Genomic DNA, 142699 nt, shown 5'->3' on the forward strand with positions numbered 1-142699 from the left:
CAGCTCTTAGGGCAAGAACTGCAAGTTAAATGCTGTATCACTAAATACTTTGGTAGGGATTAATTCTGTGTCACCAGTAAAACTCAGGCAGGATGAAATAATCTAATCCCTGTACGCACTGCTATACAACCTCTCATTATGGGGGTACAGAAAACGTGTCTGTTTTGCACTTCTCACACAGCATTTGTAACATATATGAGATCTTTCTTTGTGATAATGATATTCAGCAATGAAAACCAACTGAGACATGAATGAGACCTGCCCTCTCATACCTGCCATTTATATATAACTTGAAGTAAAAGTAGATGTAGCACTGACTCCTCAGTCACTAATTTCACTGGCCTCATACTTGAAGGTTGAAAGGCAGATGGCAATTTTAACTGAACCACAGTTCAGTGTTAGAATTATTAAGGTATCTCTTACCAAAAGAAGAGAAGGCACTTACAATGAAGTAATTAATGTTGTAGTGACTGAGGGAAGAAGTGGACCTCACAGATCCAATTTCTTTCACCTGCAATCTGCCAGACCCTTATTTCACTCAATTTAGTTTAATTCTTGTTTCAAGTTCTGCTAAAATGATGAATTTTCAACACAAAGGTCAACAGAAGAGGGCCTTCCTTACACTGTTGAGTAGAACAGCCAACATGACTGAATTATTGAAATTACTTTCTTTCATCAACCAAAACCAAACTGAATGTGAGAGAACAAATGTTAGTGCTTCTTTTTCACACAGAGCTTCAGAGAACCGATGACTTTTCTTTAGAGGTCAGGGCAGGAGAAAATAGTTTTCCCCTTACACTGCAGGACTTTCACAAGAGTTATTTTAAAGGGTTGTTTATGTCTTGTTTTGCCTTCCTTCAGCTTCTGTCTTTAATCTGAACTCTGTCCTTTGCTCACATTTTTTTTTCTTCTCTACAGCTGCATATCCTTTTATTGCTCTTGATTGCTTTTTTTTTATCAGGAAGTTGAGTGCACTCCAATTTGTCCTTTGCATGGTGATCACACCAAGTTCAGAAGACCAATTGAATTCTCTATCATTCCAATTTCACACCAGTGCAGTTTCTTTTTAAAGAAAGTAGAGCAGGAGTGCTGTGATGCAGGCCAACACTACAGATTTGTGTGCAGTACTGAAAATCAGTGAAGTGTTTGGGTGTGTGTTTGGGGTGGAGTTCATTTGAGCCACTGGGATATTTTTCAAGTAAAGACAATATTTGAAATGTGCAGACAAACAAGGGGACAAAAAACCCCCCCATTATTAATAATATAGTAAGTGGAATTTCCTGTGGTAGTGTTTGGTCTGGTTGGTTTTTTTTCCCTACATGCACACAGTGCATACCTAGCTTTGTCAAAACAACTTACTGTTGCAGTGACAGCAGTTTCAAAGACTAAAAACTAGTTAGCTCACACTTAAAAGTCAAGTGTAGACTTAAGGAATGACAGAGGCTTTGGATTCAGGGAAGTTTTGCAGTCCTGTAATCAAGACACAAGGATGAAAAATCAGAGACCTTCATGCCCACTGCAGTGTCCTTGAACAAGTCAGAAAGACTCTCTGTACTTTAGAGTCAGTGAGGATTAAAAGTACTCTGCACAAAGTGCTTCAAACTGCCTAGGAGAAATGGAGCTATCTAAGGTCAATTACTCTAATTTCTCCATATAAAAAAAGAAGAAATAAAAGAATATAAAATCTCCAACTACAAAATCATCCTGAACAGGATAAAAATGGAAACAGACATTGTAAATGTCTGGAGCAAATATTTATTTCTTACATCTGACCACAAAAAATCCCACTGAGAATTATTAGCCTCTCATTTCTGAGAAAATGAAATTCACAACAGGAAACTATTACAAAGCTGAGCCTCATACTTTGCATCATGATGCAATCACACAACAAACACAAATGTCCATAACAGTGGTGTCTATTTTTAACTTGTTTTCAAAATTTAAAGCTGCTATGTCTCGTTCACCAACAGAATTGAAATGGATCTCTGCTTCTGACTGAACATACTGAATCTCTTCCAGCTGCAAGAGAAGACCCAAACTGCCAAAATACACACAAGAGTGATAATCACAGCAACACCACTATTCTCTACAATTCAAAGAACACATACTGGCTGTGAGTCACCATCAGTAAAGAGGGGTATTTAACAGGCAATGCAATTTAAGCCTATCTAGGTAAGCACAGAAAAAATCCTCTTATCCTTTGCTGCTGTAGCCTGCAAAAGCCAGGGTATTAGTGGGCTTTAGAACATGCCAGTGCAGCTATGAAGGAAGCAAAAATAGTCAGAATGCTCATCTTAAGGCAGCCACAGCATGATTAAATTGCAGTTTATTGATTTCTCAGAGCAGAAGAGGAGGCTCAGGGGTGACCTCATTGCTATCTACAACTACCTGAAGGGAGGTTGTAGCCAGGTGGGGATTGGTCTCTTCTGCCAGGCAACCAGCAACAGAACAAGGGGACACAGTCTCAAGTTGTGCCGAGGAAAGTATAGGCTGGATGTTAGGAGGAAGTTCTTGCCAGAGAGAGTGATTTGCCATTGGAATGGGCTGCCCAGGGAAGCAGTGGAGTTGCCATCCCTGGGAGCACTCAAGAAAAGCCTGTCTGAGGCACCCAGTGCCATGGTCTAGTTGACTGGCTAGGGCTGGGTGCTAGGTTGGACTGGATGATCTTGGAGGTCTCTTCCAACCTGGTTGATTCTATGATTCTATGTTTTGATATCAGCTATGCCCTAACACCCTAACACCATATCTATGTCACTAATTCTGCTCCATTCTTCTCATTTCACACCTTGACATTCCAGTCTTTGTGAGAAGAACCACTAGAAGAAGCTGCTTGCTATACCTGAAATATCAGTGCCCTGTGAAGGCAAAAGCTGATAACAGCCACAGAAAAAAAATGCCTTTCTGTAAAGACTTGCTCTCAATCCACTGAAAGACTCAAGGCTGTTCAGCCATGGTGGAGTTCATTCTGCAGTAATTGCAGGCCATTTATGTTCTCATGGTGACATTAACACAGGGCAGTTGATTCAAATTCTGCTGCCACAAAAAGGGCAGATACTCCCTGGATCACCTTTTGCAGTGTCCAGAGCTTATGTGACTCCTCCACAGGCCAATTTGCACTGTAGTCCAGCAGTAAACTGAAGAGAAGTAAATACTCCTCTGTGCTATGCTGATGAAGCCTAATGAATCAGTTCATTACCTGTCCAGTGAGTAGCAGAATTGGGAGAAAAGTGACTTGTGTAGCCAACAGCAGGAGTAAGCAGCAAAGGGTCCCACATTCAGTGTGATGAGGTGTTAAATCAGTGCAAGAATGTTTATTTAGCTTTACCCTTTGACATCTTGTAACACTACTGCAGAGATGATCTCTGTTGCAATTCAGAATTACCTCAGGTCTTTCCGTGTGTAGCACAGATCATTTGAGGCCTTTATTCTAGTTTCCAGTACCTTCCTCCTCCTTCTTTTACAGTGTATTACCCCAGCATGTTGTGCTATTTGATGCCCTTCTGCAAATGGATGGACTTCTGTAGGAGCTAAATCATAGAATCATAGAGTGGTCTGGATTGGAAGGGACCTCCAAAGGTCATCCAGTCCACCCCCCTCCAGCATTTTATCAGCAAGCCCCAGAAGACAGAGCATAACTATTTCTGACAGAGTAGCTAATGTTACCATTCAAGACAGAAGGGAGTTAACATAAGAGCACAGCTGAGCATGTAATTACTATGGCAAATTCATTACCATTTTCACTAGGGGATCAGAACTTGAAGAACTATAAGAGCTGAGAGAGGAGAAAAGAGGATACAAAAGGAAATCAGAAGGCAGGAGGGCAAACCAAGTGACCCATTTACAGCAGGAAAGCAGCCCTACCACTGCTGCTTTTTTTTGATAGTCACCCGAGCCTCAGCAGATGGAATGTAAATAACCCACAGATCTCTAAGTGCACAGCGTAGGGACAAGGCACATACTCAACACAGAAAGCTAATAAACTCCACCACTGAAAATTAAAATTGGGGAAGTGCTGTTTAAATTTATCTTTATCATTGCTCAGTGCCTCACATAGGCACTGAGGCAACATTTTGACTTCTTTATACAGAGACCTATAGGGAGAAAGACAGTAAGAAATCTCAAGTTTTGTTTCATGTATATAGGTGTAAGTGGCACCTTGTACAATAGCATGTTTCAGAAACACTACAGTGATGTGAAAATCAAAAGCAGCATGATTGATTTCTAGGCCCTGACAAAGTTTTACCTACATATACTTTTATTGCAAATATAAGAAGACACAGGAAAGCACAAGTTACAATTCTATTCACTTGCATGCCTTATAATATTTGAGCTAAAAGTGTGAAGCTGCTATTTTTGAATACTTTTAATACATGAAGCTAGATTAAAGTATAAGAAAAGGGTTTTTTTTGGTGAAAAGTCTTCTAGGTTTCATTTCCTGCTCTTCTATTGACATTTTACAATAATACATCTCATTTAATTCACTCATGAGGCATGTAACAATACCTTCTATCAGAAACACTTCAGATTTAATTAGTGAGTGGTTCTATAGCATAATAGAGACTTGGAACTCATAAATTTCTTTACTTTTTTTCAAAATAAATGATTTAATGCTACAGAACCCTTGGGAGCTAAGCAAATCTTTTCATTTCACTATCTGTGTGGCAAATTTATAACAGAGAAACACAGGCTGTAACACTTTCAAAGCAGGCTGAATATTAATCCACAAGCATCTCTCCATTTAAAATCACAGGGTAATAGAAAAACGTTAGAAGGGACCCCATGAGGTCAATTAAGATCAACTCCTGCTCAAAAGAGAGCTAATGTCCAAGAAAGATGATGTTGCACAGGGCTTTGTTTAGACGTTTTGATAACGTGTAAGTAACTCCCCACTGCTTTGGGGAGATCCAGTGCTTACCCTTTCCCATGCTGAATGATCTGTAATCATGAGACTTTTAGTTGTTAAAAAGACTCAATCCATTTTTTTAATGTATAAATAGCAGTCAGGAGCTCACATGATGTCCCATTGTTGGTCTTCCCTCAAACCCTGACACGTAACCCTCCCATATAAGCCAGCCTATCCCCAATTCCACAGCACAACTCCATGCGTTTCAGCATTATTCTCTCTTTTACAGGCTGTCAGCTATAAGCAAACACACCTTTACTTGATGAGTTATAAAGACTGTCCTCAAACACTGTTACTTTCACACTAAAATTCCCAGAGATTTTTAAGTGACATCCCTGGTTTCAACTTCTTCACTTACGCTCTAATCACAAGAGTTTGGAAGCCTCTGTCCTAATCACCTGTCCAAGTAAGCTTTGTGGCTCAAATGCTACTGCAAAAAAACTGCCACTGAGGCAACTTTTCCCTACCCCTCCCCAAATCTCAAACCCAAGCAAACTCACTGAATGCATACTGTGTCCAGTTCTGGGCCCCTCAATTCAAGAGAGATGTTGAGGTGCTGGAACATGTACAGAGAAGGGCGACAAAGCTGGTGAGGGGCCTGGAACACAAACCCTAAGAGGAGAGGCTGAGGGAGCTGGGGTTGTTTAGCCTGGAGAAGAGGAGGCTCAGGGGGGACCTCATTGCTGTCTACAACTACCTGAAGGGAGGCTGTAGCCAGGTGGAGATTAGCCTTATCTCCCATGCAACCAGCAATAGAACAAGGGGACACAGTCTCAAGTTGTGCCGGGGTAGGTCTAGGCTGGATGTTAGGAGGAAGTTCTTCACAGAGAGAGTGATTGGCATTGGAATGGGCTGCCCAGGGAGATGTTGAAGAAAAGCCTGGCTGAGGCACTTAGAGCCATGGTCTAGTTGACTGGATGGAGCTGTGTGCTAGGTTGGACTGGATGATCTTGGAGGTCTCTTCTAACCTGGTTGATTCTATGATTCTATAACAGCATCATTCATCATAAATCACATTTGGTAAACAGAAAATGCTGAGGAGAAGTTCCAAAACACTTTCAGTACTATCTGTAACCTCCTATTTTCATTTTGAAGGGAAGGGAAAATAAAAAAGGCAAGCTAAGACCAATTTGTCTCTTATGTCCCTGAGTTCCTAATCATAGAATCAACAAGGTTGGAAGACAAAAACAAGGTTGTCCAACAAGGTAAGACAACTTGCCAAGGTGCATCCTCTGTCACCCTGTCCCATAGCAGGACAGAGCTCTTCCACTTGGGCTGCTGCCTGGGCCTTTCTCACACTCATGGCAGTGGCCCCAGGAGTCCTGCAGAGAGAGGGAGCCTGACTCTGGATAGCACTGGAATGGGCACAGTGTGTCCTGGGACTGCTGGAGATCAGGTGGCAGAAAAGGCCATGGAGGTCCCAGCTCAGCAGCAGCCAGCAAGGTGCCACTGCCCAAAGGCAGCAAGTGGTACCCTGGGCTGCACTGGGCAAAGCCTCACCAGCAAGTACCCAGTGCTGGTGAGACCACTATGAGGGAGACTTGGGCATACTGGGGAGAGCCCTCCGGGGCCCCTCCCCCACCCCTGCCTTGAGTGACCGTTGGGCTATTGTTGCCTTCACCTGGTGCTGCCTGGCAACGGCCCCAGTGCCTACAGGGAGGGCACAGGAGAGGCAGCAGGAGAGCCAAGCTCCTCTTCACCAGCATCCCCATTTGTCATCCTTGGGTTAGCTCAGTTCTTCCCTAGTTTTCTATTGCATCCCACACGAGGCTCCTCCACAGCTTGGCAGCATGGGCCAGCTGAACTGCTGCAGGGGCTCCAGGTAGGCTTCAGTCAGGGCTCGGGGACACCTCAGCACAGCTGGGACCCACAGCAGCCACACTGCTCATGCCTGGTGCTCTCTGCTCTGCAGGGTTGAACCTGAGCCCGTGCAGCAGAGCCCACCTGTCCCAGCACTGCCCAGGCCACTGCTCCGTGAGCGCCTGCAGCTGGCTCTTGGAAGGAGAATGAGGCTGCCCTGGCCCTTTAGGCAAAGAGAGACCTCAGCCACCACTGTAGATGTGCCCAGACCATCGGGCACTGGTGGCTCAGGTCTTCTCTTTGGCCAGCCCCTGGCTGCTCTGTGCAGCCAGGATGGCAGGATGCCCCAGCCCATCCAGGTAAGCAAAGCCTGCCCAGGGCTTCCCCATCCTGCTTGCTCCTCTGGCAAGTGGTGGCCCCAGCAGAGGGGCTCTGGGTAGGGCTCGACCCAATGTCACCATCCTCCTGCCACCCTCTGTCCCGCACCGGTGAGAGCTGTGGAGCCCTCCACACTTGCTGCTGCCCCTGAGCAGCCTTCAGGCAGGGCTGGGACGGCAGGCAGGCAGCTGTCTCCCTCTGTCTGCTGCAGGACCTGCTGGCTCTGCTCCACCAGCGGGGGCCATCCACAGAAGGGATCTTCCGGCTGGCAGCTGGCGAGAGAGACTTAGGGGCCCTCCGGGAGGCCCTGGACAGCGGGCAGGAGGTGCCCCTGCAGAGCCAGCCCGTGCACCTGCTGGCTGCCACCCTGAAGGTGAAGCCTGCTGACCTGCAGCCCAGCAGCTCTGGGCTCTCTGGTGCTGATGGGCACCGGTGAGAGCAGGAGCCGAAAGCCAGTGGCTGCTGGCGAGCCAGGGCTGGGCAAAGCCTCAGCCAGAGCCTTTGCCATTGCAGGACTTTCTGCGCAAGATCCCTTCCAAGCTGCTGGAGGCTGAGCTGTACCAGCAGTGGATGGGAGCCCTGCACAAGAGCAGCAGGCAGGCGAGGCTGGCAGCGCTGAAGGAGTAAGTGTGCTCAGCAGCCTGCCTGCTCCTCAGGGACTGGCAGAGCTTGGCACTTGCCTGCACAGCAGTGGCCTCCTTGCCCAAGCTGTGTGTGCTGCCAGCCACCTCTAGCTGCTGAGGGCTGGAGCTCCGGGGGCAAGAGGCACACAAAAGCATTCCTCTCCTTGCAGCAATTCCTGCACACACTGGGGGCTGCTCCACCGAGGAATTCCTGCCAGAAGGGCAGGCAGGGAGGGAGGTGGGCAGGGAGCCTTCCTGCAGCGGGTCTTGGGTGCCATTAGCCTGTGTTGACAACATCCATTTTACTGACCTTGTGTTCCTCTTTGCTCAGGGTCACCAACAAATTGCCCCAGGCCAACCTCATTCTCCTCAAGAGCTTGCTGTCCCTGCTGCATAACATCAGCAGCAACACGGACAGCAGCAGGATGACAGCCAGGAGCCTTGCCATCTGTGTTGGGCCAAACTTGCTGAGCCCAGTGGAGGAGCCACCCCTGGAGATGCTAATGGAGGTGACAAGCAGGGTATGCTGTCTTTCCCAGCTGGCTACAGCCTTGCAGGCCCTGCTGAGCTTTGCTGTTGAGAACCTGCCTGCCTCCTCTCTGCAGCAAACACTTGGTGGGGAGCTGCCTGGAAGAGCAGCCCCACAGCTGCAGCTTTCTGTGCAGAAGCCAGGCTCAGCAGTGGGAAAGGCTCTTTGGCTCAGCTTCAGCCTCCCAGGTGGGAACCAATGGTTGTCTGTGTGCAGGTGACAGAGCTGGTGGAGCTGCTCATTGAGATGCAGGGAGAGCTGTTTGCAGAGGAGCAGGTGCCTGGCTCAGATGGACCATCAGTTGAGGAAGAGCCAGGAACCACAGAGGTATGTGAGTCCACAAACACCATGACAACAAAAGCCTCCTCCCTCAAAGGTGGCACTGCTGCCACAGGGACAACCAGGCTCATCTGCCAGCCCACAGCTCTGCAGAAGTGCAGAGTAAGGCTGATGCCAGAAGGCCATCACACTTGGTGTGGTGATCCCAAGAGAAGTGAGCTGAGTTGAACTGAGCTAAGCAAAGCCACCCATGGGATCTGCCTTCCAGAGCTCAAGTAGCAACTGGAAGCAAGTGCTACCTCAGCTGAGGTCTCAAAAATCAACATATCTCCTGCAGGTGCCTCCACTTGCTCCTGGAAGGGACCTCCTGAAGAGCTCCTCTGAGGAGAGCAGGTAAAATGAAGGCAGCTTTGGTAAAGAGCAGAGCTGCTGCAAGGGGATGATGGAAGTTCTTCACAGAGAGAGTGATTTCCCATTGGAATGGGCTGCTGTGATGGTTTGGGCTCTTACCCGCCCCCCCACACTTTTGAATTTGCCCCAGCTAACTCAGACGGACCCTGGGAATATAAATGAAGCTATTTATTGTACAGCAGCAAATATACAAGCAGCTATTTACAATATATACAGTTATATACAGAAATATACAAAGGATAAACAATACAGAAGCACAACTCCCCTCCCAGAAACCTGAGTCCCCAGGAGGGGCTCTCAAACCACCCCAACACCTCCCCTTGCCCTCTCAACCTTACCCCAGTTCTCAGAAAGAAGAGAGGTGCAGCCAAGAGGTTAGGGAGCAAGGTTAGTGGGAGCAAAGTTAATGAGATGTGACTAGGTCTGAAGGCAAAGGCAGAATGAAAGACAAAATGGAGAATGTTTTACTTCTTCTTCCCAGAGGTCTCAGCGTGACTGTGAGAGAAGAGACACAAATGTTTTTCATTTCACTGCCCATTATCTAGTTCTTTTACCAAAACATTCTAGCTTGCTTCAAACTAGCACAGCTGCCCAGGGAGGTGGTGGAGGCACTGTCACTTGAGGTCTTCAAGAAAAGACTGGATGAGGCACTCGGTGCCATGGTCTACTTGAGTGGATAGCGCTGGGTACTAGGTTGGAGTGGATGATCTTGGAGGTCTCTTCCAACCTGGTTGATTCTATGATTCTATGGCTTTACCTGTCTCACAATGCTATTGGATGGAAAGTTCTCCAGGCTCTTCACAAGTCCATCATGAGAGAAGAGCAGGCTCTGAGAAGGGATGTGATGAGGAGCCAGGAAGGAAGAAGAAGAAGAAGAAGCTGGAAGGAGTTGTCAGGGCTGGTCATCGAAGGAAATCCAAGCAGGCAAGAAGAAGAAGGAGCCCAGGTGTGTAGCAGACTCTGCTGTCTGTCCTTCAAAGCTCATGATGGGGTTCTGAGGACAGGCAATGTTTCTGCAGTGCCCCTGGGAGGACATGTGTGTCAGGAGAGAAATCCCACCCCAGCACAGGCACTTTTCACTTGGCACTTGTTAGCAGCTGCTACAGCAGGACCCCTCTCACTCATTTACCAGAGGTCTGGGCAGTCTGGAGAGCTCCTTGCTGACTGCAAACTCTCCTGCCTTGCTCCCATTTACAAGAAGGCTGTGAGGCAAGAGCCAGGGAAGTACAAACATGTTAGTCTGACCTCAGGACCTGGAGAAATGCTAGGTGAGGCCATACTGTCTAATACTCAGAGGCATTTCACACAAAGTGGAATTAAACCAAATGCCACATTCTGCATATGGGACAAAGTAGAGAGCGAGCTGCTGACCCTTCCTGCCTGACATCCAGAGCCAGCACCTGTGCAACGGTTGTAAGCTGCATCAGGGAGTGTTCAGGCTCGATCTTAGGAAGCGTTTCTCTGCTGTGAGGGTGGTCAAACACTGCCACAGGCTTCCTAGAGAGATGGCCTTTAGTTTTGCTGCATACACCAACTGCAGGAGGCATCACATGAAAAATGAAAATGAGAACGTTCTGAGCACGCTTAGAAACACCTGGAAGGAGCTGTACATGCATGGTGAACAATGATCAGCGATGACTTGGGTCCTCTTCAAGCTCTTCTCTCTCAGCTGACCCTTGTCCCTAATTCCTGTTTGTTTTTCTCCTCTTCTTTCTCCAGGAAGCTGGAAGAGACTTCCAAAGAAATGTCTCCTTCATGTGCACCACCATGGCTTGTCACATTACCCTTCTGAGGCTCCCTACCTAGTGAAACCCTGCTCCATCTCCATGCTTTTGAATTGTCTTTAGAGTTGCTGTAGTGATAGGTAGAGTTAGAGTTGTTGCACTTAGTGTTAGAGCTGTTTACATTCACAGCTTAGGGTTAGAGTTGTTCACAATTATTATTCCTGTTACACCTGTTGTTAGTTAGAGTTGTTGTTAGTTACTGTTCTTGTTCTACCTGTTGGTATAGTTGTTGTTAGAGTTGTTAACAGTGAGAGTTGTAGGTATAGAGGTGACTTCTTACTTTAGACTTGTTATAGTTACAGATAGTTATAGCTGTTTCCACTTATAGTTGTTCTTAGGGTTAGAGTTGTTGACAATTATCATTCTTGTTATACCTGTTGTTCATAAGAGTCCTTGTTACAGTTCTTGTTCTTGTTATACCTATTGGAATAGTTGTTGTTAGAGTTGTTACAGTGATAGTTGTAGGTATAGAGGTGACTTCTTACTTTGGACTTGTTATAGTTACAGATAGGTATTGCTGTTTCCACTTACAGTTGTTCTTAGGGTTAGAGTTGTTGACAATTATCATTCTTGTTATACCTGTTGTTCATGAGAGTCCTTGTTACATTTATTGTTCTTGTTATACCTGTTGGTATAGTTGTTGTTAGATTTGTTACAGTGATAGTTGTAGATATAGAGATGACTTCTTACTTTGGACTTGTTATAGGCACTTGGGCATCTCTCCAGCATCCTCGTGATGCTGATCAGCATGGAGAAGGCTTTTTCTCCACTCCGGGCCAGACCCCAGTGGCTCTGCATGCAGTTAGTGGAATGCACTGGCAGCAGCTGCAGCACACTCCTGACCCAGCTCCTCGCTCCAGCTCCAGGGTGCACTGCCAGCGGGACCACACAGGCTCCATGTGCCCACCTATGCCAACAGCTCCTGCAATCCAGGGGTGGCACAAAGGCCTGTCTGAAGTGGCACACTGCACCCAAAGGAGGCAGCAACTCATCTCCATCACACCGCAGTCATCTCAACATCCTGTGCTCCAGATGATGGCAGCTGAACTCTGTGTCTGACTGCTTAGCAGTAGCAAGAATAAATCTTGTCCTTGAGCCTGTGGGTATGACTCCTGTGAAGTGATTCTGCTGTCATTTGTGCTCTTGTGAGCTTCTCCCGAGCTGAGCTTTGTGCTCCATAGCCAGGGAAAGTTTACACAGCAAGGATTAAATGGAGAGTCAAGGAGGAGAATCACAGCGTTACTTCCAACCTGATGCAGTCTGTGAATCTGTGAAAGCTAGAACGGAGGGACTTTAAGATCACAAAACTGTGAATAGTGAATAGAGTCCCAACAGACTTGTGCATTTTGTTAGCAGGGATGGTACAAGTAGGAAACCTCAGAATTTCAGTTGCCTGTAATGATGCTGTCTTGTGGGTCAGCAGGAGAAACCCCTTAAAGAATTGATTGCTTTTAAAGCCACCATAAACACACAAGCCTGTTGCTCTCACAGGCTGACTATCTGGGCTCCAAGCAAATTAACAGATGAACCAGGAAACCAGTTCCTCAAATACCTTGTGCTTGAAAAGGCAAAGTGAGAAGAAGAAAGTCTCAGTTTGCATTTGCCTTTTTCACCCAACTTTGCAGGAGTTCAGGGATGGACATATGGTGCAGCATGCATGGTCAGTGAAATGAGAGCTACTCTTTCACCCTTGGGCAGCAAATGGAAATGTGGCTGGTGTATAAGCCAGCTTCTAAAAATAACAAGGGTTCCCTTAACATGGCAGAATAGTGACTCATGCAGCATTCTGACATAAACATGACATGCATTGCAGTCATATAATTGTGTCCACATGCCAAAGCCAGATGCAGTTTGACTATTTTCAGAGTTATTTGTCAACCTTTCAAAAATATTTAAGTATCAGTAGGAAAAACAAAAAAACAAACAAACAAAAAAAACAAAACAAAAAAAAAAAAAACCACCAAACATCCAAACCAGCAGCTGGGAGGTCATTTGCAAAATATTAGAGATTGTTTTGTTATTAGAGACTGAAATCTGAGCTATGAATTCAATCACTGAATTTATAAACGTGTTAAAGACAACCTGCCATCAGCCAGCTCATGCTATTATAGAATCCTAAATGCCTGGGCAACTTAATAGCTTATTTAATGGTTAATGTACTAAAATGCATGGGGTTCCTATTGCTGCTGCAAATTGACTACAAGACACCGAGTAAGCAAGTTGAAACCTCTTTGCCCAGCCCTTCCATCTGGAAAATGGATGTGATGGTAACACTTTCTACATGGCAAATATGTTCCCTTCTTAAGCAGCAACTTCCACCATTAGCTCACCAAAATCTATGTATCAAAAATGAATGTGAGTTGTTACAGTTAATTGTCCAAGATTGCCTTGTAGGGAGTATCACAGTATCAGTATCACAGTATCATCAGGGTTGGAAGAGACCTCACAGATCATCAAGTCCAACCCTTTACCGCAGAGCTCAAGGCTAGACCATGGCACCAAGTGCCACGTCCAATCCTGCCTTGAACAGCTCCAGGGACGGCGACTCCACCACCTCCCCAGGCAGCCCATTCCAGTGTCCAATGACTCTCTCAGGGAAGAACTTTCTCCTCACCTCCAGCCTAAATTTCCCCTGGCGCAGCCTGAGGCTGTGTCCTCTCGTTCTGGCGCTGGCCACCTGAGAGAAGAGAGCAACCTCCTCCTGGCCACAACCACCCCTCAGGTAGTTGTAGACAGCAATAAGGTCACCCCTGAGCCTCCTCTTCTCCAGGCTAAACAATCCCAGCTCCCTCAGCCTCTCCTCGTAGGGCTGTGCTCAAGGCCTCTCCCCAGCCTCGTTGCCCTTCTCTGGACACGCTCAAGCATCTCAATGTCCCTTTTAAACTGGGGGGCCCAGAACTGAACACAGTACTCAAGCTGTGGTCTAACCGGTGCAGAGTACAGGGGCAGAATGACCTCCCTGCTCCTGCTGACCACACCATTCCTGATGCAGGCCAGGATGCCACTGGCTCTCTTGGCCACCTGGGCACACTGCTGGCTCATGTTCAGGCAGGTATCAATCAGCACCCCCAGATCCCTCTCTGTCTGGCTGCTCTCCAGCCACTCCGACCCCAGCCTGTATCTCTGCATGGGGTTGTTGTGGCCAAAGTGCAGCACCCTGCACTTGGAGCTATTGAACCCCATCCCATTGGACTCTGCCCATCTGTCCAGGCAGTCAAGGTCCCGCTGCAGAGCCCTTCTGCCTTCCAACTCAGTCACATCTGCCCCCAGCTTGGTGTCATCTGCAAACTTGCTGATGACTGACTCCATACCCTCATCCAGATCATCTATGAAGATGGAAAGAGTGGAAAGAGATGGGCATTTTCAGCCACAGCTCCTCGAGAAAAGGAAAGAATCACCTTTGGGAAGGATCTCCAGCAGACTATCAAATGAGTCCAGATGATTATTTCAGACCTGTATTTTTCAGCTACATTGAAAAGTTCAGCCAGCTCTGACACCCTGGAGCGATGAGGGCTGAAACAGATGGCCTCAAGGAAAAGCTGGGGTGCACTCGCACTCCTTGGGGTCTCCTCTGTCAGCTGGAAAGAGACAGATCAGAGACGCCTGAGCCAACTGCCCCTTGGCAAATGAATCCCCTGGGGCAAACGCTCTGAGAGCGGCCTTTATAAAAGCCTTTTGGAGAGTTTGTTGCAGGGGTGCAATATCGCATAAAAATAAATATCTTCAAATAATGTTTTGGGTTTTTTTTTACCTTTTCTTCTGCCCTCACATTTGTCCTGTTTCTGTTGTCCATCGCGGGATGTGCTCTGTGGAGGTGGCATTGGCACAGCCCTGTGTGCCACCCATGGCAAACGAGGCGCCAGAATCATCGCTACGCTTTGTAGCAAGTCAGAAGAAATGGCAGCACACTTAGGGCATGCAGGCTGAGAGGAGGAATGAAGAGGGAAGGTGAGCACGTCTGGACCGACAGACAGACCTCAGGGCGAGCTACGCAAGCGCCCGGGCAGAGGCTTCACTACGTGGGTGGGCTCCGACACCTCCAGCTTCGCCCTGGCACAATGGCAGCAGGTCCTCATCCCAGGGTGCTAAAGGGAAACCCTGCCCGGGGCTGCCTGCTAGGCGCCGCGCTGAGGTACGAGCCTTTGAAGCGGCCGCTGCCAGCTAACGGCGCCTGCCCGCCCCCTGCCGCCTCCGGGGCGGATCGGGCTGCGGCGGGACTTGGACCGGCTAGGTGGGTGCTGCCGGGAGCGGCACGGAGCGGGTCGGCAGCCATGCGAACGTCGCTCGGCAGCGCCACGGAGCCGGCCGGCCCCAGGAGCACCCACGGTCGCATCTGGGCTGTCGTCCTGGGAGCAGCGGCTGGGCTTTTCCTCCTCGGGTTCTTCATCGGTACAGTGCAGACTGATTCCCCCTTCGCATCAGAGGCCTCTCTCGGTCGGAGAGGGGCCGAGCAAGGGCTGGGTTGGGGGAAGGAGCGGATGTGTTTCGTTACCCGGCGCTTTGTGGGAGATTTCCCCTCCCTGGCTCTCGTTTGATTAAATAATGGCTCAGGATCAGTTTGGAGGAGGTAGGAAAACAACAGAGCCACTTGTGTTTTGAAATTCTTCTTGGTATGTACTTGAGGCTTTTTGGTTTGTACTTGGAGTTGGTGCCCTTGGGAAGCGCTGACTGAATTCCACTGTCATGTGGAGAAAGGCCCTTTTGCTGTGCCAGTGAGCAGTGCCTCCTTGATGCCAGAGTGCTCTTGTTCTCGGCTCCCCACTAGCTCTCTTATTTGCATTACCCGTGGAACTGCTGCTGCATTTGCACTGAACATGTCCAGACTGACAAATAAAACAGATGTCAGGAACACTTTCCTTCTAGCCAGGTGTTCCTCTCTTCGCTTACTCTGGTAACGTGTACACAGTAAAGGGAGGATTGCAGAATAAGAGCCAGACAGAGCAGAGAGTGAGAAAAGAATCACAAGGCATCTGTGCCTTGCAAAGAGTGTCTCTGTTTCCGTGCGTTTTTGTAAGGCTGCTGCCTTATTACTGAGGTGGCTGATATGACCGACAGCATGCTGCTAAAGGAAGGTAGATAAGTCTCCTTAGCATCTATAGTAAAACAACTGTGATGAGCAATACAGTATTTTATTCCTCTTAATATCTACCTAGGTAATTGAGTTCTCTTACTGCATGGGGGACTGTGCCATCACATGCAGCATGCATTAGGTTATGGCTCTTGTTTGTGCAAAACCAACTGTAAAATACACAGTGAAAATGTTGTGACACCAAAGAGAAATGGTGTGTGCCATGGGAATATTACTCTGAAGTTTTTACTGTTGAATTTTCATGTGTTGTACAGGGTGGTTTGCAAAACCTACAGAAAAGAAGACATCTGTGAGGTCTGATGAGGACATGAAGGCAGCATTTATGGCCGAAATGAAAGCTGAAAACATCAAGCATTTTCTTTAGTAAGCAATATGTAGATTAATGATTCTGAAAAAGAAAAGAAAAACAACAGACAAGCAGTAACCAGCCCAAGGATGCCACCAAACAAATGATGGCATGCAGGTTCTTTGTCATAGGTTTTATCTACTGTGTTTCAGTGAGCTGTGGTTGACAGAACAGCCTATCTCAGCTCTTACTCTTGTTTGTATTAGAAGCAGTTGAGGAGTTGTCAGTAATCTCAGTACTTAATTAAAAACTGGCCAAGCTCTTGCTCAGCATTTAGTGGATGCTTGTACAGTGATGTTGAGATTCAACCTTTCTGTGTCCTTTTTCAGTCTACAGTGTTTATCCTACATTTTTTTAATGGAAAAATAATTTGCATCAAATTAGGCTGTGTGAACAAACTTAAGTCAGGAGAGATTAAATGGAAGATAGTGGAGTACAGCAATGTAAAAGAGAGGAAAATCATACCAGTGTTTGAGCCTTTAGTTTTTCCTACATCTTAGGCCTTAATACCTCGTTGCTACCCTCTCTTCATACTTTGTTATGCTGTGACAAATTTATGTGTTAACCTGTCACAATTCTGACCTTGTACTCCGCCAAAGATACACTTCTAAACTCTCCCTCTGCACAGTGCATAGCTAGAACAGATAGAGTAGATAGTAGCTGGTTATCTTGTGGTATGTTAGACTGTTCCCAGTAAATGTAACAGCCTTAAAACGTTAATAATTATTAAGACCATGGGGGTTTTCTTCACAATATTTTTCCATTCCATCTACTGTTTAAATCAGGTGATTTTAAGTATACTACTTCTTTTATAAATTCCTAGAAGCAAAGCTGCTAATGTTTGTTCCTGAAACTCAAACACTGGAAACTAACAATACAGATGTATTTAACATTTAAATTATCTTAGAATCATAGAATCAGTCAGGGTTGGAAGGGACCATAAGGATCATCTACTTCCAACTCCCCTGCCATGGCCAGGGACACCCTACCCTAGAGCAGGCTGGCCACAGCCTCATCCAGCCTGGCCTTAAACACCTCCAGGGACAGGGCCTCAACCACCTCCCTGGGCAACCCATTCCAGGCTCTCACCACTCTCATGGTGAAGAACTTCCTCCTCACCTCCAGCCTGAACCTACCCATCTCCATCTTTGCTCTATTCTGCCTAATCCTGTCACTCCCTGATATCCTGAATAGTCCTTCCCCATCTTTTTTGTAGCCCCCTTGAGATACTGGAAAACCACAAAATCAATATTCAGTGAAATGGGAATATAATACAGGAAAATGGTCTTGCAAAAGTTAAGTTTTAATGATAGCATGAGACATAAGCATCTCTAACTCAAAGCAGCCAGTCTCCAATAATAATACATAACTGCTCTAGGTTCAGCATGTCTTCTAGAAAATGGAACTGTCACTGTAACAAGGACTTTCAGTACAGTGTTCATATTAGGTGTTGACACTGGACCATGGTTTTATCAAGCAGCATTTGACTGATAAGGACTTTAGACTTGTCTGATTTGGAGAATAGGTGGCTGAGGGATGACCTTGTTGATTCTCTACAGCTTCCAGAGGAGGGGAAATGGAGGGGGAGATGCTGAGCTGTTCTTTCTGATATACAGTGATAGGACTCAAAGGAATAGTTCAGAGCTGAACCAAGTGGAGATTTTAAACTATAACCACTTCTTTACTGAGAGGGTGGTCAAACACTGGACTTGGTTTCCTAAAAGGGTGGTTGATGCCCCAAGCCTGTCAGTTTGAGACATTTGGGAAATGCTCTATTTTATTGCATGCTTTAGTCAACCCTGAAGTGGTCCGGAAGTTGGACTAGTTGATCATCATAGGTCCCTTCCATTATCCTATCCTATCCTATCAGTCTAAAGTGTGTAATTATTTCAGAGCTCTTTGTTTGGTGTCTTTGCTCTCATCTGAATGCTGGAATTAATTTTTTTCCCAGTCTTCCACACTTTGCTTACTGAAGATCCAATTTCCCTTATTAACACCATCTGATATCACATGTGCTTCCATGTCACGTTGATGACAGTATGAGGACATGATGACAACCTCATTCAGCTGAGAGTTTCTTCATGTTGCTTCACCACGAGGTTTTCTCAGTGGTCTGGACAATTTATTTTTTCAAACAATAAGTTGCTCACAATTTATGGCATCTATCACTGTTTGTTATTCACATTGCATGGCTTTTAAGTCAAAAGTTAGTGGATTTTTCTCTTCTTTGCAAACCACTGTGAACTTACTGTCTCTTATTTGCCAAGACACACTCAGTGAACTCAGAATGTTTATGCCAAAATTAATTAAAATAGTAGAATCCAAGGAGAATATCCAGTTAATTAAAAGTAGAGATGAGAGTAATTATGCACATTTCTAAACTGAATACACAAAGGTGATTATACTCAATTATTTTGTCACTTCACAAGAAAGGTCAGCCTCATTATGCATAGGAGTGATTTGCCTAAGGTCACTCAGGAGAAGAGGAATAAAGCAAGGACAGGACCCTGCAGCTGATGGCACTGTGCCATTCTTTCTAAGCAGCACTGCAAGGAAGGTACAAAAAAATAGTTAAGAATAGTCTGAAACCTTTTACCACAACTTAAGTATAAGACAGGCAAAAGCACAGATGCAGAGGTGTCTGGTCATTTAGCCTGAGTTCACCTAGTCATCCCTAGGAGGTTGATTTCCTGTTAGGCTAAGAGAAATTCTTATTATGAGCTACAGTGTCTGATCTTGACTTGTTTCTTTTTCTCTAGCAATTTTACCCAGCTTCCTCACCTAGCAGGAACAAAGGAGAATCTACATCTGGCACAGCAAGTCCAAGCTGAGTGGAAGGAGTTTGGTTTGGATTCTGTTAAGCTGTATCATTATGATGTCTTGCTTTCTTACCCAGATGCCTCTAAGCCCAACTACATCTCAGTAATTGATGAGCATGGAAATGAGGTACAGAAAACACTGTATTTTGCAACAAGGGAATAAAATAATCTTCAGACTGCTAGGAAGCCTGGGAAGGAAAGCTATGCTCTACTCTGGTAATAATGTTGGACCTGATCCAAAGCACACAGAAATTAGGGGTTCCAGTTCGCTTTCATTTGTATATTTGTCTTACAATGTGTATGCTAGAAGTACTAATTGCCCTGATCCATATAATAGACTGACATACATGGATTAAAGGAGAATTATGTAAGAAAATTGCTTTATGCATTTTAATTATTTTTAAATGACTTTTTTACTTAGAAAGAAGAAAGCAACCATGGTCAACGTCATTATTTGTATTACAGTATCACAGTATCATCAGGGTTGGAAGAGACCTCACAGATCATCAAGTCCAACCCTTTACCACAGAGCTCAAGGCTAGACCATGGCACCAAGTGCCACGTCCAACCTTGCCTTGAAGTGCCCCAGGGACGGCGACTCCACCAGCTCCCCGGGCAGCCCATTCCAGTGTATTGATTCATTATACAATATATTGGTGATTGTGCTTAATTCAGTTTCTTGATTCCTAGATTAGGCCTCAAGATGTTCTATCACATCTAATATCAGTTCATTATAGACTGGCTCCAGCACTTGCAGAAGCTCCAGAGATGAGCAGAATGCTCTTTTACCACTGGTCTAACCTGTTCTTACCCATTGCACTGAAGCCACCTTATTTAAGCAGGTTTCCTTTTCAGGAATAGGATGGAATTTTCAAGATCACAAATTGAACCAGCATGCTGAAGAGCATACTCAGTGCTTGCTAAAGTTCTGGCCACTCCTCATAGAGAATTCTAGAACTGTAGTACTCTAAACTGCAAATGCACGTGAAATGCCTGAACACAATACTTCTTTACCATATTACCTGGTTTTCTTTTTCTCTTATTTTTCTTTTGCACTAGGTTTTCAACACATCGTTATCTGAGCCTCCTCCTCCAGGATATGAGGCTGTTAGAGATGTAGTGCCACCCTACAGTGCATTTTCAGCCCAAGGAGTGCCTGAGGTAACACAACAGCAAAAAAACGGAAGTAGAAATAGCCACCTCTGAGTACATGACTGAATGGATAGATGAGGGGAGAGCAGTGAACGTTCTCTATCTTGACAGCAGCAAGGCTTTTGACACCATATCTGACAGCATCCTCATAAGCAATCTTAGGAAGTGTGGGTTAGATGAATAAGCAGTGGGGTGGATTAGAAATTGCTGAAATACAGAGCTCAGAGGGTAGTCAGTGGCACAGAGTCTAGTTAGAGGTCCATTACAGGTGTTGCTCCTCAGGGGTGAGTATTGTGTCCAGTTAGGAAGCACAGTGGATTAGTCAAGAAAAACTGAGGGTGAGGTTAGAAAGATGCAGCTCAGAGGCTGCCAGTAGCAGAAGTGGACACTGGTTATCTATGTTTTTATTTCTTGTTCTTATACATCTCAGCAAGCCTATGAGGGAAGTAGATATCACCCTTGTTTTCCTTTCACAGACTGTAATCTAGTTCTTCTGACCAGAACATTCTAGCTAGGCTCAAACTAGCACATGCTGTTGTATGAGACCACTTGAATGATTAGTCACTGCTTTTTATTAAAAAGATGGTTTTCAAAATTATACTTTTATACCTTTTTGAATTTACATTCTGGATCTTTCTGAAGTGTTTTGGTAATTTGGAGTAATGCACTAAGAAAGATTTTCTGTTACCTAATTTCAGTAGTCTAAATTGTAGGCATCGTCCCTAAACCTGGGGCTTTTTATTGGCATTTACTCTAAAACAGACTTTGAAGTATATAATCAGTGAGAGGGCAATTACTCCTCCCTACAGTAGAAATTTAAAACAGATTTGGGGTGAATCCTCCTGGAAAAGGTGAGTTTTCAGCAAACATCCCAGCTCTTTGCTGACTGTGCAGTTCACTAAAGGGTCTTTGTAGTCGATGTAGGTAGCTGACATTAAGGAAGCTGAGTTATGCATTGAATGTTGAATAACATGGTTGAAACACAATCATGAAAAACACTTTATTCATGTGCAAGGTGTATTTATTTTGACAGTCACCACTGTAGATTATGCTCTATTGAGTAAGAACAAAGTCCTGAGAATTTCCTAGGGTATAGGCATCATTCAGCATAAAGTATAATTGATACTTCCTGTGGTGTTTGAGTTCAGAATAACTATCTGTTCAAGACTGACTGCAGCTTGAACAGACTATGAAGGGAAGTAAATGCTATGTTCTGAACACTTACTCTAAGTTTCTGATTCTCCACTGTAGGTAAAGACTGTCATGATTTAGATGGTAGGAGTCTAAATTCCATAGAAGTCACTTGCCTATCTAATTGTCTCATGATAAAAGAAGATTTTGTACCCAAGCCAGTCCCAGAACTCAGAGTTCCCAGGTTATTCTCTTACTAGATCAAAATCTCCTTTTGACAGACTTATTGATGTTCTTGTTTCAAATTCTACCTCTTTCTATCAGGGTGAATTACTGTATGTGAATTATGGCCGCACTGAGGACTTCTTTCTGCTAGAGCGTGTAATGGGAATTAACTGCACAGGAAAGATTGTTATTGCCAGGTATGGGAAGATCTTCAGAGGAAATAAGGTAATGCCTCTATATTAAAATGTTACTTGTGCTATCCTTCAGCTGATTTCAAGAAGTGGAAACACTTGCCTAAAGTGTTCTGAAGATTTCAGCATAGCTGAGTTTTTCATAAAGCTGTGTTCAGAATCAGAAATGATTCCTTAGTAGAAGATCTCTAATGTGTATTTGGTATGTACATAATACATCTGTGGGGTAAAAGTAAACAAGTTAGAAATTGTAGCATACTTTTCTATTAATCTGCATGCTATAAATTGTTCCAAAATATTAGGGGCATTCTTGGGTAGTGCAGTCTAACTTTGACTGTGCTACCCTGTTGGTTCAGCTGTGCTTAAGGATGCCTGTATTGTGTTTCTTTGTAATGGTTTCTGTATACCAGGCAGAGATTATAACTACATGGAAGTTATTTTAAATTCTTTGTCTGTGTGCTAGTTTGAAGCTAGCTAGAATGTTTTGGTGAGAAGAACTAGATCATAGGCTGTGAAAGGAAGACAATGGTGATGTCTACTCCCCTCAGAATACATTAGATAACACTCTCGCCATTTTGTGGCACTCTGCTTTGGGCTTCTGACTGAGCTGCATCTCCCTAACCTCACCTTCTATTTGGACTAACCCACCTTTGCTTCATAACCTCTTGGCTGAACCTCTATTCTTCTTTAGGACTGGGGTAAGGTTGAGAGGGGCAGGGGGAAGGTGCAGGGGTGGTTGAGAGCCCCTCCTGAGGACTCAGGTTTATGGGAGGGGAGTTGTGTTTCTGTATTACCTTTTACATTTCTGTATATAACTGTATATACTGTAAATATTTACTTGTATATTGTGCTAGCTGTAAATCAATAGCTTCATTTATGTTCCCAGAGCCAGCTGAGACTAGTCTGGGTATTTCTAAAGTATGGGGGGGTAGGGAACACCCAAACCATCACAATCTGTTTATTCAATGCCCTTGTCATATAAATATTTCTGAACTACAGATTTTTGTGGCCTGACAGGAAAGGACATAATCATGTGCATTGCTTCAGGTGTTCACTTAAGTTATTTCCTCAATAGGGGTGTAAGAAAGCAATCTGTTTAAAATGTATTTGGTTCTTGAGCAAAAATTAGTTTGACCTTAATTTAGGCAAAACAGTAATTTGTATTTCTGTTACCTAGGGGTATCAAATACTGAATCTCCTTGCTGGAGTGCTAACTCTTACTAAACACTGTTGCATAGTCTTCTGTGAGCTTTTAAATGGGTAACTCAGAGCTTTACAGATACACCATTTTAACCAGTGAAAAGTGACATGGAACTCATATTCTGAGTCATATAATATTGTCACTAAATTGTTTACCACTCTTAAAGATACATGTCCTCGTTGACACTTATGAGTGCTATGTTTATTTTTACCAATTTCTAATGACTCTTTATATACTGAAGAATTCAGTAGCCTATATAAAGTCTGCAGAACTCTCATTTTCTGGCTTCCTCATGGAGTGCACAAGTAGGAGAGGATGGAGGCAAGTACTGTATTTCCTGGAAAAAGCTATGATATTTCTGAGTTAAAATACCCAAATTTAAAACTGTTGAGGATTACAGTTAATCGCTGGTCACACAGTCACTATACGTCATTGTCATTGCTAACAGCAAAAAATATGTGTCATAATGACACATATTTTCTTCTTCTCTCTACCAATCAGTATTATACAATAATAGAGTTGCATGACATTTTTTTAAATCAAAACAGCATGTGGGTCAGATCTTCTGTCATAGTAAACCTAAGATATACACTCTTTGAAATTAGTCTTGTTCATAGCCAGACAGTTTCAAGCTCTCCCATACTAATCTTCCAGTGTAGTTTGAACTCTGCGGTATGTTCCAGAGATCACTTAGGTACATAAGGTAAATACATGACTTATGAAAGATAAGGCTGCAGCAATATGATACAGGTTTTTCCATCCATGTGTGCATTTCAATACTCAGTTGATTTTACTGCTATAGGTGACAGAATACAAACTCAGGTTATACAGTAATACTTTGGAGGATGTTTTCCATGTTGCTGCAGTTGTCTCCTAGCTAAAATTCAAAGTAACAGCAAACCTTTTACTTTCATATGAAACCTGATATCTGTATATGTATTTCCAGGAAATGTTATGCTATGGCACAATTGTGGGCCCTTTACTTATTCCAAGCATTGTAAAAATCCCTGAGGAATAATCACTGTAATTTATAATACCTTCATTTGCCCCTTGGACGATAGTGTCAAGCTGTAAAGGACTTAATAGAGACTGGAGATGTGCTTTGCAGGTGAAGAATGCTGAACTGGCAGGTGCCAAGGGAATTATTCTGTACTCTGACCCTGCTGACTACTGTGCCCCAGGAGTAGATCCCTATCCAAATGGCTGGAACCTTCCAGGTGGAGGAGCCCAGCGTGGAAATGTGTTAAACTTGAATGGGGCAGGAGATCCTCTGACACCAGGTTATCCTGCAAAAGGTGAGTGACACTCAATTCATTCTCAGACAGTCTAGGATTTGGGGCTGCTTTTCCTCCACAGGAGACCCTACTGTCAATGCCAAGATCTTTTGTGCTGGAACTTAGATCGCCTGGCTGCTGCTGAGGCTTCTCAGAAGATGACCATTCTCCAGTGATTCATAGAATCATAGAATGGTTTAGGTTAGAAGTAACCTCAAAGCTCATCTAGTTCCAACCCCCCGCCATGAGGAGGGACAACTCCCACTAGAACATGTCGCTGAAGGCCTCATCTAGCTTAGCCTTGAACACCTTCAGAGAGGGAGCATCCACAACCTCCTTGGGCAACCTGTTGCAGTATTTCACCACCCTCACTGGAAAGAACTTCTTCCTAATATGTAGTTTTAATCTCCCCCCTCCCAGTTTAAACCCATTGCCCCTTGTCCTGTCATTACAAGACCTTGTAAATAGCCCCTCCCCAGCTTTCCTGTGGGCCCCCTTCAGGTACTGGAAGGTCACTATAAGATCATCTGAAAGGCTTCTCTTCTCTGCTCTTCTCATAGCAGAGGTGCTGCAGCCCTCTGATCATCTTCATGGCCCTCCTCTGGACTCACTCCAACAGTTCCATGTCCTTCTTATGTTGGAGGCTCCAGAACTGCACACAGTATTCCAGGTGGGGTCTCAGGAGAGCAGAGTAGAGGGGGAGAATTGCCTCCCTTGCCCTGCTGGCCGCACTTCTCTTGATGCAGCCCAGCACACGGTTGCTGTCTGGGCTGCATGTGCACACTGCCAGCTCATGTTGAGCTCTTCATCAACCCAGACTCCCAGATCCTTTTCCTCAGGGCTTCTCTCCAGCCATTTGCCACCCAGCCTATATCTGTGCTTGGGATTACGCTGATCCAGGTGCAGGACCTTACACCTGGCCTTGTTGAATGTCATGAGGTTAGCCTGGGCCCACCTCTTCAGCCTGTCCAGGTCCCTCTGGATGGCATCCCTGCCCTGTAGCAAGTTGACTGTGCCACACAGATGGTGTCATCTGTAGATTTGCTGAGGGTGCACTCGATTCCTCTGTCCATATCACTGTTAAACAGCACTGGTGCCACCGCTAACTTGTCACTGGTCTCCAGGTGGACAATGTGCTGTTGATCACCGCTCTCTGCATGCCACCATCCAGCCAATTCCTTATCCATCAAGGCTGTGTTTTTCCAGTTTGGTGACCAGAATGTCATGTGGGACAGAGTCAAATGCCTTACTTAGGTCCAGGTAGATGATATCACTTGCCCTTCTATTGTCCACTGTTGCTGTGACTTCATCATAAAAACCCACTAAATTTGCCAGGCATGATTTGCCCTCGGTGCAGCCATTGCTGGTTACTGCCAATCACCTCTGCTTTGTTTTCCATTTGCCTGAGCAGAACCTTCAGGAGGATCTGCTCTATGATCTTGCCAGGCACAGAGGTGAGACTGGCTGTTCTGTAGTTCCTGGGGTCATCCTTTTTTCCCTTCTTGAAGATGGACACTGTTTGCCCTTTTCCAGTCAGCAGGTACTTGACCAGTCTGCCATGACCTTTCAAAAATGATGGACAGTGGTTTAGCAGCTTCATCCATCGGTTCTCTCAGGACTCATGGGTGGATCTCGTCAAGCCCCGTGGACTTGTGCACATTCAGATTCCCTAGGTGCTCGTGAACATGATCTTCAATTAAAGTGGGCAGATCTTCCGTCTCCCAGTCCTTACTTTTGTCCCCTGGGACTGGACGTTGTGGTTGGAGCCCTTGCCATTGAAGACTCAAGCAAAAAAGTCATTGAGCACCTCAGCCTTATCCACATCCTTTGTCACCAGCTTTCCATTTCCCTTCTGGAAGGGTCCCACATTCTCTCTAGTCCTTTTCTCACTAATATACCTGAAGAAGCTCTTCATGTTCCCCTTAATGTCCCTAGCCAGATTTAATTCTAGCTGTCCTTTAGCTTTCCTCACCTGAGCTCTGGTTGCCCAAACAATTTCTTTGTATTCATCCCAGGTTACCTGTCCTTGCTTCCACTCTCTGTAGGCTTTCCTCACCTCGTTCTTCCTCAGATATTTATTTGGGCCCTGCCAAAGCTGTTTCATTTAGCACATTACCCAGATCATTTTGACTGAAGTGCATTAAGAATCCCATACCAGCACTTAAGGCAGCATATCTGAGGGAGGCCCAAGAAGAGCAAACCCTAAGAGGTGGGGAAGGTTACCTCTATAGAAGATAGATGTTCATAATAGCAGCATAGCAGGAGCAGACCATGAAAAAGATTTCTGATTCTTCATGCTGGAGTCAGTGGTCTCATTGATGAATCCTCATCTGCTTTCCTCAACAGGGATCTCTGTCAATGTTTTATGAAGAAGGAAACTATTATTTTCTATGCCTATTGGCTTGCAAACATCCAGTATTGTCCACATTGTGAAAATTAAAGTTCTCATTTGTAAAAAAAAAACATTATTTGTGTTTGAAATTTGTCAGAACAAAACCTAGACTTCTTTTTGTTTACTAAACCAGCAAACCAGAATATTAAGTAGCCCAGTGTAGGAGATGTTCTCTGCATCTCTTATCAACTGGCATTTTACTCATTTTGTTCTGTTTCCCAGATGAATATTCCCAGCCTCAGACCACAGGCTTCATCTTTGCTCTTGTTCTTTCTTTCACATGGAGGGAAACATTTCTATCTAAAAGCCTTTCAAAAGGGAAAAAAAAAGAGTTAAAATTTCCAGCCAGCTCTAAATGCAGACAGTATGGGTGAAAGTTTGTTAATGCCTCTCTGCAAACACAGTGATAGTACATAAAGAATGAAAGTGCTGAGGAAACTTCAGCCCAGCTTTTGAGGAAAATGAAATGATTGTTCTTGGCCTCAGTGTTTGGACTGTCCCGTGAACTGCATGGTTTGCTTCTGAAAGTTGTAAGTATGAAAAGTCCTGTCTTTTGCTTTCAGAGTACACCTACCGATTAGACAAAGCCAGGGGTATAGGTCTCCCAAAAATTCCAGTTCATCCCATTGGCTATCACGATGCTGAATCATTGCTGCGGTAAGTGCACAAGACATCAGGAAGGTATGAGAATACTTGAAAAGAAAGGAAAAATACTTCTGCACTCTGCTTCTGCTGTAGCTGATGAGGTAGATGCCTCAGGCTGCGCCAGGGGAGATTTAGGCTCGAGGTGAGGAGAAAGTTCTTCACTGAGAGAGTCATTGGACACTGGAATGGGCTGCCCGGGGAGGTGGTGGAGTCGCCGTCCCTGGGGCTGTTCAAGGCAGGATTGGACATGGCACTTGGTGCCATGGTCTAGCCTTGAGCTCTGTGGTAAAGGGTTGGACTTGATGATCTGTGAGGTCTCTTCCAACCTTGATGATACTGTGATACTGTTTGTCCTCTGTAGGAGGTAAAGATGTTTCTATTACAGTGTACCAGATATGCACAGAATGATCTGGAACAGATCATTTGTAATGTATAATGATTCCGGTTCTGGTGCTGCTTATAGGTTGGACTGGATGATCTTGGAGGTCTCCTTCCAACCTGGTTGATTCTATGATTCTATTCTGTGATTCTATGATCATTTATTTATATGGAAGCTCTAAATTGCCTCTCAGGATGAATAAAAGCTAACAAATTGAAGGATGACATGATACATATCTTGTAAAAGGACCACAAATGAAGTCCAGGGAAATAATTTCCATGCATGTTTGATAGGACAGTGTTAGTACTGTCCTCTGTTAAATGAAGGCATGTGCTTTCTGTCATCTGATGTCTTCTGTTGCATAATTATGAAATGATGCTAGAGAATTAATATAATGACATTGAAAAAAGTCTAGAGTATTACAGGACATATAATAAAAATGAACCTGTAAGGAATTGTGCTTATTAAACATGTAAGTGACATGAAGACACGCTACCAACTTGCCAGAGGACACCATTAAAATTCATAATCATCTTAACAAGCCAAATATGTTATCTGAGAAAACTAAGGTATGATTGAATTGGGAAGTATATCATTCCCCTAAAAATGTAGCAGTAATTATCTGTACCAGCTGCACAAATGCAGAGTAGGAAATACCAGGGTTGGCAGTAGTACCATAGGTAAGTTTTTAGAGCAGTAAGTGAACATAATCTCAGGTGGGTATTTCACAGAATCAGTCAGGTTAGAAAAGACCTTCAAGGTCATCAAGTCCAACCCAACATTGTCTAATCAACTAAACCATGCCACTAAATGCCCCATCCAGTCTTTTTAAACACTTCCAGGGATGGCAACTCCACCACCTCCCTGGGCATTCCATTCCAAAGGTCAGTCACTCTTTCTGTGAAGAACTTCTTCCCAACATCCAGCCTAAATCTCCCCCAGCGCAGCTTGAGGCTGTGTACCCTCGTTCTGTCACTGATTGACTGAGAGAAAGACCAGCCCCCGCCTGGCCACAAGTTGCTTTCAGGTAGTTGTAGAGAACAGTAAGGTCGCCCCCGAGCCTCCTTTTCTCCAGGCTAAACAACCCCAGCTGCCTCAGCCTCTCCTCATTCGTATAGGTATTTTACATCTAGATCACATGAGCAATGATTCTGCTCTGATGTCTCTTTGAATATTGAGTGAAAAAAAAAATCACAACATTCTGTCTTGGATCTCTGTGCAGGTTTCCGCATAAGTGTTGAAACTATTTATTTATTTTCAGATGGGATAGAATTTTCCTCTGATGTTTTTTTGCATACCTGATATATCTTAGTGCTGTTCTGGTGTTTTTACTCCAAACTCTCCTTTTTTTTGGAAACTTTAGGGTCATCACTGTCATGAGGATAACTGCTACTAATGAAAAAGATAATAGGTTAAAAAAAATTGTTTTTTTTTCACTTCTTCCTAGTAGTGGTGGAGCAGATTAATATGATTAAATATAACCTACCTAGATTTTTTTGCAGTAAGTTGCAAGTAATTATAGCCTTTTTTTGATTAATCCACTTTGCTTCCTAAACCCCTGGCTGAACCTCCATTCTTCCTTGGGATCCATTCTTCCTTGGGACTGGGGTAAGGTTGAGAGGGGTAGGGGGAAGGTGAAGGGGCAGCTGTGAGCCCCTTCTGGGGACTCAGGTTTCTGGGAGGGCTGTTGTGTTTCTGTATTACCTTTTACCTTGTCTATTTCTGTATATAACTTAATATACTGTAAATATCTGCTTGTATATTCTGCTAAGCTGTAAATAATAAGCTGTATTCAATTTCCAGAGCCAGCTGAGTTTAGTCTGGGTGATTTCCAATGTGGGGGGGTGGGGAACATCCAAACCATCACACTTGGTTTACATAATTATAAGTGAAATCCTCTAAAAATACGGGGTCCTTGCCTTCATTTTTGTCTTGAGAAAGTCATAACTTCCAGTTGTTCTTGCTATCATATTTCTGATATTAAAAATATACTGAGGATTTAAAGACACACTGGAAGTGTTGTGTGGAATACAGTGTGGCTGAAGTATGCATTTACAGTGAAGGACATGCTTCATTTGCAATAAATATGTTTTGCCTAATAAGAACTAGAGCATACTGCACACTTTTTAATAATTTTAATGTCTCACACAACTTTATGTCAAAAAATGCAAATCCTTTTAAGCAGATGAATAAGTAATCAGGTAATTGCAATCCACAGAATTATTGCATTTCAGTTTGTGTTAACTGAGAAAAAAAAGTCTCACCTTTGACAATGGAACAAGAAAAGGTGACTTGGACTGATGAAGTTTAGCCCAGTTTTAGGCATTTTTGAAGCACATCGAATGTGTTCTACCAGGTTATACAGTGTCCAGGAGCAGGCACTAATAGTGCTGTTAAACTGTTAGAGTGGTTCAAGTTACTGCCTCCTAATTCAAATGCAAATACAGTTCAGGGCAGTAGAAAGTTCCTGGGACCATTTACAAGAGGCAGTTTGTATGCAAAACCTTTGGAGAGCATCACTGTTTTGAAAGCCATTCCAAGCTGATCTCAGTGCTCAGGACTATTCTGTGTTAATTTACTTGTGTTACTGTAGCCAAAAAGACAGATTGTTCTCCTGTGGAAGTCTGTATTATAAATACAAAGACCATCACTGTGGTCTGTGTGTGCATGCAACCTAACAAAATGTAGTTCCCAGTTCCTTATTTGTGTTTGGTGATATTTTAAGATGTCTAGAGCTAATATTCTTTTTTTATAACAGTAACATGGGAGGACATGCACCACCAGATAGTAGCTGGAAAGGAAGTTTGAATGTATCTTACAACGTTGGTCCGGGTTTCGCCACAAGTTATTCTACAAGGTCAGTTTTGTGTCATAAGGAAAGCATCCTTGGGACCAGAGGAAAACAGCAGTTTGACTGAAGGTAGAATAGTTGGGGTTATTTGCATTGTTCCTTTGAGTATGACTATTACCCTGGGTTGAAATGTGCACAGTGGAAAACTTCAGCAGATTTACATTTTGATTGGATGGACACAAATGAATTGCTTCAGTTTCCAGCTAGTCTTGAACCAATTTTATTTGAGAAACATCTAGCTTTTGGCAGACTATTTGATGACACTGATTATTTCTTTTGAGAATTGAATCTGTCATATTTTTAAAATTCATTTACAGAAAATAGGATTAACCTCCACCCTGAGTTTTGCTGAAAAAAATGTGAACTACAACATCATTTTTATTGCTTCAAATTGTTTTAAAACTGATTTAGTAATTGGAGTTTAGGGCTAAAGTCCTGGTGTTTCAGTCCTGGCTGAGCTGTTATACTGGCCTCATATTAACAGTTTGACCTATTCCCTATGTCTTAGTCATGCAATATAAAAAAATACTTCTGAAAAATATACAGACAACCTTTGAGGATGAGTTGCTGCACCTCCAGCTGTGCAGTAGATAAAAAGTCTTTTGATGCAACCTTCTAGATGATTAGAATGATTTACCTTTTTAGCATTATATGGCTTTAATTTTTCTTTCACTCTTCTAACTTTAAATTCTAGCTGCTAGCAAAAAAATCTTTGAGTTTGGAGTTCTGAGCCTTTAATCCATATAAATCCTTCTGACATCAATAACAGTACATAGCTTTCAAGGGCTGAATGCTGTTTACAATTGTAGAAGTATAAATGCAGAAAAAAAAGTACACTGAAATCCTTTCAGATTTACTTTGGTTTAATGGAGGGTAAATCTGGCCAAACTGCCTTCCTTATCATTCATATTGTACACTTTTGAAAGGTGTCAAGATGGTTTATTGTCTAATCTGGTGGCTTTTCTCTTTGAACTTTCTTCCCAATACAACAGAATGGTGAAAATGCACATTCATAGCAACAACGAAATAAGAAGGATTTACAATGTCATTGGTACCATCAGAGGCATGGTGGAACCAGGTAAAGTCATCTGTCTTCAGTGTAATGTGCGCATGCAAAGACCTCTACATGCACTTTGTAGTTACAAGGGGGAAAGGAGGAATATACTTTTCCCTGAAATATTGCACTACATGATCATTGGTGATGAAATATTTATTACAACAGCTTTCATATGGGTCAGGCTATGTCAGCATTTTCACTGTAAATGCTGATTTTCAAGGGGGAGTCAAAAATATTTGTCTTCAGGCATGGAACTTTGCAACTGAAAGAGTATTCTTAAGTGGGTATTCTTCCCTGCTAAGACAGGAATGGATTTTGACATCTGAAGATAGAATATTCACCAATATTCACCTCCTTTCTTACAGTCTCTTGTAACCAGTGCAGTTTTACACTCTAAAAAAACAGATATATAAACGTTGCTAGGAGGACAATAACATTTTTTTTTTCTCGTCCTGGTTGGGTGGTCTATAACAGACTCCAACCAGGATGTCAGATTTGTTAGTCCTCCCTCTGATTTTAACCCACAAGCTCTCAACCCTTTCGTCCCTCACCTCAAACTCAGTGTGATGGTTTGGGCTCTTACCCGCCCCCCCCCCCCCCCCCCCCCACTTTTGAATTTGCCCCAGCTAACTCAGACGGACCCTGGGAATATAAATGAAGCTATTTATTTTACAGCAGCAAATATACAGGCAGCTATTTACAATATGTACAGTTATATACAGAAATATACAAAGGATAAACAATACAGAAGCACAACTCCCCTCTCAGAAACCTGAGTCCCCAGGAGGGGCTCTCAAACCACCCCAACACCTCCCCTTGCCCACTCAATCTTACCCCAGTTCTCAGAAAGAAGAGAGGTGCAGCCAAGAGGGTTAGGGAGCAAGGTTATTGGGAGCAAGGTTAATGAGATGCAGCCTTATCAAAGCCCAGAAACAAAGTGAGAGACAAAATGGAGAAAGCTATCAAATGTTTTCCTTCTTCTTCCCAGAACTCTCAGCGAGACTGTGAGAGAAGTTGACATCACCATTGTTTTCATTTTTCACAGCCCGTTAGCTAGTTCTTTTCACCAAAACATTCTAGCTTGCTTCAAACTAGCACACTCAGTGGCAAGGAGTGACTCCCTAATATACAGGGCCACCCCTCCTCCTCTTCTCCCTGGCCTATCTCTTCTGAAGAGGCTATATCCCCCCAGTATAGCACTCCAGTCGTGCCTGTCATCCCACCAAGTTTCTGAAATGGTGACTATACCATAGTCACCCTGGTGGACCAGGACTTCCAGTTCCTCCTGCTTGTTACCCAAGCTGTGTGCATTGGTGTAGATGCACTTCAGCTGAGCTCTCGATTCCTCAACTGACCCTAGTTTCCTTCCCCCACTCTCCTTCTCAGAGACAGTAATTGCTTCACCCACCCCCTTCAGACCTAGTTTAACGCCTGCCTAATGAGCCCTGCCAACTCCAGTGCCAGGACTCTCCTGCCCCTCCTAGACAAGTGCACCCCAACACGATCAAGCAGGTCCAGCGCAGCAGAAGTTCCCCCATGGTCAAAGAACCCAAAATGCCGTGGCTGGCACCATCCCTTGAGCCATTTGTTGATATCGTAGGTTCTGCTGTTCCTCTCTGTGAACTCCCTTGCCACAGAGGGAACTGAGCAGAACACCACCTGTGCTCCTGCCCCATCTATCAATTTCCCCAGGGCCTTAAATTCCTTTTTAATTGCCCTGGTGGCCTTCTTCTCAATTTCGTCCCTGCCAGCCTGTATTACCAGCAAAGGGCAGTAATCAGAGGGCCGGATTAGGTTAGGGAGTCTCCTGGTGATGTGCCTAACTTGACAAGGGCAATGGCTGGAAGCTGAAGCATAGGAAGTTTCAAGTAAACACAAAGAATTTCTTGACTGTGAGGGTGACAGAACACTGGAAGAGGCTTGGAGATATTCAAGACTTGCTTGGATGTGTTCCTCCACGATCTGGTATAGGTTCAGCCAAGTACTCCAGGTCATCCTCAGTAAGCTGAAAGAAACAACTCAACACAGAGAAACTCAGCCTAAGGAAGCCTACCCAGCACCCGTGAGCAATATTAGAGCAATGTCAGAGCAATCGTCAGGCCTAGCCCTACCTAGCCGGGGGGCCACACCAGGCCCCCCGGCCTTTGAATCCCCTCCACCATTCACCCAGTGATGCACCACAGAGCACTCACCAGTGATGATCCGAGGAGGATCCTTCTGCCCACAATGGGCAAGCTTGGGGCTTGCCTTTCCTGGGGCCACTTATACAGGGGAGTGGGTGGGTGGGGGCTAAGTGGTGACACCTGGGGTGGGAGGAGACTTCAATAGAATCCAGATTGAAAAGGGGAGTGGGCAGGGAGGGCAAAGTGGTGACACCTGGGGTGGGAGGAGACTCCAACAAAACCCAGGTGTTATGAGTTTGGGGGGAAAAAAGAGGAAAATGCATTGTGCAGGAGAGAAGGAGGTGGATATGGGGGAGAAGGGAGGGAAATGGAGAGGAAAAGGATGGAGATGAGAACAGGAAGATGGAATGGTCTATTTGCAGTCATCTTGAATGTTAATTTGCACAGCAAGCGATCTGTGAATCTGGGCAGTCCTGTTTTCCTTGTATTTCTTTGCCTTTCTCACATTTGTCAGCTTAGCTTATTTTTTTTACAGAGTGGATAAAAAGAAATATTTTTGCTTGGTGTTTTTGGTGATCAAATTGAAGTATGTAACAAAATTATACACAAATCATCACTGAATAGAAGTCAGCAGTAAGATTTTGTAACATTTCATCATGAACAACAGTTTGCAAATGATGCAGAGATGCCTACCAGGAAGCCAGAAACATGCTCTGATATCAGCTTGGAGAATAGAAGACTCCACAGAGACCTTCCAGTACCTAAAGGTGACCAACAAGAAGGCTGAAGAGGGACTGTTTACAAAGGCCTGAAGTGGCAGGATGAAGGGCAGTGGTTTTAAACTAGAGAAGAGATTTAGGTTGGATGTTAGCAGAAAGATCTTTACCGTGGAGGTAGTGAAGCACTGGAACAGGTTGCCCAATTTGGTAGTTGAGGCCCCATCGTTGGAGATAGTCAAGGTCAGGCTCATCAGGGCTCTGGGCAAACAGAATCAGTGCAGGATCATACAATCATAGAATCATAGAATCAAGCAGGTTGGAAGAGACCTCCAAGATCATCCAGTCCAACCTATCACCCAGCCTATCCAATCAACTAGACCATGGCACTAAGTGCCTCATCCAGTCTTTTCTTGAAGCCCCCCAGGGACGGTGCCTCCACCACCTCCCTGGGCAGCCCATTCCAATGGGAAATCACTCTCTCTGTGAAGAACTTCTTCCTAACATCCAGCCTATACCTACCCGAGCACAACTTGAGACTGTGTCCCCTTGTTCTATTGCTGGTTGCCTGGGAGAAGAGGCCACCCCCCACCTGGCTACAATGCCCCTTCAGGTAGTTGTAGACAGTAATAAGATCACCCCTGAGCCTCCTCTTCTCCAGGCTAAACAGGCCCAGCTCCCTCAGCCTCTCCTCATAGGATTTGTGCTCCAGGCCCCTCACCAGCTTTGTCACCCTTCTCTGGACATGTTGCAACACCTCAACATCTCTCTTGAATTGAGGGGCCCAGAACTGGACACAGCACTCAAGGTGTGGTCTGACCAGTGCTGAGTACAGGGGAAGAATAACCTCCCTTGTCCTACTGGCCACACTGTTCCTGATGCAGGCCAGGATGCCATTGGCTCTCTTGGCCACCTGGGCACACTGCTGTCTCATCTTCAGCTACTATCTGCCAGTATCCCGCGGTCGCTTTCCTCCTGGCTGCTCTCCAGCCATTCTGTCCCCAGCCTGTAGTGCTGCTTGGGGTTGTTGTGGCCAAAGTGCAGAACCCTGCACTTGGCCTTGTTAAATCTCATCCCATTGGCCTCTGCCCACCCATCCAGCCTGTCCAGGTCCCTCTGCAGGGCTCTCCTACCTTCCAACAGATCAACACCTGCTTCTAGCTTGGTGTCATCTGCAAACTTACTGATGCTGGACTCAATCCCCTTGTCCAGGTCATCAATAAAGATATTGAACAGGACTGGGCCCAGCACTGATCCTTGGGGAACACCACTAGTGACAGCTGCTGACTGGATGTGGCACCATTCACCACCACTCTCTGAGCTCTGCCATTCAACCAGTTCTTGATCCATATCAGAGTGAATCTGTCCAAACCATGAGCTGCCAGCTTGGTTAGGAGCTTCTTGTGGCAGACAGTGTCAAAGGCTTTGCTGAAGTCCAAGTAGACTACATCCACAGCCTGCCCCACATTCACCAGGCGGGTAACCTGATCATAAAAGGAGATCAGGTTGGTGAGGCAGGACCCCTTGCTGACTGCAGGGGAGTTGGACTAGATGACCTTTGGAGGTCCCTTCCAACTCAAATTGTTCTATGATTCTATGATTCTATGATCATTTAACTCATAACTGTAGCACCTCCCCATTGCCTGTAACACAAGTGTTAGCCATATTATAGCAGCATTATGATCTCATTAATCACATCTCCATCAGAAGTTGGAGAACCTATTTTATGACTGACTCTGTATACATTAAGAAAGGTGTTGAGATACTGGAAAGTGCCCAGAGAAGGGCAGCAAAGCTGGTGAAAGGCCTGCAAGACAAGCCCTATGAAGAGAGGCTGAGGGAGCTGGGGGTGTTTAGCCAGGAGAAGAGGAGGCTCAGGGGGGACCTCATTGCTGTCTACAACTACCTGAAGGGAGGCTGTAGCCAGGTGGGGGTTGGTCTCTTCTCCCAGACAACCAGCAATAGAACAAGGGGACACAGTCTCAAGTTGTGCCAAGGGAGATATAGGCTGGATGTTAGGAGGAAGTTCTTCACAGAGAGAGTGATTGACATTGGAATGAGCTGCCCATGGAGGTGCTGGAGTCGCTGTCCCTGGAGGTGTTGAAGAAAAGTCTGGCTGAGGCACTCAGTGCCATGGTCTAGTTAATTGACTAGGGCTGGGTGCTAGGTTGGAGTGGATGCTCTTGGAGGTCTCTTCCAACCTGGTTGATTCTATGATTCTATGACATTGAATGTATATAGAGGTACTACATTATGAAGGTAATTAGTGGGTCAGCTTTACCATGAAGTACACTACTGTAAAATGGAAAAGATGCCTCTGTCTTTAGAGTAAAGCTGCAGCATATCCAATAATGGAAGTAATATTATCAAATTTAAGAGGTTGTAAGCCTTATGGAATCAAGTTACTGTTTGATGAATTCTTTAGAACTGGCTGAAATATGTCTTTGGAGATCTAAAATGTCTTTTGCCTTCCTACAGTGTATATTATAAACTATGAACTTTTGTTGCCTGATGCCTACATGGAAAATTAGAGATTACTTCCAATTAATATCTTCATGTCAGGTTATTTCCATAATTAATTTCTCTAGACAGGTATGTCATCTTGGGAGGTCACCGTGACTCATGGGTTTTTGGTGGCATTGATCCTCAGAGTGGAGCAGCTGTGGTTCATGAGATTGTGAGGAGTTTTGGAATACTGAAAAGGAAAGGTAAGAAAACAAAAGAGCAAAGCACACCAAAATTGCAGCTCTCAGTAGTGTCCATCAATTTCTCTGGAATGTAAGCATATGCTTAAAATTACACACATTTATCTGACTGATCTCTCAAATAGTCATGCTGCTCTTCAGCTGTTAAGTATTTTCAGTTGCAGCCTTGCTATATGTGAGGTTATTCTATTCAAAAGAAAGTACCCATAAAAAAATCCCAAATCATAGAATGTGGGACACTGAAAGAAATACAACATTTAGGTTAAATTGACTACTGCCTATTTGAGGCTGGTCATACTTAATAAACTCAGTGGTCCTGTAAAACTGATGCAGAGGTGGACTGATCAAGTCCTCATGAGGGCAACATCAAGAGCCTTTTTAGCATGTAGCTGTAGTTTGGAGACAGGCCCAAGAATAAAGGAAGCATATCTGTGTAATGCAGAGAGTGAACTGTTGAAACATAGTAGGAGGTAATGGTTAAAAATACCTCATGCCTAGTTACATTAAAGTAGGAACAAATGTCACCTTTACCAAGTTTCTGCTGCTGGCAAAGCAAATGCTATCTCCCTATCTGACATCTCACAGAGAGAAGATCTGATGTTTTCTTTGCCTACCCTGAAAATCTATTGACATTTAGTTTCCATTCCCTTCCAGTTATTGGATACTGGGGGAAAGTGTCTTTGGAATGATGGCTGGAAATAAACCAAAGAGGTGAAAAGGAAAGGGAGCAAAAGATAAAACAAGTTTCAGTGACCTGAAAGAAAACTTTGGGCAGAGGTACAGAGGCAGGGCAGTAAAATCTGTTCCATTTGGCCTGGGTTTAAATCAAATATAGAACTTCAAAAGGAAGGTCTTTGTTTTGAAGGTGATCTGTCAAAGTTACAGAACATTCCTTAGGTTTTGAAATCCAGCATTTGGGAGACAAGTCAGAGAAACTCAGAAATAGATATGAAAAACACTTAGATAGATAGGCCAAACACTTTTCTGTTGAAGTAAACTCTGATATATAATGTGTGCTGAATTGAAGGGGTAAACCTTGTAGACTAGGATTATCAGTTGGACTTGATCCCAAGGGCTTTTTCCAACCTGAATGTTTCTATGATTCTGTGAAGAGAGCAGTAAGAGTAGAAGAGCTTTTTTCAAGAATCTCTGCATAGGCATATAGGCACAGTTTGAAATTTTAGACAATGTTCTTGCAGTTAAAGCTGAGAAAAGGAAAAGAATACATTGTTGATACAGTACTGAAGTAGAAGTGAGAATACTACAAAATTAGCAAACCATTATTACATTATGTTAGTGAATAAATTTGTGTTAAATGTCCTGGAAAAATACCTTTCACTACTGATCAGGATGAAAGGCATGTAACAAGCAGTCTCTATTTCTGTAATACAAATTTCATAACCTTTTATTGCAGGATGGAGGCCAAGGAGGACAGTGATATTTGCAAGCTGGGATGCAGAGGAATTTGGCTTGTTAGGATCAACAGAGTGGGCTGAGGTAAACCAATAATGTAAAAAGAAAAAAATTCACAGTGGAAGATCCCTTCCTTCCTCTCTCTTCCTTTCTCTCTCTCCCACCTCCTTCCCAAGAATTTAGGGCTCCTTGCAGTTTATATCTGTCCCTGAAGCAGCTGTTACTTCTATGGACGGGAAAATAGTTCTAAGTAAAAAAAGTTCATCAGCATTTTCTTCTTCTTCTCATAGGAAAATGTCAAAGTATTGCAAGCACGGGCAGTGGCTTATATCAATGCAGATTCCTCCATTGAAGGTACACAGCTTTGACTTGGGGTTTACAGGAGTAATGACACACCTAAAGAGAAGGCATTTTTGCTTGGAGATCCATGAAAGCTTCCATATGATAATTTTGTCTCATTAGTTTGGGAGTAGATAGGGGAGGAAACTGTGACCCAGAATCAATGACAGTGTGTCCTTCAGTTATTCCTGTTCCCCCAGGGAAAAAGTCCGTTACAGTAACTACACTGTTTGGGAAGTCATGTGGAAGGACAAGAAGTGTTGTGCCCCTATAAGCAGTTCTGTGGCAATTCTTTAGTCAACTTCCTCTCTTATAACATGCATAGTAAACACAGGGACGTAGGTAAAGTTCTTAAGGGTTGCTTCTAAAGCTGGGCTGTAATTCACCCTAAACAATACAAATTCACTGACAAGATCACAGAGGAACTCTTCTGCAAGGAGAATCAGCTTGTTCCTTGTCGAAAGCATAGCTCTCTAGTCCTTTTCTTATTAATAAATAATGGTGTGAGGGTTCAGATGAGTAGAATATGCTTCTGCAAATAACTTGTATTTTTTTCAGGCAACTACACACTACGAGTGGATTGCACACCACTGATGTACAAACTGGTGTACAGTCTGACTAAAGAGGTAATGTCACTTACAGTTTTTAGCCAGCATGTTCAGTGCTCACTTACTGGTAAGTAAAAGGTAGGGACCTTTGTCAGGAAATACCCTCACCATCTTAAGTGTAAGAGGGCCCTTGCTTGCAGAGTGTGTCTTAGAAGCTGGTACTAAAAGCTTTTATTTCTGTGGATTTTTTCCCTGTTCATCTGTATTAAAGCATGAACATTTAATTAAATTTCTAGGTCTATATTTCATATATTTCTATAATGTACATTGAGCTACAGTATATATTTTATGACTGCTCTGTATCTGTCTTTTCCAATTGATATTTTGATTTGTTATCTTGTGGAAGCTGCATTAAACTGATACAGGAGTAAAGAAAATGTAACACAGTATAATAAATTTCTGGCAATTGAAAGACAATGAATAAAATTTAACTCTGTTAAAATTAGGTGCCCAGATAGAAATATTTCTGTCTTGAACAGCAGAAGAGCTAATCACCTTTAGTTCCTGTGGCAGGCTGTGCTAAGTTCAGGAGTCCAGAACACTTACCAGAACACAATGTCCAGAATGCAATTAGGTCGGCAGTGTCTCAGTTTGGACACCAAGAGCCATTATTAAAATGTTGACCTAAATACCAGTAAACATAGTTATGTAACCTCTTCCTTGAGCTGAGAAGCAGCAACAAAGACTGGTGAATGCATGTAACCAGAGGTTGTTGGTAGCTGGTGTCTGAGGAGAATACTGATCAGGAAGCATATCCCATGTGTCCCCATCCGAAGTCAATCTATGGCAAAAAGTGTTAGCGCTGTTCAATGAGCAGTTAACTTCACAACCAAAAAACCCAAATATATTAGTTTTATTTTGATTCATATCATGGAATAATTCTTAGATAGTAGGTCTATGTATTAATAACAAAACCACCAATTAAAAGATGGAAAAATGCACAGTGTTCAACCTACTTAGTAGTTTGAAGCATGTGGAGGGATAGAAATGAGCTATACTATTACCATGATTTGTATACTTCTGTAGCAACTACAGTGACATAAGCACCAAATACTGTATACACATTGCCCCTCTGTAGTTACTGCTGCAGCCATGGAAATAGTTTGTGTGAAATAAAGCAAGATAGAAACTGGTTTTAATTGAACCAAGACAAAATTTAAATTTACTGCCAAAGTGAAACAAAATAACTTCGGTTTTGTGAGGGGTTTTTGTGTTGAATATTTAAATTAAGTGTCTGAAATTTTCATAAATAGTGAAATTTAAATACTGAGTTGAAATGTTTTGCTTTCCCTGTTTTGTCTCCCATCTAAATTTACCTTTTTTTTTTAGCAAAACAACAATTCCTCTGGAAAATGCTATACATTTGAAATATTAAAATGGAAATGAAGAAAAGTTGAGAGACTTAAGTCCGTAACTTATTCATTGCTCTAAAACATAGCTTTTATGAGGTCACATGTTGTAAATTTATGGCTTGGTAACATTTAGAACTGTACCCTTTATCTTCTTTTATGATATACTTTTTCTAGATACCAAGTCCTGATGAGGGGTTTGAAGGAAAATCTCTGTATGAGAGCTGGTTACAAAAAAATCCATCAAGAGAATACAGTGATGTTCCCAGGTCAGTGATGAATGAAGATAAATAACACAAAAAAGCTTCTTTGACTTGTAGAAAGAAATAGCCACTTCAAAAAGCAAACACCTAGAAGAAATGGTTTGAGTCTCAGGTGGGATGAGGTTTAACAAGGCCAAGTGCAGGATTCTGCACTTTGGCCACAACAACACCAAGCAGCGCTATAGGCTGGGGACTGAGTGGCTGGAGAGCAGCCAGGAGGAAAGGGACCTGTGGGTACTGATAGATAGTAGGCTGAAGATGAGCGAGCAGTGTGCCCAGGTGGCCAAGAGAGCCAATGGCATCCTGGCTTGTATCAGGAACAGTGTGGCCAGTAGGACAAGGGAGGTTATTTTTCCCCTGTACTCAGCACTGGTCAGGCCACACCTTGAGTGCTGTGTCCAGTTCTGGGCCCCTCAATTCAAGAGAGATGTTGAGGTGCTGGAACATGTCCAGAGAAGGGCAACAAAGCTGGTGAAGGGCCTGGAACACAAACCCTATGAGGAGAGGCTGAGGGAGCTGGGGTTGTTTAGCCTGGAAAAGAGGAGGCTCAGGGGTGTTCTTATTACTGTCTACAACTACCTGAAGGGACATTGTAGTCAGGTGGGGGGTGGCCTCTTCTCCCAGGCAACCAGCAACAGAACAAGGGGACACAGTCTCAAGTTGTGCCGGGGAAAGTATAGGCTGGATGTTAGGAGGAAGTTCTTCACAGAGAGAGTGATTTCCCATTGGAATGGTCTGCCCAGGGAAGTGGTGGAGTCAGTGTCCCTGGAGGTCTTCAAGACTGGATGAGGCACTTAGAGCCGTGGTCTAGTTGACTGTCTAGGGCTGGGTGCTAGGTTGGACTGGATGATCTTGGAGGTCTCTTCCAACCTGGTTGATTCTATGATTCTATGGTGTAGATGCCAGAGTTTTAGAGATTGCAGCTGATACACCATTGTACAGCAGTTTTGTGAGCTTGCCATTGTGGCATAGATAGGAGGCTTTACATATTTGTGCAGTTTATAGAGATTTAGACAAATAAAGGTGGTAGCACAAGCCAGAGGCAGGCACACAAGATGCTAACTCAGCAGTGCTCCCTTGCACTTAGTCTCCTGAAAGGCTTTTGAATTTGCATAGTTGGGGAGCATAAGAGGTGTGACTTTGGAACACTTGTCCCTCAAGTTTATCAGAGTTTCTCTCTACAATATTAAAGGCCTATTCTGTTCCATGGAGCCTTGATGGTACTGTTGTGATTTCTCTGCACTGAGAGCTCGGGGTAGTTGAAGTTCAGCAGAAGGAAAGTCACTGGATATTCTCAGTGATTAAAGGCAGTGAGTTAAGTTCTCCTCTTGAGAGTCTTATTTCTCTGCCCTTGAAAATGATGACACTGCTCCTCCAAGAGTGCAGCTGATGAGGTGCATGTAATGTAGAGGTCACAGGCAAGTCATGATCATGTCAGAAAGAGGGTACTAGGGAAAGAATGTGTAGTGGCTACCAGTGCAGAATGAAGGATTGCCACAGTAGTTGTAAGCAAATTAAAATTGTGCTTTAATTATTGTTACTCAAGGCATTTTCTTCTTTCTTGTCAAAAGAATAAATAAACTGGGTTCTGGCAATGACTTTGAAGTCTTTTTTCAACGTCTTGGCATCGCTTCAGGCAGAGCACGTTACAGTAAAAACTGGGTAAGTCTGTGCCTTTGTGTTTATCTGTAACTGCCTGAATAATATCACCTCTAATTGAGCTTTTTAGACTGCCAGCATTTTGAAGTTCAGTTCAGTGTGCCAGAGTGGGGTCCCAGTTTGTTACTAGAATCCTATGTGCTGCTACCACAGAAATATTTAATAAGCAGCAATGTTCGTCTTAGTGTCAGTCAGATGAAAGAATCTTTGCTCAAGATAAATGGATGGGCTCAAAATCACATATGGTTGGTGAATGCTTATGAGTTGTTTATGGTGATTTCTGAATGATTTGTAGTAAGTTATGAAGCTTTGAATTCAAAGTGGTTCAAAATGGTTTTATGGAAAATATGTTTGACTCTGGAGCGTAGTGTGAGATGAGACTTGAGAAATGTTCAAGGAACAGCCTATTCAGTGTGGTCTTTTCCCCTGCAAAGGCATATCCAAAGACACAAACAGAAATGACTGCGAAGAGAGAAATGACAAGCAAAGAGAGAAAGGGCAATCTCACCTTAATTCAGCCAACAAAAAGTTATGTGTCAGTTCTCAGCTGCCTTCCATAGGCTCTGTACATGATCAGTGGAGGGAATAGCTCTAAACAGCCATTCATTTCATCACAGGTTGATGTCTAAGAGAGAGCAGTTCTTCTCATTCAACTGTCTGTAGTGGCTGCATAAGATTAGTACGACTTGAAAATGTTACAGTGCCTTGAATCCCACAGCAAAAATGAAATATCCACAGCTGAATAATGGGTTTGTTTGTTTCAGGATGTAGAAAAATATAGCAGCTATCCAGTTTACCACAGTGTCTATGAAACCTATGAAATTGTGGAGCAGTTTTATGATCCCACTTTCAAGAATCACCTAACAGTAGCTCAGGTACGGGGAGGGCTGGTTTTTGAACTGGCCAACTCCGTTGTGCTTCCTTTTGACTGCAGAGATTATGCATCAGCTGTGAGCAACTATGCTCACATCATCTATAATTTGTCAAGGAATCATGAAGAGAAACTAGCAACATACAACGTGTCCTTTGGTACGTACGGTCTTTAATCACAGTGCTCCTTAATATGTCTTAGTGATGACCAGTTTTAAACCATCTGCAGTAGGAACAGTAAAGAAAGCAAGAACCACACCCTTCAATGATTTGAAGTATCTTGTCACTAGTATGCCTGTGTAGAGGCTATGCCACTGCCAAGTAGAACTGACACTTAGAGTCACATGTTCTTTGACCTGTGCATGGGTCATCAACAAGATACCTTTGTCTTGGTCCTTTAAAAATGTCACACTGCTTTGCAGCTTATAGTATTGGATAATTATTTGTCCAACCCTGATTACAGGATCATAAGGTAATGATAAGAATGCTGAGAGGAACCTCAGGAGGTCTTTAGGACTACCTGCCAAAGGCAGGATCAGCTTTATGCCATGTAAACCTCCAAAGACAGAGACTACAGAGCTGTCTGGACCATAGTGCTTAGTTGCCCTCAGAGTAAAACCATTTTTCTTAAATCCAGTCAGATCTTTTATTTCAGTTTATGGGTACATGATGACAAGAGCAAGCACCATTAAGTTTCCCTTGGGCCTTAGTCAGGCAAGAGAGGTTCACAATATGCCTCCTGCCTGAGAAGCCTTTGTTTTATTTGCAACAATATACAGTATTCCATTTAGGACTTGGCTGCTAATGACCAGTATCAGGTAGGCATATGTGCACATGCACACACAGATACTCTCAGCCTTTCTCAAAATTCACTTCTGTGTGGAGAAACATATCAGTAAAATACAGAACGTTGGGATTTACAGAATCTCTGACTGCTCTACTCTGGAAACTCATGCTCTAGTGTATATTTCTGTACATTCTTCAAGTAGCAAATGACAAACAATGTTCACAAAAATATTGATTTCTACTGTCTCCAGGGCAAGTTCTTACACACCATCACATAGTTTAGGCTTGAGGTGAGGAGAAAGTTCTTCACTGAGAGAGTCATTGGCTACTGGAATGGGCTACCCGGGGAGGTGGTGGAGTCACCGTCTCTGGAGCTGTTCAAGGTGGGATTGGACGTGGCACTTGGTGCTATGGTCTAGCCTTGAGCTCTGTGGTAATGGGTTGGACTTGATGATCTGTGAGGTCTCTTCCAACCTTGGTGATACTGTGATGTTGTGATAGTTTTTAATGTAGGAATATGAGGTCATCTCATTTTCATTCAGTGAGAATTGACAGGTAGCGATCACAGTGAAAAACTCTTTGTTTTGAACAATTTGATTTGTTTAGTGTTTCCCTCAGAGTTTAAGGTTAAATACTTCTTCTTGCTCCCTCTAGATGCTCTCTTTTCTGCTGTGAAAAATTTTACAGAAGTTGCTGCTAGCTTTCATGAGAGACTGCAACAAATAGACACCAATAAGTAAGTTTAATGCTTTTTTTCTTCTAGTCAAATACAGCATGGTCAATACAAGTCCTCTGGGCTCAAAGGGAATTTCATCCCCTGAATGACCTCAGTGACTAAAAATTCTTTCTTTCGTTTTAAGTCCTTATGGACTCTCTTGTTTAAGGATCTGGTTAATCTAGGAAACAAAGTACAAAAATGTTGAATTAGTGGACATCAGAGACACTGCAGAACCTGAGAATCTAGCCATGTTAACTTTAAAAAGTGTCCAAGTTAATTAGTGCCAACTCTTCATCAGAGGAGTAGTGCCAGGATGGTAGGTGGATGTGACTAGAATGCTGCTTAGCATGAGCAGAGCCAGTTCAGGTGTGTAACTGAAAGCAGAGATGTATCCCAAGATGTTGTTACTGAATTATCATTAAAGAACAAATCTTGGCTCACTATCTTTGTTTGCCAGCACTCAAGTTTTCAAGATACTGGTACTTCATGAAAAGGAAAATAGAATAGTTGTACCATGGGGTGAGCTTTTTGACAAGCTGTCAAAGAATTCCATGTGCCACCTGTGCCAAAAGGCCTAATTTGCACTTGATTCTTAATTTACTCTTCGTAGGCCATGCCTATGTATATACATATCTGTATGCTACCTTTCTTTGGAAGAATCTTGTTTAGCCATATGCTTACCCTTATGGATGACTAAATGAGAATAAACCCTATCTTTTTATTGGCAGCAGCTTTCAAGCTAAATAAGTCAACAATAATTCCTTGTGTAAAATATGACATCTATGACTTATGACATGTGTGGGATGTTTTCAAAGTGGCTTTCATTGATGGATAGCCTAAATCTAAGCATTCATTCAGATAACCAGTTTTGGTTTCCATTTGCATCCTCAATTCAAGAGAGATGTTGAGATACTGGAATGTGTCCAGAGAAAGGCGATGAAGCTGGTGAGAGGCCTGAAGCCCAGCCCTCTGAAGAGAGGCTGAGGGAGCTGGGGTCGTTTAGCCTGGAGAAGAGGAGGCTCAGGGGTGACCTCATTGCTGTCTACAACTACCTGAAGGGAGGTTGTAGCCAGGTGGGGGTTGGTCTCTTCTGCCAGGCAACCAACCAGCAGCAGAACAAGGGGACACAGTCTCAAGTGGTGCCAAGGGAGGTGTAGGCTGGCTGTTAGGAGGAAGTTGTTGCCAGAGAGAGTGATTGGCATTGGAATGGGCTGCCCAGGGAGGTGGTGGAGTAGCCATGCCTGGAGGCATTCAAACAAAGCCTGGCTGAGGCACTTAGTGCCATGGTCTAGTTGACTGGCTAGGGCTGGGTGCTAGGTTGGCCTGGATGATCTTGGAGGTCTCTTCCAACCTGGTTGATTCTATAATTTTATGAAACCTCAAACAATTTTATTGATAGTAGTAGAGTTGCTGTAGGCTTACTGTGATATAAATTTTACTCTGTGTTGTTTCTTTTTAATTGGTGACTGCCTTTGAAGCTCTGCAATAAGTTACTTTGGATGTAAACTACCATACCTACATATATTCAGCATATTCCTTTTCACAGTTCTTTTATTTGTTAAGCATCAGTAGTATGCTCAGAGCTGTTCAAAGCACACAGACACAGATGGTCTCTGCTCTAGGGAATTTACAGTCTGCCATCAGAAAAACACAATTCTTGGATGATTCAAAAGATGATTCTGACATCATAAGCTTCCTGTTTCTCAGATGTTGTGGTCTTACATGAAGATAAATGTGATTTTATTGCTGTAATTTGCAGCTGGCTGGCTTTGTGGAAAATACAGTCTTCACAAAGCTGTTGTACAAAAGAAGTGCCCAAGTGTCCCAATGAAAAGACAATAAAGGAATAAGATACAACATGAAAAACGCTATTCCTTAGCCCTTAAAAACACCTTTAAGAGACTTTCAGGTTATTAACCAGACTGTCTCACAGTACAGATCAGGATACTTCTGTTGTGCAGCTGACAGGGAGGGGATACACTTAAGTTACATTTAAGTTCAACATCTTGGATTTATTGTCCTTCATAAATCCAGTACTATGTACATTGGTGCACAGGATGAGAGCGAGCCAAAGACTCTGTAGCTAACATATTCCTCTTTTTTCCTTTCAGCCTACTTGCTGTGAGATCACTAAATGATCAGCTCATGTTTCTAGAAAGGGCTTTCATCGATCCTCTTGGGTTACCTGGCAGGCCATTCTATAGGTAAGAAAGAGTTATTTTTTGCTTTATTTCACTCAACAGGGAGCACCCTGTGAATAATTCCTTTAATATTTACAGGTCTGTACATGGAATTGTAATGATTTTAGTAAATGTGGCAAAATAGATAAAATAGGACAAAGATTGAAAAGGGGAAACATTAGGGGAAACTGCAGTGAGATAGACTATACAGAATAAGAAAAAGTCTTCTTGGAAGCCTGTTTAGATCAGTAAACTTATTTCTATTGATTTATGTGATTTGGCCCTGGACTCAGTTCAAGTAATTCCAGTGGTAAGGGATCTTTAGGAAGTTACTATGATTTGAAATGGAAATAGGATAAAACTGAAGTGTCTACAGTTCTTTAGAGATAAATTATAGCAGAACAGTCATGCTAGCAAATACAGCATAGAGGGCACTACATCGGCAGCAGAGAATTCAGTAGTGCCTTCATGCAATTCAAGAAGTAAATCTTGTTTGAGAGGTAGAATAATCAAGTCAGTTCTAGCTTTTTGGTCCTTTTATCAGTCTGCATAATTCAAAACAGTACTGTTTCCACTAAAAGATCCACTGAAAATAAACGGTAGAAAGAGAACTTAAGATTTATAATCGTTGTACCACCCATAGATTCTGCTGAGAACAGTCTGTTGTTGAAGCATCAGCTTCCCTACCTCAAAGCATGCCTGCATCTGTTGGAGGTTGTGTCTATCTGTGAGAAAAGAAGCTAGCTTTTTTTTTTTTTTTATCCTCCTATTTTACCTAAAATGAGGGAAAGGAAAATACTTTGGTCAACTTTATCTCACTTCTTAGCTATGATGTTCTGGAATTTAGGTGGAGTAATGTATTTTATGTCATTTTATTGCTTCATAAATGATAGCTAGTATTGCTGCAGTAATCTTCTTTACATCTTCAGTGTCAAGAATTTAACATATGATGTAGAAAGTTTAATTTTGTTCAGATAATATGTTGTATTTTGTTCAATATATCCAGTGTATTTTGTTCAATATGTTGTTTAGGTCTGTTCAATAATATGTTGTATTTTTCTGACACAGAAAGTTATTTTTTCCTTCAACTTTCTTACAGGCACATCATCTTTGCTCCAAGCAGCCATAACAAATATGTAGGAGAATCATTCCCAGGAATCTATGATGCCATGTTTGACATTGAAAACAAAGCTGACCAACAAGAAGCCTGGGAAGAAGTTAAGAGGCAGATTTCCATTGCAGCCTTCACCGTACAAGCAGCAGCAGGGACACTGAAAGAAGTAGCATAAATATCAATAATGTAATCATCAACAAAGACTACATATGACAGTTTGCAGAAGCCTTAAAAATAGAGCATTTTGAAACACTAGGATGATTATTACAAAGAACACAAAACCCAAAAAATCTGTCTCTTTACAAGTATTATGGCCAAGTGGAATGCAATTGTCAGTGCTAACAAGGTAATGTCCTCCAGTAGAGAGCTCAGGCTTCAGATGACTTCTGAAGTGAGGGTGAAACAGTTTCATGTTTTCTCTCAGCTTCATATTTAAGAGTTGCTAACCACTGGATTTTTTTTCAGAGCCTTGAATTTTCCTAGCTTGATTATTACAGCAGTACCCATGGTATGAGGAAACCAGAAGTCATTTAATTCTATTACTTTTCTAATTTTGTTGATTTTTTCTTTAATTTACCTTGAAGTTGTAAAATTGTACTCCAAGACAGCCCTTCCATTTCTCCTTTTACACAAATTATCATGTATGAAGATGGGAAAACTGTCATTTTGAGTAATGAGTTTTGGGCAGCCAGTCCAGAATACTCATCCATGTTGCTCTTCTCTTCATATGCTGAGATTTGCAGCTGTTTGCAAATAAAGTTAAGCACGGTGCCTTCTAGTCACCAGAGTAAAATGAAGGCAGTGCATCTTGTCAGATGTGTAACCACCTCACAAAACATGCCTTTTGAGACAAACACCTACTCTTACTCTTTTATCCAAAATCTACCCCTGCCATGCCTTGTATTTTTAATACATTGGAAACAAAGAAAATTCATCAGGTCCTTAGTCCAAAAGTCTAAATTCTTGCTGTCTTTGTCGAGTCTGTACTTCTGGTTTTGCCGTGCATTTTATTCATACGAGAGGCTGCTCAAAGGACTACAGTAGGACAACTAAGATTAGGCAGAAAAATCTCAGAATATCAAATCCCTTCATCTGACACTGCCACTAGAGGATTACTAAACATATTTTGTGTAATTTGATCTGCCAGTTTAGCTGAGGCCACCAACATTACGTAGAAGACTGTCCCACAGTCTGATGGTTTTCAGTATTGTGGTAGATTTTTTCTTTTGCTTACTACCTCATTTATTCATAAATGTTTCTACTGCTCACATTAAATCCCTTTAGGCAAGTTAATATAGTCTTTATTTTACTTAACTGTTGGTCTTTCTCATAAAATAATCCAGTTCATTATACACTGGGAAGTGCTCTTACAACCAGTTACTGCCCAGTTATTCTCATGTTTTTGCAAAAGTAATTGGAGTAAAACCCTGGAGACTTTTCTTCCTCAGATCTAGTTGTGCTGATAGGAGACATTGCTGTCTCTGTTTTATCTCAGCTGGTGACTCCACTGCACCTTTAGCCAGTGGAGAATTCATGATGATGGCCTATAATCCACCTCTGGCAAAAGCAGCCCAGTTAGTTTAGATCATTGGTCAGGTTAACCAAGAGGATCTGCTGTCTGCAGCAGTCAAGAGAGTAACAACACAAATCCACTTTGCAGTGTCAGGTGGCAATGAACAGCTTCTCTTCACCAGATGGATACAAAAAGAGTATTTTTCTATTGATAAGGAGAATGAACTGAAGTGTCAGACTCCCAGATCATAGAATCATAGAATCAACCAGGTTGGAAGAGACCTCCAAGAGCATCCAGTCCAACCTAGCACCCAGCCCTAGCCAGTCAACTAGACCATGGCACTAAGTGCCTCATCCAGTCTCTTCTTGAGCACCTCCAGGGACAGTGACTCCACCACCTCCCTGGGCAGCCCATTCCAATGCCAATCACTCTCTCTGGCAAGAACTTCCTCCTAACATCCAGCCTATACTTCCCCAGCACAACTTGAGACTGTGTCCCCTTGTCCTGTTGCTGGTTGTCTGGGAGAAGAGACCAACCCCCACCTGCCTACATTCTCCATTCAGCTAGTTGCAGACAGCAATGATGTCCCCCGTTGGCCTCCTCTTCTCCAGGCTAAACAACCCCAGCTCCCTCAGCCTCTCCTCATAGGGTTTGTGTTCCAGGCCCCTCACCAGCTTTGTCACCCTTCTCTGGACATGTTGCAGCACCTCAACATCTCTCTTGAATTGAGGGGCCCAGAACTGGACACAGTACTCGAGGTGTGGCCTGACCAGTGCTGAGTACAGGGGCAGAATAACCTCCCTTGTCCTACTGGCCACACTGCTCCTGATTCAGGCCAGGATGCCATTGGTTCTCTTGGCCACCTGGGCACACTGCTGCCTCATGTTCAGCCTACTAGCTATGGAACAGCTGTATGAGCAAGGACATCTGTGCTGTGAAGTAGTCTACTAGGGAAAGCCTAGAGAGTAGCCAGATAACTTCTAAGCACCTGTGTTCTTTGTTAGATCTGTCAGGGTATCTCAGGGGTATAGTTATTAGCTAACTCATGCCCTGCATGTGAAATCCTTTCCTATACAAGAAATCAGGGTAAGGTTTATGTGCTAATTCACCTTCAGTGAAGTAGAACTTTAAACAACATTAAAAATGGTGTGTTTTTTTTCTAGACTACTACAGCAAGTTGAAATTCACCCTTAACACTGCCAGCTGATCTTGACCACATTAGCTGCTTTGGCTCCTAAGCTGTGATATTACTCCATAGTAATTGGCCAATAGAGACTGTTGATTTAAGTAAAAAAAGAAATCTAAAACCCATTGTTAATAAGAACAAAACCCCAAATCAACCAACTATGTTGAAGTGTTTAGTTCATTGATAATCTAACATGACCCAGCTTTTCATGTGACTAGATGCTTTCAGCTAGAGATGGTCATTAGCAGTTGTTTACTATAATCTTTTATCTTCTGAATGTGTTAAAATTAACACTTGGAAGAACTAACATCCTGATTCAAGAAAGCTCCTTGGAAACACTCATTTAGCTTTTATAATTACTGCAAATAAAGTCACCAAGTTACTGATTTGTATGCAGTAGCAGATGACTTTAGAAGTATTTGATAAGCAGACAGAAGAACCTACAAGACACTGGCACTGTAGACAGCATCCTTTCCAATTTGAGCAATTACATTAAATGGGGAGGTGAAATAAAAAAGCAGTGATATGTTTTGGAGAAAGTATTTTCTATCATATGATCAGGAATTGAATGCTTTCCAAATTTTCCAGAGGCTTCCACAAGCAACAATAACCATGCTATGCACTAGGAGTCTAAATCAAAGGCAGTGGAAGAATATCTCTGTGTGGAAAAAGTAGTAACTTTATTTGTACTAAAATGAATCCTTGCTGTCATGAAACCAGCAATGTCAATGTCAATTCATCTGGAAAGTCTGTTGACAGCATAATTTCTAGATTAAAGTGTTGTCAACATAAATCTTACTTCAGGTGTTTGGTTGATCTGAGACAAACCAATCACTACTAGTCATGATCTTTGTGATGGGACCTATGCTCATCTCTGCTCATATGAGCAGTGTGAAGTGTGCTGCTGGGCCACAGACGAAACTGTAGTGGAGCAGAGTATCCAACTTTACAGGCTGAGTCAGAGTAAATTGTATTCCAGTTAGCTCCAAAAGTCAGGGGGAAGAATATAACACAAGCACAGGATTGTTGTAGGGTTGGAGGAGAGCTCAGCAGGTCTCTATTCGAAACTCTTGCTCCAAGGTCAAACTGAGTTTCACTGAGTCCAGTCTTGAAAACCTCCAAGGATGGAGAACACATCACCTCTCTGTGCTACGTAATCCACTGCCCTCAGGATGGAAAAACTTTTATTTATAACCATAACCTCTTTTGTTTCAGTTTAGGGCTGTTGTTTCTCATCCTCCTGTCATGCACCACTGAAGAGGCCAGTTCTGCCTTCTTGAGAAACTTCTTGTACGTGCTGGAATATAGAATTTTGTTTATGTTCAGTGCACAGTCCTCTACTCTCTCTGCTTCACTGGGTGATTTTCTCCTGGAGAAGAAAGGGTCAAAGTTTGCAAGCTGAACTTGTCAGCTGCCTACAGTGTAAACTTTATTTTAGCAGTAACCTGGTAATGGACTCCTGAAGTTCGAGAAAACAGAGACTGGCTCAAAGCATCCAAACTTACTACACTTTTAATCTGGTAGTTAGATAAAGTGCAGAGACTGTAAGAAAGGTCTGGGAGACTGGCAGTCAGAAGGAAACTTGATTTGAAATTGTATTTGGACATTTGAGATAATAGAATGTGACCAGCGAAAGGCGATGAAGTTGGTGAGAGGCCTGGCACACAGCCCTATGAGGAGAGGCTGAGTGAGCTGGGGGTGTGCAGCCTGGAGAAGAGGAGGCTCAGGACAGACCTCATTTCTGTCTACAACTACCCAAAGGGAAGTTGTAGCCAGGTAGGGGTCAGTCTCTTCTGCCAGGCAACCAGAAACAGAACAAGGGGACACAGTCTCAAGTTGTGCTGGGAGAGGTCTAGGCTGGATGTTAGGAGGAAGTTCTTCACAGAGAGAGTGATTGGCATTGGAATGGGCTGCCCAGGGAGTGGTGGAGTTGCTGTCCTTGGGGTATTCAAAAAAAGCCTGGATAAGGCACTTAGTGCCATGGTCTAGTTGACTGGCTAGGGCTGGGTGCTAGGTTGGACTGGATGATCTTGGAGGTCTCTTCCAACCTGGTTGATTCTATGATTCTATGATTCCCCTGTTACCGTTTTTCCCACAAGAGTTGCCTTTCCCACAAACCAGGGCCCTTGATCTCTCAGGTCACAACTTCAGCCTTAGTCAAACAGTAAGTCAAGCAGCACAACAGTAACATAATTTTCTTGATGCAGATTTTAACCTTTGGGGCCTCATTGCTGAGCAACTACAACCTACAATTTACAACCCCTGGCATTTGTTTTATGAATTATGGAATTTTTTTTTTATGTCCTGTTGCTGGTTTTGCTAATTGGTTGCAAAGCATAATTATGCATTCAGCACAGAAGTGCATGCTAGTTTTTCATTTGACATGTGTATCCTTGCCAGTTTGGGAGCTTTTCTAGTTTACAAGGGGTACTTTTATTAACTCTCTGCAAATTCTGTTAGCTTTAGCTGAATCTCACTTCAATGTCAACATGAGCAATTCTCACCACTTCTGAGCTCAATATGAGGCTGGGGTTGTCTGTAGTTTGGACTTTTTTTTGTAGGGTGGGCAGAGGCTAATGGGATGAGATTTAACAAGGCCAAGTGCAGGGTTCTATACTTTGGCCACAACAACCCCAAGCAGCTGTACATGCTGGGGACAGAATGGCTGGAGAGCAGCCAGGCAGAAAGGGACCTGGGGATACTGGTAGACAGTAGCTGAAGATGAGCCAGCAGTGTGCTCAGGTGGCCAAGAGAGCCAATGGCATCCTGGCCTGCATCAGGAACAGTGTGGCAAGTAGGACTAAGTGTCCTACAAGGAGTCCCCTGTACTCAGCACTCGTCAGGCCACAACTTGAGTCCTGTGTCCAGTTCTGGGGCCCTCAATTCAAGAGAGATGTTGAGATACTGGAACGTGTCCAGAGAAGGGTGATGAAGCTGGTGAGGGGCCTGGAACACAGCCCTGTGAGGAGAGGCTGAGGGAGCTGGGGCTGTTTAGCCTGGAGAAGAGGAGGCTCAGGGGAGACCTGCCTAATAGTACCAAGACTATATTTTAACTGGTAGAAGCCAACTGGTTGCTGCTCTGCTATTGTTCAATTTTAATACTGCTGATGTACTTATGACTTTAAAAAGATGTAGGCATCAAAATAAATGCATTTCATACCTTCTGACTGATGCTGTTCTTACCTTCTTCCTCCACTGATGTTATCATCATGTGAGGTCTAATTTAGATAGTAGTATCCAAAAGCCCCTGTCACATTACCGTCTTATTATGTGCCACTCCTACACCTGTGGTGCTATAGAAAAGCTAATAATGCATCAATATGTTCATTCTTTCTAAGTTGTGTAGGTGGAATTCCATCTGTTTTATGTAAGTCATGTGAGATGTATGTGTGAAAAGTCCTTGCTGTTCAGAATTTGTGATGTTTTATGAGCAGCTGGGAAATGGCAGAAGAAAAGGATCACAAAACTGGACATAGAATCAACCAGGTTGGAAGAGACCTCCAAGATCATCCAGCCCAACCTAGCACTCAGCCCTAGACAGCCAACTAGACCATGGCACTAAATGCCTCATCCAAGCTTTTCTTGAACACTTCCAGGGATGGTAACTCCACCACCTCCCTGGGCAGCCTAATCCAATGCCAATCCCTCTCTTTGGCAAGAACTTCCTCCTAACATCCAGTTTATCCCTCCCCATCACAACTTGTGACTGTGTCCCCTTGTTCTGCTGCTGGTTGCCTGGCAGAAGAGACCAACCCCCACCTGGCTACAGCCTCCCTTCAGGTAATTGTAGACAGCAATGAGGTCTCCCCTGAGCCTCCTCTTCTCCAGGCTGCACACCCCCAGCTCCCTCAGCCTCTCATCATAGAGTTTGTAATGCTTATAATTTCAACAAAGAGATAAGTTTAGAACAGTGACTGTGACCAGTGCAGGATGCCCAAGTGGTCTAAATCTTCTCTGATCTCTGCAAGTCTTACTGACTTGCAGTTAGGACACTAACTAATCTTTTCAGCTGTTTCTGAATGTTTTCAGTATTCAAGAAAGTTTTGGTACTTGGAGCACTGCCATTTCTTCCACAGAATATATCTGGGTCTGGAGTCAGTGGTAAGGAAGAATTCAAGCATGTCTGTGCTCCCAGAAAAGCTTTCAGAGAACTGGTCTCAGATGGGCAGGTTCTCACTTCCAGAAAGATCAGTTCTAGCTTCCAGGTATCCGTGCAGGAACTCACCAGCATGAAGAAATCTGCAGGGCCAGGGAAAGTGTAGAAAAAATGATGTTATGATTCTGTAAAAATACCTTGACTATTGCCTAGGCTGAAGTTATGCCCTTCCCCATGAGATATCCATGGATTTGGCTGAATAAGGCTAGGAAAGATTGACCCTAACAACCTTGTAATCCAAAATGTAAAAAGCTACACAACATAGGAAACAATTTTGCCACTTTTCCCAGTTGCAAATTGGATGATGTCTGAATGCATCCCCATTGGCTAATCCAAATTGTATTCTGAGCTGCTCTATTCATCACTTGCCAAGGATTACTGTAGCTACAAATCACAAAGGGGAGCAATTCAGTGCTTCCTTGGTAAGGAGAAAACAAGTTTTCCTTTCCTCCACTTCACCTCTTGACCATTTCTGCTGGAACAAATGCTGATTGTGATTAAGCCTAAACCAGGAACTTTGACAACCAGAAAGTCCTGATAATCAAAAATAGCCCTTAAGTAGTACTTAATGCATTGCTTGGTGCACTTTCTAGCTGCATATTTGTTAGAGATGCACACACAAGCTGTCTTGGGGGGTAAGGCTAAGAAACAGAAGTGTTTTGTTAAACTCAAAACCTCCTATCATCACCATCCAGCGGTTAAGGCTGGTTAGGCAAAGCGAGAGCTGGGAAGAACAGAAGCCAGAGGCAGCCGTGAGGCTGAGGGCGGGAAGAAGAGGAGGAGGAGGAGGAGGCGGCCAGCTGCTTGCCTGTCCTCCTGGCAGCCTGCAAAGCTGCAAGCAGGCGGTGTCCCCATGGCCAGGAGCAAGGCCACCCTCCGCACATGGCTGGGCTGCCCCGGGCTGCTGGGCTGCTTCTTGCTGGGCTTTCTTGCAGGTGAGTACGAGGCACAGGGGCACAGCCCGCAAGCCTTTGCCCTGTACGGATACTTAGTGCAAGCCCTGTTGTGATTAGCTCTCCATCGGGGAGCTTATAGTGCTTCTTAGGGACGTTCTGAAACACTCGTCCCACTTTTTCTCAGAGGCTGTTCTCTTTAGCAGTTTGGGTCTCCAGGGAGGGAGGAGCGGAGCGGCTGCTGCGTGCTGCAGCCCGAGATGAGCCCTGGTGAGCTGATGGCTTCCCGCAACGGGCAGCCGGGCGGGCAGGGAGGAGAGCTTCACGGAAGAGTTTGAGACTTCGGAGATTACAAAACCTCCGGGCTTTGCCTTTTTTTCTTTTAAACTCCTGATTCTTGTATTGAAGATCTATGTAAATGCTCCTATTCAGTTGCTATTTCAGAAACTGAGGGCAGGATGTAGAGGAGGAGGAGGAGGAGTTTTGACTGACAGCCAGGAGTGGAACTGCTGAATTTTCCATCAAGTTTTACCAGAACATTAGATTCTTCTTTACAGTCGCTTGCAGCCTTTGGTTTTAAGTCTAAAACTGCACACGTTAATTCATCCTTTTTAAACTTGTGTTGCAGCACATACCTAAGGGCAAAGCTTGAAAGAAAAAACATACATGAGAGCAATTACATCATCATCATCATTATCATCATCATCATTATCATCATCTGGTGTATGTGCTATGCTTATACATGGCCCTGAAAATAGGATACTGGGCAGGATGGACCTTTGCCCTGATCTAGTATCACTGTTATATTCAGAGCATTGCTAGAATTGCATTTAAGTCTAATGAGTCACATATTGTGCAAGTAGCAGCACTGATACTTGTCTTTATTATGACAGTTTTTTGCTAGCTAGAATGACAAAAGGATTTGTTAGTGGTTTTGTTTGTTTCTTTGTTAAAAGACAAATTCACACACTTTATATACTCTCTTCTGTCAGATTTATGGCTACTGAAATATCTCCACCTTTTTAAAACTGACTTAGGTCACAGTCCCATGGAACTTTATTCTCCTAATTATCAAATAGACTAACCTCACACTTTCCAACCTCTATTAGGATGCTGGCAGGGTGGCTGTTGGGTCCTACCCCACAGTATCACAGTATCACAGTATTATTAGGATTGGAAGAGACCTCACAGATCATCAAGTCCAACCCTTTACCACAGAGCTCAAGGCTAGACCATGGCACCAAGTGCCACGTCCAACCTTGCCTTGAACAGCCCCAGGGACGGCAACTCCACCACCTCCCCGGGCAGCCCATTCCAGTGTCCAATGACTCTCTCAGTGAAGAACTTTCTCCTCACCTCCAGCCTAAATCTCCCCTGGCATAGCTTGAGGCTGTGTCCTCTTGTTCTGGTGCTGGCCACCTGAGAGAAGAGAGCAACCTCCTCCTGGCCACAACCACCCCTCAGGTAGTTGTAGACAGCAATAAGGTCACCCCTTCACTTTAAATATTCTTATATGTAGGCTGGATGTTAGGAGGAAGTTCTTTAGAGTGATTTGCCATTGGAATGGGCTGCCCAGGGAGGTGGTGGAGTTGCCATCCCTGGAGGTGTTCAAGAAAAGACTGGAGGTGACACTTAGTGCCATAGTCTAATTGACTGAATAGGGCTGGGTGCTAGGTTGGACTGGATGATCTTGGAGATCTCTTCCAACCTGGTTGATTCTATGATTATTTGATTCTATGATTATTTGATTCTATGTATTTTTGAATAAGTGTGTAAATAAATTAAAGGAAATTTCATGAGCACCATGATGAAATGCATCACAAGTTTAATCTTCACAATGCTAACAGTTAACTGAGAATTTAGATTAGAGCTTAAAATGAATCTACCTTGAAAAGATTTAGTTGAGAATTTGAAGTAGAGTTTAAAATGAATGAGAGATGACTCTACCTTGAAAAACAGGATGAATTTACTCCAGATTTAGGGTATACTCTTTTAATTATATTACTATCATGGAAATTCAGTCAATGAAGCATACATTTTACTTTTCTGCCTCACATTTGAGCCAGCAAATACTGACAGAGGGTGGTCTAAGCCTCATATATCCTTGTGGTTTTACTAAGACAATTCAACACTTTAGGTTGCACTTGGGCTGAAATCGCTGGGGATTTGGGTTCTCTGCTAGTTTGAAGCAGGGTAGAATGTTTTGGCGAGAAGAACTAGATCATAGGCTGTGAAAGGAAAACAATAGTGATGTCTGCTCCCCTCAGAGTCTTGTGGAAGAAGAAAACTAAAACACTGGATAACACTCTCACCATTTTGACTCACTTTCTGGCTGGGCTTCTGACTGAGCTGCATCTCCCTAACCTCACCTTCCACTCACCTTTGCTTCTTAACCTCTTGGCTGAACCTCTATTCTTCTTTGGGACTGGGGTAAGGTTGAGAGGAGCAGGGAGAAAGTGCAGGGGTGGTTGAGAGCCCCTCCTGGGGACTCAGGTTTCTGGGAGGGGAGTTGTGTTTCTGTATTACCTTTTACCTTGTCTATTTCTGTCTATAACTGTATATACTGTAAATATCTGCTTGTATGTTGTGCTAGCTGTAAATAAATAGCTTCATTTATATTCCCAGTGCTGACTGAGACTAGTCTGGGTGATTTCTAAAGTGTGAGGGGGCAGGGAACACCCAAACCATCACAGGTCCTTGCTAAGCAGGAAGCTTTTCAACTGTGTTTCAGGATGGTTTACAAAACCGACTGACAGAACCCCCGACTCCTCAGATGTCTATCCAAACGTGCGACAGAAACTTGTGGCTGAAATGAAAGCAGAAAATATCAAGCAATTCCTTCGGTAAGTCCTCAACATCTTAGTTCTGAATCATTTTAACAGTTGCAAAAGCCAGAAAATGATAACATCAGCTCTAAAGAGCAGCCTCTGAAAGCAGAGCTGTTAAGATGCTTTGGAATTGCTTGCTTTGTGAAGAATGTCTGGGAGGAGGGAGAAGGGAGGGTCTCACAACCCTTCTGTTCCCCTCTTCCCCATTTTTGAAGTTACCTCTTTGGAGTGCTTGTACTGTTCAATGCACTTCCCTCAAGCTGCAGCACTGCCAGTGCTTATGCTTCTTTACTATGATTCCCCAGAGTGTTAATTTAATGCAGTAGAAGTGTCTGGATTTTTTTCCTCAGAAGTGTTTGAAGCCCTAGCATTTGATAAGTTCACTTTGTCTCAGACTCAGATTATTTTACTGTGTTTGAGATACATTGATTGCTATGAATTACATTTGATTGCTTATCTGCCCAGCATCTCCTTGAACTTTCAGTTTGAGCAGCTAATACAAACAGAAAATGAATATATCCAAAATTTGCATGATGCTGAGTCCCACGAGTAATTACAACTGGTAATACTTTTAGTGTGACCATGTTGCTTAATGTACTGTTAATTGAATGCTTGAGACCTTAGTATAGCCTGTTCTCTGTTTCAAAAGATGAAGGGCCCTGTCCACACACAGTATGTGTGGTTGGTTAAGTCTTGCATGATATCACAGAATCATAGTACTTTAGAGGTTGGAAGGGACCTCCAGAGATCATCGAGTCCAACCTCCCTGCCAAACAGGTTCACCTAGGGTAGTTCACACAGGAACACATCCAGGTGGGTTTTGATGGTCTCCAGAGAAGGAGACCCCACAACCTCTCTGAGCAGCCTGTTCCAATGCTCTGTCACCTTCTACCACAAGTCTTTATTCACAGCTTGTATTTTCTAAATAAATCCTTATCTCTGTGACTATCACAAGGATTTTTTCCCAGTTCCTCAATCGGAATATAATTGTTATTAAGTATTTTGCATCCTAATGCATCCATGCAGTACTTCCAGAACACCTAAAATGCTAAGGCTATAGAAATATCCTCTTCTTTTGCTATGTATTTGTGTACTAGTTTGAAGCTAGCTAGAATGTTTTGGTGAGGATTAGATCACAGGCTATGAAAGGGAAGCAGGATGATGTCTACTTCACTCATAGGCTTGCTGAGAGGTACAAGAACAAGAAATAAAAACATAGATAAGGCATTTCTTCTTCTGCTAGGGAGTTGCCTGAGCTGCATTTTTTCCTCTCTCTAGCCTCCTCTGATTAATCCACTTTGCTTCCTAACCCCCTGGCTGAACCTCCATTCTTCCTTGGGACTGGGCTAAGGTTGAGAGGGGTGGGAGAAGGTGAAAGCGCGGTTGGGAGCCATTTTAATTATTAATATTCAAAACCCAGCAAAATTCCCTGAGGTTCTTTGGAGTTTCAGTCACGGGAAGCAATTGCACAGAATTAAACAGTTTAAACAATCAGAAGTTGGAAAACAGGAAGGCAAGAACAGGAAGAATTCTAACTCTGCCTATGGACTCTGGGCATTCACTCCAGCAGATGTACTCACGACTCTTTTGGTCTCTGACTAAGTCTCCTGTACCAAAGATGCTTTCAAACTCACAGTGATCCCAGGGTAAAATACAAATATCTCAGGCAGAGGGGACGGAGTTGCTGCTGAGCCACTAGTGTTAGCGGCAACACGTGGCTGCCTTTAACGAGCCACAAAGGAGGAGAGGCAGGAAGGCTTCCTGCAGACAAAGGCTGGTGTAGAAAGGCTGAATACAGAAAGGCACAGACCTGAAAGGCAGTTTCTAAATCATTCCCCCTTATATACTTCAGCTTGAAAATCAAACTGGCCAATAGGCACTAGCACCATTGTTCTGGCCAATGAATTCAAAGCTTCATGCGTCCTTTGACCATGCAGGCATGGTGAGGGCACCACAAGACACCTGGCACGTGGTGCTAAGCCCCCTAGCCCTCAAGGCTTTGCTCCAGCACAAGACAACTGGCACATGGTCCTAAGCCCCCTAGTCCTCAAGGCTTTGCTCCAGCACAAGACACCTGGCACATGGTGCTAAGCCCCCTAGCCCTCAAGGCTTTGCTCCAGCACAAGACAACTGGTACATGGTGCTAAGCCCCCTAGCCCTCAAGGCTTTGCTCCAGCACAAGACAACTGGCACATGGTGCTAAGCCCCCTAGCCCTCAAGGCTTTGCTCATCTGACTCAACTTCCCTCCCCACAACAGAAGGAGGAGAGCAAGAGTTAAACCAGCCCGGCAGGATTCATGCCTTACCAGGACATGATTCCACTGGGAAAAAAGACTCATTGTTATTGTATGTTTATCATACCTTCTACAGGAGAATAAATATATTCACACAAAAAGTAACCTCTGGTTAGTAACACGTTGGTATTCAGCATGTAAGTCAGCAGCCACATCATAAACACCAAAGAATTATGGACAGATTTGGTTTCTGTTCTTTTATTCTAAACCCTAACATTTTTATTTTTAACATCAATTAGCTTTTTTCAGTCTATAGGCTTTATCTTATTTTGTATTTGTTGCTCTTGATAGATTGGAGAGTTTCTCAAGATTATGTTTGAGTGATGTGATGGTTTGGGTGTTCCCTGCCCCCCCCCCCCCCCACACTTTAGCAGTTACCCAGACTAGTCTCAGTCAGCACTGGGAATATAAATGAAGCTATTTATTTACAGCTAGCACAATATACAAGCAGATATTTACAGTATATACAGTTATAGACAGAAATAGACAAGGTAAAAGGTAATACAGAAACACAACTCCCCTCCCAGAAACCTGAGTCCCCAGGAGGGGCTCTCAACCACCCCTGCACCTTCCCCCTGCCCCTCTCAACCTTACCCCAGTCCTAAAGAAGAATAGAGGTTCAGCCAAGAGGTTAGGAAGCAAAGGTGAGTGGAAGGTGAGGTTAGGGAGTAAGATGTTGCTCAGTCAGCAGCCCGAGTGAGAGTGACAAAATGGCAAGAGTGTTATCTAATGTTTTCCTTTCTTCTTCAGCAAGACTCTGAGGGGAGTAGACATCACCATTGTTTTCCTTTCACAGCCTGTGATCTAGTTCTTCTCACCAAAACTTTCTAGCTAGCTTCAAACTAGCACAAGTGAGAATCTAGGCAACACAGAGCTTGATATCAGCATGCAGTAGCCCTGCAATTATGCTGAAGTTTCTTGTCCATAGGGTGTTCATTGTATCTTTTTTTTGTCTATCTGCTTTGATGATGGGCCAAATGCTTCTTGCTGTTTCCCTAAAATCAAATAATAAGCAAGAACTGCAGAAAAGATACACTAATACACTATCCAGAAAGTTTGTTAAAAGCATTAAAAGTGTGAATTCAAGCATTTGGATGCTTTGTCTTTCAGGCTTTTAAATTTGCTTTTATCAAGTGGGGGAAAAAAAGCTATGAGTCTCAGAAAGTGCAGGCACTTTGACCTTAGCATCCTAGCTCTGGAAAGAAGGAAACTGGAAGAGAAAAGTTGAAAAACAATGTCCTGTGTTGTTCAATTAATTTTTTCTCTATAGCATGTGCATGTATTTAAACTTAAGTGCCTAAAGAAATTAGGAGGTACTTAAAATACTCTAGAAAATTAAAGTACAGAAAGACGGGCAGCAGGCTTTGGCAAAGGTTGATCCCAGACCTTGATGCATATCCACACAGTTTAAAGAGAAAGGATGACAGCAGAGAGCAGAAGGTTGTGGCCTCTTCAGATGCCTTCAAATTTAGAGGACCAGGTAGGATTCACAGGAAAGAGCTGGATGTTACAATTTCAAGGCTGCTGTCTGTGAGTAGTTCTAGCAATTGAAAGAGGTCTCTAGTGGCTGGAAAAGGCTGATGTAATTGAGGCAAGAAGGACACCCTCAGGGGATCACAGTATCATCAAGGTTGGAAGAGACCTCACAGATCATCAAGTCCAACCCTTTACTACAGAGCTCAAGGCTAGACCATGGCACCAAGTGCCATGTCCAATCCTGCCTTGAACAGCTCCAGGGACGGCGACTCCACCACCTCCCCGGGCAGCCCATTCCAGTGTCCAATGACTCTCTCAGTGAAGAACTTTCTCCTCACCTCCAGCCTAAACTATGAGGCTTGTGCTCAAGGCCTCTCCCCAGCCTCGTCGCCCTTCTCTGGACACACTCAAGCATCTCAATGTCCCTCCTAAACTGGGGGGCCCAGAACTGAACACAGTACTCAAGGTGTGGTCTAACCAGTGCAGAGTACAGGGGCAGAATGACCTCCCTGCTCCTGCTGACCACACCATTCCTGACCACACCTGGGCACACTGCTGGCTCATGTTCAGGCTCATGGCAGGCTACTCAACTTCAGTCCCTGTAAGGGTGACCAGACATCATTCTAGAATCTGTTTCCCAGCACATGAAGGACATAAAGATAGTTGGGAGTAGCCAGCATTTATTTACTAATTGTTTCTATAATCAGCATGATCACTTTCTCTAAAGAAATAACTGGCTACAGGGGTGAGTGGAGACATTTAGTGGCTGTAACATCCTTGACTTTAGCAAGGCTTTGGACACCTTCTGCAACATTCTCATTTGGAATCTGATTCTTCCCCTGTACTCAGCACCCGTCAGGCCACACCTTGAGCACTGTCTCTGGTTCTGGGCTCCTCGATTCCAGAGAGATGTTGAGGTGCTGGAACATGTCCAGAGAAGGGTGACAAGGCTGGTGAAAGGCCTGGAACACAAACCCTGTGAGGAGAGGCTGAGGAAGATGGGGTTGTTTATCCTGAAGAAGAGGAGGCTCAGGGTTGATCTCATTGCTGTCTACAACTACCTGAAGGAAGGTTGTAGCTAGGTGAGGGTTGGTCTCTTCTCCCAGACAACCAGCAACAGAACAAGGGGACACAGTCTCAAGTTGTGCCAGGCTGGATGTTAGGAGGAAGTTCTTGCCAGAGAGAGTGATTTGCTATTGGAATGGTCTGCCCAGGGAGGTGTTCAAGAAAAGTCTGGCTGAGGCACTTAGTGTCATGGTCTAGATGACTGGATGGGGCTGGGTGCTAGGTTGGACTGGATGATCTTGGAGGTCTTTTCCAACCTGGCTGATTCTATGAAGAACAAGCTGTTATATGGGCTGTAAATAGTCTGAACTGAGAGGCTGAAGATTAATCATGGTATTTGGTACCACTAATTAATGGTAAATAATGGTATCTGACCATCTGGGACAGCCACTAACAAATGGGCTGTTGGGAATTTGAAGCTGGTGCTTCGAACTCCCAGCTGACAGCTCGGAGTTATTGGTAACTCATTTGTTCAGTGGGACAAACAGATTGTAGACAGATTTGTGTAGAGTAGCCCAGGGTGAGAGCTGAATATTGTTTCTGACTATTTATCACTATATGTGTTATATCTGCTCTGGATTTAAATGTTGTTAGAAGGCTTTCATTATTCAGGCTTTTGATTAATTAAAGAACAAATCTGTGCAGATAATTTGACATAATGATTTTCAAGTAAAACTTGTTAGTAAATGTTATGCCAGCAATGTGCAAACTCATCACCAGATACTGGAATTATTTGTGCAACTTTTCTGTATCTATTTCTGCTCCTTGCGTACTGTTCATTGTCTTGTTCTGAATACCTCTGGCACTGATTTTCATTGCTTGTGTGTAGATCTGACTATTCCTGTTATGCAAAGAGAACAGTTCAGCTGGCTTATCTGAAATCCTCTGGAAAGCTTTTCTGCTCTGACTACATTTTGTGCTTATCCTGATGCAGACTCTGATAAACAAACATGTTATACATCTCAGCCCTTAACTATAAGACCTTACTTTCCATGCCTGTGGCCTGTAGATAAGCCTTTATACTGATCCTAGTTCACCCTTGTGCTCCTCTGCATTTGCTGCTTACTAACAGTTTTCTCTTTTATTCTAGCTCATTTACCAAGCTGCCTCACCTTGCAGGAACTGAGCAGAATCTTCTTCTTGCCAAGCAAATTCAAGGCCAGTGGAAGGAATTTGGATTAGATTCAGCAGAACTCATTCATTATGATGTGCTTCTTTCATATCCAAATGAAACTCAACCAAACTACATCTCAATAGTCGATGATCAAGGGAATGAGGTGATATTTTCAGTAATTAAAGTGTATTTAAGACTTCTTTAAAGAAACCATGACTTCCTCTTTTCCCTCCCTCTCATCCCAGCACAACCTTTCTTTATATTTTGATAAAAAATCCAATGCAAAGGGAATTTATATTTAGAAATGGTTTTCCAGGCTGCAGAAGAGCAACAGTAGCTGAAATGTCATTTCCCCCAACAGCTAACAGAGGATGACGTGTGGAGAGGCTGCAATTAACACCAATAGACCATAAGGTGTAAGGATGACCATACTGGTTTGGGTTAAGGATACCTCTAGGCCAATATCCTGTTTCAATCAACAGCCTTAAGTGGATGCACAGGGAAATTTAAGCACAAAGGAATGCATTTAGGGCATGCAATTCTTCCGGTTCAGGGATTCCCTTAATGCGGTGCAATTAGTCTCTTTAAGAATTCTCATAAGAAATCTTTTCCAAGTATTTACCCAGTTAGTGACCCTCTCTCTTTCAAGTAGCTATCGAATCTCTGCTTCTCATCTGTACAGTTTTTGCCTCCACAAGATGCTGAGGTAAGGAATGCCACACAGATACTGTGCTTTGTATGAAGTACTACATCCCTTCATTGACTCTGATCCTTTTGGTTTCCTGTGATGTCTCCTAAATGATAATGAACAATTGGTCTGTAGTCATCTTCTCTATTTTGTACACAGAGAGGAATAAAAAAAGTAGATGCAAAATCTGACAAGAACCCTAGGAGATGTTACTGGTGGAGAAACATAATATCACAGAATCATAGAATCAGTCAGGGTTGGAAGGGACCACAAGGATCATCTAATTCCAACCCCCCTGCCATGGGCAGGGACACCCTACCCTAGATCAGGCTGGCCACAGCCTCATCCAGCCTGGCCTTAAACACCATAAGCACATCATAGCACATAGATAGAGGTGAAGAGGCCCTAAGCTAGAAACTAAGGACTATGGGCTCAGAGATGGCAGCGTGAGCTTAAATGTGAACTAATGGAGAAAGTATTCTGGAACCCCCATAACAGTCTCTCAGCTATAATCTCATAAGGTGACAAAGGGTGAACATGAAACATGAGTGTTGTTAGAACAGAGAGTAGTAAAAGGCAGCATGTTCCACTGGAATGTAACTAGCAAAGAAGTGAAGAGAATAATAATAACAATAATAATAATAATAATAATAATAACAACAATTATTATTGTTATTGTTATTGTTATTATAAAAACAAGAACAACCTGGAGTAATCACAAAAAAAATACGTGTGTGATGGCATGGATGAAGTAGGTGTCTTGATATTGTCACCACCTTTTGGCAGTTCTCATCTATTTCTTTGCTTAGATTCAGGCTTTGACAGGTGAGTATCTTATGATAGCTGATATGTCAAATTGTTTATGGCTGGACTCAGTGATCCTAAAGATCTTTACCAACCTAAATGATTCTCTGAGTCAATGATCCTTTCTCTCTGCATTCTTTTATAAAAGTTCAGCTGTGTATCACAGAATCACAGAATTAACCAGGTTGGAAAAGACCTTTGAGATCACTGAGCCCAACCTATCACCTAACACCTTCTAATTAATTAAACCCTGGCACTAAGTGCCTCATTCAGTCTCCTTAGCTGTTTTTGTCTGTTTGAACTTATGCACGCTAGTCAGGATGGTGTATTTTGCTAACAGTTTGTGGAAACTAACTTATCATTTGCAATAACCAAGCTTAGTGTACAAACTTTTGCCTGGAGATGGATTGTTTGACCAAGGATTCCTGTTATTTCTTAATAGATTTTCAATACATCATTGTCTGAACCTCCTCCACAGGGGTATGAAAATGTTACTGATATACTTCCACCATATAATGCTTTTTCAGCACAAGGAGTGCCAGAGGTAAGAAAAAATATGTGGGAGTATTATAAGCTGTATTTTGTAAAAGACTTGCTAGGATAGATTGCTCCAACTTTTCAAAGTATTTCTTGTAGCTGCTTTAGTTAACTATTAGTATAAGAAAACACTTGAGGACAGCTAAGCCACATGTTCTGCAAAGGTCAGAAACTTCCTGTTACAAGGAGAAGAGGAGGCTCAGGGGTGACCTCATTGCTGTCTACAACTACCTAAAGGGAGGTTGTAGCCAGGTGGGGGTTGGTCTCTTCTCCCAGGCAACCAGCAACAGAACAAGGGGATACAGTCTCAAGTTGTGCTGGGGTAGGTTTAGGCTGGATGTTAGGAGGAAGTTCTTGCCAGAGAGAGTGATTGGCACTGGAATGGGCTGCCCAGGGAGGTGATGGAGGCACTGTCCCTGGAGGTGTTGAAGAAAAGCCTGACTGAGGCACTTAGTGCCATGGTCTAGTTGACTGGCTAGGGCTGGGTGCTAGGTTGGACTGGATGATCTTGGAGGTCTCTTCCAAACTGGTTGATTCTATGATTCTAAATTTACTAGACCATAACAAGTGGAAAGCTTTTATCTTTATGGAAAATGCTAGCTACATCTCAGGTTACCCCACATTACTCAATCATATGGAGCAAATTTGCTTAAGCAGGAACATTAATATATAAATCAATCTGGAAGACAGTTTAGATTAAGTGAACATCTTCAAAGGCTACAGGAGCCCCTCACTTAATATGGTAATTCATCAGGGGGAAACAACTCAGGGACAGCCTTGCATTGCATGGATGAGTGAAATTATATAACACTGAGTGTTTGTCTGTGCAAGTCATACCACTATTTTTTCATGCCTACAAGTTTGTCAGCTTAGCAAAGTTCACTGGCTTAGTGTCCAGTCTTAGTTTATAGGGCTGCTGTTAAGTGGAGGACAATACAGAAAGCTCAGCAGTTTGGGCAAGGGATTCCTATAGAATCATAGAATCAACCAGGTTGGAAGAGACCTGAAGGTTATCCAGTCCAACCTATTACCCAGCTCTGTCCAATCAACCAGACCATGCCTGGAACACAAATTCTATGAGGAGAGGCTGAGGGAGCTGGGGGTGTGCAGCCTGGAGAAGAGGAGAGGTGACCTCATTGCTGTCTACAACTACCTAAAGGGACATTGTAGCCAGGTGGGGGTTGGCCTCTTCTGCCAGGCAACCAGCAACAGAACAAGGGGACACAGTCTCAAGTTGTGATGGGGAAAGTATAGGCTGGATGTTAGGAGGAAGTTCTTCACAGAGAGAGTGATTGGCATTGGAATGGGCTGCCCAGGGAGGTGGTGGAGTCACCGTCCCTGGAGGTGTTCAAGAAAAGACTGGATGAGGCACTTAGTGCCATGGTCTAGTTGACTGGGTAGGGCTGAGGGATAGGTTGGCCTGGATGATCTTGGAGGTCTCTTCCAACCTGGTTTATTCTATGATTCTATGATTAAGTGCCTCAGCCAGGCTTTTCGTGAACACATCCAGGGACTCCACCACCTCCCTGGGCAGCCCCTTCCAACAGGCAAATCACTCTCTCTGGGAAGAACTTCCTCCTAATATCAAGCCTATACCTCCCCTAGCACAATTTGAGACTGTGTTCCCTTGTTCTGTTACAGATTATAGAGAACATATATTATATTATATTATATTATATTATATTATATTATATTATATTATATTATATACATGATATATACAACAATGTATTATATAACAGATATAATCACATATTATATAAATATATACATTATATTACAAAGACTATATGTAAATTATATATACAATGTCTATATTTTATATATGTTATATATTGTAGAATGTTATAGATATTTTCTGCTATTGATTTTATGAACACTGGATCTCATTTGCAGAAGTGAAAAAAAAGAAACCCTGTTATCAGAGACAGAGACTAAAACTGTTTATTTCTGCAAACAAGTATTTGGTTTGTTGAATGCTGGTTGCCATGGAGCTGCTTTTCTGTGCAGGCAGATCTGGTATATGTGAATTATGGTCGTACTGAAGATTTTTTCAAGCTGGAACGCGACATGGGAATTAACTGTACAGGGAAGATTGTCATTGCCAGATATGGAAAGATATTCAGAGGAAACAAAGTAAGAGTTGTGGGTTTATTTTTTCCCCTCTCTGGGCAGACACTGCCTGTGGTAGAGCCAGCAGGAGTTAATGGGTGCTGTAGATTGGAACATATAAGCAGAAGGAAGCCTGCAGTGCATCCACTGTGACTGCATTTTACACATAGCTTCCAGTCTCTTGAGACTGAGATAACAGCAAACTCCATACAAAGTTCTTGCAAGAGATTAGTTCAGGCTCTTTGTAAAGCCAAAACTTTTAGTGCTTTACAGCCACAGAACAGTAGTGTTTTAAAGAAGTATTTGACAGGGAGTCTGACCCACAGAGACTGAGTAACTTCTGACTCTAGACAACAACTCTGACAAAACTGGTGATAGTGAGGCACTGGGGATATTGGTCAGATTTTGTGCCTCAGTTTTATGTGCTGTGCTTTGAGATGTGAGTAAAGGTGTTGCACAAATAATGAACACTCTGTTTTGCTGTGGTGAAACAGAGCAGACTCACTCCTGCTGAGTTTGTGGTGTTTTTCCAGTCTTGCACATCTATGACTTCTAAAGCTATGTCTCCATGGATGTAAAGTGAAACTTTTGGATTAACTACTGCATTAAAAAAAAAAAAAAGGAAAAGAAAGAGAGGCATTTCTTAAAAGCAAATCATTTCACAGGTTAAAAATGCCATATTAGCAGGAGCCCAAGGGATCATACTTTATTCAGATCCTGCTGACTACTGTGCCCCAGGAGTAGATGCTTATCCAGGTGGCTGGAACCTTCCAGGTGGAGGAGTCCAGCGTGGGAATGTGTTAAACCTAAATGGAGCTGGGGACCCTCTGACACCAGGTTATCCTGCAAAAGGTGAGTGAAAGATTAGTACCTTGGGCTATCAAGGACTTTGTAAGCTAGTCTTGAAGTTATTGTAGCACTGGAAATGAATCTTTTTCTATTTGCAGCTGTACTGAAAAAAAAAGATGAAGTTTTTTTTAATCAATAGTTCATTTTCCTAATGCAAACTAATTTCTATCCCTGTGTCATTTCAACTTGTTGCTTTTGAGCTGGGCATGTAAATCAAATGTGCAGGAGAATCTCTTTGCATGATCACAGCTTTGTAACTCTTAGAAAAGCAGGACATGTAAATTTGCAGACTATGAAGCATCAGTAAATGGCTGAGAATTTATAGCCATTTGAAACTATCTGTGTTTCTTAAGAGAGCCAGTTTGAACTAAATTATAGTCTAGCACCAAAGAGGAGTAATGGCTTTGCTTGCAGGTATATTTCCACACAGAAGAACTATTTAAAATTCTCTTTACAGGGAGGAACATTTCTGTAGGAAAATTAACAGTAGCCTGGAGTCTTTTGAAATTTGGCACCATGTGCTTGTCTCATCCTTGCAGGTGTCCTGAACTCAGTCTGAATGAAGCTGCCTGATGGTGGGATGGGAATAGAGAGGTGCTTCTGGAGAGCTCATTGCCTTGAGTGAATGTTGTTGAGGGTAGAAGACAACAACCTACTGTAAAAGCAGGATAGACTGTGTGTGTGCCTGGCCTACCAGATTTGGAGAGACATAGACTGTCCTCAGCACAGATAAATGCATCATCTGTGGCTGCCTTCTGTAGCTTGACAACAGGCTGTGCCGGGGCCGCCTTCACCTCACACACTATTTGGTTATCTCACAGGCAGTTTTCAGGAGGTGTAATGATATGGATGGGCAGCAAATCAAACCTTGCATCAAATATGAGGACTCCTCTTACACAATTGTGCAGATGCAGATTGGGTTTGCAGTTCTGTCACTACATCATCAGCAAGTTTGCAGATGACACCAAGCTGGGGGCAGATGTGGCTAGGTTGGAGGGCAGAAGGGCTCTGCAGCGGGACCTTGACCACCTGGACAGATGGGCAGAGTCCAATGGGATGGGGTTCAATAGCTCCAAGTGCAGGGTGCTGCACTTTGGCCACAGCAACCCCATGCAGAGATACAGGCTGGGGTCGGAGTGGCTGGAGAGCAGCCAGACAGAGAGGGATCTGGGGGTGCTGATTGATACCTGCCTGAACATGAGCCAGCAGTGTGCCCAGGTGGCCAAGAGAGCCAATGGCATCCTGGCCTGCATCAGGAATGGTGTGGTCAGCAGGAGCAGGGAGGTCATTCTGCCCCTGTACTCTGCACTGGTTAGACCACACCTTGAGTGCTGTGTTCAGTTCTGGGCGCCCCAGTTTAGGAGGGACATTGAGATGCTTGAGTGTGTCCAGAGAAGGGCGACGAGGCTGGTGAGAGGCCTTGAGCACAGCCCTACGAGGAGAGGCTGAGGGAGCTGGGGTTGTTTAGCCTGGAGAAGAGGAGGCTCAGGGGTGACCTTATTGCTGTCTACAACTACCTGAGAGGTGGTTGTGGCCAGGAGGAGGTTGCTCTCTTCTCTCAGGTGGCCAGCACCAGAACGAGAGGACACAGCCTCAGGCTGCGCCAGGGGAAATTTAGGCTGGAGGTGAGGAGAAATTTCTTCACTGAGAGAGTCATTGGGCACTGGAATGGGCTGCCCGGGGAGGTGGTGGAGTCGCCGTCCCTGGAGCTGTTCAAGGCAGGATTGGACGTGGCACTTGGTGCCATGGTCTAGCCTTGAGCTCTGTGGTAAAGGGTTGGACTTGATGATCTGTGAGGTCTCTTCCAACCCTGATGATACTGTGGTACTGTGATACATTTTGGAATACCTAAGAAATGATGTAAGAATACAGAAGCTGATGTAAATTTGTGGCTACTGTGTGGCTGCACTGTGCAAAAGTATTTCCAGTGTGGTGAAAGTTGCTAAGAACATTACGAACTTGACATTTTGTTCTGGTTTCCTCAGAGTACACTTTCAGGTATAAAGTTAATGAAGGTGTAGGGATTCCCAAAATCCCAGTTCATCCTATTGGATATCATGATGCAGAAGTATTATTGCGGTGAGTATACATCAGTCTCTCCTCACCAGAAGTCAGTATTACAAATGTACAGCAAAATCCTGCTTATTAAGATGTAAAAACTATGATGTTGCTTGCATTTACTGCTCTTTTGTAATAATGTGTACTTCAGAAAATTCAAAGAAGTCTGTTTCTGGTATAATGGTTTTAAGAATTTTGTAAACCCACTTTATTTTAGGTGCAGTAATCATTAAGAAAATGTAATGGTTTAGCCTACTGCTCATTATTTGTCTTGGGTTTTCATTTAACAGTGCAATGGGAGGACCTGCAGCTCCAGACAGCAGCTGGAAGGGAACTCTCAATGTGTCTTACAACGTAGGGCCAGGATTTGCAGACAGCTTTGCTACAAGGTCAGTTTTAACACTTGCTTTTTTATAAAACATTGCAAAAGAAGATTCCTAAGAAGACTGAGAAGCAAAGCATCTGAAGATACTCTGGAGAAATGGATTTCCTTCTGAGTGGGCAATGCTTGGTGATAGGGGGGACACAGGCTCAAGTTGTGCCGGGGGAGTTATAGCCTGGATGTTAGGAGGAAGTTCTTCCCAGAGAGAGTCCTTTGCCACTGGAATGGGCTGCCCAGGGACGTGGTGGAGTCAGCATCCCGGGAGGTGTTCAAGAGAAGTCTGGGTGAGGCACTTAGTGCCATGGTCTATTTGACTGGCTAGGGCTGGGTGCTAGGTTGGCCTGGATGATCCTGGAGGTCTCTTCCAACCTGGTTGATTCTATGATTCTATGATAATTATTAGAAGTTTAAAATAAATTAGCAAAACCATAGTTTTGCTGAGTGTCCTCAGTGTCAATGAACAGGTTCAGAGGTTCAGCCTTTTCATACCAACTGTAATCCTTACTTTAAGGTTCAGAAGCTGTTCCAGTAGTCTTTTTCAAAATGGCTATACAGCAGTAAGTAAACATTTTGGTTCAAATACTGTTGACTGAACCCTAAACTTCTTTGTCATGTCAAACGTGGCCTTTCTTGTCTATTTCTGATGCCAAGGGGACAGTAGGGCAGCCGTTTTGTACCAGTCCAGCAGAGGAAGACAGACAATTCGGTAGTCTCCTCAGGGTGGAGTCACCATCCCTGGAGGTGTTCAAGAGAAGACTGGATGAGCACTTAGTGCCATGGTCCAGTTGATTGGATAGGGCTGGGGGATAGGTTGGACTGGATGATCTTGGAGGTCTCTTGCAACTTGGTTGATTCTATGATTCTATGATATATGTTTCCCTTGCCCACTGGAAGCCTCACAAGATTTCAGTGTACTTAATGCTGTAAAATGTGGCAATGACCTGGGAATCTGTCAACTGGTCCCAAAGCTGATAGGCCCCACGGTTGGATTTGCCCAAGCACATACATTTTACTATCTTGTTTGGGAGGAACTGGCCTTTGATCAGATGAATTAGCAGTAGCATGTCTGTGGTTTACACGTGGTTCTCTGTTAGACTTGAAAGGGATTGTCCAGGTCTCCAGCCCTAGCAAGAGTTGTTCTCTAGCAGACCAAGCCACATAATAGTTACATTTATCAACCAGGGGTTTGGCTGGCTGTCAGGAGCTGTTACAGCATTCTTCTTTGTTTATAGTTGATAAGCTGTAATACATAAAGGTAAAGATCACTTCTCTATCACTTTTCCCCACAAAAATATTTTCATAGAATCACAGAATGTCAGGGGCTGGAAGTGACCTCAAAAGCTCACCCAGTCCAACTCCCCTGCCAGAGCAGGATTACCTATGCCAGATCACACAAGAATGCATCCAGGCAGGTTTTGAAAATCTCCAGAGAGGAGACTCCACAACCCCCCTGGACAGCCTGTTCCAGTGTTCTGTCACCCTCACAGGGAAAAAATTCCTCTTCACATTTACATGAAACTTCCCATGCTTCAGCTTCCACCCATTGTCCCATGTCCTGTCCCTGGGCATCACCGAGCAGAGCCTGGCTGCATCCTCCTGGCACTCGTTCTTTACACATTTATAAACATTAACAAGGTCTCCCCTCAGTCTCCTCTTCCCCAAACTAAAGAGCTCTAGCTCCCTAAGTCTCTGCTTGCAAGAGAGATGTTCCATCCCTTTAATCATCTTTGTGGCTCTGCACTGGACTCTCTCAAGCAGTTCTATGTCCTTCTTGAACTGGGGGACCCAGGACTGAACATAGTACTCCAGATGTGGCCTCACCAGACAGAGCAGAGAGTCTATTCTGTGAGGACCACAATGAACAGTGTGGATACCATTATCACTGCTCCACCTCCTGCAAAACAAGAGTATAGCTGAGTAATTGGATGAAGACTTAGAATCATAGAATCACCTGTGCTGGAAGGGACCTCTAAAGGTGATCTAGTCCAATCCCCCTGTAGTGAGCAGGGACATCCTCAGCTAGATCAGGTCACCCAAAGCCCTGTCAAGCTTCACCTTGAGTATAAAATCATAGAATCAGTGAGGTTTGGAAGGGACCACAGGACCATCTAGCTCCAACCCCCCTGCCATGGACAGGGACACCCTACCCTAGATCAGGCTGTCCACAGCCTCATCCAGGCTGGCCTTAAACACCTCCAGGCATGGGGCCTCAACCACCTCCCTGGGCAAATCATTCCAGCCTCTCACCACTCTCATGCTCAAGAACTTCCTCCTCACGTCCAGTCTGAGTCTCCCCACCTCTTCAGGGCTGGGGCTTCAACCACTTCTCTGGGCAACCTGCTCCAGTGCTCAAACACCATCATTGTAAAGAATTTCCTAACATGCAATCTGCATCACCTAATTGATTATACTTTGTTTCTGCTCTATTTTAACACTAGATGAAAATTACTAAATGAGAATAAATAAATAGATAAGAAAACATACTTGACATAATGAAGGTGCTCTTTAGAATGTCTTTGAGAGTAACAGTGAGAAAAACAAGGTGATTCATCCATAAAACATACATGGGCAATATGTTTGAATGCACTTTTTAACATCTTCCTACTTGGTATGGTAATGGCTTTTGTAAATATGGGCTAATCCATTTCTCTCAGAGCATTTTCATATCAAAGTATATCTTTTGAACCTAAGTAGAAAATCACTTTCAGATGGAAAGTGTGCAAGTATATGTATGCTCAAGGCACTAGTGTCAGTTATTTTCTGGGCAAAGATCCAGTAGCTGTCCTGAAGTAGGTTTTGATTTTGACAGCTATGCAGATTTGCTGTTGAAAAGTTGACTTCAAATGTGAAACTCGTGGGGTTTTGTCAGACACACAAAAAAAAAATAGCATTACTTGGTGCTTTCTTTATTCTACAGGTTAAGAGGGGCTGAACACTATGTTATTTTTAGCTGTCTTAATACCTGAATTTCCTTCCTTTTTGTAAAACTTCACAAGTGGCTTTTATTGGGAGGGAAGGGGTGGAGGATGCTCATGTGGCCAATATGGCTAATGGCATCCTGGCCTGTATCAGGAATAGTGTGGACAGCAGGACAAGGGAAGTCATTCTGCCCCTGTTCTCGGCACTGGTTAGGCTACTTCTTGAGTACTGTGTCCAGTTCAGGGCTATTCAGTTAAAGAAAGATGTTGAGACGCTCAAACATGTGAGGAGAGGCTGAGGAAGCTGGGGGTGTTTAGCCTGGAGAAGAGGAGGCTCAGGGGGGACCTCATTGCTGTCTACAACTACCTGAAGGGAGGCTGTAGCCAGGTGGGGGTTGGTCTCTTCTGCCAGGCAACCAGCAACAGAATGAGGGGACACAGTCCCTGTGTCCTCCAGTCCCTGGAGGTGTTCAAGAAAAGACTGGATGAGGCACTTAGTGCCATGGTCTAGTTGACTGGATAGGGCTGGGTGCTAGGTTGGCCTGGATGATCTTGGAGGTCTCTTCCAACCTGGTTGATTCTATGATTCTATGATTCTATGTCCCACTTCTTTACTTCAGGTTAATTTGCTGACAAAAAGATGCCTTAGAAACGACCCTAGGAAGTAGGTCAATCTATAATGTTTTGAACATTTGCAATCTATATTGAATTAGTATTTATGAGAGTCTGTTGGATAACTGTGTATTAGAGAAATACTGATGTGCTAGTTCGGGCTGTGATAGTTACTTGGCTTCATAGCAGCCAGTATGGGGCTATGTTCTGGATAGGTGATGGAAATAGTGTTGATAACCCTGGGATGTTGTAGTTATTGCCAAACAGACTCCACCATCTCCCTGGGCAGCCCATTCCAATGCCAATCACTCTCTCTGCCAACAACTTCCTCCTAACATCCAGCCTAGACCTACCCCGGCACAACTTGAGACTGTGTCCCCTTGTTCTATTGCTGGGTGTCTGGCAGAAGAGGCCACCCCCCACCTGGCTACAATGTCCCTTCAGGTAGTTGTAGACAGTAATAAGATCACCTCTGAGCCTCCTCTTCTCCAGGCTAAACAGCCACAGCTCCCTCAGCCTCTCCTCATAGGGATTGTGTTCCAGGCCCCTCACCAGCTTTGTTGCCCTTCTCTGGACACATTCCAGAACCTCAACATCTCTCTTGAATTGAGGGGCCCAGAACTGGACACAGTACTCAAGGTGTGGCCTGACCAGTGTTGAGTACAGGGGAAGAATAACCTCCCTTGTCCTACTGGCCACACTGTTCCTGATCCAGGCCAGGATGCCATTGGCTCTCTTGGCCACACGGGCACACTGCTGGCTCATCTTCAGCTTACTATCTATAGAATCATAGTATAGAATCAGTCAGGGTTGGAAGGCACCACAAGGATCATCTAGTTTCAAATGCCCTGACATACCCAGGGACACCCTACTCTAGAGCAGGCTGCCCAGAGCCCCATCCAGCCTGGCCTTAAACACCTCCAGGGATGAGGCCTCAACCACCTCCCTGGGCAACCCAGTCCAGGCTCTCACCACTCTCATGCTGAACAACTTTCTCCTCACGTCCATCTACCCATCTCATGCCAGGTTAGATAAGCGCTGAGCACACAAAACAGAGTAGAAGCACAGTCCTTCTGCTTACAGGTCATTAACACTGATATTTTATTGCCTCCTTGCTCAGAAGTGGTTACTCCTTGATGCTTTTCTTTTCAGAAAAGTCAGAATGCATGTTCATACAAACAATAAAATAACACGGATTTATAACACCATTGGCATCCTCAGAGGAGCTGTGGAACCAGGTGAGCATTGAGCCCTTGATGATTTTAATGTCTTCTTTTGTGTTTGGTGAAACTGTTCTCATGCTGTAAAGAAACATGAAGGTTTTTAGATAGCCAGATAAAAAGAACTCTGATTAATCCTGTGTTCAAAAAATTAATAATATGAATATTAATATATGAACAACCCCAGGCAGCGTTGCAGGCTGGGGACAGAGTGGCTGGAGAGCAGCCAGGAAGAAAGGGACCTGGGGGCATTGGTGCATGGTGGGCTGAAGATGAGCCAGCAGTGTGCCCAGGTGGCCAAGAGAGCCAATGGCATCCTGGGCTGTATGAGGAAAAGTGTGGCCAGTAGGATGAGGGAGGTTATTCTTCCCCTCAGCACTGGTCAGACCACACCTTGAGTGCTGTGTCCAGTTCTGGGCTCCTCAATTCAAGAGAGATGTTGAGGTGCTGGAACATGTCCAGAGAAGGGCAACGAAGCTGGTGAGGGGCCTGGAACACAAACCCTATGAGAAGAGGCTGAGGGAGCTGGGGGTGTTTAGCCTGGAGAAGAGGAGGCTCAGAGGTGACCTCATTGCTGTCTACAACTACCTGAAGGGAGGTTTTAGCCAGGTGGGAGTTGGTCTCTTCTGCCAGGCAACCAGCAACAGAACAAGGGGACACAGTCTCAAGTTGTGCCGGGGTAGGTCTAGGCTGGATGTTAGGAGGAAGTTGTTGGCAGAGAGAGTGATTGGCATTGGAATGGGCTGCCCAGGGAGGTGGTGGAGTCACTGTCCCTGGAGGTGTTCAAGCAAAGACTGGCTGAGGCACTTAGTGCCATGGTCTAGTTGACTGGCCAGGGCTGGGTGCTAGGTTGGCCTGGATGATCTTGGAGGTCTCTTCCAACCTGGCTGATTCTATGAATCTATGATTCCTTTCCAATGTATATTAAATTTTATTATCAGTATTCAAAATTCAGGGAAATTCCCTGAGATTCTTTGGATTTTCGGTCATCAGGAAGTAGTTGCACAGAATTAAACAGTTTAAACAATCAGAACTTGGAAAATAGGAAGGCAAGAACAGGATAAATTCTAACTATGCTCATGGAGTCTTGGCATTCACTCCAGCATAGTTACTCATGGTGCTTTTTGGTCCCTAAGCTTCCTGTTCCAAAGACACTTTCAAATGCATGATAATGATCCCGAGGTAGAATACAAAGTATTCCAGGCAGAGGAAGAAGAACTGAGCTGCTGCTAAGCTAGCAGGTGTGAGCTGCATGCATGGGGCCACCTTGATTCCCAGTTAAAAGGCTTCAAGTGAGGAAAGGCAGAGAGGCTCAGTGTAGAAAGGCTGAATGCAGAAAGGCAGTTTCTGAATCACCCCCCTTTAAATGCTTCAGTTCAAAAACCAAACTGGCCAAGAGGCACTAGCACCATTGGTCTGGCTGATGAATTCAAAACTCCATGCCTCTTTTGACCACACAGGCACATTGAGGGGCAGCACAAGACACCTGATACATGGTGCTAAGTCCTTAGCCCTCAAGGTGTTGCTCATCTTGCTCAACTTCCCAGGCCCGCAACAGGAGGAGGAGAGCAAGGACTAAACTGGCCTGGCAGGATTTATGCCTTACAAGAACAAGTCATAGAATCATAGACTCAACCCAGTTGGAAGAGACCTCCAAGATCATCCAGTCCAACCTAGCACCCAGCCCTAGCCAGTCAACTAGACCATGGCACTAAGTGCCTCAGCCAGGCTTTGCTTGAACACTTCCAGAGACAGTGACTCCACCACCTCCTTGGGCAGCCCATTCCAATGCTTCTCAGCCTTTTGCCTAAGATCAAGTGTAGTATCTGTTCTTTTCAGTTCAATCCTTAATAATTGTCCTGTCCCTCCCATCACACTGGTTTTCATTGACATTCTAAAGAACATATTTGAATGAGGGTGCTAGAATGATAAATGTCAGACAATTGTTTTTAATAACACCTATCATTTTAGGAAGAAGTTCTTCACAGAGGGAGTGATTTCCCATTGGAATGGGCTGCCCAGGGAGGTGGTGGAGGCACCGTCCCTGGAGGTGTTCAAAAAAAGACTGGATGAGGCACTTGGTGCCATGGTCTAGATGACTGGATAGGGCTGGGGGATGGGTTGGACTGGATGATCTTGAAGGTCTCTTCCAACCTGGTTGGTTCTATGATTCTATGATTTTACAGTAGGTTTTCACTTTACATTGTTGATATAGTTTGCCTTGGTGAAAAAGAACACAGTGAGAAGTACAGAAAACTATTGATGATTTGGAATCTCAGCATTTTAGGTGTTAGGTGATAGGTTGGACTTGATGATCTCAGAGATCTTTTCCAACCTGGTTAATTCTGTGATTCTGTCCTTAGTACTTACTAGCAGGACCACAGGATGACAGGATATTAGGGGTTGGAAGGGACCCAAAGAGATCATCAAGTCCAAACCTCCTGCCAGAGCAGGACCACACAATCTAGCTCAGGTCACAGAGGAATGCATGCAGACAGGCCTTGAAAGTCTCCAGAGAAGGAGACTCCACAACCTCTCCGTGGAGCCTGTTCCAGTTCTCTGTGTCCCTCACTGTAAAGAAGGTCCCTCTTATGTTGAGGTGGAACCTCCTGTGCTACAGCTTACATCCATTGCTCCTTGTCCTATCATAGGGAGCAAGTGGGAAGAGCCTGTCCCCCTTTTCCTGACACCCATCTCTCAGGTATTTATAAACATTTATTAAACCCTCTCTCAGTTTTCTCTTCTCCAGACTAAGAAGCCCCAGGTCCCTCAGCCTCTCCTCATAAGGCATGTGTTCCCCTAATCAGCCTCCTAGCCCTCCATTGGACTCTCTTGAGCAGATTCCTGTCCCTCTTAAACTGGGGAGCCCAAAACTGAACACGAGTCATGTCCAGAACAGCAAGTCATATAGGGAATAGAATTTTAAGTGGAAAGGGAAAATATGCATAAACTAATCCTTGTCTTCAGTTACATACTTCAGTAGAGGAAGTGAATGATTGCAGAATACCTTAAAAACTAAATGTGTAGAACTGATATTAAACTTCATATCCTGGTTGACACAAGTAGGGATGCAATCAAAGGAAATACAGGTAACCTTAATGCATTTTGAATTAAGGATTGATATTATCTGCTTGTTTCCAGACAGATACATTATTTTAGGAGGTCACAGAGACTCTTGGGTGTTTGGTGGTATTGATCCAACTACAGGTGCAGCTGTTCTGCAGGAGATTGTACGGAGTTTTGGTAAAATGAAGCTGGAAGGTAACTGTTGGGGAGGGAAAATGCATTGATGTGAGATGATGTTTTCCAAAATTAATACTGTTTATTAATTTTGCTGCTCAGAACTCTGTCCACCCCTGACCACTCATTTTAATACTATTTCAGTTCTTACACAGTTATGGAAACATTCTATGGATATAATCTACATCTAATATAACCAGCAAAATACATAAACATTAATTGAACTGGAAGAGACTATTCCCATGGTCAAATGCTGCTTGTGGCCAATATGCTGCTTGCCCAGTAGCAGGGCTCAAGCTCTTTCTGCTCTGTGGCAGCAGGCAGTAGAGAATTACAAAGAGGCATTTAAGCATTTACTCACAGATTATTATTACCCTCACAGGGGCTAGCCACAGTCCAGACAGTGCTTTCAGGGGACTTTGTCTTGTTGGACGTTGAGGCTTGAATCTTCCTGGCTTCTGGGGAAAGGATGCAGACAATCTCTGGCCTTGTCTCCTGGCTTCTTCTGAACTATCTGTATATATGTCCAGGAATTCTAGGCAGGACCTTCAGGTGCAGAGGCAGATGTGGTGCAGTCTCAGCACCATGTCACACTGGCCACACAGGCTGATCGTGTGCAGGCATCCAGGGTCTCCTCCTGGTAACTCGCAGCAGTGGAGTTTAGCAGGCAAGCAATAAGGCAGTGTGCAACAGCAGCAGGGCTGGGCACAGCAGAGAGAGCAGTCAAAGAGCAGGGAAGCAAAGAGCAGGGAAGCAAAGCAGGGAAGCAAAAGCAGGTTGTTCACCCTCATATCTCCTTTTATCAATGTGGGCCAAGATTAATTGCCCTTTGGACACAAGAACAGCCAATCAGGATGGCAGTTAGCCAAACCATGCCACATTAGGCAAAGCCACAGGCTTGCTTTTCCCTAATTTGGGAACAGCACAGGCCTTGCAGTAGGCAGGCACAAGCTGAGTGTGTGTACCTTACACCACAGGACCCTGGGCAGGCCAGACTCGGTGGCTCCAGATTCTTTTGTGTCCATTTCCTATGCTTGCCTCTCTGGTGGAGCAGAAAAACATGCCTAGGCAAGGCAGGACATGTGTAAGCCTATTTTCATAGAATCAAGCAGGTTGGAAGAGACCTCCAAGATCATCCAGTCCAACCTAGCACCCAGCCCTAGCCAGTCAACTAGACCATGGCACTAAGTGCCTCAGCCAGGCTTTTCTTGAACACCTCTAGGGACAGTGACTCCACCACCTCTCTGGGCATCCCATTCCAATAGCAATTTTTGAGCGTATCAGGCCTACCATGACAGTAACTTACTTATTACAGACATAAAATGGTGGACATGGAAAGCAGCAGCTCTGAGGAATCTTGTTAAATGTTCCATAAGCAAGTTTTGTTTCTTTTCAAATTAATTGAAAAGATTAATATGTAGGCATTGCATCTTAGTTGGTTGAAGGGCTGCCAAGGGAGGCGGTGGAGGCACCGTACCTGGACGTCTTCAAGGAAAGACTGGATAAGGCACTTAGTGCCATGGTCTAGTTGACTGGCTAGGGCTGGGGGATAGGTTGGACTGGATGATCTTCGAGGTCTCTTCCAACCTAGTTGATTCTATGATTCTATGATTCTATGATCAGCATAATAGTAACCTTTTAGTTTTGTGGAATGAAAACATTACATTAAGAAGAAATGTCTCTGAAATAATGTCTTCCTCTAAGGAGTTTAGAGGTTATGGGTTTTTTACTGCTATATTAATTAAAGTATATTTAAAGAAATATTTCATTTAACTTTGGTGATCTTTCCCTACAATTTCTGACTTCAAGTTGGATTTTCAAGTTTAACTATGTCATTGCAGGTTGGCGTCCTAGGCGAACGATTATTTTTGCTAGCTGGGATGCAGAAGAATTTGGATTATTGGGTTCCACAGAATGGGCTGAGGTAAATAAAAATGAGTATTTAAAAAAAGGCAAAACTTGAAAGTCTTTTGCAGGCAGCTACAGTGTCCACTGACACCTATTGCTAGACTAAAATCTATAGCTTCAAGGTAGATATGGAGCACAACAGACTCCTTCAGGTGCTATGAGGACCTCATGTGTTTCACAGTATCACAGTATCATCAGGGTTGGAAGAGACCTCACAGATCATCAAGTCCAACCCTTTACCACAGAGCTCAAGGCTAGACCATGGCACCAAGTGCCACGTCCAATCCTGCCTTGAACAGCCCCAGGGACGGCGACTCCACCACCTCCCCGGGCAGCCCATTCCAGTGTCCAATGACTCTCTCAGTGAAGAACTTTCTCCTCACCTCCAGCCTAAATTTCCCCTGGTGCAGCCTGAGGCTGTGTCCTCTTGTTCTGGTGCTGGCCACCTGAGAGAAGAGAGCAACCTCCCCCTGGCCACAACCACCCCTCAGGTAGTTGTAGACAGCAATAAGGTCACCCCTGAGCCTCCTCTTCTCCAGGCTAATAAGTATACAAATTAAAGTCTTACAACAGAAGTGAATTATCTCTTCAAAGGTTCAAAGCTAATGATTCAAAGCTAATGTCTTTGTCTCTATGTGGAAATCTATCCCTTCATTTAACAGAATAGCAGGACATTATAAAACCTAAATTGCTTTATTTTTGAACTTTCTATTAGAGAAGTTCTTTATCTTCTGTAAATTAAAGTCCAGATCATGTATTTGTGATCCATAAGCACCCCAAGTCCTTTGTGTGGAAATTAATCCTTCTGGGCAAATGAAAGGGTAGGTAACATTTGAGTGAATCGTTCCAAATCCTCACAAAACTTCCAATATTGCAGAGTCTCAGGGGCAGGACAATTGATTAACTCTGTAGTGGAATCCCTGACTATATTCCTGCCTGATAGAGGGATGTTGGGAGATTCAGAAATGAGATTCTGAATGTTTTTCTCTTCCTCTCCATGTTGGGCATATTAAATTCTTAGCTGTGTAAGCAGTTTTGTTCAGCCCTGGTTAGAAACGTAAAGACTTACAAGAGTTTTCACTGCCTCTTTGTAAAACACAAATGAGAAATAGAGCAGGCAGAAAACTGTCTGATGGGACACATTTCTGCTTAACTACATCAATTTATTAGTACTGACTGGTTTAAGAGGAATATCATATTCTGTTAAATTTTTATTTACACTGTTATGTTTAGATACATGAACAGAGCTTTCAAAAGCTAGAAAATAGTTAAATTCTTTTTGTTTAGTGGCATGTATTTCAGCAAACCACAACATTTCATAGCAAAATGATCTGTGTCAGAGGAGGGAACAAAAGCAGAACCATACTCCCAAACACCAAAGAGATTCTTGTGTTAACAAAGGTGAGGTTTCTATTCCCCTGGATTTGCACTGATGCAGTGCTCTGGCACACTCAAAGTAAAGGAGGTTTTCCTTAAGGTCAGGTAAAATCTCCTTTGTTCTAGTTTGTGCACAGTTCTCAGGAGTCATTGGGCACCACTGAAAGAGCCTGGCCCCATCCTGAACCATTTGGCTTCCAGCTGCAGCAGACTCTGCACATGTGCTAGTTTGAGCCTAGTGAGATATTTTGGTGAGAATAACTAGATTACAGGCTGTGAAAAGGAAACAATGGTGATGTCTGCTTCACTCATAGGCTTGCTGAGCTGTATAAGAACAAGAACACAAACACAGATAAGAGAGTCTCTCTCTGGGCTTTGGGCTGCATTTTTCTCTCTAACTTGCTGCCTGACTAATCCATCTGCTTCCTAACCCCCATGGTTGGCCCTCCAAACTCACCTTGAATGTAAGCAAAGTCTGGGGTAAGGTAGAGGGGTGGGAAGAAGTTGGAAGGGTGGTTGAAAGCCCCTCTTGGGGACTCAGGTTTCTGGGAGGGCTGTTGTGTTTCTGTATGACTTTTTCAAGTTGTATATTTCTGTCTATAGCTGTATATATTGTAAATATCTGCTTGTATGTTGTGCTAAGCTGAAGTATAAAGCTTTGTTCAGTTTCCAGTTCCTGAGCCTAGTCTGGGTGATTTTCTTAGGTGTGGGGAGGTAGATAACACTCAAACCATCACAGCACATCACAATTAGTTCATGAGACATTAGATGAAGAAAGCATAATTTAAATGATGTTTAAAATGATTTACAGAGAGATTTCAAAGAGTTGGCATTAAAGGTCCATCCTGCCTGAACTCCATTGGTAACAGAATATACTATCTAATCCTTAACTAAACCATATCTAAAAGCTTACTTGTGATTTCTTGGCCCTTGTATCTCCACATATATGTGGATGCTGCTACGTAAAAACATGGAATTGTTTGAATTGTGAGGAATATGAAACAATGATACTTTGAAAGATCAGTTTCTCTTGAGCAAGTAATGAATAAATTAGGAGTTCTTTTTACATTTGGGTTGTTCACATGTTGCTATTGTTGTTCTCTAATGTTTTTTGTTTCATAATTTAATATCTAATAATTTATCACAGTATCACAGTATCATCAGGGTTGGAAGAGACCTCATAGATCATCAAGTCCAACCCTTTACCACAGAGCTCAAGGCTAGACCATGGCACCAAGTGCCACGTCCAATCTTGCCTTGTGTAAAGGCAGCTGAACTAGATTAGAAAGGCATGAACACAATCTATATTTAAACCTCAGTGTTTCTATGTTATTATGTTCTTGTTTCATCTTGGTGGCATGCATTCCTAACCTTTTACATCTAAATTAGGTTCATTTTCTCTAGAGGCATTCCTCACAGTTTACACTCACAATTCCTGCAGCTGTCAGATCTGCCACGTATTAAATTTTGAGGAAAACTAACCCATGATATTCACCATCTTCTGTGTAATAAGACTCTGAATCTGTGGCAGCATCTTTTTATTACATAGATAATCTCCCTTGTTCACAAATGAAGGCATTTCTTTATACTGCAGATATGCTTCTGCATGTATGTAAGTCTTGCTTCCTCTTCATCTGCTTCTTCAGAATCTCCTGCTGTTTCCTACTATTCCTGATCTCCTCCAGAACCTACTGTTTGTTTTGAAGATACTTTGTTATGAAGTTATCAATTACCAATTCAATTTTCAGTTCACACGACTTAACAAACGCTTAGTTAGGGTTTAAATTGAATGCATCAAGTAACAATTAGTAATCTAATTAGAATGCCCATCACAAAGCCAACACGTAGCCAAATACCACTTACTGATTAGGATATCAAGTGTAATTGCCAGTTTGCAAAAACATAACACAAGGGTGTGTATATTTTTAGCATGAAAGCAATACTTGGTTGACTCAAGCCAGACAGTCAAATGTGTTTTAAGAGGAAATGTTTGTGCTTTGACTCTTCCCTTTCTGAAATGGAAGAGCGTAGAAATGGCAGTAATATTTGGTTTGTCAGTGTTAAAATTGAGTTCAGTGCTGGGAGCTCACAGGAGGAACTAGGGATTTAAAGGAATTCTGGCTGACCTCACAAACACATGTTGCATGTTCGAAAATCACTGCAATTGCAGAGTCAAAGCACATGCATGACCTTCATTGACCCTCTTACAGCGCTGGTCAGTTCTTTCCCTGTTCCAGCTTTCTCCTGTGTGATGAAGCAGACAGCACTTACATTTTGTGGATGTTTTCCCTCAACAAATTAAGTCTCAGAAATCAGGAGTGTATTTCCTATTGCCAGATCATTGACACATCCTCAAACGTTAATTTAATCAACAAGGTACATGTGCTACCTCTCCTGACTGGGCTCTTAAAGGTAATGCTGTATAAAGCAGTGCTCTCAACATGCTCTTGACTAAGTGTTGCTCATTGAAAGCAGTAATTGCACTTTTCATGATCCTAGGAGAACTCCAGAGTCCTGCAGGAACGGGCAGTAGCTTACATCAACACGGATTCTTCTATAGAAGGTGTGTCTTTTGTTTCTGAATCCACTTTACTTCACAGATGCCAATTTTACTAGTTCACTGTGTGTTATTTATTGCATCCAGGGCTGGCAAATATAAAATAGATAATATGATGTTCCAAATAAGTGTAGCAAGTACAGAATTAAGTGAAGAGACACGACAATTTCAGTTCTCCTGTTGCTTTCATGTTGCAAACAGTGCCATCCATGAGCTTCAGATGACATGTCTGGAACCCAGAAGGAGTCTTCTGGGTTAATTCAGTATTCTCTGCAAATGAACTGAGCAGTCTGGATGTTTAACTATCTTTTAACTACATTAACTTTAATTTACAATTACAGTTTTAAGATATGACAGAGTGCTCCTTGTTCTCCTTGAAGCTCCAGTTCCTTTCTCTGTGGACTTAGAATATTTTGAGACACTAACACTATCAGAAAACAATTTGTGTTGAGACCTTAGGTTTATGTTTTGTGGGTGTGGGACTCATTTTGATGCTTTGGGCCACTGTAGTCACCTTTATGCACTATTATCATAGAATCAACCAGGTTGGAAGAGACATCCAAGATCATCCAGTCCAACCTAGCACCCAGCCCTGTCCAATCAACAAGACCATGGCACTGAGTGCCTCAGCCAGTCTTTTCTTATGGACAGAGACTCCACCACCACCCTGGGCAGCCCATTCCAATGGCAAGTCACTCTCTTGCATGGGCAGGGAGAATATGCAGGGAGTTACATGTGTGCTAAGTCAGGGCTCTTCTAGAAAAAATAAGCACTAAAGAGTGTTTCACCAAAAAACTGCTCCATCATTATCTAGTTTTCTATGCTCTTCAGATGATGAGATGGCTCTGTTGTAAAGGACTGCTTCCCAGAAAATGGACTAGACATTTTGATTTAGTATCACACAGTATCACAGTAACATCACGGTTGGAAGAGACCTCATGGATCATCAAGTCCAACCCTTTACCACAGAGCTCAAGGCTAGACCATGGCACCAAGTGCCACGTCCAATCTTGCCTTGAACAGCTCCAGGGACGGCGACTCCACCACCTCCCCGGGCAGCCCATTCCAGTGTCCAATGACTCTCTCAGTGAAGAACTTTCCCCTCACCTCGAGCCTAAATCTCCCCTGGCGCAGCCTGAGGCTGTGTCCTCTTGTTCTGGTGCTGGCCACAAGCACCCCTCAGGTAATTGAAGACAGCAATAAGGTCACCCCTGAGCCTCCTCTTCTCCAGGCTAAACAATCCCAGCTCCCTCATCCTGTCCTCGTAGGGCTGTGCTCAAGGCCTCTCACCAGCCTCGTCGCCCTTCTCTGGACACGCTCAAGCATCTCAATGTCCACACTGACCTAAATCACATAATCCTTCATAAATTTTACTGAGCTTTTTTACATAAGGACTTTGTTTATTGTTGTCTGTGCCGAAATAAAAGTCAGTAGAGTCCTATGAAGTTATCTTGCATCATAACCTCAGTTATTCAGGGCACTGCTCCTCCCATGTTAAACCAAACTTACCCAGGTTTAGTGTGTGTGAATAAAATGGATATCAGCAGGCATAATTTTTGTCCCCATCAGCTGAAAAATTTGTCTACCACTAAAAAAAGTCAAGGAAAGAAAAGCCAAACTCAGTTTCTAAACGCTCAGTTGGATTGGGAAGGGTTAGAGCTGTTCCTTCAATTATGCAGCCTACATGCTGGGTGAAAAGTAGAGCAGAATTTCACACCTAGGAGATCTCACAAATGAAATAATAGCTTTGCAACTGATTCATGTTCTCAGCAGTGATTGCAACACATATTTTTCCTTTGGTTTGCAGCCAACGTGCTGCTGCCTTAACAATTTTCTTCTGAGTCTTGATTATTCAAACATGTTCTTTGCTTCATGCATTAAAGAAAAGGCGAAAGTAAAACCACTGGCTAAGAAATATGTAATGAGGAAAAGAACACCACATTCAGTGTACTGTTTTAAGTATCTTGGACATCTTTCACCTGACACCATATGCAGTGTATTGCTTTAAGTATCTTGGACATCTTTCACCTGACTGAGAATTAAAATCCCCTGTAGAGCCTTAGTAGCTCTGTACTCTGCCAATGATTTTGTTTATCATCATACATGCCCCACAGGATGTTTTGGTGGTACATTTTGGATAGCAAATTATTTCTCTTGATTGTCCTCTAGCAATGACCAGAAGAATAGTAGGCCATTACTTTTAAGTGATTGTCATGGTAGGCCTAAGTAGGCTAAAATAGGTCTGAACATGTCCTGGCTTGTCCAGACATGTTCCCCTGCTCCCCCTCCTTCTGTGCTGGGGGAAGCAACCACAGGAATCAAAGAATCATAGAATCAACCAGGTTGGAAGAGACCTCCAAGATCATCCAGTCCAATCTAGCACCCAGCCCTAGCCAGTCAACTAGACCATGGCACTAAGTGCCTCATCCAGGCTTTGCTTGAACACCTCCAGGGACGGTGACTCCACCACCTCCCTGGGCAGCCCATTCCAATGGGAAATCACTCTCCCTGGCAACAACTTCCTCATAATATCCAGCCTATACCTACCCTGGCACAACTTGAGACTGTGTCCCCTTGTTCTATTGCTGGTTGCCTGGGAGAAGAGACCAACCCCCACCTGGCTACAATGTCCCTTCAGGTAGTTGTAGACAGTAATAAGATCACCCCTGAGCCTCCTCATCTCCAGGCTAAACACCCCCAGCTCCCTCAGCCTCTCCTCACAGGGTCTGTGCTCCAGGCCCCTCAACAGCTTTGTCGCCCTTCTCTGGACACATTCCAGCACCTCAACATCTCTCTTGAATTGAGGAGCCCAGAACTGGACACAGTACTCAAGGTGTGGCCTGGCCAGTGCTGAGTACAGGGGAAGAATAACCTCCCTTGTCCTACTGGCCACACTGTTCCTGATGCAGGCCAGGATGCCATTGGCTCTCTTGGCCACCTGGGCACACTGCTGGCTCATCTTTAGTCTACTGTCTATCAGTACCCCCAGGTCCCTTTCTTCCTGGCTGCTCTCCAGCCACTCTGTCCCCAGCCTGTAACGCTGCTTGGGGTTATTGTGGCCAAAGTGCAGAACTCTGCACTTGGCCTTGTTAAATCTCATCCCATTGGCCTCTGCCCACCCATCCAGCCTGTCCAGGTCCCTCTGCAGGGCACTCCTATCTTCCAACAGATCAAACCTGCTCCTAGGAAAGGAAACCAAAAGTTCTGGTTTCACCTAATATGGTCAAGCTTGGCAAAGTGCCATTCCAATTGGCTAATATATGTCTGAAGGCCCATTAGACTTGGGCTGCATGGATAAAAGGGATCAGCATCTAATGCAACAGGCTGCTACTGCCATTGCTGCTTCTTCCTCAAAGTGCTCTCTGTGCTACTGCCTGTTCTTCTGGTTAAACACCCCCAGCTCCCTCAGCCTCTCCTCACAGGGTTTGTGTTCCAGGCCCCTCACCAGCTTTGTTGCCCTTCTCTGGACATGTTCCATCACCTCAACATCTCTCTTGAATTGAGGGGCCCAGAACTGGACACAGTGTAGCCTCGAAGCAGTGTGAAAACCAGAACAGACAGTTGAGGAGATGCTAAATGAATACATTATTCTGCACCTTTTTTGCCTCCTATTTGAGTGAGACTTAGTTCTGAAATGTAGCATGCCAAACGTCTTGCAAGTCTTACTTAGCTGCCTTCTCTCCCAGGCACAGTCTGCAAAAGCTCAGAAATAAGCTCTTCATGATAAGAAGCAGCTGCATTGAAAGGCTTCTTAAAATGTGTTGCAGGGAGTATGTCTTTCCTCCTGCAAAGCTCCTGAATACACTAACATTATTTTTAACAGTCTACAAAAAATAGAATGCTACCTTTGCCTTCTGTTTAACAGAAGATTCAGGGAGCACGTGAGTGACAAGGGCTTGTAGCTGGTGAGGGTGCTAAGATGTATTTCAGAGCTGTGAGAAGACTTAATTACATTACTGTGTATGTAGTAGTGTAAGCAACACAGAATCAAGCTGTGCCTGGGCATGTTTAGACTGGGCATTAGGAAACATTTTTCACAGTACCATCAGGGTTGGAAGAGACCTCACAGATCATCGAGTCCAACCCTTTACCACAGAGCTCAAGGCTAGACCATGGCACCAAGTGCCACGTCCAATCCTGCCTTGAAAAGCCCCAGGGATGGCGACTCCACCACCTCCCCGGGCAGCCCATTCCAGTGTCCAATGACTCTCTCAGTGAAGAACTTTCTCCTCACCTTGAGCCTAAATCTCCCCTGGCGCAGCCTGAGGCTGTGTCCTCTCGTTCTGGTGCTGGCCACCTGAGAGAAGAGAGCAACCTCCTCCTGGCCACAACCACCCCTCAGGTAGTTGTAGACAGCAATAAGGTCACCCCTGAGCCTCCTCTTCTCCAGGTTAAACAATCCCAGCTCCCTCAGCCTCTCCTCGTAGGGCTGTGCTCAAGGTCTCTCCCCAGCCTCGTCGCCCTTCTCTGGACATGCTCAAGCATCTCAATGTCCCTCCTGAACTTTTTGTCACAGAAAGAGTGGTCAGGCATTGAAATGGGCTGCCCAGGGAGGTGGTTGAGTCACCAGCCCTGGATGTGGTTAAGTTGTTTGGATGTGGTACTTGAGGATATGCTTTAAGGGTGAACTTTGTGGACTTGGTGATCCTGGGGGGTGTCTTTTCCAACAAGAATGTTTCTGTGATTCTGTGATCACACAGAATGGTAGAGGTTGAAAGAGACCTGAAAAGATCATCTAGTTCAACTCCACTTCCAGAGATAGATTATTGTTGTGTAGTAGCAGTAGTTTATACAGTGTGACTAAGTAGTCTATTTCTGTATATAGTCTAAGGAAAGCTCTAAATTCTTGCCTTGGAGTTAACAACTCTGCCTAAGAAAGGAGTGCAGGGTTTAGCGATGAGGCACTTAGTGCCATGGTCTAGTTGACTGGCCAGGGCTGGGTGCTAGGTTGGACTGGATGATCTTGGAGGTCTCTTCCAACCTGCCTGATTCTATGATTCTATAACACCACTGCTACATGAAGGGAAAATTTCCATATCTTTGTTTCACTTTCAGGTAACTACACATTAAGAGTTGACTGCACCCCTCTTCTCTACAAACTGGTGTATAAGCTGACTAAAGAGGTACAGAATCAGAATGTCTCTTAACTTGTGTCTGCAAATTTATTGGATAAATTTTGTTTCTTGATTAATATTTGGTTTGTTTTATCACTGTGCTGGAAGAATTCTGATCCTGCCAAAGAAAACATAGCAAAACATCTCATCAATGGTACACAGCCCAAACTCACAGTCCTTCAGTGTTCTTAGAAAGGTTGAAATGTGTCACTGACAGAGGTGAAATATTATTTACAATGTAGTAAAATAATAATAATAATATCAAGATTACGAAAAACTTGAGCATGATCCCACCTCTAAAGTGATAAGCATTCAAGGAAATCAATTGCATTTTAAATTCCCAGTTAATGTGGAAAAGAGCATCTGTTATTTTCACATTGGCCAGCTACTCTTTTCTCTTCCCCCAAAAATCTCCTTCATATCTCACTGAGCCCTTGAAGTACTGTGAGAAATATTTAAGGATTGAGTGGCTTTTGTAACAGGCCAGATGTATGGGTTTGTATGATTGCAAGTGATCTAATCATGTCTCCTTTGATTTCACCTCTCAGGGTGAATTGTCACAAGGCTGAAAGACTGTGATCCATTAAAACATGAAACTTCAGTGGTCTTATGAGGAGTTAACCAGATTAGGCACCTAGCATGAATCATTGTCACTATCACTCAGATCTGGATTAATCACAGAATCACAGAATATTAGAGGTTGGAAGGGACCTCCCGAGATCATTGAGTCCAATCCCCCCAACAAAGCAGGATCCCCTAGGGTAGTTCACACAGCAACGCATCCAGGCAGGGTTTGAAAGCCTCCAGAGAAGAAGACTCCACAACCTCTCTGAGCAGCCTGTTCCAGTGCTCTGTCACCCTCACTGTAAAGAAGTTTCTCTTCATGTTGACCTGAAACCTTCTATGTTCCAGTTTGTAGCCATTGCTCCTTGTCTTATTGCTGCTGACCAGTGAAAAGAGATTAGCCCCATCCACTTGACACCCACCCCTCAGATATTTATAGACATTGATCAGATCTCCTCTCAGTCTTCTCTTCTCCAGACTAAACAGCCTCAGGGCTTTCAGTTTTTCTCCATTGGGTGGATGCTCAAGTCCCCCAGTCACCCTTGTGGTTCTCTGTTGAACTCTCTCCAGCAGGTTTGTGTCTCTGCAATTGGGGAGCCCAAAACTGGACACAGTATTCCAGGTGTGGTTTCACTAGGGCAGGATCGAGAGGGAGAATAACTTCCCTAGACCTGCTGGACACTCATTTCTTGATGGACCCCAGGATGCCATTGGCTCTCTTGGGCACAAGGGCACATTGCTGGCCCATGCAGAACTTGCTTTCCACCAGCACTCCAAGGTCTTTCTCCTTGGAGCTACTTTCCAGCAGGGCAGCCTTCAACCTGTACTGGTGCCTGTTATTATTCCTCCCCAGAATAACTTAAACAGTCTTTAATAGATACGGTCCTTTAAATGTAATTAACGAAGGCATCTCTGACTTAATCAGCATAGGCTTCCTTTAGAGGCAATGGGTAGAAATGGGTATCTTTAGGGTGAGATTAATTTAACCAAGTATGGTTAAATGTGGTCTTGTATCACAGTATCACAGTATCATCAGGGTTGGAAGAGACCTCACAGATCATCAAGTCCAACCCTTTACCACAGAGCTCAAGGCTAGACCATGGCACCAAGTGCCACGTCCAACCTTGCCTTGAACTGCCCCAGGGACGGCGACTCCACCACCTCCCCAGGCAGCACATTCCAGTGTACATACAGAATTCACAAACTACTTTCCCCCCTTGCCATTAAGGGAATCCAGGTGACTTGATCCAGTGTAAAAATCTGCACTGTGCTTACTGGCAGTTGGTAGGATGACTCTGTCTAGGAGTCTCCCATTTAAACAGATGCATTTGTCCCATGATATTTTCAAATGCGGTACACTTTCTTTTCGTAATGGAAAGGCCATGGGTTGAATTTGGGGTGGTTTCATAGAATCAGTCAGGCTTGGAAGGGACCACAAGAATCATCTAGTTCCAACCACCCTGCCATGGGCAGGGACACCCTACCCTAGATCAGGCTGGCCACAGCCTCATCCAGACTGCCCTTAAACACCTCCAGGCATGGGACCTCAGCCACCTCCCTGGGCAACCCATTCCAGCCTCTCACCACTCTCATGCCCAACAACTTCCTCCTCACATCCACCCTGAATCTCCCCACCTCCAGCTTTGCTCCATTTCCCCTAGTCCTGTCACTCCCTGATATCCTGAAAAGTCCCTCCTCAGCTTTTTTGTAGGCCCCCTTCAGATATTGGAAGGCCACAAGAAGGTCACCTTGGAGCCTCCTCTTCTGCAGACTGAACAGCCCCAACTCTTTCAGTCTGTCCTCATAGCAGAGCTGCTCCAGCCCTCTGAGCATCCTCGTGGCCCTTCTCTGGACATGCTCCAGCATGTTTATCTTTACTCTTTCATGGTTTCTCTTTTCTATATTTTACCTTTGTATCAACACTTTCTGCCTCTTTTCCTTACAGGAAAAGAAGCTGTGCTTGTTCAAATGTCAGCTGTGACACTTTGCACACCAAAGGGCATTCTAACATTTCCATGCTCTTAGAGTTGCAGGGCCCTGGATAAAATCATTTGCTTCCTGTCTGCAGCAAGCTACTTACCCAGGGATATGTTCTTCTGCAAAAGACAAAATAGAACAATTCTCCATGGTAAAAATAGTAGCCCTCTCTTGATCTTAAGCTGCTTTGAGTAGAAAACTTCCATTAAGGCACCATATGAAGTACTTCAGAGTGGCTTTCTTGAAAATGTTCCTATTCAATATTACTTAAGCTTTTAACAGCAGAAGCAGAATGTAAACAATAGAAAACCTGACAACTGTTCTATAATTCCATCCTGTCTCCCACACTAAAAAGCTCCCAGAAGTACATTATATTCCTCTGTATTCTTCATAGCTCCATTTATAAAGGGGATTATTTTATGGTATTGAGTTGGCAGTGAAAAGTCTACTCCCTGAGCTCCTTAAAGCCACCACTGGAACATCTTAAGATTTCTTTTCTGTTGTTCCACAGAGCAGGATTCGGCAACAAGATTCTGATTCTCTGCTTTCTGTGCACAAAGAGCATTTTCCTAAGTTTTATGACATCATCTCTGTCTTGCTAAATAAATTTGAGACACTCCTTGCCACTTTTGTCTACAGAAGTGTTTCTTCCTACTGCCAAACCCTGGACTGCTCTCATCTATTTGAAAAAGTAAAACCATGGTTCGATTTTTACAGTAGTTTTCCTTTCCAAACCATCTTTCATTTACCAATGTTGAACTTCTCTCTGTCACTGATAGAGATTGGTGGAATTTTCTCCAAGTAAAACATATTTTAGTGGACTCTTGGAGACAAGTCACATATTCCAAAGTGTGTTTGCTGAATAATCACTTTAGCCTGGAGAAGAGGAGGCTCAGGGGTGATATTATTACTGTCTACAACTACCTGAAGGGACATTGTAGCCAGGTGGGGGGTGGCCTCTTCTCCCAGGTAACCAGCAACAGAACAAGGGGACACAGTCTCAAGTTGTGCCAGGGTAGGTATAGGCTGGATGTTAGGAAGAAGTTCTTCACAGAGAGAGTGATTGGCATTGGAATGGGCTGCCCAGGGAGGTGGTGGAGGTACTGTCCCTGGGGGTCTTCAAGAAAAGACTGTCTGAGGCACTTAGTGCCATGGTCTAGTTGATTGGATAGGGCTGGGTGCTAGGTTGGACTGGATGATCTTGGAGGTCTCTTCCAACCTGGCTGATTCTATGATTCTATAATTCTATCTAAGACACCAATTTTGTTGATAGAGCCTGTAGGAATGTAGCATGTCTTTTACTTGGCTTACTGCTTCTAACATCACAAAATAAAATGCATTTAAATATTTGAGTATCTTTGTTCTCCAGTTGGCTAAAATATTAGTGAATTGCATTAAAGACAGATGGAATATAACATAAATTAAAATAGCAAAGCTCTGGTTTGCAGAGGCATCTGTTTAATTTACCTTTCCTTCTCTTCATTTGCATTCAGATAGGGTTTTATACAGATAAACAAAGAGTACAGTCATAGAATGATACAGTCATATATCACAGTATCATCAGGGTTGGAAGAGACCTCACAGATCATCAAGTCCAACCCTTTACCACAGAACTCAAGGCTAGACCATGGCACCAAGTGCCACATCCAACCTTGCATTGAACAGCCCCAGGGACAGCAACTCCACCACCTCCCCGGGCAGCCCATTCCAGTGTCCAATGACTCTCTCAGTGAAGAACTTCAGTCTCAAGTTGTGCCAGGGAAAGTATAGGCTGGATGTTAGGAGGAAGCTCTTGCCAGAGAGAGTGATTGGCATTGAAATGGGCTGCCCAGGGAGGTGGTGGAGTTGCCATCCCTGGAGGTGTTCAAGAAAAGCCTGGCTGAGGCACTTAGTGCCATGGTCTGGTTGAATGGCTAGGGCTGGGTGCTAGGTTGGACTGGATGATCTTGGAGGTCTCTTCCAACCTGATTGATTCTATGACTTTATCTATGACTTGCACACAAGGCAAAGCCTGGGATAAGGCAGAGGGGTGGAAAGGAGGTGTAAGGGTGGTTGGGAGCCCCTCCTGGGGACTCCGGTTTCTGGGAGGGCTGTTGTGTTTCTGTATTACCTTTTTAACGTGTATATTTCTGTCTATAGCTGTATATAGTGTAAATACCTGCTTGTATGTTGTGCTAAGCTGTAAATATAAAGCTCCATTCTAATTTCCAGCTCAGCTGAGTCTAGAGTGGGTGATTTCATAAGAGTGGAGGGGGTGGGTAACACTCAAACCATCACACACACACAAAATAGTAATGTACACAGGAAATGTCATCTGTGAAGGAGTTCTTCATGACAGGGGGGTTGGAACTAGATGATCCTTGTGGTCCCTTCCAACCCTGACTGATTCTATGATTTAAGTGTGATCCTTGGCATGCAGATGGGACACTTAGATGCTCACAATATTTCTGACCCTACTCTACTGCTATGCTTTAGACAATTGACCACTACTGGCCAGAATCTGCAATAATTCTACTCCAGTTTCCTTGTTCTGATCATCACTTCTTACTTTGATTTATACTTAAAGAACTCTGCATCTTGCTTGCATAGCAGCAAGCTCATACTGATTTGGACCTGGACCTGAGTCAGAGCAAAGAGCATGTTTTACTAGGCTCTCAGTGTGACATGAAAAAGCTGGCCAATGGTTTTTATATGGCCAGAGCTGTCAGAATAGCATCTCTGCCAGAGCATGGAGTACTCTTACTCCCATATGTCAGAGTGCAGCTTGCTCTCATTAATGTGCCATTTTCAATTTAGTCTTAGAACTTGACCTAAGTGCCCTGAAAATGACAGCAGCCAAGCAGTTACTTCACAAAGTTGTTATTTTTCTTGCAAGCTGCTGGCATAGGCTCAGAGGTCAGTACTCTTTGGATTTTCAATTTGAAGTCTGTATATTTTTCAATGCAGAATTTAAGTCTCAACAAAAGTTGTGTGACTGTGTATCTGGCCATCAACATTCATGCTTTGTATTTTTGGGGAGAAAAAACCAATTCCAATCCTCTGCCCTCCATCATCTATCTTACATTCAAAGGACCATGTCTGTTAAAGATTGTTTAAGTACAGATGGGGTCCGAGGGTCTGAGCCTGGATTTAATTTTACTTCTTCTGCATATTTTTCTAAGAGCTTTAGTCAACTAATTTTATGCTTTTTCATAGTTTTCCTGGCTGTGTGATGACTGTACTAATATTTACTTTGTCTAAGGTGAGGGTGGGACCTACCTTTGTGCATACAGTGTCTTGCACAGCGATTCTCCAGTCTTGCTTGAGTTCTCTTGGCACTGCTGTAGCATAGTCAAATGGCTTGTTTTGATCCTTCATAGAAGAAAAGCAGTACAATTATTGTGTGCCCTTCCTATAGAAAAAGCAGTTAATTTTCTAGTTCAGCCTATTGAAACAATATTGCTGCTGTGTGGGGCAAAGCCCTACAGGGTTTGCCCCACACAGGCAGACAGGGCTATTGTCTGCCTGCTGAAAGGAGAGCAGCTGGAGCATACTGTCTGCTGGAGGGTCTCCACAGGTATTTACACTATATACAGCTATATACAGAAATGTACAAGATAAAAAGGTAATGCAGAAACACAACAGCCCTCCCAGAAAACAGAGGCCCCAGGAGGGGCTCCCAACCACCCTTCCACCTCCTTTCCACCCCTCTACCTTATCTCAGACGTTTTGTGTCTACACATTGCTATAATGTGGTAAGAAGTCCCTAGAAATCCCCGAGATCCACTTTCCCCAGAAGTGAGTGTGTCTCAGCAAGTGTCTGTGAGATGTTAACCTCCTCTTTCCCACTGCCTGTGGTTGGTACCAAGTACCTGTGAGATGTTGTTTTTATGGTTGGGATCCATAAATGTATGTAACAAATACAAGTAGTGTGTGCATGTGTACTTCCATTGCTGCAGCAATGGTATTGTTTGAGAGAATGATGTATATAGCTGTAAAGGTCTCCTTTAATAATGCATTGGGTTAGAGGTACTTCCAGTGTGATTATAATGTTTTCCTCTCCAGATTTTAAGCCCTGATGAGGGTTATGAAAATAAGTCCCTTTATGAGAGCTGGCTTGACAAAGATCCTGCAACTGAAAATAATAGCTTTCCCAGGTAAGTTGCTAATCTTTCTTTCCTACTTTTTTCATCATGTCATAGCATGGCTGCTCTCCAGAATTTCTCAAGATGTGCTGTTGATGACAGCAGTGCAAAGCCTTTTAGTACAAGGTGACTCTAGCAATATCTTTTAAAGTAAAATAAATTAACATTTTATAACTTCTTTTTTTTTTATTATTAATGATGGCGACATCGATGCCTGCTGTGAAATGAAACCTCACATTTTTTCAAAGGCCTTTTATTAGTAGAAAAGCAACTTGGAAAGCCATCAAGAAAGAGCAAGGCAGGGAAAGTGTTCAAAAATATAGTTTAGTCACTCTACCAGAGATAATATCAATATTGTTAGGATAAGCAAATTCTCAGTTGAAAGAAATTGCCTAGAGTGGCAATTAAAAAGCTCTTGTGACGCTTGTTCTTTGTTTATGCAATGGATGTAAATGTAACACATTAAAATCAGTATCTGAGCGCATTAAAACTTCACATTTGAAGGTATTAAAACTCCAAAACCCACTTTCAGCCTACGACTTGCAAGACTCCTAAGTAACGAGTGATTGGACAAGAGGAAAAAAGCCTCAGGTTACACCAGGAAAGGTTTAGGTTGGATGTGACTGAGTTGGAAGGCAGATGTGACTGAGATGGAGGGCAGAAGGGCTCTGCAGCGGGACCTTGACCGCCTGGACAGATGGGCAGAGTCCAGTGGGATGGGGTTCAATAGCTCCAAGTGCAGGGTGCTGCACTTTGGCCACAACAACCCCATGCAGAGATACAGGCTGGGGTCGGAGTGGCTGAGAGCAGCCAGACAGAGAGGGATCTGGGGGTGCTGATTGATACCCACCTGAACATGAGCCAGCAGTGTGCCCAGGTGGCCAAGAGAGCCAGTGGCATCCTGGCCTGCATCAGGAATGGTGTGGTCAGCAGGAGCAGGGAGGTCATTCTGCCCCTGTACTCTGCACTGGTTAGACCTCACCTTGAGTCCTGTGTTCAGTTCTGGGCCCCCCAGTTTAGGAGGGACACTGAGATGCTTGAGCATGTCCAGAGAAGGGCGACGAGGCTGGTGAGAGGCCTTGAGCACAGCCCTACGAGGAGAGGCTGAGGGAGCTGGGATTGGTTAGCTTGGAGAAGAGGAGGCTCAGGGGAGACCTTATTGCTGTCTACAACTACCTGAGGGGAGGTTGTGGCCAGGAGGGGGTTGCTCTCTTCTCTCAGGTGGCCAGCACCAGAACAAGAGGACACAACCTCAGGCTGCACCAGGGGAGATTTAGGCTGGAGGTGAGGAGAAATTTCTTCACTGAGAGAGTCATTGGACACTGGAATGGGCTGCCCAGGGAGGTGGTGGAGTCGCCGTCCCTGGGGCAGTTCAAGGCAAGGTTGGACGTGGCACTTGGTGCCATGGTCTAGCCTTGAGCTCTGTGGTAAAGGGTTGGACTTGATGATCTGTGAGGTCTCTTCCAACCCTGATGATACTGTGGTACTGTGATACTGTGATTAGGCAAAACTTCTTCACTGAAAAGGTTGTAAACCACTGGAACAGGCTTCCCAGGGAAGCAGTGGAGTCACTGCGCCTACAGGTATTTAAAAGACATAGAGATGTGCTGAGGGACATGGTTTAGTGTTGAATTGGCAGCATTAGGTTAACAGTAGGACTTGATGGTCTGAAAGGTCTCTTCCAACCCAAACGCTTCTATGATTCTGTGATTCTTTGATTAAATATTTGCAATGTGGCACTGACCATATAAGGGAAATAAAACTGCCCCTTTGTGTGGTTTGACCAAAAGGTTATGCATGTATTGCCCTATCTTCCAGGCCCTAGTAAGTGAGTTTCTAGATTTATTAGGCTCATTTGAAAGCCACCAGGTCTGATCTCTCTCGCTTGATACAAATCTTATTACAGTCTACAACTACCTGAAAGGGCATTGTAGCCAGGTGGGGGGTGGCCTCTTCTCCCAGGTAACCAGCACTAGAACAAGGGGACACAGTCTCAAGTTGTGCCAAGGTAGGTATAGGCTGGATATTAGGAAGAAGTTCGTCACAGAGAGAGTGATTTCCCATTGGAATGGGCTGCCCAGGGAGGTGGTGGAGTCACCGTCCCTGGGGGTCTTCAAGAAAAGACTGGATGAGGCACTTAGTGCCATGGTCTAGTTGATTGGATAGGGCAGGGTGCTAGGTTGGACTGGATGATGTTGGAGGTCTCTTCCAACCTGGTTGATTCTATGATTCTATGATTCTAAATAGTTCCTTGCAGAAATTTATACTAAAAAAAAGTACTTAAGCTGGAATAAGAGAAGATTTTTTTTTCTCATTTTCAGCTGAGAAACATCAATTATTAACAAGGCTGGCCAGATAAACATAACATTTGGAATAAAACAAATACATTTTTGAAAACACTTAGAATATTACATCTGTCTTTGTTACAATTTTCTTCTGTTCTGTCTTGCCACACCGACCCAGCAGATGGCAATATTCACTTGAAAGTCACAAATGCTAACTCTGTCTTCTGCAGTGGAAATTATCAGTCTTTGATTCTAGCAGAATATATAAAGTACATAAAAACGTCTGTCTTTACACATATTGCTGCCCAATTCATATTAGTTTAGAAACAGATGCTGGCTGTTTTAAGATTGCAGAGACATGTCTGATATAATTTTGTAACTCTTGCACATAATATGTACTTTTTTTTTTGTTCTTCTTGTTTCAAATGTGCTCAGTGTCATAACCAGGATTGCTACCTCTAAAAGATGTTCCTAGCAATAGTGGATACTGAATTAGTGCTGTGGAATAAAATCAGAGTGATTAAGCTTGCCATTCACCTAGCCTCTGATCTTACTAGTGTCCCTGAAGTGCCCTCCAGAAGAGCTGACCTCCATTTCTTTGGAAAAAAATCTGCATTTTGCATAAATTACCACCCTACTACTCAGTAAGTGCCCTTGCTAAGATGTTGTCTCTTCTACGTGCAGAATAAACAAACTGGGGTCAGGCAGTGATTTTGAAGCTTACTTTCAGCGGCTGGGAATTGCATCAGGCAGAGTCCGATATACCAAGAATAGGGTAAGTCTTCCAGACTGCTTGGAGAAGTTTGATTGTGATAAAACCAGTCATGTTTTAACAGCATTTATTTATGAGTCATGAAAAAGCTTCAAAGAATCTCTAAGTGGTTCATGCATTAGTGCCATTTCTTGACTTAGCGAGAAACCTAAAGGTGTGGAGAATAAAATACGTTGCAGTGGTGTGTATATTCTATGGGTTGTCAAGGTCACTGAAAGGCAACCACACAATCTCATTGGAGATGCATATTTCATTCCACCATACAATTAGTAGACCTCTTAATATATAAATCTCCCTTCATTGTCTTCAGGACAATGTATTCTGGAGAAGAGGAGGCTCAGGGGTGATCTTATTACTGTCTACAACTACCTGAAGGGGCATTGTAGCCAGGTGGGGGGTGGCCTCTTCTCCCAGGCAACCAGCAATAGAACAAGGGGACACAGTCTCAAGTTGTGCCAGGGTAGGTATAGGCTGGATATTAGGAAGAAGTTCTTCACAGAGAGAGTGATTTCCCATTGGGATGGGCTGCCCAGGGAGGTGGTGGAGGCACCGTCCCTGGGGGTCTTCAAGAAAAGACTGGCTGAGGCACTTAGTGCCATGGTCTAGTTGATTGGATAGGGCTGGGTGCTAGGTTGGACTGGATGATCTTGGAGGTCTCTTCCAACCTGGTTGATTCTATGATTCTATGATTCTAACTACACAAGATAAAACGGAGCCATGATCGAGAACTACCCCAGATCATTTTCACCTTTAGTGAAGGCATTCTCTGTACAGTGGAAGTGAAGGCAGGTCTGTGTAGACAGAGAGAAGGAAGCCATCTCACTTCATCTTGTGCAGCAAGCCATGGATTCAGGTTCATAGAATCATAGAATCAACCAGGTTGGAAGAGACCTCCAAGATCATCCAAGCCAACCTGGCACCCAGCCCTAGCCAGTCAACTAGACCATGGCACTAAGTGCCTCATGCAGGCTTTGCTTGAACACCTCCAGGGACGGTGACTCCACCACCTCCCTGGGCAGCCCGTTCCAATGCCAATCACTCTCTCTGGCAAGAACTTCCTCCTAACATCCAGCCTAGACTTCCCCCAGCACAACTTGAGACTGTGTCCCCTTGTTCTGTTGCTGGTTGCCTAGAAGAAGAGTCCAACCCCCACCTGGCTACAACCTCCCTTCAGGTAGTTGTAGACAGCAATGAGGTCACCCCTGAGCCTCCTCTTCTCCAGGCTAAACAACCACAGCTCCCTCAGCCTCTCCTCATAGGGTTTCTGTTCCAGGCCCCTCACCATCTTTGTCACCCTTCTCTGGACACGTTCCAGCACCTCAACATCTCTCTTGAATTAAGGGGCCCAGAACTGGACACAGTACTCAAGATGTGGCCTGACCAGTGTTGAGTACAGGGTTGTTGCAGTTTCTCATAATGAACACACAAAAACTGAAGCAAATTGTGTTTCTCAGCAAATAGCTTTTCTGATCTGGAGGATGTGTAACGCATCATAGTCATTAAGTGATCAATAGATTCCTTAGCTGCCATCAGAACACAGGGCACTGACAAATTTCCTTCTTCTTTTTCAGAAAGCAGACAAATTCAGCAATTACCCTGTTTATCACACTGTGTATGAGACCTTTGAGTTAGTGGAAAAATTTTATGACCCCACCTTCAAGAAACAGCTAACAATTGCCCAGTTACGAGGCAAACTGGTTTATGAACTGGCAGATTCCCAGGTCATTCCATTTGACTGCAGACATTATGGAGAAGCCTTAAAACAACATAGCAATAGGATTTACAAACTGGCCAAGAAACACGAAGAACAGATGAAACTGTACAAAGTATCATTTGGTGAGTAGTAGCCACAGGGCTGTTTCTGGAGTGGAGAAATAAGAATCATGATGGGACACGTTTTATCTGTTACACCTCTGAGACCGAATTCTTCCCTTGTTTCAACTCTGCCTTAACAAAGAGCCTCTACTTTTTTCCCTTTCTCTTCAGATAACACAGGCTTAACACATTATCCTCTAGATGAGAGTGACAATTTTCATGCATATTATTAATTATAGGTGTTAGTACAGTGCCCATGAGCAATCAGGGACCTCAAATGCAGAAGGAGCTCTGCGGTGAAGGGTTGGACTTGATGATCTGTGAGGTCTCTTCCAATCCTAATAATACTGTGATACTGTGTGATACTGTGAAGGAAAAGATGTCTCAGCCTGCTTCTCATTTTCTTGCCTAAAAAAGAAGACAAGTTTAAATGTTTGTAGCAACTGCCTGGAACTTGAGAGACACAGGTGCCCCATTTGTCCTCAGCCAAAGACCTCACTTGACCCTGGGAAACTTGCTCACCATCTGTCCGTGCCTGGCTACCACTTTTAGGCCACAGAAGCACTTCTCTACCTCTTCTGCATAAGCACATCCATTTGCTGCGTGCTTGAACACGTTGCAAAGCAGCATATAAAACAGGCCTGGAGCAACAAAGTGGTCTGGATCAGAGGCTAGCATAATGTCTGCAGTAATTTTCCTTCTCTCCCTCTCTCTTATTTTCTCATTCACAGAATGAAAGAATCACAGAATGTCAGAGCAGGATCACCTAGAGCAGATGTGATGGTTTGGGTGTTCCCTGCCCCACCACATTTTGGAAATCACCCAGACTAGACTCAGCTGGCTCAGGAAATTGAATGAAGCTTATATTTACAGCTAGCACAATATAGAAGCAGATATTTACAGTATATACAGTTATAGACAGAAATAGACAAGTCAAAAGGTAATACAGAAACACAACAGCCCTCCCAGAAACCTGAGTCCCCAGGAGGGGCTCCCAACCATCCTTCCACCTTCTCCTACCCCTCTCAACCTCCCCCCAGTCCTAGGGAAGAATGGAGGTTCGGCCAGGGGGTTAGGAAGCAAAGTGGATTAATCAGAGAGATGGCAGAGAGGCTAGAGGGAGAAATGCAGCTCAGGCAATGCCCCAAGAAGTGCCTTATCTATGTTTGGATTCTTGTTCTTATACCTCTCAGCAAGCCTGTGAGTGAAGTAGACATCACCCTTGTTTTCCTTTCACAGCCTGTAATCTAGTTCTTCTCACCAAAACAGTCTAGCTAGCTTCAAACTAGCACAGCAGATCACACAGGAATGCACCCAGGCAGGTCCTGAATATCTCCAGAGAGGGAGACTCCACAACCCACCCTGGGCAGCCTGTTCCTGTCGCCCTCACAGGGAAACAATTCCTCCTCATGTTTACATGAAACTTCCTATGCCTCAGCTTCCAGCCACTGCCCCTTGTCATGCCTTTGGGCATCACTGAGCAGAGCCTGGCTCCATCCTCCTGGGACTCATCCTTTACATTTTAGAAACATTGCCGAGGTCACCTCTCAGTCTCCTCTTCTCCAACCTACAGAGCCCCAGCCCCAGCAGCCTCTCCTTGTAGAGAACCCCTTGTGTTTCTGCATCAAGAAGGATTTTTCCATCAATCCTAATTCACTTGCTATTTGATGGACCTGTGGTTTAGAGCTCTGTGTGGAGGTGCACTACCCTTCTGGGTTTTGTCAAATATTAGAAGTAACTGAAATTGAATCTTCATTTGGGGGAAACTTCAAATAGTGGTTTAGGTGAAAAGTTCTTGGCTGTTTTAAAAGACACTCCTTTGTGTAAAAAGGCCACGAGGGACAGAGGAAGCCTTGTGTGATGGATCATTTTGTCTGAGATTTTGCATAACACAAGGATTTATTTCACTATGTTCCTGTGCTTACTGCAGTGTGTCTCGTAAGGAAGCATAAAATCTGAAATATCTTTCTGCAGTAATAGATCATCCACCAAAATTTTGTATTAAGTCTTATGTTTTCATTGCTTATGTTTGGGATATTTTCTCATTTCAGATTAGATGTCGCCTAAACTACCCTCTGACTAAAGTGTCTGTTTTTGTTCCTAGATTCTAGAAGCAATCATTCTCTTTAATTTTGTCTCTCCCAAATATAGAATCATAGAATCAACCAGGTTGGAAGAGACCTCCAAGATTATCCAGTCCAAACTATCACCCAGCTCTACCACTTTACCCTTTCCTTAATAACTTTGAAGATGTGTCCCTTTGCCTTTTATTTTATAAATCAAGTCTTTATAAAACAAATCCAGTCTTTCAATTATTTTTATAACTCTGCTCTAATGTCTGAGCAGTTTTAAGTTAGAATCATAGAATCAACCAGGTTGGAAGAGACCTCCAAGATCATCCAGTCCAGCCTAGCACCCAGCCCTGTCCAATCAATTAGACCATGACAATAAGTGCCTCATCCAAGTGAACACCTCCAGGGATGGCAACTCCACCACCTCCCTGGGCAGCCCATTCCAATGCCAATCACTATCTCTGACAACAACTTCCTCCTAACACCCAGCCTAATCCTCCCCTGGCACAACTTGAGACTCTGTCCCCTTGTTCTGTTGCTGCTTGCCTGGCAGAAGAGACCAACTCCCACCTGGCTACAGCTTCCCTTCAGGTAGTCATAGACAGCAATGAGGTCACTCTTGAGCCTACTCTTGTCCAGGCTCAAGAACCCCAGCTCCCTCAGCCTCTCCTCACAGGGCTGTGCTCCAGACCCCTCACTAGCTTCATTGCCCTTCTCTGGACACATTCCAGAGTTGGAATGTGTAAGTTGCAGCGCAAGAGGTTCTGCCTCAACACAAGGGGGAACTTCTTTACTGGAAGGGTCCCAGAGCACTGGAACAGGCTTCCCAGAGAGGCTGTGGAGTCTCCTTCTCTGGAGACTTTCAAGGCCTGTCTGGATGTGTTCCTCTGTGATCTGTGTTAGATGGTATTGTCCTGCTCTGGCAGGGGGTTTGGACGTTATGATCTCCTTGGGTCTCTTCCAACCCCTAATATCCTGTGATCCTGTGATCTCAACATCTCTTTTGAATTGAGGAGCCCAGATCTGGACACAGTTCACTTCACAGTTGAAGTTATTCCATGAATGAAACTATACTTCAGAATTGTTTGTTTATTCTGTGGTACCAGAGTACATTAAAATATATAGGCAGTTTCCTCAATACTGTGCCAATTAAAATTAATTTCACTCAGTATTTTCAGAGAGTTGCCTACTGACAAAACACTGAGTGTCTGAAAATTGTTAATGAGGCCTGAATAAATCATGTAGTTGTCCTTCAGAATAATAGGTGAAGGGTTTTTTTTTGCCTTTGGAATCACATTTCAGCTGTTCCTCTGCAACAAGGAAGGCTGGAAATTTGGGTCTTTTTTCATACCATACATATATTTCCTATCAGGAACTAAAGTTTGCAGGGGGCAAGGGGGAAAAATGCTATGATATTTTCTGAAACTCCCAGCACTGACAACACTGAATATCTAGTGAGCATGATCACAAATTCTTTCATGTATTTTCAGATGATCTTTCTTGTTTTTCTCTTAAATCCCCTGCTACTGCTTCTGAAATATCAACTGTTGCTGTGATATGGAGATGATGTCAGCAGGGCAGAACTCTGCCTTCTGGCAGACTTAGAATCATAGAATCAACCAGGTTGGAAGAGACCTCCAAGATCATCCAGTCCAACCTAGCACCCAGCCCTATCCAGTCAACTAGAACATGGCACCAAGTGCCTCATCCAGTCTTTGCTTGAACACCTCCAGGGAGGGTGACTCCACCATTTCCCTGGGCAGCCCATTCCAATGGCAAATCACTCTCTCTGGCAACAACTTCCTCCTAATATGCAGCTTATTCTTACAGCTATTGCCATGATTGTGGACAAGTGCAAATTCTCACCCTCCCAAGGTGATGTGGGTCTGTCTGTATTGCAGTTTGTAAACAGCTTGCATGCATAAAATCTGTGCCTCTAATTATATTACCCAAACAAAAATATTAATATAAGAAGAAGCAAGTGTAGGCTGGTGATGAGTAAATAAGTTTGCTGGAAACAGACATGCAAACAAGACTGCGGAGGACCTCTCAGTAGGAGTCTTGTGGACACTAAATAGTGTGATAAATCTATCTGCAGAAAGCCTATCACACTAAAATGATGTGACAAATTTATAAATAGTGAAGAGCCACAGCTGCCAGTGAAGGGCTGGGTTTAGGAGATGACCTAATTGTATGCCCCATATTCCTCTGTGATGAAAGAGACATTACTCTGGGCAAAATGTATGTTGTAAATCTTCCTCCTTTGTAAATGACTTGAGTTTTGGTAAGGCCAGAAATTCTTTTCCTCATAATATTTCCCTCTTACTCTCCAAAGATAAATGTATAAATGGATACTTTTCCCAGGTCTGTATTAAATAGACTCTTCCACAGGAAAATCCACAGCTGATAGTCATCAAATGAAAGACCTGCTGCTTTGTTGTGCCACATAGCTTGGATATGCTGCCAGGGACAGAGGCAGGAAAAAGCAATTGCCTTACTGGCCAGCCTGCCTGCTCATAGTCAGGCATAGCAGGCAAACGGAGGGGGTTGAGCAGCAGCACTGGCTGGAGGCATGCAGGGTGATGGCAAAGACATGCTGTGGTTCTAGTGCACATGCAGAGCAAGTGTGAGACTTAGCTACTTTAACTTACCTTTCCTATCCCTGCCTCCCTGAACAGTAGTGCCTTTAGCGCCTCACCTAATACTATTCAAAATACATATCACACTCTTCTGTTATGATGTGAATAGGACATAATGTTCCAAGAGGGAAATCCTGCTGTCCTGCTGGCATTTTTGATGTAAGCCAGACTTTTCCTGCCTAAATGCTGCAAAGAATCCCTTTGTTAAAGAGGCAACTGCAGAGTTCTCTGTTAGCAATGCCAGCCACTTTTTCCCTCACCAGGCAGAAGGAAGATGTGGAAGCTTTATCTAGCATTCTGCTGCACTGTTGGCCTTGCTGCACAAGGTCTTTTCCTCTTACTGCTAGTAGTGCATCTCTGTAAAACCTGCACTAGGGAAATGAATGAATTATGGAAAACCAGCAGAATTAATGCAATTTTATCAACCAAACAAATGTAGACTTTCTATCACTGGGCAACTGAAAGGTATATTGAATTCTGCAGATGCTCTGAAGTTGCTCCCAAAGTCTTTCCTTTTCTAGATTCTCTTTTTTCTGCTGTGGTGAACTTCTCAAAGGCTGCTGCTGAATTTCACAGGAGACTTGAAGAAGTCAACAAGAAAGAGTAAGTATGAAAAACATAATTAAAAAATAATGTGTGTCTGTCTTAGCTAGCCAGAGTGGCAGCCCTTCCTCCCCACAGGCTACACAAGGACTCTCTCTGGTTAGTGTCAAACAGGGTCCTTGAACACTGAGACAGACACTACCTGCTAAGATTAATTCTGCTTCCCATGATGAACAGTGTCAGCTACAGAAGTTATTACTAGTATCAAATTGTCATTAAATTATTGTAATATATGGAAAGGCAAGTAGCAGTGTAGGTTAAAGTTGTACTGAGCTCCGTATTTAGTCACCTACACTGGCATGTTGTTGTTGATGCCAGAATTTGAACTTCCAGCACACCTTAAGGAGGCAGGATGGTGCTTCAGAATATCTAATATATCCATATAATGCTTGCAAACCTAAGCACCTTATAGGACTCATGACCTCTGAGTGCAGTGGCTAAGGGCCAGGTTCTCCTGGGCACTCATAGAATCAACCAGGTTGGAAGAGACCTCCAAGATCAGCCAGTCCAACCTAGCAGCCAGCCCTACCCAGTCAACTAGACCATGGCACTAAGTGCCTCAGCCAGGCTTCTCCTGAACATTTCCAGGGATGGTGACTCCACCACCTCCCTGGGCAGCCCATTCCAATGGCAGTGTGGTACCAGATAGTTTAGACAACTGAATCCCATCCTTACTATGTTACTGTATCCATCAGAGCAGCAGTTTGGCTTATGGGTGACACCTGACTTGGCTTAGGGGTGGAAGCCAAAATCTAGCTATCTTCATCTTGGTCTACATCTCATACTTCTTTTCCCTTCTGTAAAATGGGAATTCTATAGTGCCATTTAATACTAAGGAAGTATCTGACACTCTCAGAAAGTCTCCCATTTTATTTTGCACAGTATGAAATGGCTGGGTGATAGGTTGGACTGGATAATCTTGGAGGTCTCTTCCAATCTGGTTGATTCTTCTCTCTCTTCTCCTCCTCCTCCTCTTCTCCCTCTCTTCTTCTTCTGTTCTTCTTGGAGTGTTCAAGGCTACTTTGGATGAGGCTTTGAGAAATCTCTTCTAGTGGGAGGTGTCCCTGCCTATGGCAGGAGGTTTGAAGTAGATGATCTTTGAGGTCCATTCCAATCTAACCATTCAATGATTCTATGAAATCTTGTAGTCAAGTTTTCTAACAGGGAAATCCCAGTGCATTGATGCAGCATTTATGGAACACCTCCATTTGCAAAACCTCACCTGTCAAACTGTAGACCACCTTCATGATCATTTTTTTTTCTGTCTAAAGAAGAGGAAAAGTGTTCAAATGACATTGGGAAGTCATGTTTCTTCCTTGTGTGAAATGTCTCTGTCTCCATTTTCTGCAGCCCCATTGCAGTGCGAATCATGAACGATCAGCTGATGTTTCTGGAGCGAGCTTTCATTGATCCTCTTGGCTTACCAGGAAGGAAATTCTACAGGTGAAGCAACAAGTCTCTTGACCAGCTGTCTAAGGCACTGTTTTTCTGCAGGTGAACCCCACTCTGAGTAACTGACCAGTTTAACTGCTGTGTAGGCCTCATAAGGGAATCACAGCTCAACAAATTAAGGTACAACCCAGTGAGTGGTGGAATACTTTTATAATCCTCTAAGGAGAGCTTCTTGGCTACACCACTCTTATGGTGCCAAATTCCTTTTCTTAGATCTGTTTTTATTATCCATCATAATCCACAACTTTTACATGCAGGTCTGTAGTATCCCTTCTCTTGCCACTTGCTTTTTGAAACCTGTACAAAGTAAGAATCGAGCAAAGAACCAACTGTGCTGAAAAGAAAGGAGAAACAAGGGTAGAGTAAAAGGAAGAAGAGGATGACAGCAGAAATATAGTGAAGGTGATGTGAAGACAGAAGACAGAGTTTGGAGAGAAAGAGATAATTGAACACAGAATAGATAAAGGCCAGTAACCTGCATTGCAGGGTTCCCATAGAATCAACCAGGTTGGAAGAGACCTCCAAGATCATCCAGTCCAAACTAGCACCCAGCCCTAGCCAGTCAACTAGACCATGGCACTAAGTGCCTCATCCAGTCTTTGCTTGAACACCTCCAGGGATGGTGACTCCACCACCTCCCTGGGCAGCCCATTCCAATGCCAATCACTCTCTCTGGCAACAACTTCCTCCTAACATCCAGCCTAGACCTCTCCCAGCACAACTTGAGACTGTGTCCCCTTGTTCTGTTGCTGGTTGCCTTGGAGAAGACACCAACCCCCACCTGGCTACAGCCTCCCTTCAAGTAGTTGTAGACAGCAATGAGGTCACCCCGAGCCTCCTCTTCTCCAGGCTAAACACCCCCAGCTCCCTCAGCCTCTCCTCATAGGGATTGTGTTCCAGGCCTCTCACCAGCTTTGTCACCCTTCTCTGGACATGTTCCATCACCTCAACATCTCTCTTGAATTGAGGGGCCCAGAACTGGACATAATACTCAAGGTGTAGCCTGACCAGTGCTGAGTGGAGGGGAAGAATAACCTCCCTTGTCCTACTGGCCACACTGTTCCTGATCCAGGCCAGGTTGCCATTGGCTCCCTTGGCCACCTGGGCACACTGCTGGCTCATCTTCAGCTACTATCCAGCAGTACCCCCAGGTCCCTTTCTTCCTGGCTGCTCTCCAGCCGCTCTGTCCCCAGCTTGTACCAGCTTTGGCTGCTGCTACAATTGCTCCTATTAGTTTAAACCTTTAACTTGTTATTCTTGACATTTTCCCTCCACAAGTCCATGGGTGCAGAGAAACACAATGTTGGTGCACCACAATAACCTTCACAGGAACCCAGGACACGTATTGGGAACATTTGACAAAAAGCAAGCTTCCAGTGTCAGGTGTCAGACTGCCTCCTTTTACTCACCAGATCTCCCTTTTCCCAGCTGCTGGATATATCTGACTCACTGATTGATGGATTTCACACCAAGTCAGAAGTCCCTCAGGCAGGTGGAATTATGACTCACACTTCCATCCTCCTAGGATAAACTGTTGTTCACACTTCTGGAAGAATGAGATGGTTGTTTTCTGCAGTTCTTTTTGAGTGTTAGGTAACATTTAGAGCTGTCTGCATTTGTTGTCTTAGATTTGCTCGCTTGCATTTATTAATAGAGCTTTAGTGTTTATTTTGATTTGGGATGACTCTCTCACATACTACAAATGTGCTTTGATACTTTATAAGAAAAAAAAGAAATTAAAAAAGTGGACCTGCCATTATTCACACCAAAAAATAATCCATTATGATCACCTCTCTGATGACTTCATGCTCATTCTCCCACAGATGTTTTTCCCTCTTTTCACATTCCTCTACCAGATCTGCTGACCATCATTCAGCTGCTTAGTTATTTTTTGAGCTTTCTGTCTCACTTCTCCTTAGACAGCCATAACTAGTTTTATTTCTCATTCCAGAGTGCCACATTAGTTCAACACTTTTATGGAGCTCTCATTTAAAAACAAAACAAAGCAAACCCAAGGTGGTTTAATTCCTAATTAGACAAATGCATCACCTCTTCCCAAGGAGAAGGCTACTTGTCCTTAATTCATGCCCTTTCCTACAGATTTTGCCCTTGGGGCTGCTTCTACCTGCCCTTTTAAGAACAGGTCCAGCTAGATTTTTTTGTGTATTTAGTAAGTTGTGCTCTTCATGGGATTCATTACTGCTTTATGTAGCACACATACTGTTCCCTGTAATGAACACATACCCCATTAATGGCTACTTTTATTTAGTATGACTACATTCTTTTCCTTCTTTTCCCACAGACACATCATCTTCGCTCCAAGCAGTCACAACAAGTATGCTGGAGAGTCCTTCCCAGGGATCTATGATGCCATGTTTGATATTGAAAGCAAAGCAGCTCAACAGGAAGCCTGGGAAGAAGTGAAGAGGCAGATTTCTGTTGCAGCCTTCACTGTGCAGGCAGCAGCAGGGACGTTGAAAGAGGTAGCATAGGGTGATGTCTTCTAAAAGCTCAGTCAAACAGCAGAGTTTGAAATGCAGAGTCACCAATCTACTGCAGTGACCCAGTCTCTCCTGACTGCCTGCTGTATCTGAGTATTCAACCTTCTCAATGTATGCAAGTCTGCTGGTAAGATGAAGATAAGCTACTCTACTCCTGAGCTAGAAATTGGCTTCTCTGATACCGACAATACTGTAGCCTTAAGAACAACCCTAGATGGAAGTAAATTTGAGGGGGAATGGGGAGAATGTGGAGAAGGAAGAATCAGTTCCCAATCAGAGTTTTCTGAAAGCTCTGAAAATTTTAGGAGCTGTGATTCTGAATGTACAACTACAAAAGCAGTTATTAAGCTACTTGTAAACCTTGTCTGTAGCAGTGATCAATAGCACACAATTCAAGAGAAAATATAAAACTCTCCTCAGCCCAGGCATTTTTCTTGTTCTGATAATTACTTTTATAATATAAGACACCAAAGGCATCTGTATTTCAGAATCCATTCTGCAGAACTGGTGAGTGCTTATTACACTGACTGGCTTTGTTTTTTTAACTGAAAAAAAAAATCAAATACTGGCCCTCCTGCTGATTGCTCAAGCAGTGTGAACAAGTAATTATGTGCAAAAATCCAGAAGCATTTTCTTGGAGAATAAGCATCCATCTCTCTGAAAGTCCCTGTGCACCTCCCTCCTTTATTTGAACTTTGCAAAGGAAAGATTTTGGGAGTTAACCAGAGCCTGACTTCCCTGCTGCTGCTGGCACATTCAGTAGCCTCAAACCCCTGGCAGCTTTTGTTCCTATTTTCTTTTCACAGGAGATCTCTTTCACACAGATGAAAGCTAAGGGAGCTGAAGGACATTGTCACTTATTAGCATTGAGCTTGAGGTTATTCTGTCTTCAGATAAGACCTGAAGAAAGTTTCCCATCAGAAGCTACTTCCGTGTTTAAAGAGAAACTGAAATGCATGAGAAAAGTATCTGTACAAAACTGTTTAATTTGTTACAAAATTGATGATTACTTAATTTGCCCTTTAAATGCACTTCTTATCTACGTGCTTTATGACTAATAAAATTGCTAGAATTTTATTAAATCACATTCCAGTTTGTCTGAGCTGATAATAACCAATTTCTTGTCTTATGTAAAATATACTACAATTTTCCTCACAACCATAAATTGCACCAGGTAGTGAGAATAAAATCCTTTCTGTTTTATGGGGAATAGAACAGATGTGCTGCTAAAAAAGATGGAACTAGAGACACAGGACAATTAGTAGGCTACAGGAGGAATTGTTCTCATCTCAAATGCCTTGAATTCAGACAAAGGAACCAGAAATTCCTATCGTTCAGTCCTTTGGGAAGCTGTTTTTTAGGGGGTATGTGGTGTCAAGAAGAAAGATGAAGGACTGTGTACCTGTGGTTGTTGTGCTCATGATTTACTGCTAAACTGCTTTCCACAAATCAAGCCTTAGGCACATGAGGAGGAAATTACACTTCCACAGTCCAAGCTTTACTTCTTATGTGGGAAAAAGCAGTGCTTAACTGACCGTGACAGCATGCACATAAGAATCATGAATGGTCAGCATTGATGACACCAGAACAGTGACTGCATTTTTGTTGTTCTCTAGTTCTGTCTGAGGCTACTCATAGTTTCTGAGTTGTTCATTTCCACACCTGTAGCCTAAGGTGTTGCTGAAGCATTTGATACCCTTTGATACCCTGGCACTGTTTTCTTTTCCTTTTCCTGAATGGCTCACTCCTCCTGCTCCATCATGCCTCTATGTTACCTGCAATGGGCAGTAATTGAATGCGAGTAACTAAGGCAACTCAGTTTCTGGGTTGTTCATTTCCACACCTGTAGCCTAAGGTGTTGCTGAAGCATTTGATACCTTTGGATACCCTGGCACTTGTCTCCTTTCATTTTCCTGAATGGCCCACTCCTCCTGCTCCATCATGCCTCTATATTAACTGCAGTGGGCAGTAATTGAATGTGCCCTCAGGAAGGGTTTTGATATCTGGACGGTGGGGAAAAGCCATTAGTGCCTCATCCTTGTGAACAGTAGAATAACTACTGGCTTCAGATCTGACAGTGGTTGCTACCACAGTATCATCAGAGGACAAGGCAAACTAGGAATTTCCACATAAAAAGGGGAATACCTCCTTCATTTACAGAAATCTCTTTAATAGCAACAACCAGTGAAGAAATGCTTCACCAGTGAATGCACTTTTTTATTTATGGTTAGCCTTTGAAGTTCTGTGCCATTACCTTGCTCCTGAAAAGAATGTATTATCTCTTCTTGTTTCTCTGAACAGTTTGAAGCTGCACGAATAAATTACACCTTGCATCAGCTGAATGCACAGCTGGCATCGATTGCTTTGTGCCTCTCCTCAGCTTAATTGATAACTCTGTCTGAATGTACAATTCATCATGACCAGCTACATCCTTAGAAGTATACAAAATAGGTTAACTCTTATTTCCTTTCCTCTCAAGTTCTGCTGAGGGTGATATGCAAACCCTTATAAATAAGAGAAGCAAACTGCTTATACATGGCTGATATGGATATCCATAAAGTCCCAAGTTCTTGGTATCAAAAGGATCAGTGACTCAGAGCTGAGATTCCCCTCTTTGCTTTAGTCAATAGTATCTCCTTTCCTGTAGATGGGCAACCAAGCAATTGTGGCTGTGTCCCAGCCCAAAGGCTGCTGTATTTGTGTAGCTCTGCCTGTCCATAATTTCAAAGCATGTGGGGATTTTTCAGGCTCTCCTTGCCAAGAGATAACACCACATCGCCTGCTGTGTCCTTCCCTAACTCTGTTTGTAAAGTTCGTTCACTCAGCTGAAGCAATCTGTGAACTGTGCAGCTGGGCAAAGCACACCCTTTGGCCTAGAGCGAGGCCAAGAAACAACTTGTCAAAATTAAATGTGGATGAGCCACATATCGCTTGGATATTTCATTTTAAAATTGTCTCTTTAGCAAATCAGCTCCAAAGGGACTGTGCCAAGAAGTTTATTTCAGATTCTCTTGGTATGTCTTTGGAAAGGTGTGATGGTTTGGGCTCTTACCCGCCCCCCCACACTTTTGAATTTGCCCCAGCTAACTCAGACGGCCTCTGGGAATATAAATGAAGCTATTTATTTTACAGCAGCAAATATACAAGCAGCTATTTACAATATATACAGTTATATACAGTTATATACAGAAATATACAAAGGATAAACAATACAGAAGCACAACTCCCCTCCCAGAAACCTGAGTCCCCAGGAGGGGCTCTCAAACCACCCCAACACCTCCCCTTGCCCACTCAACCTTACCCCAGTTCTCAGGAAGAAGAGAGGTGCAGCCAAGAGGTTAGGGAGCAAGGTCAGTGGGAGCAAGGTTAATGAGATGTGACCAGGTCTGAAGGCAAAGGCAGAAGGAAAAACCAATATGGAGAATGTTTACTTCTTCTTCCCAGAGGTCTCAGCGTGACTGTGAGCAAAGGAGACACAATTGTTTTTCATTTCACTGCCCATTATCTACTTCTTTTACCAAAACATTCTAGCTTGCTTCAAACTAGCACAAAAGGAATCATAGAATCAACCAGGTTGGAAGAGAGCTCCAAGGTCAGCCAGTCTAAACTAGCACCCAGCCCTAGCCAGTCAACTAGACCATGGCACTAAGTGCCTCAGCCAGTCTTTGTTTGAACACCACCAGGGATGGTGACTCCACCACCTCCCTGGGCAGCTCATTCCAATGCCAATCACTCTCTCTGGCAACAACTTCCTCCTAACATCCAGCCTATACTTCCCCCAGCACAACTTGAGACTGTGTCCCCTTGTTCTGTTGCTGGTTGCCTGGGAGAAGAGGTAGTTGCAGACAGCAATGAGGTCACCCCTGAGCCTCCTCTTCCCCTGGCTAAACACCCCCAGCTCCCTCAGCCTCTCCTCATAGGGTTTGTGTTCCAGGCCCCTCACCAGCTTTGTCACCCTTCTCTGGACACATTCCAGCACCTCAACATCACTCTTGAATTGAGGAACCCAGAACTGGACACAGTACTCAAGGTGTGGCCTGACCAGTGCTGAGTGGAGGGGAAGAATAACCTCCCACGCCCTACTGGCCACACTGTTCCTGATGCAGGCCAGGATGCCATTGGCTCTCTTGGCCACCTGGGCACACTGCTGGCTCATCTTCAGCCTACTATGCGCCAGTACCCCCAGGTCCCTTTCTTCCTGGTTGCTCTCCAGCCACTCTGTCCCCAGCCTGTAACGCTGCTTGGGGTTGTTGTGGCCAAAGTGCAGAACCCTGCATTCAGCCTTGTTCAGTCTCATCCCACTGGCCTCTGCCCATCCATCCAGCTGTAACACTTGATCGATTTAGTGATGGCTGGAGAGTGGAGATAACCTACACACTCCATTCTCCACTGCTTAAGCGATAAGCACAGTCCAGCTACAACTCATTTGTTTGCACCAAAAATTGGTAGGAATTTAAAAGAGTTATTCTGCTGTGTCTGTCAATAATTCAATAAATAGAAATAGGCTCACCTAAAAAATGCTTTGTAAAATCCTAAGACTAATAAAAACTCAAACCAATTCAAAATGCTTGAAGATTAAGTGTTTGGGATTAAGTGATGCCAGCACTTTTCTCAACACCCTGTAATTTGGCAGCCTTTTCTAAAGCTAACTTTTGCCTCAGGAGGCTGCCTTTTGTGGATCAATAAAATTAAAATTACTGTCTCCTAGTATCCTGATGACTGAAGTACAACAGCTCAAGAAGCTGTGTAACTCTTCTCAATACCTACAGAGTTTAGATATTAGAACAGGACATTTGGATTTGGCTGGGTTTTTGATTCATGTCAAGGTCAAATGCTTCACCTGATCTAAAATTGCTTTCCTTCACAGCAGTGGTTAAGGTAAAACACACTGTGTAACTCAGTATCTCTATTGGAGAAAAGGCATTGCAAGAGAAAGGTCCTAAAGCAGTCAATCAGCCCATTAAGCAGATGATCTCAATCATTACCAGTGCTGGGCCCAGTCCTGTTCAATATCTTTATCGATGATCTGGACAAGGGGATGAGTCCAGCATCAGTAAGTTTGCAGATGACACCAAGCTAGGGGCAGGTGTGGATCTGTTGGAGTGTAGGAGAGCCCTGCAGAGGGACCTAGACAGGCTGGATGGGTGGGCAGAGGCCAGTGGGATGAGATTGAACAAGGCCAAGTGCAGGGTTCTACACTTTGGCCACAACAAACCCAAGCAGTGCTACAGGCTGGGGACAGAGTGGCTGGAGAGCAGCCAGGAAGAAAGGGACCTGGATGGTAGCTAAAGATGAGCCAGATGAGGAAGTTCTTGACAGAGAGAGTGATTTCCCATTGGAATGGGCTGCCCAGGGAGGTGGTGGAGTCACCATCCCTGGAGTTGTTCAAAGAAAGTCTGGATGAGGCACTTAGTGCCATGGTCTAGTTGATTATATAGGGCTGGGTGCTAAGTTGGACTGAATGATCTTGGAGGTCTCTTCCAACTTGTTTGATTTTATGATTCTATGACTTTTCCATGGACCAAATTTCTATTATTCTGTACTTATTCTATTGATAACCTATAAAATAATCTTCACACATTCATACAGGTCCAGAGAATGTGAACTCCATGAACTGTGTAGTATCTTTTATTGGTGACAATACCATATAGTCCTGAGCTCATCCCATATCCCTAGGGACCCAGCTCAAAAACTCTTTCCATTTTGACAGCAAATGGCAATTGCTCTCAGAGTACTCTCAGTAACTTCATCTAAACCTTTTCTCCTTGATTTTCTTTTAAGAACACTTCTCTAAAGCAGAGGTATTGTAGCTACAGCTTCTCCCTACTATATGAGTAGCAAGAAAACTGTTTTTGATAGATGTTAGTTTCCCTTCTAAGTGTTCTCTTAGCATTATCTATGTGTTGGACCAGAGTTCAGATAGCTTCTGCCTGTGGAAGCTTAAGGATGTGACCAAAATTTACAGAGCCTGCTTAGAACAGTGGAATAGAATCATAGAATTGCTTCAATTGGAAAAGGCCTTTAAGATCATTGAGCCAAACCATCAATCATGTCTTGGCTAAACCATGCCCCTTTGCACTATATATCTGCATTTTTTAAACACCTCCAGGGGTGGGGATTCAGCCATGTCCCCAGGAAGCCTATTCCAGTGTTTGGAAACCCTTTCTCCTGGTACAACTTGAGGCCATTTCCTCTTGTCCTATCACTTACTGCTAGGGAGAAGAGACCATCGTCCACCTTGGTACAACCTCCTTTCTGGGAGTTCACAGAAAGGTTCAGGTTGAAAAAGACCCTCAGGATCATCAAGTCTAACTGATATACCTACTCTACAAGGTGCACCCTAAACCATATCCTCAAGCACCACATCCAAATGACTTATAAACACATCCAGGGTTGGTTACTCAACCACCTCCCTGGGCAGCACATTCCAATGCCTGGCCACTCTTTCCTAATATTTACTCTAAACCTACCCAGTCACAACCTGGAGTTATAGAGACTGATAAGGCCTTCAGTCAGCCTTTTCTTCTGCAGACTAAACAATCCCAGTTCCCTCAGCCACTCTTCATAATGTCTGTTCTTCAGACTCTTCACAAGCTTTGTTGCTCTTCTCTGGACACACTTCAGTATTTCAATGTCTTTCCTGTACTGAGTGGCCCAAATCTCAACACAGTACTCAAGGTGTGGCCTCACCAGTGCTGAGCACAGGGGCACAATCACTTCCCTGGTAATGCTTGTCACACTATTCTTGCTACATAGCAGGATGCTATTGGCCTCCATGGTTACCTGAGCACACATGCTGGTTCATATGCAGCTGGCTGCCAACCAATACCCCTCAGGTCTCTCTCTACTGGGCAGCTTTCCAGCCACTCTTCCCTAAGCCTGTAATACGGGGCTGTTGTGACCAAATGGACTGGATGATCTTGGAGGTCTCTTCCAACCTGGTTAATCATAGAATCAACCAGGTTGGAAGAGACCTCCAACATCATCCAGTCCAACCTAGCACCCAGCCCTAGCCAGTCAACTAGAACATGGCACTAAGTGCCTCAGCCAGTCTTTTCTTGAAGACCCCCAGGGACGGTGCCTCCACCACCTCCCTGGGCAGCCCATTCCAATGCCAATCACTCTCTCTCTGAAGAACTTCTTCCTAACATCCAGCCTATACCTACCCTGGCACAACATGAGACTGTGTCCCCTTGTTCTATTGCTGGTTGCCTGGGAGAAGAGGCCACCCCCCACCTGGCTACAATGCCCTTTCAGGTAGTTGTAGACAGCAATGAGGTCCCCCCTGAGCCTCCTCTTCTCTAGGCTAAACAGGCCCAGCTCCCTCAACCTCTCCTCATAGGATTTGTGCTCCAGGCCCCTCACCAGCTTTGTTGCCCTTCTCTGGACATGTTCCAGCACCTCAACATCCTTCTTGAATTGAGGGGCCCAGAACTGGACACAGTACTCAAGGTGTGGTCAGATCCAGCACTTGCTGCAAACTCATTTCAGCACTCACGAGAAGCATCTGCTGGTGTTCCCCACTGCAAATAGAATGATGGGCAAAATAGATTTGGGGGTAATTTAGTGTAAGATTTCCTAAACTATGGGCTTTACAACTTCCATGTGGTTTGGATCAGGTTCATATGAGTCCAAATTCACTTCCCCATTCCAAAGTTAAGAGACTGATTTCTACTGCCAATGCCTACTCCTACACAGGTAAAAACTGCTGAGCTTCAAACTCAGCATTGGAGTGTGCTCTTTGTTTTATTTGCATAACGACTTACAGGAAGATGGTGAGTAACAAATACAGATATACATAGAGCTTCTTGTGTTTTTCACATAACCCAGGAGAACAGAAGCAATGCAAGAAGGTAAAATATAGCATGAAACACCTGTTGTATAGCTCAGCATGGAAATGAAATGCTACTCACTTAACCAAGAGCCTTTGAACTGCTCACTAGAGGAGCCCTTACCTCTCCATTGGTTTTAATAGGCTGCCTAGGGAGATTATGTGCTTAAGATAGTAATTTAAATTTAGCTACCTAGAGTAAACATCACAGACTCCCCTTCTCCTCCCCAGAATAAATACTTCACATTGGCTTTAGACCATTTTATTTTGAAAAAGAACTGGTAGCACAAGAAAAAAAATGGTGAGGAAAGAAATGTTTCACTCACTCTTTAATGCAGTGGTTGGTAGGGGGTTGGGGTTTTTTTTTGTTCTTCTAGTAGTAGTGTGCTCAGGTGGCCAAGAGAGCCAATGGCATCCTGGCCTGCATCAGGAACAGTGTGGCCAGTAGGACAAGAGAGGTTATTCTGCCCCTGCACTCAACACTGGCCAGGCCACACCTTGAGTGGTGTGTCTGGTTCTGGGCCACTCAATTTAAGAGAGATATTGAGATACTGGAAAGTGTCCAGAGAAGGGCAATGAAGTTGGTGAGGGGCCTGGAGCACAACCCTGTGAGGAGAGGCTGAGGGAGCTGGGGTTGTTTAGCCTAGAGGAGGCTCAGGGGTGACCTCATTGCTGAGTACAACTACCTGAAGGGAGGTTGTAGGCAGGTGGGGGTTGGTCTCTTGTCCTTAGTATTCCATCTTACAATTTCCTTTCACTCTCCATGTTTGATGGTGACAACCTTTCCCTTACTGTCTTGTATCTTTCACTCTGCCTAAACAGCTCTGCTCTGCCACCACCATTTTCATCCCTGCCCCAGAGCCTAAATATCACCCAGAAAAGCTCAGCTCCAACAAGAATACACATCCAGCACCCGTGCATGCTATTGCACTGATCATTGGTGCTAACCCTAACTAAATGATCCTTCAGGGTCCCTTCCAGTCCCTGACAACCTGATTCTCCACCACATTTCACATTCCTAATGTAGCCCCTGCTCCTCCCTGCCCTTATCTGCTTACTTCTCACTCTGCCTGAAGAGCTCTTCTTCTCCACGACCATTTCTGCAGTTATCTCACAGCCTGAGGCAAGAGCCTCAAACAGCTAAAATACCCTGCAAAAGAAATCAGCTCCAGCAAGGACACACACCCAGCACCCGTGGATGATGTTGTACATTGCAATGGTTATGGAGCCTAACCCTAACAGCCGGGGGGCCACCACCAGGCCCCCCGGCCTTTGAAATCCTCCACCAATTCACCCAGTGCACACCATGGGCACTCACCAGGGACGCCAGGCGGAGGATCCCTTGGCCCACAATGGGCCTAACTTGGGGCTTCTGACCTTCTGGGGCAGAATATAAAGGGGAGTGGGCAGGGAGGGCAAAGTGGCTGCACCTGGGGTGGGAGGAGATTCCAGTAGCCAGCTAATAGCAAACGGCATCACCTGGTGGCAACACAGCTGATGTGTTACAATAGGAAATTAATTAAATGGTGATTAATTAATTACAAGCACAACAGATGATAACAATATCTGTCATCAAAGCTGATTACATTATGCCTAGATCAAATAGCACAATGAAGAGATGTATTTGAACAAATAATGCTGGCTAAGGCACATCCTTTAATTTACCTGCTGAAGGGGGCAATGCAATGACTGACAAAATATCCTCTGCATTAAAAGAGGAGGTGTTCAAAAAAAGCCTGGGTGAGGCACTTAGTGCCATGGTCTAGTTGACTGGCTAGGGCTGGGTGATAGGTTGGACTGGATGATCCTGGAGGTCTCTTCCAACCTGGTTGTTGATTCTATGATTCTGTGATTCTATCTTGCAACAGAAAAGCCCCTGAACGCCTGTCCAGCAGCCCTCACTGATGTGAAATCCTTTCCTTGTGTGGAAGAAGTCCTACTGTTCCTGTCTGTGTTGCCTAATAAAATATCAGGTAGCAGGTTTTAAAACAAAGGGATAGCTCACATTACATGGTGAAGCTCGTTGATACAGGGCTTGTGGAAGGTAAAATGCATCAAAAACGATCAGACACACTGCAAGAAGTGCTCATGCCTAACGATCCAGAAGTAATCTTTCATTCAGAAAGCCCTAGAGCACTTGGGAATTAAAACATATGTAACCATGGAGGGAATAAAACATACCTGCTTCTTTCCTTGCATTAAGTATTTGTCATGAAGAGACTACTGGGAAAGACAATGCTTGGAAGAGACTGCCAAGGTCATCCAGTCCAACCTAGCACCCAGCCCTAGCCACTCAACTAGACCATGGCACTAAGTGCCTCAGCCAGGCTTAGCTTGAACATCTCCAGGGACGGTGCCTCCACCACCTCCCTGGGCAGCCCATTCCAATGCCAATCACTCTCTCTGGCAACAACTTCCTCCTAACATCCAGCCTAGACCTCCCCCGGCACAACTTGAGACTGTGTCCCCTTGTTCTGTTGCTGGTTGCCTGGCAGAAGAGATCAACCCCACCTGGCTACAACCTCCCTTCAGGTAGCTGCAGACAGCAATGAGATCTCCCCTCATTGCAATGACCCTACATCGTTCTCAAGGAAAACAGCAGCAGGATGAGGTGCTGGATAATCCTGGCTTCAGTTTGAGTCATTGAGGACTTTCTGCATCACCAAGGTAATGCTGTAGAAACCCTCAAGGAGGCAGAGCTGGAATTTCCGGGTGATACAGCACCAAAAGCAGCTGAGGACCTCCTCTCTGCAGCTAGTAGGAATAGGATATACTCAGCACGACCTGTTTTTTCTCTTTAAATTCATCTTTTTTTTTTTTGGTGGGATTTTTAAGAGTGCCATTGGTGCCATGGTCTAGCCTTGAGCTCTGTGGTAAAGGGTTGGACTTGATCTGTGAGGTCTCTTCCAACCCTGATGATACTGTGATACTGTGATACTGTGAATGTCATGGACTTCCCTGCAGCAAAGCAGAGGAAACCACACTAATTAAATGAAATACAGAAATCTTGCTTCTGTTCTTTTCTGAGCTGAACCAAAGTACTGCATTCTTCACTGAGCAACACCTGCTACACAGAAACTGGCTCTTGAGAAACCAGGGGGACCTTTTTTAATGCAGAGTACATTTTCTGTTACATCACTGGAACTAACAGCAACTCCAATCAAGAATCAAGCAGGACTAGTCTTCATTTAACTCTGTAATTTGGCTGCAGGTCTATTATGTATTAATGCTGAGCACTAAAGTTCAGGAGTTAACTTCTGTTAACCAACATGATCAGGAGGAACTCAGAAAACCTTGGTGGTTTAGGAGCTGCCTGATGCATTGCTTCTGTATTTGCTGCAGTTATAACCTGTGAAGTCAAGGCAGCTGCTGTCAGTGTCAGCACAGTGTTTGTCCTGTTGGATCATACACCTTTAAGAGTTCTCTTGCTTTCTCAACCCAACCTGTAAGGCACGTTTATTTTCTGCATGAGTTTGGAGAGCTCAAACAGAGGAGGACAAGGAGCAGTTTGCTGAGCACCTCAAGCAGGAGGAGTTGGGCTTTGTTCAAGTAAACTGCAAACAAGTTACAGCCTTCCATAAAGGGAAAGAATGGGAGGGGTGATAATGGGAAAAGCATTTCACAGGAGGGTATTAGGTAAGAATAGACTTGCTATATTTACATGGCACTGCCTCCAGATGTGCTTTGCTAGCTTGTTGACAGTAAGCTGCTGCTGACGTATTCCTGATGCTGCCATCCATATTACCTCCAAACTTGGCTGTGCTTTTAGAAGGAAACTCAAGCCGCAGTTGCTGGATACAGTGACTGTTTTGACAACACACCACTATGTAACCCACAAGCAGCAGGACATCAGGCTGGGGAATCACAGTCAGCTGTGGACACTGCACACTGAAAGATTCAGCTCTGAGATCATTTGTTCCTTCACATAGTTCTGGAACCAACACTCCTTTCCTCAAGCACTGCTTTTGCTTCTTCAGCATTCTCTGTGTCCCCAGCAATGCTTCCATACTCTCTCCTCTCAAGCCTGCGTGCCCTGGCACCTCCTGGCTGCAGTAAAACACCAGCTTCAGCCCACAGCCCAGACAGAACTGCCCTGCCACCCAGTCTTGCAGAAGGGTGGGCACTTGCCTAGCTGTGTCCACTGCCACAGCAGAGGGGTGAGGTATGAGGATCCTGCCTGCCTCATTATGGGCAGGAAGAATCATAGAATGGTCTAGATTGGAAGAGACCTCAAGGATCATCCAGCTGCAACCCCACGCCGTAGGCAGGGACACCTCCCACTAGAGCAGGTTGCTCAAGGCCTCATCCAACCTGGCCTTAAACACAAGCTGTGCCAGGGGAGGCTCAGGCTGGACGTTAGGAAATATTTATTCACTGAAAGGAATCAAACATTGGAATGGTCTGCCCAGGGCAGTGGTGGAGTCAGCATCCCTGGAGGTGTTTAAGAGGTATGTGGACCAGGCACTTAGGAACATGGTTTAGTGTTGATCTTTCAGCGTTGGGTCACGGGTGGGACTGGATGATTCTGAGGGTCTGTTCTAGCTAGACACATACTGTGAGAAATAACAAGAAATGCTGAACCATGCCACTGTGCTCACAGAGCACCTTTATAAAGATATAGAAAAGAATAACCCACCACTGTGATTTTCAGTGCATTGCTTCCATTCACAGTTGGAGTTGTCGCTTTGTATTATCCTTCAGCCTTAGCATGCTTTCCATTTTTTGTAAACATCAGAAAAATCTCCCTTTTAAACATTTATTTCCAACATCACTTTATTATCCTTCCTTCATTTCACCAGCTTTATCTTCTTTACAGCTGTTCACTGCCTTTGGAAAGTGTAAGCATCCCACTGAAGTGATAAATCCACTGAAGTAAGGATTTCTTAACACAAGTGCCAACGGGCTTCTGATTTGCAGAGCTACAATTACAGAATAATTCCAAGCTGAATGCTTTTGTTGCAGGCTTTGTTCATGAGCAGACACTCCAAATGTGAACTGCTTTCACGGATGAATGCAGAAGATTTACATTTTAGGTTCATGTTTATGAATACAACAAATAACTCGATTACAAGGCGTTCCCTTAAAAACAATACAGTGAAGGCCCTCGGGGTCTAGGACAAAATATCAACTCTGCCTCTTACACATGAGCCTGATTTCAAATAAAGGAAGAACAAGGCTGGAGGCACGTTTAGGTTAGTTTTCCCCAAGCAGTGCACTCAGCAGTAACATCACAGTATCAATATTTATCATGAATTTAAAACACATTTCAGAGAACAAGGTTTTTGGACCAAAAACATTTCAGAGATGGTTGTAACAGCTCTGCCTCCAGCTGCCTTTGAATGACTTTTTGTTGCAGTGTAGCTTTTATTAGTATTTAACAAGGAACTATTTTAAAAAATATTTGTTTGCAGTACCTAACAAATATACTGAAGAGGGCACTTCCTTCTCATGCAGAAGCACATAGGTGGCAGAAACACCTGCATGCTTCCAGATATCTGGAATCACTCATCATACAAGGTGATGTATCAGAGGGCTGGAGCATCTGTCCTATGAGGACAGGCTTAGAGAGTTGGGGTTGTTCAGTTTGGAGAAGAGAAGGCTTTGAGGAGACCTTATTGTGGCCTTCCAGTATCTGAAGGGAGCCTACAAGAAAGCTAGTGAGGGACTTTTTAAGACGTTGGGTAGTGACAGGACTAGGGGGAATGGATCCAAGCTAGAGGAGGGTAGATTTAGATTAGATGTTAGAAGTGTTTCACCAATAGTGTGGCGAGACACTGGAACAGGTTGCCCAGGGAGGTGTTGGAAGCCCCATTCCTGGATGTTTTAAGGCCAGGCTAGATGTGGTCCTAGGCAACGTGATCTAGTGGAAGGTATTCCTGTCCATGGCAGGGGTGTTGGAACTAGATGATCCTTGAAGTTCCTTGCATCCTTGACAATTCTGTGATTGGTTAAGCTAAACAAAAACACATTGATGCATTCCACATACCTTCAGGTCATGGCACTTACTCCTACAGCCCTTTTAAGGCTCACAGCATTGACTGCAAATGCATGGTTGGTAGTGGTCACATACACCTTTTTGTTCCTGGTCATGTCAATCTTGCGCCAGGGCAAAATGCTCAAAAGCTGAGCAGAAAAATGGTGATGCAATGAATGCAGGTTGAGACCTGTGCTGCCTACAGAGAAGTCCTAAGGATCATGCTCTTTCCCTCCTTACTGCTAACATCCAACCTCCCTGATGCCTACCCTTCATTTTACAGAGAAGCTTGGACAATCTGAACTTCCTTAACTAACAAACATACTTGCCACTCAGATTAGTTTATGTATGTGGCATTGTCTTAGTTTCTTTTGTTTAAACCCAAGAAAGTCATTCTGCCTCTGTACTCAGCACTGGTTAGGGCACACCAAGAGTACTGTGTCCAGCACCGGGCCTCTCAATTTAAGAAAGATGTTGAGGCGCTTGAACATGTCCAGAGAAAAGCAACAAGGCTGGGAAGGGGGCTGGAGCACAAGCCTTGTGAGGAGTGGCTGAAGGAGCTAGGATTGTTCAACTTGGAGAAGATGAGGCTCAGAGGAGACCTCATTGCTGTCTATAACTACCTGAAAGAAGGTTGTAGCTAGGCAGGTCTTGGCCTCTTCTCCCAGGCACTCAGGGACAGAAGAAGAGGACATAGTCTCAAACTGCACCAGGGCAGGTTTAGGCTGGATATTAGGAAGAAATTCTTCACAGAAAGAGTGATTGGCATTGGAAGTGGCTGCCCAGGGAGGTGGTGGAGTCACCATCCCTGGAGGTGTTTAAAAGGAGGCTGGATGAGGCACTTAGTGCCATGGTTTAGTTAATTAGAAGGGTTAGGCGATAGGTTGTACTAGATGACCCTAAACGCCTTTTTCAACCTGGTTATTTCTGTGATTCTGTAAAACACCTACTCAAACTTAAGAGAAAATACAATTTTTTTTATTACCAGAGAGAGCTTTGTGCAACTTTGTGAATGTCAGTGGAATTTTTGGCAGGTATTTTCTTCCTTTTCCCAAGAAAATAGACTAAAACAGCAAAGCACCTTTATCATTCTTAGAAACAGCCCCAACATTATACTTTGGATTATTCCAGTTTCAATAAGTTTCTGCCAGCTCAAAATTCTTGGACAGAACAATTCCCATCAAGGAGCCAGGCTCCAATCTGAGTAGCCACACTTAATTGAATTGCTGCAAAACTTACAGATCTCATTGAGGCTGCTGTAGCAGAAAGCAACAGGCACAAAACAACCCAAAGGGTGGAGAAAAAAACCTTTGCCCACAATCTCCCTCATACAGACTGATCTGTGAAAAATGCCCACTCAGATTTCATTTCAACAACTGCACTGCAAATCCAAAGAGAGTAAGAACAGAAGTCAAAGCCATCCCAAATGGAACCAGAATGTAGTAATAATTTTATTGAATACATTTAGGGAAACAAAAAACTGAGCATGAAAACATGAAATTAATTTCTGATTCAACTCTTATGAACGTGAAGAATCAAACAACCATGCATAAAGACATCTCCTCCTTTCAACTGTAATTCAACTCTCATAATGACAAAATTAGCACCACCTTGAAACAGTTTTATAGAATCATATAGTGGTTTGGATTGGAATGGACCTTAAGGTCGTTTAGTTCCAACCCCCCCTACCATGGTGCAGGGACACCTTCCACTAGACCAGGTTGCTCAAAGCCCCATCCGACCTGGTCTTGTTCCAGGCACCTAACTCATTACTTTTAAAAGGATCTCGTTCCTGAAAGGACATAAAAATATTTTAGTAGCAATTGGGAAGATTAACAGGTGCAGCATTTAACCAATACTCATGCCATGTGTAAAGAATGCAAGCAAAAAAGGCAGTTATGCTGGATAAGTAGATTTTTTCCAAGGCAAAACTCTTAGTTAAACTAATCCCTAAACTATTGAAATGATGACTTGACAATGTATGTGTTCTGGAAGATCACCCAAAGGAAGATTTTTCTGTCAAGTTACATCAATGCCACGTAACAGTCAGAGCAGCCCAATGCTTGACCATATGTTAAGGTCTGACTCCTCCAAGAAAAGTTGCTACAGCTGTAATATGCGATGTTAGGCATGAAAACTGACTTACACATGAGGGAAAGGATTAGGATTTCTGTCACAAACTTACACACCCATATGATTTTTCATGTTAAAAAGGGGACTGTGAAGGTAAATCTTTGTCTGTACCTGGACAGTCAGTACTCAGATATGCAACATGGTGTCTACGTGGATAATGTGTAAACCAATCCTGAGACACACTAATAAGCTCGTAAAGGCTCCTTAATGGTAAAAATATAGCCAGACAGTATCAAGTTAACCAAACTGTTAAATACAGCACAACTGCTGAGCACATGACAAAAGGTAAACTTAACAGGAATATTCCAGTACCTACCTATCTGCAAATTAGTTTCAGTGTTACCAGACAGATGAAAGCCTACATAATCAAAAATTACGTAGCTTTCAAATCAATACTCTGGAGAAAGCATTGTGATCGGTTTGACACAGTTTGTTTCACCTTCTCTCCACATTTATTAATAACTTACAGCCAAATCAATATTCCATTGAAGTGTCAGCTACCACTGCTCCTGTCAAGGAAGTAATTTCATGAAATACCAGGATCAAACACTGGTGTGTTGAAGTGTGTTTTAAGCAACTGCTCAAAATGCTCACATTCAGTAAACAACACAGCTTTTGCAGCCAGATGATGGGTGCAGACATATGGTTATAAAGACCTGCTGAGAATTAATACAGTTAAACAAGAGACTTACAGCAGTCTAAATCTGAAAGTTTCCCTTTGAAAAGCATTAGAGGCCACAGAAAACCAGACTTAAGTTGTATAATCTGTACTTTCTTGCCTGATCAAAGTTGTTTGGGTTTTTTTGCTTACTTTTTTAAACAGGTTTATTTCAAAAGTGGTTTTATAGTCACTGGTGGGGGAAATCGTTACAGAACTCCTAAGTATCTCTAATTTTGTGCCAAGAGTATGAACAACAGGAAAAGAGCAGGAGGAATGAATAAAATGCAAAAGCAAAACTGAGCTTCTCTTTACAGGAGCTTTTTCAAGTTATGGCCAAGTTGACTCAGCTACCAGCAGAATAGAGTTTGAAAGTCTAAGAAATAGCCACAGGCTCTGCAAAGCTGCAGCATTAACAGCAGAAGGTCCATTTGTCCAGATTTTCTCAATTTAGAATACTAAAGAGAATATGACTTGATTGAAATCAAAAATCACATTTTCACAAGAAGTTATTTCATTTCCCTTGTAGCTCTTTAAAATGGATTTTACATGATATAAACCTACTACATGTGAGGATGCAATTGAAAACTATATGGAAAAACATAAGATGTTTTGGGTATTTACACATCCATATGGGTAGACATGTCTGAACTTGCTTGTTAAATAAGAACTTTACCCTGACATTTAAACATTGCTCGTTTTGCTGTCCAAGTTCAGAGTTCTGCATACAAAACCACAGATGGCATGCTAGCAGATACAGTTATCTAGAATTTTTCATTCACTTGATCTCTGATACTGACAGCATCAGATTATACTGATTAGTGTAATTCTGCTTGTTCCCAGGATTCTACTAAGATGAACTCCACCTGTTGTTTCAGAACACATCAGGGAACATCTGTTCAGTTTTTAGAGGACCAATTTACAAAAATGTATGCCTGCATCCTGCCTCTTCAGAGCACCTGATATTAAAAAAGAAAACAAACAAAAACCCCCAAAACACCAAAACCCCAAAATAAAGAGGTGGCTTTATTAGAGGTTAATAGAACCTTGTAGGTAGAACTTAAAGCTGCAACCTATTAAGAGGTGCCCAAGCGAGTAAGCAATTGAACTCCCTCCAAGTTAGTAAAGAAACAGGATCATGAAAGGAAGGTTAAGAAGCACCAAAACAAACAAAGTATACAGCACTGATGTTACTTGCTTGGTGTTTGGGGATAGTTTCTTTGGTAACATATTTCCCATTACTTGAAGCATGAAGTAGGACTTCAAGCAGTGCTAGAGACAGAACTCTGAGCTCAAGTCAAATTATACCTGACGGAAAACAGTTAAGATTCTTACGAGTCCACACTGAACCTACTGATGTCTTTACTACATTCTGCATTTCTCTTGGCTTTACTCCAGCTCAGCCACGGTGATAGGCAGATGAGCATCCACACATTTCAGAAGTCCACAGGACCACTTGGTTACACATCTAAATTTTGGCACAATAAACAACTGTGTACATTTTGCATGACACATACAAAAACATTGGTTATGTTTCAGCTGCAACCCAAAAGTAAGAAACCATGCCAAGCAGAAACACAGAGCAACATTACTGCACGCATTGCTGCTTGGATAAAAGTCTCATCCTTAAAACTATTCTGTTTCCAGACACAAAGCTTTACTGATGGGAGAACTGAAAACAAAAATAAAAGGTCTTGATTTCTAGTTAACAGTGTTTTGCTCATGCCATTCTAAGGAAATATTTTAAAATATTGAAAAAATATTTTCATTCAAAGTACAAATTGAGACAGACATTTTAAAGCTTTTTGTTTGTTTCTCCAAAGATTTATCCTGTAGATAAATTTAGTTTTTATATTACCGTTCTCAGAAACAATCCTATCTACATGGAAATAATTCTATTGAGACACTTACAGTGTGTCTCAAGGGATGTCACATACCCAACTGCTCTGAAAAGCTTCATCATTTTGACTGTTGTACAATATGATAGAAGATACATTCTGAAAACTGTCAAATATATACAGCACCTTGATAACTTTACAATAATCTGCTATTTGTATATCCTCCATAGCTGGAATGCTGAGTTATCAGCCATTTCACTGTCCATTCATGTTTAACAATTCATATACCAAAGATAGAGAAGAAAAAGAAATTAAAGATCTCCTCTTGTCAAATTTTACTTTAATCTAATCTGCATTTATACATGAAAGACAGCTAGAGTCAGCAAGTTGTGAAATCCTTAGCAAAATACCATTTATTTAATCTCTACATAGCCAACAAGTATTGAAATAAACCTTAGTTCCAGAAGAAAAATTGGAAGTCTAAAAGTGTTCTTTCATTTGTATGTATCTTTTCTGTTCTAGATATAGAATTGCATGCTAATCATCTCATAAACTCAGATGTTTGTATCTGTTACCATATGCTTCATAACGAACGGTGCTGAATTTAACATGTACTACCCAGCAGATCCAGTCTAAACCAAACAGTTGAAAAATTACCACAGAGTGGGCTAAGAACACATCTATGTGGGTAGTCAGTGCATGGTAGGTAAGGTTGTAAGCAAAGGGTAACAGCTCTTCTACTCTAAAACCCCATGGAGATGCTCTAACTAGAATAAATACACTCATGGAAGCACGAGCAGAAATAGCTATTACCCTTCAAGTTTACACCCTCAGTTCCTGTGCGTCAAATTTCTTTGTAGAATGGAACATAAGAGCTAGCATTTAAAAAAAAAACAAACTATATAAAAGTTAAATATTTGATTACAGTAGCAAGTCACCAATTCATGAGGGGAAATAGCTTGTCTCCTGCAATTATTATTGATCCGAACCCTCTTTTTTCTGTTGTGTGCTGGATGCTGGTAGCTCAAGACTTGCCCAGAGCAGGGGCTCTGCTTTTCTCATAGTCAGCTCAATCTTTGTAGCCGTCATGTTCACATAACTCCTCGTTACATCGATTATCTAGAACAGAAAACATATTTCCCTCTTCAAGGAACAGACTGCTAGATGTTTGGAAATTGAGTTAGGAAGAGCACCTCGCCACTGAACTCCAGTAGATGTTTAGACAGATGGGAGTTCCCTCACTATCTAGACAAGGCAGTCCTCTCCCCTTCCCAAGATATGAACACCTGGGTAGGCAACATACACACTGGTCTAACTCATACATGCAACTACATACTGTCACGGGCTCTTTAGCATCCCCCTGTCATGGCACTGGGATCAGAACGGACCTCAGGAGATCACCGTCATCTCAAAACAGTATCAACTATGATGTGCTAGCTTACTACATGGGATATTAGATTCAGATTTAAATGCAGTTAGTGAAATGACATGCAAATGAATTTCTTTTAATAAGCACAATAATGAAGTAAACCACACCCTTTGAAAGAGATAAAGTTGAGGGTTTGTGGTTTTTTTTGTTGTCTGCTTGGTTTTCTTTCAATAGAAGAACAATACTTACTCCCCATAATTTCACACTCCGATGGAATTCCTTTTCTCCTTCAAACACAATATGGATATTTAACTTAATGGGAAAAACAGAAGAAAACTTTGTCAGGGTAGTAACACATTTAACACTTCAAGCATATTAGAACAAAATATTTCACACTAGGACTCAGGTATCAGAGTCAACAGTGATCATAAACACATCCTGCACTCTCCAAATGCGTGATCATGAAATCAAAGAAGCATCTTAATACTTTTTAATACAGTACTTGTGAAACTGCATATTGTGAGGAATATTAAATTACATTAAGGCAATTATAATTAAATTAAGAATGCATAATTATTTATGCATATGGTGATGCAAATCCATCACACTTGGGTTTTAATTGCAGAAGTGAAATTAATTTGTTTTTTGGGATATATTATACTGCAGTTTAAAAAAAATACCAAACCAATACATTAAGGCACAAATCACAGGATGCTATGGGTTGGAAGAGACCTCCACAGATCATCTAGTCCAACCACTCTGACAGAGCAGGACCATAGAATCTAGCATAGGTCACACAGGAATGCATCCAGATGGGTCTCGAAAGTCCAGAGACGGAGATTCCACAACCTCTTTGGGGAGCCTGTTCCAGTGTTTCACGACCCTTACAGTAAAGAAGCTCTTCCTCGTGTTGAGCTGGAACTTCCTGTGCTGTTGCTCATACCCATTGCCCCTTGTCCTGTCACAGGGCACAACTAAGAAGAGGTTGTCCTCTCCTTCTTGACATCCATCTCTCATATATTTACAAATGTTGATTAGATCCCCTCTAAGTCTTCTCTTCACCAGATCAAAAAGGCCCAGATCCCTCAGCCTCTCCACACAGAGCAGTGCTCCAGCCCCTAATCATCTTCATAGCCCTCTGCTGGACTCTTTTGAGTAGATTCCTGTCCCTCTTGAACTGGGGAGTGAAAAACTGAACATAATATTCCAGGTGAGGTCTCATCAGGGTTGAGTAGAGGGAGAGCAGGACCTCCCTTGATCTGCTGGACACACTCCTCTTAATGCACCTCAGGGTTCCATTGGCCCTCTTGGCCACAAGGGCACACTGCTGTCCCACGGTTAACTTGTTAGCCACCAGGACTCCCAGGTCCCTCTCCACAGGGCTGCTCTCCAGCAGATCACCTCCCGTTCTGTACTGGTGCAGTTTATTATTCCTTCCCAGGTGCAGGACTCTGCACTTATCCTTGTTGAACCTCATTAGGTTCCTCTGTGCCCAGCTCTCCAGTCTGTACTAGTCTCACTGAACGGTTCCACAGCCTTCAGATGTGTCAGACAAGACTCTTTTTTGAGCAGACTTGCTGAGCAAACCCTGTCTCCTCATCAATGTCATTGATGAAGATGTTGAACAGGACTGGACCTAGCACTGATCCCTAAGGGACTCCACTAGTTACAGGGTCTGTCTGGACTTGGCACCACTGATTTTGCACTCTATTGTGTAACAGGTTTTTAATCCATCTCACTCTCTGCTATTCTGTCTCACTTTCCTGAGCTTGCTTACAAGGATGTTATGGGAGACATTGTCAAAAGCCTTGGTAAGGTCAAGGTAGACTACACCTGCATCTACCAATTTGGTTACAGTGTCACAAAAGGCTATCAAATTTCCCCTTGGTAAATCTACACTGACTACTCCTGATAATCTTCTCTTCCAATGTCCAAGAGAAGGGAAAAGCAAACACTATACATACTTAAACACAACCATCAAGAAAAAGTCCTTACCCAAAGAAGATTCTTAACTCTGCCTTACAGATAAAGTAGAAGCCAGATTTTCCTAACTTCAAGCTGCTGTGAGAATTTAAAGAAAGATAATTACATCTTTAGATACTCACCACTGTGCTATTTGCTTCTACGTAGCTCAGATCAGGAATGGAGTTTTTAGCATATACAGAAATAGTGACTTCTCCTCCAGTCTGGTGCCAATCATGCCTGCATGGAACCACTTTCTTACCCTATGTAAGGAAAAGGGTACAGAAAAAAACAACACTTTAAAATTGCATTCAAGAGGAATTTTAAAAAATTAATCAGGATAAAATAGAATCATAAAATGGTCTCGGTTGCAAGGGACCTCTGAAGGCCATCTAATCCAAACCTCTCTGCAGTAAGCACAGGGCTATTTTAATAGCAAATAAACAAGCCAACTTCAAGAAGCCCAACAGGACTGAGTGCAAGGCTCTGCAGCTGGGTTGGGGCAATCCCAAGTACTGACACACGCCAGGCAGTGACTGGCTTGAGAGCAGCCCTAGGGGTGAGGGACTTGGGGGTGCTGGTGGCTGAGAAGCTCAACATTAGCCACCACTGTGCACTTGCAGCCCAGAAAGCCAACAGTATGCTGGGCTGCATCAAAAGAAGTGTGGCCACCATGTCGAGGGAAGTGATTCTCTTCCTCTACTCCACTCTGCTGAGACCTCACCTGGAGTACTGCAACCAGTTCTGGAGCCCCTATTACAAGAAAGACTTAGACATGCTGGAACATATCCAGAGAAAGGCCACGAGGATGATCAGAGGCCTGGAGCACCTCTCATATGGAGACAGATAGTCTGGAGAAGAGAAGGGTCCAAGGAGACTTTACCGCGGCCTTCCAGTATCTGAAGGGGGCCTACAGAAAAGTTGGTGAAGAGGTTTTTTAGAATGTTGGGTAGTGACAGGATTAGGGGGAATGGAGCAAAAGTAGAAGTGGCTCCAGCCAGACTGGATGCTAGGAAGAAGTTCTTCACCATGAAGGTGGCAAGACACTGGGAAGCACCATCACTGGAGATCTTTACGGCCAGGCTGGATGGGGTTCTGAGCAAGGTGTCCTTGCCCATGATAGGGGGTTTGGAATTGGATGATCCTTGAGGTCCTTTCCAGTCCTAACAATGCTGTGACTCAAACCACACTTAATAAAGAACTAGATTTTACGTTCACAGGAGTCTGCAAGCCCTCTTTACCTCTTCTTACTAAATGTTTCAGCTACTGGTCCCTGCCAAAAATTAAAGTGAGAAAACCAACATTTATGACTGAAAAACAGTGAAAAATGAGGACATTGTGGTAGAAAAAAACCACAACAATCTACTAAAAAACCCAAAACAATAAAAAAAGTTACTTATTGGATTAACTTCCTCTCCAATACTATACTTATCCAGCAGGCTATAGAAAGAAACTGAACAAAGACAAATAAAAATAAAGCTGTGACTCCAAGAAACTTTAACACTAGTGAAAAAAAATTATTCAACATCATCCTTTGTTCTCTGATGCAGGAAAAATACATTGTGAAAAAAACCCAAAACATGAACAAAAAGGTAAAGTCAGCTAAAGCCTGTTATCTCAATATACACACTTCTCATGTCCACAATTTCTTAACATCTGGGTAAATTCTTTACAATACTCTCCTGCTTTATGCTCCCAACTTCAGGGTATTTTTAATCTCTCTTTTCTGTATTTGAAAACAATGAAATATGAAAATAAATCTTTGAAGCAAGCAGAAATTCTATGGCTTGCAACTAGTAAAGGGCATGTGAAGCAACTGTTACAGAATGAAGTAAAAGAATTACTTTCTAGACTATACCTTTATTTTCTTCTGTCAAACATTAATGGTTTTCACAGTATCAAATCCACTTTGCCTCAGCAGTAGACAATTTATATGTAACAAGAATTTTGCATTCACTCACATCCAATGTGTAAACTAAGAGTTCACTTTCACTGTTCTGCTCTAGAACATTCTCTAAGAATCTTTTTAAGCTGTGAATGGAAATACCAATCACCTTGTAATTCTGTGCTTTGTTCCCAACACCACAATGAATACCTACAAACTAAACAGATGCCCTCTCCACAGTTGTTCTACTGGTAGCAAAACCACAATGCCAGACCAGAAAAATGAACAGAATCCAAACTAGGCAGTAAGTGATCCTTCCATCCCTGTCTTCAACCCCTGCTATACCTACTTAAACAACACAACTACTCTGAATGAAATTGGAAATACAGTTATTTTACTACAAAACATGCAGAGTGCCTCTCTTAATGGTCTTTAGGAAAGAAATTTAACTACTTCTAAAAAAGTAATATATATGGAATTTATCTATATGGAATAGCATTGACTTTCTTACCTAACAGAGCAAAAAAGACTGCCCTTTTCTTCTGAACATGTCAAAATCTTTTACTATATGTATCACTACAAAAAAAATTGGTTGTAGTCTATTACAAGTATACTTCTACCATATATTAATTCAAAACACATTTCTCAGTCATCATGGTATGCAGAAGGATCCTCCATACTATTTCAGAGGTGGTGATCCACAACAGCTCAACTACAGCAGTAATTCAATCAAGATAATAGCTACATTTCAGTATTAAAAATTCAGGAAGGTCAGCTACTTACTGCATCCTTCTTAGTCCACACGTGTGTCCCTGTTGTGCAGCCTTCTTGAGCTAAAAATGTATTGAAGTCAGATGTTTTTCTTTTACAACAGCTCCAGTACTTCATCCTTGAAAGTTTGCAAAGTTATGAAACAATATTTAGGACAGAGTTTACTGTGAATACTTAAGATGTTTCCTTTAAGTAATATAACTGTTAATCCAGCATACCCTCTTCAAACATTACCATTTTTGACTGAAGAAGAAACACAGAATGAAAAAAAGGCAACATCTCAAAGTGGGAGCACATTAAAAAAGAACAGTAAAGTTAACTGAATACTAACCCTTCATGGAATATAGGTACACCAGAATGGTAAATACACACTTCTTCTGTGCTTTGTGGTCCTTCATAGGTCTAAGAAAGCAAAGCATTTAAAATGTATTATTGTTACAGTATGTGGACCAAAGGAAAACATCAAAACAAAACACAACCCACAAGAGAAGCATTGAACAAAAGTATTTATCATAGAATCACAGAATGGTCTAGGTTGGAAGGGACCTCAAGGATCATCCAGCTCCAACCCCCTGCCATAGGCAAGGACACCTCCCACTAGAGCAGGTTGCTCAAGGCCTCATCCAACCTGGCCTTATTAAACACCTCCAGGGAGGAAGCAGCCACAACCTCTCTGGGCAACCCATTCCAGTGTCTCACCACCCTCACTGTAAACAATTTCCTCCTAACATCTAGTCTAAATCTCCTCTCTTCCAGTTTAAACCTATTACCGCTCATCCTGTCATTACAAGACCTTGTAAATATTCCCTCCCCAGCCTTTCTGTAGGCCCCCTTCAGATATTCAAAAGCTTTGTAGTAACTTAGATTTATTAGCATGCTCCAGCTTTTAAAGTAACCATTCAGCCTGCATTCACAGAAGCTTCCCTGGCACTTCTAACAAGCAATAGTTTGTTCAATGCCATACATCAAAGCTGACATAATCTTAGCTCATAAAGGCCACTTTCTCTTTAAAAACACTGAATATTCAGAGAAAACAATTTCTTAATTAGAAAATAAATAACTACATGTAATATAAAGACTACTTTTGGTGTTCAAACTATTAAACCATCTTCTTTGTTAATTCTTCTAAGGGAAGTATTAAATGGCAGTATCTGCAGATGCTTCTGATTTAAACATGTAATTCAAACGTTATCAGTAAGCCATCACCAATAACACATTTAACATGTTAAGTTGAAACACAACAGTATCATGGGTTTGGCAAGTTTAGTAAGTAGAAGTTCAGGACAGGTATTAGAAGATGCAATCTTAGATCTACTACGTGCCCAGTACAGAATGGACCACATTTATTCATACAAAACTATGGGCACTTGATTAAGGCTTTCTGCCATTTCCAAATCAATTTGTAGCACATGAAAAAACATCCAAGAAAGAAAACCAGAACTGTGCACTTGGTTTAGCAGTCTGGTTTAAAAGTGGAACTTACTTTTGAACAGCCTGCGTTTTTACATGCTGTCCCAATCTTGATTTCATCACCATCTTCCTCTGTAAACAGAATCAATTATAGAAAACAGCAACTGAATTGTATAGGGTACTAAATATTTTGCTTTTATTAAGGATTCAAATGAGCTAAGGAGTAGATCAGAAAGAAACAAACCAACCAACCAACCTGCTCTCACACTATTTTCTGCCTAGAACTGATGTCTGCCAGCAAGGCACAAAGAAACAGAAGCTATGCAAGCATGCCAAAAGCTGCATTGCCTATGCATCATATTCTAGGCTTTACACCTTTACGTTGCTTTAAGCAGGGGAAAAAAAAGTCAAACCACTAATGAAGAGGATTATTATTACAATAATAGAGGGAGAGAACAATCATTCATCTTGCAAAATGCTCCAACTGCTGTATATAAACGTATGCAGGAAAGAATATGGATACCAAAGAAAAAGAAGAGCTAAATGCCAGCTTTGGCACAAAAGCAAGTGTATAAAAGAGTCACAAATGTACTCTGAAATTAGAAAGTATTTCTTAAGGAGCAGTGTAGCTCTGGAACCAAGTTCCAAATAAAGTGTGGAAAAAAAGATGGAAAATAGATGGATGAGAATCAGAAGACTTTCACCAGTTTAAGAAAGGCTTTATATGAAACCATGCTTGCAATGACATGAATGGAATCTATTTCCCAGGATCTCTTCCAATCAGTCAGGAACCAATGTTCCCATCATGTCCGTTTGAATCAGGAAAACTTACAAAAAAAAGCAGTTCAAATAATTTTGATGAGAATATACTGCTCCCAACACCCAAGTTTGCATATTGTTCACATTTAAAACTGTCTAGACTGTAAGGTATTTCCCAGATTATTAAGAACATAATTATTTCCCAGATTAAGAACATAATTACATGAAATAACAAGTTCAAGAACAGCAACAAAACCCAGCATTTAACTCATTTGGGTGATATATACCTACTTAATCTCCTTATACTCTTACCTTTTTTGTCTTCACTTTCTGATGACAGTCTCAGTTTATCCAGTGCTTGCTTGAGGGAAGCTGATACCTTCAGCTGCAATTTTGTCATTGGTTCATCTGGGCTAAAATAAGTCCATGTACTCATGTCAGCTTCATGAGAAATAATTTACAGAAGACAACAAAGCAGTAACCTTTCATCTTGCTACCAAGCTCTTCCTGTCCAATCTCCCCTACACCAACCAAAGAACTAGGTTTGTAAAAGTAGTTCTCACTACTTATGGAAAAACAGATTTTAGAAGGCTTTCAATAAGAAAACACAAATATTCTACACCAGTAAAAATAACTCAAGAGATTAATGAATATAAATACAGGCACTCTAAAATTACTTTTTATGACTGCTTCACTAATGGGAACTGCTAGTGGCAATCTAAGCTATGAGGCTTTAGACTGCAGGTTTTGTTTTCTGTTAAGAGCTGAGAAATCCAGTACTACCTTGTCCTAAGCAGAATACTTAGTGCCATAGTCTAGCCTTGAGCTCTGTGGTAAGAGGTTGGACTTGTGATCTGTGAGTGCTCTTCCAACCTTGGTGATACTGTGATACTTGTGTCTGGTTTCAAAGCTCAAAGTAACATTATAACTGCTACTAAGCACAAGCTCCTTTAAAGTTAATTTGGGATTTTTTATACTATACAAACAAGCCTTAACTTGGTCAGTTTAACACAAAATTGGTGTAATTGAGTTTTATATATACTATACCTTGGCCTTTTAATTGTTTCCAATGGTTTTGGTGCCTGAATAATGTGTTCTTGAAATCGGGGCTTGAGATCAGCCAGCTCCTTTCGTTCAGAGGTAGTTTTGACTTCTGGTTTAACTGGCTCAGGAGGTTTCTCACTGTTATGGAGACCCTTTGTACAGCCCTATTGCAGAAAACGTGAGTTTATTTTAGTATAAAATCTCAAAACCTACAGCAACTTGTCTTATTTTCTCAGCTCTATCTTGTCCTTTAGCACATCCTAAACGTTGGCTGCAAAAGAAATCCTACACCTAAAGAAAAAAAACGCGTATTTTCTGTAATCAAGCAAAGCAGCAACAAAAATTAACCTTCCTTCACTGTTAACAAGCATCTAAATAGGCTTTACTAGAACTATTTTTAAACAGTAAAGCTTGAGCACAATACACAACTTCAACACTGTACCAAGATGAATAGTGCAAGACTTAAGACAGCCGTTAACAAAAGTAGGCAAATTTCAAACATATAAGCACATTCTACCATTTAATATTTATCACTGTCATTTGACAAGTATAAAAATTATAAATAATCATGAGTACATACCACAATGCTTAAGAAGTCAGAGAAGTCTGTTGTTCTTCTCTTACAACATGACCAACCCTATAAACAGTTTTTGGAATAAAAACAAAACAAACATGATTACATGATTACCTTGCTTAGCAACAGCTTATAAAAAAAACAAAAGGCTAATTATATTCCTTTATAAGATGTAGCACATCACAACTGGAGATTCTATTTTTCTCCCTTTGGACAGTATCACCACCATCTGAATTTTTAAAAGCCAGAGATGGTTGACATTTCTAGTTCACTCATGCTGCCTTAATCAGAAAGCTTGCTAAGTGTGAGGTGGTATTTGCATAACAAGTTAGGTGCCAACTTGGTACAACAGAGAGCACAAATGTTACTTTATCTCAAAGTAACACCTAAGCAAACCAAAGCAAAGCTACACCTGAGACTAGCTCACTTGCTGTAGAATGTACAGGCCCCCCCCTTCCTAAAATGATGAGGATTTTTTACCTTAAGCACTGGCCAAGATTTTAAACTGTTTATTTCCCCAGCACAAAGCTAGATAGCTGCACTGCATAGCCATTTATCCAGCTACATCGATCTGGAGCACTTTTTATTATATAAACCAGAAATCCAATTTTATAGAAAATTATCTTGCCACTGTGAATAATGTATCCTAGAACTTGAAGAACATTATTAAAGACAACAGTCTAAGAAACACACCACTGCTTTGAGAGCTTCAGCAGTGTGACACAATGGAGCTTAGGTAGGTAGTTCAAAGATATCCTCAAAATATTAGCTATTTCCATAGTTGCAGAGACAAAAGGGTCATTCCGCTCACTTTGATTATCCAGGACTCACAGCAGCAAGAAAATTGCTTAAGCAAAATTACAATAAATTGCTAACCAAACTAAGAGATAGGATAAGGGGGCAGAGGGAAGTACCCCTTGTTCTAAAAACAGTGCATGTGTCAGAGGAAGAAGGAATAAACACAAGCTTTAAAGGTAACTAATTTCTGCGTTTTAATAAGGTAGAAGTTTTGTGTACCGTGAGTACAGCTATAATTTTGTACAAAACACGCCACTATAGTCCAAATAACTTGACCCAACAGAATGCTGCAATGTGCCAGTGGCACACAATGGCCAGTTAGAGAGTCATGGACTGGAAGACAGGCAACAGCTCACAGAAAACATGCCAGACAGTATGTGCACACAAGCTTCCTAGAGCCTGAAAGACACCTCATTATGGAACAGGAGTGAGATGCATTGTCAGTAGAAGCAGTTCCTAAAGCTTGGTTAAAGAGCAGTTTGGTGTCCTAAGAAAGTCCACTTAGGTTGTATCTGTTTTAACACAGTAAGCAGAGCCAGGCTCCATTTCTGGATTGCCAGACCGTACACAATTGGATTGTTAGAAAGATTTCCTGAACTGTTTTGCCAGTTGTGTCTCAAATTATTCACCTGGGATGCATTCACTAGATTTTCAAATAGGAAAACGAATATAACAAATATGGACTTTGTAGTGGGTCTAAACACTGCAGACCAGTCACAGGTATTTAACTCACTACTGAAGATGTATCCCAAGAATCCTGGAGAGGCATGAGTAACCAATCCAAACCAATCCTGTCATTTGGCCAACTAACAAACACGATTATTTTTCACAGGAGGCAAATGTTCCATACAGATTAGTGCTCTAGCCACGTAAGACCACGAGCAGCTGGTTAGAATTCCAAGCGGGTTAATTAAGTGAGAGAGGATGACACATCTTAATGCTTCTGAAGACCTATTCAGGAGACCTTATTAAACTGCTGAGGCATCTTAAGTTAGCCAATAAGAAATGTGTCATACAGACTTGCAGAACATTTAGACCACGAGTACAGTCTTTCAATTTCTTCAGGTCTGAGCAACTGTGCTTTTCTAACTTCATGGAGTTGCTCAAACAAAGGAGGCTGAACACTGGTTTCTGCAACACTGAAATATTTGGAATTAAAAGGAAAAAGCAAGCATAGTGTTTTACATATCTGGAAAAGGACATAATACTTCAAGGGACATGTGCATACTTACTTTGAGAGCATCATGAAAAACTGGCACACCTGGATGATAGGTGCATGAATCTAGAAGAAAATTACTACTATTAATATTCAGGAATATCAAGAATCTTTATTCATCTGACCACAAACCCAGAAAAAATTCAGGTTTGCCATTCACGTATGCCATGAGCTGAAGTAAAACAGAGACTCCACAGAACAAGCTTTCTGAGTATGTATAGTAAACCTAAGCAATCAATATTTTTTATTTCTGTTATGCAACACCAACCAAAACCCAGGCATCTAAGGCAACCTTCTATTTCCATATGGTGCACCTAAATTCCTACAGACCACTCTTTTCTTTCACCAACAGTCAGTACTTACTGGTAAGTCAGCAAAATAAAACTATTGCTCCTATGGCCACCTTACAGATAAAAAATGCTTGTTTACAGCATCAAATACATCTCTTTGCACCTGATCAAAGTCTTCTA

At 43.3% G+C, this 142699-nt stretch overlaps 4 protein-coding genes, 1 long non-coding RNA gene and 1 pseudogene across 15 annotated transcripts in view; 4 read left to right on the plus strand and 2 right to left on the minus strand.

Moving 5' to 3' along the window:
• Nucleotides 1-7044: 7044 nt before the first annotated feature.
• On the plus strand, nt 7045-8740 carry LOC135173269 (T-cell activation Rho GTPase-activating protein-like). The gene is made up of 5 exons (XM_064140056.1): nt 7045-7062; nt 7293-7454; nt 7595-7704; nt 8036-8225; nt 8450-8740. Exons 1-5 carry the CDS (start codon nt 7045-7047, stop codon nt 8738-8740), a joined length of 771 nt encoding a protein of 256 aa, XP_063996126.1.
• A 6066-nt stretch (nt 8741-14806) lies between these two features.
• On the plus strand, nt 14807-49595 carry LOC135189415 (putative N-acetylated-alpha-linked acidic dipeptidase). Of its 4 annotated transcripts, none has more exons than XM_064169763.1 (19): nt 14818-15096; nt 16051-16159; nt 18902-19088; nt 20021-20122; nt 21569-21694; nt 23970-24156; nt 27091-27184; nt 30310-30408; nt 31395-31480; nt 36887-37006; nt 38418-38500; nt 38707-38770; nt 39314-39381; nt 40890-40981; nt 42547-42637; nt 43399-43663; nt 44945-45026; nt 47120-47212; nt 48288-49595. In XM_064169763.1, the coding sequence occupies exons 1-19, from the start codon at nt 14979-14981 to the stop codon at nt 48475-48477; spliced, it is 2256 nt and encodes a 751-aa protein (XP_064025833.1). In that variant the 5' UTR covers nt 14818-14978; the 3' UTR covers nt 48478-49595. The 4 variants fall into 4 exon arrangements, 3 of the variants coding, with proteins under 3 accessions (XP_064025833.1, XP_064025844.1, XP_064025855.1); XM_064169774.1 differs by having other exon boundaries at nt 15010-15274; XR_010308069.1 differs by lacking the exon at nt 48288-49595 and having other exon boundaries at nt 14807-15096; nt 43399-43509; nt 47120-47211.
• A 6408-nt stretch (nt 49596-56003) lies between these two features.
• On the plus strand, nt 56004-113094 carry LOC135189431 (N-acetylated-alpha-linked acidic dipeptidase 2-like). 6 transcript variants are annotated; one of them, XR_010308080.1, is made up of 19 exons: nt 56004-56092; nt 58782-58893; nt 64804-64990; nt 66762-66863; nt 68867-68992; nt 69634-69820; nt 71803-71896; nt 72166-72264; nt 76940-77025; nt 80149-80268; nt 82089-82171; nt 86032-86095; nt 91145-91212; nt 97789-97880; nt 100838-100928; nt 102497-102761; nt 107973-108054; nt 109549-109626; nt 111809-111878. XR_010308080.1 is itself a non-coding variant. In XM_064169795.1 (19 exons), exons 1-19 carry the CDS (start codon nt 56011-56013, stop codon nt 111996-111998), a joined length of 2223 nt encoding a protein of 740 aa, XP_064025865.1. In that variant the 5' UTR covers nt 56004-56010; the 3' UTR covers nt 111999-113094. The 6 variants fall into 6 exon arrangements, 5 of the variants coding, with proteins under 5 accessions (XP_064025865.1, XP_064025874.1, XP_064025882.1 ...); XM_064169795.1 differs by lacking the exon at nt 109549-109626 and adding an exon at nt 109405-109497 and having other exon boundaries at nt 111809-113094; XM_064169804.1 differs by lacking the exon at nt 109549-109626 and having other exon boundaries at nt 111809-113094.
• LOC135174189 (U2 spliceosomal RNA) lies at nt 78795-79011 on the plus strand (annotated as a pseudogene).
• Nucleotides 91234-121212, minus strand: LOC135189452 (uncharacterized). Of its 3 annotated transcripts, XR_010308095.1 has the most exons (4): nt 121157-121190; nt 109277-109319; nt 97003-97095; nt 91234-91321 (listed from the first exon to the last, which is right to left on the minus strand). It is a non-coding gene; the product is annotated as an uncharacterized LOC135189452 (long non-coding RNA). The 3 variants fall into 3 exon arrangements; XR_010308093.1 differs by lacking the exon at nt 109277-109319 and having other exon boundaries at nt 121157-121212; XR_010308094.1 differs by lacking the exon at nt 121157-121190 and having other exon boundaries at nt 109277-109411.
• Nucleotides 121213-127241: 6029 nt separating this feature from the next.
• CHORDC1 (cysteine and histidine rich domain containing 1) overlaps nt 127242-142699 on the minus strand; it is a 21411-nt gene continuing 5953 nt past the window's right edge. The window contains exons 2-11 of the mRNA XM_064169860.1: nt 142246-142295; nt 140222-140278; nt 139645-139805; nt 138910-139010; nt 137912-137970; nt 136760-136830; nt 136441-136546; nt 133916-134035; nt 132060-132122; nt 127242-131560 (exon numbers count right to left, since the gene is read on the minus strand). Of these exons, the coding sequence (XP_064025930.1) occupies nt 131417-131560; nt 132060-132122; nt 133916-134035; nt 136441-136546; nt 136760-136830; nt 137912-137970; nt 138910-139010; nt 139645-139805; nt 140222-140278; nt 142246-142295 (932 nt within the window). The 3' untranslated portion in view covers nt 127242-131416. The remainder of the gene's footprint in view (nt 131561-132059; nt 132123-133915; nt 134036-136440; nt 136547-136759; nt 136831-137911; nt 137971-138909; nt 139011-139644; nt 139806-140221; nt 140279-142245; nt 142296-142699) is intronic.

This window comes from Pogoniulus pusillus, chromosome 3, assembly GCF_015220805.1.
Source record: "Pogoniulus pusillus isolate bPogPus1 chromosome 3, bPogPus1.pri, whole genome shotgun sequence".
Classification (NCBI taxonomy): domain Eukaryota; kingdom Metazoa; phylum Chordata; class Aves; order Piciformes; family Lybiidae; genus Pogoniulus; species Pogoniulus pusillus.

Coding starts and splice junctions, on each gene's coding strand:
- LOC135173269 (XM_064140056.1), top strand. Junction 7,455..7,594: donor TGCTGGCTGCCACCCTGAAG/GTGAAGCCTGCT, acceptor TTGCCATTGCAG/GACTTTCTGCGCAAGATCCC. Junction 8,226..8,449: donor TAATGGAGGTGACAAGCAGG/GTATGCTGTCTT, acceptor GTCTGTGTGCAG/GTGACAGAGCTGGTGGAGCT.
- LOC135189415 (XM_064169763.1), top strand. CDS start 14,979: ATGCGAACGTCGCTCGGCAGCGCCACGGAGCCGGCCGGCCCCAGGAGC. Junction 31,481..36,886: donor CAGAGGCATGGTGGAACCAG/GTAAAGTCATCT, acceptor TAATTTCTCTAG/ACAGGTATGTCATCTTGGGA. Junction 47,213..48,287: donor CCTGGCAGGCCATTCTATAG/GTAAGAAAGAGT, acceptor ACTTTCTTACAG/GCACATCATCTTTGCTCCAA.
- LOC135189431 (XM_064169795.1), top strand. CDS start 56,011: ATGGCCAGGAGCAAGGCCACCCTCCGCACATGGCTGGGCTGCCCCGGG. Junction 58,894..64,803: donor AATATCAAGCAATTCCTTCG/GTAAGTCCTCAA, acceptor CTTTTATTCTAG/CTCATTTACCAAGCTGCCTC. Junction 68,993..69,633: donor AGATATTCAGAGGAAACAAA/GTAAGAGTTGTG, acceptor ATCATTTCACAG/GTTAAAAATGCCATATTAGC.